The sequence below is a fragment of the Rattus norvegicus genome, chromosome 19 (genome assembly GCF_021556685.1).
Source record: "Rattus norvegicus strain SHRSP/BbbUtx chromosome 19, alternate assembly SHRSP_T2T, whole genome shotgun sequence".
Classification (NCBI taxonomy): domain Eukaryota; kingdom Metazoa; phylum Chordata; class Mammalia; order Rodentia; family Muridae; genus Rattus; species Rattus norvegicus.
This window is the reverse complement of record NC_141552.1, coordinates 28,320,012-28,464,190: the sequence shown is the minus strand read 5'-3', so window position 1 is coordinate 28,464,190 and position 144,179 is coordinate 28,320,012. Positions and strand designations below refer to the sequence as shown.

General features: G+C 42.1%; 4 protein-coding genes and 1 long non-coding RNA gene across 8 annotated transcripts in view; 1 reads left to right on the top strand and 4 right to left on the bottom strand.

Moving 5' to 3' along the window:
• Ces1c (carboxylesterase 1C) overlaps positions 1 to 8,175 on the bottom strand; it is a 28,631-nt gene extending 20,456 nt beyond the window's left edge. Inside the window, exons 1-5 of one of the 2 annotated variants that reach the window (XM_087593857.1) lie at positions 8,070 to 8,175; positions 7,564 to 7,774; positions 4,313 to 4,457; positions 2,572 to 2,705; positions 1,239 to 1,392 (exon numbers count right to left, since the gene is read on the bottom strand). In XM_087593857.1, coding sequence (XP_087449983.1) covers positions 1,239 to 1,392; positions 2,572 to 2,705; positions 4,313 to 4,457; positions 7,564 to 7,774; positions 8,070 to 8,121 — 696 coding nt within the window. In that variant the 5' untranslated portion in view covers positions 8,122 to 8,175. 2 annotated transcript variants of the gene reach the window in all.
• Positions 8,176 to 22,605: 14,430 nt separating this feature from the next.
• On the bottom strand, positions 22,606 to 54,647 carry Ces1d (carboxylesterase 1D). Its single transcript, NM_133295.3, is given in 14 exon segments — positions 22,606 to 22,978; positions 25,391 to 25,463; positions 26,567 to 26,698; positions 31,443 to 31,590; positions 32,536 to 32,616; positions 33,901 to 34,041; positions 37,728 to 37,766; positions 41,170 to 41,274; positions 42,815 to 42,919; positions 44,445 to 44,598; positions 46,061 to 46,194; positions 49,134 to 49,278; positions 51,262 to 51,466; positions 54,545 to 54,647. Coding segments are annotated over 14 exon segments (1,698 nt in total). The 5' UTR covers positions 54,597 to 54,647; the 3' UTR covers positions 22,606 to 22,794.
• Positions 54,648 to 58,514: 3,867 nt separating this feature from the next.
• Positions 58,515 to 88,143, bottom strand: Ces1e (carboxylesterase 1E). 2 transcript variants are annotated; one of them, NM_031565.3, is given in 14 exon segments: positions 58,515 to 58,855; positions 59,351 to 59,423; positions 60,277 to 60,408; positions 67,004 to 67,151; positions 67,388 to 67,468; positions 68,853 to 68,993; positions 70,818 to 70,856; positions 72,861 to 72,965; positions 73,679 to 73,783; positions 76,728 to 76,881; positions 78,515 to 78,648; positions 81,319 to 81,463; positions 83,634 to 83,838; positions 87,842 to 88,084. In NM_031565.3, coding segments are annotated over 14 exon segments (1,686 nt in total). In that variant the 5' UTR covers positions 87,894 to 88,084; the 3' UTR covers positions 58,515 to 58,683.
• A 31-nt stretch (positions 88,144 to 88,174) lies between these two features.
• On the top strand, positions 88,175 to 95,355 carry LOC147999339 (uncharacterized). The gene is made up of 3 exons (XR_015643547.1): positions 88,175 to 88,264; positions 94,579 to 94,689; positions 95,224 to 95,355. It is a non-coding gene; the product is annotated as an uncharacterized LOC147999339 (long non-coding RNA).
• Positions 95,356 to 99,144: 3,789 nt separating this feature from the next.
• Ces1f (carboxylesterase 1F) lies at positions 99,145 to 130,966 on the bottom strand. 2 transcript variants are annotated; one of them, XR_015643234.1, is made up of 14 exons: positions 130,873 to 130,966; positions 126,313 to 126,517; positions 125,492 to 125,636; positions 123,342 to 123,475; positions 121,430 to 121,583; positions 119,775 to 119,879; positions 118,569 to 118,673; positions 117,610 to 117,648; positions 114,181 to 115,083; positions 113,072 to 113,152; positions 112,737 to 112,884; positions 101,109 to 101,240; positions 99,716 to 99,788; positions 99,145 to 99,506 (listed from the first exon to the last, which is right to left on the bottom strand). XR_015643234.1 is itself a non-coding variant. In NM_001103359.2 (14 exon segments), coding segments are annotated over 14 exon segments (1,686 nt in total). In that variant the 5' UTR covers positions 130,925 to 130,958; the 3' UTR covers positions 99,145 to 99,334.
• Between the last annotated feature and the right edge of the window lie 13,213 nt (positions 130,967 to 144,179).

The window sequence follows — 144,179 nt, the reverse complement described above, 5'->3', positions numbered from 1 at the left end:
GGGTATGGATGGAGGATAGATGGCACATGATGAATAGAGAGAAAGATATCATATCTCACATAATTCCGTATATGTACATGAATGTGTATGGAATGCTACAAAAGACTGAAAATCTAAATATAACAACAGCCAAGTGACGATCCCTGGGATGTTGTTACGTGAGACTTTATTCTTCACTGGACGTTTTAAAGAGTTTTTTTTTTCTCATTTAAGAATTTTCTTGTTTCCAGGTGGTTGTTATCTTTGTGATGTAGCTGCTAGAAACTTAACTCAGGCCTTCTGGAAGAACGGCAGGCAGTTGGCCACTGAGTGATGCCTGCACCCTTCCCACACCTCTTCTTCTGTTCTTCCAAATACTGACCGTGTTCTTTCCTTACCAAATCTTATGTCAATATTCCATGAAATAGTTAATCATTCATCTTAACGTTGTGTGCAAATACTCACACTTTAAAACCTTACAACTCAAAATAATAACCAATTAATATTCTACATTATTCTTCCTCTGAGAGTTTAAAAGGAGTAAGCCAGTGTGTGTTAGTTCCTTGGCTGAATGTCTGCTCAACTTTGAGGAAGGTAAGGTTTCTTACAGCTCCCCGAACATCTGTAGCTTCCTCACTGTTCCTGTGCCTCAATTCCACACACAGCACGACATGCCCAGCCTATGTCTGTGACTTACATCTTCTGCTCTACCCATTCCCACTGGATTTTCTTTCTTCCCTTCCTCACATCCCTAAGTTAACCTGCTGTTGCCTTCTTAACCTCAGGGGAAACCCAAGTCTGATCTTGGGTCTTGAATTTCCTTAATGTGAAGATGTGACTTCAACCCAAACAAGGACACTTGGTATGACTTATGGCTCCTCTCCTCCCATTTGTAGTGGGTATCCATCACAGCACCCCAGGACTTTTAGGGTGAGACCTAATATTAAAATGATTAGAAAGGAGAATGAGATCAACCAAGTGAGAAGAGAAGCTGGAGATGTTCATGGCTCCAGGGCTAAAAGAAAAAAGAATTAATGATAAGCTTATAAGCAAAAGAGAGTTAATTATACACCACAAGCTGTCTATCCTCTGATACTGTGCAGCAGAGTCAACCTGAGTGCAGGTGTTGAATGCAATGCTGTTCTACTGGACTGGCTCCTTTCTAATAGGTTTCCTCCCATGCACACCCCCCCACCCCGTTCTATCCCCCAGTAGCCATATCAATCCCCAGCAAGGGCTCTGGTGCCAAGAATACTTACAAGAACAGAGACACTGACACCTCCTGCTGACTCTCCAAAGATGGTCACTGAATCCGGGTTCCCTCCAAAGTTTGCAATGTTATGCTGGACCCAGCGTAGTGCAGCCAGCTGGTCCAAGTGAGCCCAGTTCCCCCGGCTGTGTTCATCACCGGTGCTGCAAGGTGACAGGGTGAAACGGGGACAGAGATGTCATGGCAGGGCTCTTAAGAGTCAGATGACCTGGAGAGGTTCGGTGAGCTTTCAGAATCAGGTTGGCCACCACATCACTGGCACTTGGGGGATGGGCGGACTTTACCTGCCTATAATCCCAACAACATTGCTTTATGTGGGGCTCTACCTCATATTCTAGCAACGGTGTACTGCACTGAGGATCCATAGAATATCCAAATTTGCCCAAATAGAAAACAAGACAGACAAAATCTCTGACTATGCCCAGCTCACAGTGGAGAGAATAATCAAGTAGACTAGAAGACAGTATGTCAGCTAACAGAGAAATACAATGTGGCCAACGAGGGTCTACAGACTGGCATTTCAACTGGGAAATTCCTATTTGAGGCAGCAGCACTGGGAAAGAGAAATAAATGAGCCCATGGGTTTCATCAGTTACTGCAAAGGGGATTTTAGTTAGAAGCATCAGATCCCACGGCCAAGAGAATAGATGTGTGGAATGTAAGACAGATGAGTGCAGATAGAACGGAGACTTGGCAGAATCTTCCATATCATTGGGAGTGGGGACCATTGATTGGGCAGGGACATGATAGGACCCAGTCATTGTCTCACAGATCACTCAGGCCACTGACTGAAGCAGCTATGATAGTCGAAGTGCAGATTTATAACAACAGGTGCTTGTAGAAACCATTAATGTCAGAGGCATAGGATTTTGTGGTAATAGTGAAAGGTAAGAGTGGTTGCACAGTGGTCTCTACTGTGGAAGTCAGTACTGAGCAATGAAAGGGCATGAAGAGGTGAGGCTAGGTGCAAGGTGACTGTGCAACTGGGTGCATCGCTCTCAAGAAGATCTCTGTAGCACTCACAGGACCTCGTTCCATTCTCCAGGAGTGCTTTGTTTAAAAATATCAAGACCACCAGCCATCACTCACTTCCCCCTCTCATGATATCTCTTCTTCATGTAATTTCCCTTCTTCTACTATATTACTTGATAGGCACGAGTTCTCACTACATAGGTCTTCTACCCAATCATTGGACTCTGAATCTTCCAAACCTTTCATTAATTCTTTGTTCTTCTATCCAGCCAATCTCGGGTATTCATTGAGCAAAAGGAACCAAGGCAAAGACTAATTAATATGCAGAGAGGAAAAATCTAGTATCTTACCTAAACAATCCCCAAATACCCAGGCGGTATTGAATGGTTACCACCACCACGTTTTCGTGGGCAGAGAGAGCTAGTCCACTATAGGGTGATGCTCCGCCTATTATTAGTCCACCTCCATGGATCCACACCATCACCTGGACAACAATAAAGCCACACGGGCAGTAGATTGAAGATTTGAGACCACTGCTGAGTTCATATGAATTGGTTGTCTGTATCAAGGCTGTGCCTTGAGGTCATTGCCCAAATCACATCAGTTCCCAGGAAGGTTGCAAAAGGCTGACTCTTTGTGTTTTCAACTCTCAAAGATAGGGTCGAGGATGTCATGGCCACTCAGTAACCCCACCCTTTCTTCTCATATCTCCCATCCTCCTAAGACACAGAACTGAGATTATCATGGGACCCATAAAGGCCTGCGATCGCATCACTCCACAAGAACTGCAGGCAACTGCACATGAACGAGACAGACTTTGTATTTCAGCTTAGTCTTATCCCATTTATCTCCTCAGTGATGAATTAAATTCTCTATGGTAAGGGATTGCCTGGGGAGACACTCCACCGCCCTGATGGCATCCCTCTCTAGTGAGCCTCTCCTCAAGCCTGAGTCCTCCCAGTATGCTACTTCCAGTTCACATCCACTTCACTCGTTCGCTCCATTCAAGATGGTCTTTGGTCATTTGGCTCGCACTATCTCAGAATGGACACATAGCCAGGAAGATCCACAGTAGGTAGTACTTAAACTTACAAGTCCATTATAAGCAACATTCTAGGTTCCTTTCCAATGAGAAGGCCAGATAAGTCTGCCTTCTGGGATGCTCGCTTTTTATGTGACTTAAAGAGTGGGTGTCAACAAGGTCCCCCCCCCCACACCATGTCCTTGTCTCCCCGTGAATTCTGAACATAGAAAACACCAAATCTTAGCATACATATCATCAACTTTGTCCACCATTTCTGGGTCTCACACAGAGGGCTTCTGGGAAGTCTGTTGGGTGTTGACATGTTACAAATCCAAGATTACCTTCTCTAGAAAACTCTTTCCCAAACTTGTCATCTATACCTGGCAGCCTGTCCTTCTCCTGCACTGTGTTTTCATGTGAAATGCTGAATCATTTGGTCATCAGACTGTGCCAAAAGCAGCCAGACATGGAAACGAGCCACAGTGAAATCCTGGCGTGCTGCCTGCAGGCAGGGCAGCTTTTGAGATTGTCCCAGCATCCTCCCTTCTCCTTGCCCTTCATGGAAGAGTGAAATTTTTCATCTGGCAATGAAGCTGTCATGGGTGACTTGGCAATAAAGTTATCCACACACCCTGCAGGCCCTGTCTAAGAGTACCCATGTGAAAATCAGGAGACCTGAGTTTCCCCTTCCTTGTGCTTTTTTATTTTTCCCCCACCAGAACCTCAGTTTCTTCATCTGTATCGTGTTGGGTTTTCCCCTACGATTCCTCCCAGTTGTAACTTTATTGGAAACCATGACTTAACTGTCATGGGGATAGGATTCTCATAGGTAAGATTAGTTGTTCTTTTTCTTCCATTCTGCGAAGAACTTGGGAAATTACACATGAGCTGAATAGTGCCCTTTACAAAAGTCTGGAAAAAACCTCAAGTGAAAACTGGAAGGAAGCTGTGGTCTCTTAGTCACTCCTGACTAATGTGCTCCTGACCCCTGCTGCCTTTATCACCTAGTTCACAGAGGATCTGGATGCTCAAATGTAAAAGTCTGGACCATTGGTCACTGCACTTACAGGCAATCGGCTGTTTTTTGTCAAGTCAGCAGGACTGTAAATATTCAGGTAGAGACAGTCTTCGGAAAACTCGAGAGGTATATTCTCTTTTCCGGTGCTCAACATATCTGCGAGTAACTTTCCCACAACTCCATCTTGGGAGCACCTGGGAGGAGAAAGAACATCGGAGATTTCACCAGACTGAGCATGCCGGCTGGGCCTAATTGTACACTGAGAGATCTGAACTGATAAAAATAGTTTCTATTACTTTCCCAGAGTCATTGTCATGGGTGATAGGTGGTAACCATCTCTGGGGGAAACACTTGATACCTCTTCTCTTCTTGGAGTTTTTTTGGGATGTCTTGGACCAAGGAGAAAGATGATTGTATTGTATGGTGACCTTCCCTAGAAGATGTCACCTCCTGCAGTGCCTGGACAGGGCTTTGTCCTTCTGAGATTTGAATAGTGGTCTGTAGCTGACTATGCTCCTCCAACAGGTAAACATGTTATATAGTTCTCAGAAGACATTCACTAACTAAGACAGTTAGCTACAATGATAGGCAGTCTGTTGTAGGTTGAGGTAGGGGAGGACATTGCTGTGGAGAAGCTCGGAACATCTAAAGTCTAGCCTTGTCTCAGACATCATATGCTGGGTGGTCTGAATTCCTTTCCTGCTCTGGCCCCAAGACAAGGTCCAACATCTTCCTGTTTCAGCAGTCACTGTTGACTCCTTGATAAAGGCTTCTAAAGATTCAATGTAGCATGGCAGTGAGAGCATGGTTCTCCTTGTCTATGAAGCCATGTAAGGGTCAGTTCAACTTCAGGCATGTTTTATTATTTTTGTTTTACAGATGAGGAATGGGAGGCACAGCGGGCTTTGACAGCTGGCCCAAGGTTACAGAGCCGGGAAGATTTTGTTAGGTAGTGCTTATACTTCAAGCAGATTTTAAGCAACATTCCAGGTCTCTTTGTAAAGAGAAGGCTGTAATCAGTATCCCTGGTGTGTAGAAGTGATGCTGTGTAGGGCCAGCCTGGCACAGACCACATCAAACTCTTTGCCTAAATCTCTGCCCTGGGTCATTTTCCCCACATCACTGAGAGCACCGCATGAAATTCATAAAAACATAAATTCACATGTCAAAGGTGGACAGAAAAATTCGGGTTCACTAATGTTTTTAAAAAATGAAGTATAGAAACCAAGGTCCTATTCATCATTGTTAAGGTCTCAATTTGTTTACCCAGTGCACACAGGAAAAATTCATCAAGTAAGCCAAGGCAAGGGTCAAAGCCCAGGGATGGAAGTTTTTATGTTTCCATAGGACAATTGGGCAGAGTTCGGTTGTTTATAGAGACAAAGGTACCCAAATTTCATATTTTTGAATCAGCAATGTTACCTTTGAAAATTTATCCCAAACCGTTTATGGTTGTATGTAATGAATCCATCAAAATTTTGTTTATAGTCAAGAAAACCAAATTACTTCAGTCAATCCAAATAGAAGATTGGGTAAATAAATAATACCTTAGGACCCAATTATGCGCAGTTAATAAATACTAAGATTATATGTATATGCACATATTTGTAGATAGTCTTACTATTTATTATTTATTATATTAATTATTATACACAATTGCTATTATATTAAATATTATAATATAAAATATATATTGCCATACCATATATATGCATAATATGTATATTATATATATATGATGTGAAAGGATGCCGATGCATATGAATGTGCCAGGCTGCCACCTACACTTTGTATTTATGATCTCTGTTTAAAGGAGGATTTACACAGAAGAAGGCCCTGAAAGCATGATCTTAATTGTTAATAGCAGTTCTCTCTGAGCTGTTGAATTGCATATGATTTTAACTCTCTTTCACTGTGTGTGTGTGTGTGTGTGTGTGTGTGTGTGTGTGTGTGTGTGTGTTGAACTTCTGGTGATAGTAGTGTCTCGCTTTGCAAGCATAATATAAACACAGCACATAACAGATACTATTTGTAGGTGAAAGGCATGGAATGGTAAGAAGACAGCCAGGAACAGAATTCTGGAAACTCCTAGAGGAACCTTGGGGAGGACACAAATGTTGTCTGATCTGACATTTGTAGGTGTTTGAGGTTCTCTGAGGTGGCCTTGAGGCCATCTGGAATTCTTGGCTTGTTCACTCAGTTGCCAAGGGTGATGTAACACGCCCTTGATAATTGCTTGTGAATAGATAGCTCGGTAGATCTGGGTGTGAGAACTTGTAGTCATCTCTACTATTCTCTTCACCCACAAGTCCACATCCACCAGACTCCTAAGCAACACTAAGGTTAAAATCACAATGACACAGCATCTGTCTTCTCAGCTCCCTCACCTGATCAATTCCTATTTTCTAAAGCATTTACAATATTCTAGTAAATAATAGACGTGGTGTGCTAATCCGCAGATTTCTTATTTTCTCTTTCCATCCAACAGGATAAAAGATTCATCAAATACAGATTTGTTTCCTTTACTGGTTTCTGAAAACCTAGAACATCACTGGTTCACCTCAGGTGCTGAGTAAGTATGTGCTAAATAAAGGGTTTGGAAAACTTCGAAAGTACTTAGTAACTAGAGCATCTCTAAGGACCCATGATGCTCTTAGGGATGCCAGGGATTACTGTTAATATGGCTAGTCAGAGGATTGCCTAGTCTCCCTCAGGCATCACTGTGAAATAGGTACACCTATCTCACACACAACCTTTGGATCTGCTGCTGTGTACTGTAATGCTAAGTACTGGTTCTGGTTGTCTCAGGGAAGAGCAGAATCTCAGGTACACCAAGTAATGCTATGGAACCTTGTCCCCCATGTTATCCTTGATTGGTCAATAAAGATGCCTTCAGCCTATAGCTGGGAAGAGGAGAGGTAGGCAACGTTTCAGCTCCTGGGCTTGGGGTCTAAGACAGGACCACGGGAGGGAGGAGAGAAGGGAAAGTGTGGATAAGACACCACTGGGTAGGTGAATCATGAAAACATGGCCATGAGCGCTGGCCAATTGGTGTAAGAGAGGTCCAGGAGGAACATGGCAAATTATATCTCAGGGTTATTGATGCGGAGGTAGACAAAATAGCTTAGAGATTAGATATCTACCTAGTTTTAGTGCTTTAAAATCTTACTATGAATGTAAAGGTTGTATGTCTTTTATCTGGGAACTAAGTGTTCTAAGGCATTGTAGAAACCCCCAACTAACATTACTTATTTACCATAACACATGCCCACGGAAACAGTCCCCACCCCAGTGGCTCACATAGGCGGGTAGGTGGTGGTGTTCTTCACGAAGCTCCAGGGCTCTGCAGGCTCTGGTGGAGCAAACCTCAGAGATCCAAGAGGAGGCTTGGCAAAAGGGACTCCCAGGAAGACGGCCACAGGCTGTGTAAATCCTTCTAAGCTGACATACTTCCCCAGGACTTTGCCTTTCGTGGTGTCCACCACTGGTGGTGAGGATGGGTGTCCTGATGCTCAAGAAAACATGAGGACACATTAGAGGGGAAAGATACAACCTGGATTCCTGGTTGGTTTGGTCATTTTTAGGCTTGTGTCATTAATAGTCACCTGAATCTTCTAAGGTCTCATTTCCTTCTGACATTAAAGAGAGGGCCAACTAAAAAGTAATCTGTTTGGAGGTATAAAAGTAGCCAGCCAGTATAAGGGTTATTGTCCTGGTTTGTACCTTCCCTGAATACATTTCACCTACTTCATCGAGGGTACATTTCCAAATATGCAACCAAATGTTTGTAATCCAGAAGAACTTACCCCAAATTGGGCAAGCAGCAAGAGAAGCCCAGACCAGAACACAGAGCCACATGGCGGAAGAACAAGAGCTCTTGGAGACAGGGAGGTGTCTACTGCTCAAATAGAAAGCCTTATACCTGCCTCTTTGTTGTGGACCTACCTCTATACCAATTAGCATAATTACATAAAGCTCTCCCTCCTTCAAAGAGCTCCCTGGTGTTTGTTAGGACTTCCAAGTCACACCCACTAAGAGTTTACTCTTCTTTATCTTTAAAGACACTACCCACTCTGTGATGCCCAGCCAACCTCTTACGCAAACATTTCTAATCGAAATTCTCAGTGCACCTTGAACTTCCCAAGACAGGTCAGCAAGCAGATGCTTACAGTCAGGACGAAGCCTTGGTTTAGGATTCTTACCACAAGTCAGACAGTTAAGAGCATTTCACATCCCCAGTGTTGCTTAGCTGGGAACTTTGCACACTTCCCAGCTTCCATGGACTGCCATTTCCTAGAAGTCAGGCTCTCAAGATTAGAAGTTTTCTAAACTCAATCTTCAGCCAACACTTTTTTCTGATGCCAACAATTCCTGCCAGGTAGCCTCTGTGTTAATGATCTCACTGCTTTCGGAGCAGGGATGTTTAGACAGAATGTTTGTACTGGTTACTTCTGGTTGCTGTGATGAAACACGAAGAGCAAAGGCAACATCAGGAAGAGAGAGTTCCAGAGGGACAGGAGTCCATGATGGTAGAACAGAAGCATGCTAGCACACGGCAAGCAGGATGGTTGGAACAGAAGCCAGGGCTCATTATACTTAAATGTCAGCTTGCAGTAGAAAGTGAACTTGAAAGATGCGGCTTTAAACCCTTTTGAGTTTCCTCTACAAAGGCTACATCTCATAAATATCCCCAAACAGCACCACCTACTGGGGATCGGGGTGTTTGAATGCTTGAGACTACGGGAACAATTCTCATTCAAACACTACTTTGTTCTTATGGCAAATAAACTACATTAACCACAATCCTTTGTCTAATCATCCACACATTTATCTATCTATGAATTTTTTCTTTTTCTGAGATTTTATTTTTTTTTGTGCATTTGCCTGCATATCTATCTATCTATCTATCTATCTATCTATCTATCTATCTATCTATCTATCTATCTATATCTCCATGGTGGCGAGAAGAGAGAGGGCTTCAGGACATCTGGGAATGGAGTTGTAGATTGTGAACCAAATATGGGTCCTGGAAATTGAACATTGGTCCTCTAGATAAGCAGCCATTGTTCTTAATGACTGAGGCACATCTACAGCCCTTATCTATGAATTATTTAAAATGTCCAAAATGTTCGGCATTAAGGCCATTGGAATGTACCTAAATGGAGAAAAAAAAAGAACAAACACTGTTTGATTCTTGGTTGATTTGTGGTGTTATTTCTGTTTCGCAACCCCAGCAACTGAGGAGCCTTGGAAAGAAGCATGTGCGTCTATTACAGTGCTGCTCTCTGTAAGACATTTGGAAAATTTGTGGTGAAGGGTGGTGTGATTATGCTTTGCCTTGACCCTGTTTAAGAAATCAAGTCAAACACTTTTTTTTTGTGGGGACTGGAAAGGATAGTCTTGGTGGAAAAGTAGTGGTATCTGGAATGGGAATAGGAGAGGTAAGTAAAATGAGCCTTTTTAAAACATTCAATTGCTTGGGAATGGAGAGATTGACCCAGTGGGTGCCCTTACTGCTTTTGTATAGGGCCAAAGTTCCATTACCAGCATCCATGCTGGGCAACTCTCAACTGCATGATACTCTAGCTCCAGGGAATCTGTCTTGCATCCTCTTCTGGCTTCCAGGGGCACTTGCAAACACACACACACACACACACACACACACACACACACACACACGCATGTGTGCATAAATGATCAAATCTTTAAAAGAAATCCAGTTGTTTACAAGAAAATTACAACCCATTTTATATTGTGCAATGACAGTAAAGCGGAGGTGACTATAAGAGAGGACATTCACATACTGATGGGTCTGAGTAAGGTGCTTCTCTGGGAAGGTTGACGGAATAAAACAGTGACTAAGATCCTCCATTTGTCTCTTCCCATAACACATCAACAGTTCAGGTGTTCACATACCAAAGTGTTCTCAAAAGTGTTCAGGAAATGTGGGGAGTCCAGACAGAGGGCTTGATTTCAGTATGTGAAAAATAGTCTGAAGAAGGCAGGTAGGGAATAGACAACCAAATCCAAGCATCCAGAGTAGGGAGGTACCTTCCACACAGGAAGGGAGGGAGATCTAAATCCAGCCCTTAAATTTCAAGCAGTGTGTTTTTTCAACTCAGAAAATGCAAATATCTAGGAAGAGCATTGACACAAACCTTATAGATCTGAGGCAAGAACAGAGACTGCCCTAGCATGACAGAGAATGGGGATGCGGCTATCTGCAGACAAAAGTGAGAGACTCTCTCTCCACCAAACTTGTGATCTAAAAGCTTATAAAGACAATTTTCGAAATGAAGTAAATAAATCTATGTTAAGGAATAAGAGGAAAATAAAAACCTGGACAGGAATAAAAGAGATATCTCAAAAATCGCTATACAAACAAACCTAAATGGTCTAACATAAATTTGGTGCATAAAACATTCATATATTTACTATAAGAACTAAAATCAAATTAATTAGAATAAATCTTCATTAATATGTCGATGTAATCATTTGAATATGTTCGTCCCAGGGAGTGGCACTATGAGGAGGTGTGTCGTTGTTGGAGAAGGTGTGGCCTTGTTAGAGGAAGTACGTCACTGTGGGGGTGGGCTTTGAGACCCTCCCCTAGCTGTCTGGAAGATAGTCTTTTCCACTTTGTCTTTGGAACAAGATGTAGAACTCTCAGTTCCTCCAGTGCCGTGCCTGCCTGGGTGATGTCCTGCTTTCTGCCAAGGTGATATAATGGACTGAACCTTTGAACCTGTAAGCTAGCCACAATTAAATATTGTCCTTTATAAGAGTTGCCTCGGTTATGGTGTCTCTTCCTAGCAATAAAAACCTAACGAAGACAATACATGAACAGTTTAGAGTGTGAGGAGGAATAGTGCATAGTGAGACACTTTTATGACTATATTTTTGCTTTTCTTTTGTTGGATCTTTGCTATCCATGCTGACTATATTACAAAACATATGGATATAATCAAAATCTCTATTAATAATGTTCATAGTAGTCAGAAAAGCAGACATCTACAGTGAATGAACCATGGATAATTGATAAGAAATCAAAATGTGCCAGGTAAAATAGCACACAGAGCAGTCACACCAGCACTCCCTCCTCAGTTACCCACAGTGCTCTCTGTTAGCACCATCCCCCATACAAACTGCACTCAAACCTGTGTCAAGGCCTGCTTTCTGGGAATCAAACTCAAGACATCCTGAACATCTGTGACTCTTTTATTAACTGTCTATAAAAATTGCCATGTTTTCCTGGTGAGTTGGCCCTTTAGTCATAATTAAGAATTCCATTTTTTTCTTCTACTGTATTAATTTATCCAATATTAATGTTGAGACCTGAATTTCCTTTTGAGTATCTATGAGTTATATCTGGTGCCTTCCTTTTACTTTTAACTTATCTAGACCTCTGTGTACTTGCATTTACATTGCTTTAGAAGGAATCGCTGATATACATGCAACACAGACATAGACACATAGACACATGCACATACACACACATTCACACACAGACATTGATACAGACACACAGACACATACACACATACAGATACAGACACATAGACACATATACAGACACAGACATAGATACACAGACACACACACATACATTCATACACAGAGACACAGATACAGACACTGACACAGATATAGACACAGACATAGACACACAGACACACAGACACACACACATTCATACACAGAGACACAGATACAGACACTGACACAGATATAGACACACAGACACACAGACACACAGACACACAGACACAGACACACACACACACACACATACACACACACACGGTGACATGGGTATGAATGTTCCAAAAATATTGTATGCAGTTTTCTTACACACACTCTTGAACTTTGTGAGGAGCAGGGCGAGCCTCCTAATCAGGTCCACCATGTCTTTGGAAATGACTCTGGTCAGAGTGTGCTGTGTGGTTAAGGAGAGGGTGTCTGCATATTCTGCTGGCACCAAAATAAGAATCGGCCTTGCTCTTGCTCACCAGTTTTTCTAGAGAAGCAAGAAAGAAATGAAGGATTAGAGAGACCAAGAGCCACTAGCAGTTAAGTACAAAAAAAAAAAAAAAAAACCCCAAGGGGAAAAAAAAACAAAACAACAACAAAAAATCCAACACTAGAATCTGACTCATTACACACTGTTGGGTCACAAGAGCTTAGCAGAATACCGTTTGGGAAAGTCTTAATGTTTTTCCCTTCTTAGATAACAAAACACTCAGAGTTGTGGTTTCTAAAGTTCATCATCCCATGGATCTACCTAACTTAGCTGCTTCCTCAGCCTTCCAGCATTGTCAGACACTAGAAGTAGCCCATGGTCATTCTGCAGCATGGCCTCCCTTCTGCTAGGCTCTCTGTCTCTCTCTGTCTGTCTCTGTCTGTCTCTGTCTGTCTCTGTCTCTGTCTCTCTCTGTCTCTCTCTCTGTCTCCGTCTCTGTCTCTGTCTGTTTCTGTCTCTCTCTGTCTCTGTCTGTCTCTGTCTCTGTCTGTCTCTGTCTCTGTCTGTCTCTGTCTCTGTCTCTGTCTGTCTCTGTCTCTGTCTCTGTCTCTGTCTCTGTCTCTGTCTCTCTCTCTCTGGATGTACTGTCTTGTGGATTCATCAACACTGACTTTATGGTTAAAAACATCAGGATATTCTCATCATCAAACCTGACAGAAACCCATTTCTCACATAGGTTTTCTCCATAAGGTTCCTCACAGCCTGCTGTCCTCCAAGAAACTGGATATGTCAACATCGCTATGTTTGAGAGCAATTCAAACAGAAAAACAGACAAATAGACAGACAGACACTTAGAAAGAAAATATCACAAAGTAGCACTGGCAGACCCCAGAGAGGATGCATGTCAAGTGAGAAAAGAAGATGAAGTTTTATTACAAGTGGGAATGCTGGAGCTCCACCAGTCAGACTTGCTTTGGACTTTTCCCTACTCTGTATGGATGTCCAAGTGAGCATAGCAGTCTCACAGATGTTGGCCAGGATATTACATGTGCATGTTAACAAAGAAGTATACTTTCAAATGCAGCATCTATACCCATATGTATTTATAAAAATTTGCAATGAGCTATTTAAAATATAAAATGCATATGCATGTGTATATTTGTCCTGTGTGTGTGTGTGTGTGTGTGTGTGTGTGTGTGTGTGTGTGTGTGTACGTACCCATGGAGTTTGGAAGAAGATGTGGGATTGTCTAGACCTGAAGTTATAGGTGGTTGGGAGTTGCCTAACGATTGTGCAAGAAACTCCTTTGGAAGGGCAGCAAGCACCTTAAGTGCTAAGCCATCTCTCTCATCCCTGAAATGAGCTATTAAAAAAAAATAGATTTGAGCTGGTTGAATAGAGAATGTCTGTGAGCAAGGCACACCCCACAGGCAGAGAGAAGCAGGACCTCACAGACTGGGCTGTGGAGCTAGGAGCTGCATAACAAAAGGCAGAGAGAGCAGGCCAGGCTGTGAGCCCAGAGACTGAATTGTGACACCAGCGCAGGGAGTATCAGAAGGAGCCGTGGAACTGGAAGTAAAATGAGACGGACAAAGTGAACCTGGGCACAGGAACCTGAAACTGATCCCTGGCCTGGGGTGGGGTGGGGTTAGGTGGGGCAGAGGGGTGGGGGACCGGGTAGGGGGCCGAGTTGGTGGGAGGAGGCTCCCGTCTCATGTGCGGCAAAACCGATCATTAGAGCCCTGAATTTGACACGGCTAAGAAACACGATACAAAAGGCACTTTGTCTAAATTCCACTAGGAATCTGTGGACTCAAATCAAGGCTGATGGGTTTGAACTGGAGCTGCTGCACACTGTACCTGCCACACCCCACCGGGCATAGCCTGCCATAGGACACACCCCAGGGACAGAGAGAATTCCAAAGCTTTCCCAACAGGGAAGAGAAGACTCTAATACACATTTTTAAATCTATTAGACTTTTATGTCATTTTTGTCTTTTGCTTACTTTTAGTTTGTTTATTTATTTTTCTTTTTCCGTTCTTTGTTTCTGTTTGTCTGTCTTTTGATTCTTTACTTGCTTGTTTTCTGAAACAGAGTCTGCTAGGTGTCCTTGGTGTATGTACCCGGGACTCACTATATACATCAACTGTACCTCAGGCAGCCTTTAACTTTGCCTGTCTCTAGCTCCTGAGTGCTAGGATTAAAGTCCCATGACCCCTTTCTTTGGTTATTATAGTTTTCAATCTTTATTCTTTCATAAATATCTCTTACTGCTTTTGCTTTAGTTTTCTGTTTCTTGTAGATCTTAAGACCTATCACTTTGGTTTTACACCCATACTGTTGTTGACTTTCTACTGTTCCATCTCCTCCTTACCTACCCCTCCCTCTCTTACTCTTTCTCATTCCCCCTTCTTTTTTGCTTAACTCTGTAACCTTGTATAGCTTTAATTATCTTTAAGCCCTGAGGATGCTAAGAACAGCCTAGCTTCATGTTTTATCTGTTTCCACCTCTGTATCTTCCTTCAGTTGGTATAGACCTACTTTTCCACAGCTGTGTCCATTCCAGCCTCACACATATCAAATACTAGCTCAGTCCACACCACATGATCCTTGTTCCTCTACCCTCCACCAAGCCCCAAGGATGAATGTTCTGAAGCAACTGTTATGACATTGGCATGGTGGATGTTGGGTTTATAAAAAGGTAAGGGAGAAGGAATATGTTTGGTGGAGGTGTAGTCAGGTATAGGGGAAGGGAGTGACTCCGCAGATGATGCTGAGGTGTCTCTTCCCCCTGAGGAACCAGCCACACAGCTGTATAGTATAGAATAGAGTTTAGTCAGGGCAAGGGGAGGGGAGTTGAGAGGGTAGCAGAGACAGCAAAAGACAGAGAGAGATGGGGGGAGGGGGGTGAGAGGGAGAGAGAGAGGGAGGGAGAGAGAGAGAGAGAGAGAGAAAGAGAGAGAGAGAGAGAGAGAGAGAGAGCACGAATAGAGAAGTAGAGGCCAGCCATGAGCAAATGAAGAAGGGGGTAGGGAATGGGGAGGGGGGAAGGAGTGAGGGGATAGAGCAGGATCAAGAAGGCAAGAGCAGGATCTGGCAGAGCCTCTCAGGAGACAGATGTATCAGGCTCCTGTCAGCAAGCACTTCTTGGCATTAGTAATAGTGTCTGGGCTTGGTGTCTGCATGTGGGATGGATCCCCAGGTGGGGCAGTCTCTGGATGGCCTTTCCTTCAGTCTCTGCTCCACTCTTTGTCCCTATATTTCCTTTAGACAGGAGCAATTCTGGGTTAAAATTTGGAGATGAGTGGGTGGCCCCATCCCTCAAGCAGAGGGCCATGCCTAACCTCTGGATATGGTCTTGACAGGTTCTCCCTCCCCTTTGTGGGGTAGTTCAGCTAATGTCATCCCCGTGGGGTCCTGGGAGGCTCTTGCTTTTCTGGCATCTGGGACTTTCTAGTGGTTACAGGCAGTTCCCCATCCCCCAATGCTACACATCTCTATTCAGTTTCCTGACCCCCTGTATGTCTCTCCTGTCTCCTCCATCTCCTCTATCTCCTCCCATATCTGATTCTGCCCCACTTTTTCTTCTCCCCCTTCTGCCCAGTCCCTCCCATCCTCTACTTCCCTTGATTGTTTTGTTCCCCCTTCTAAATAAGACTGAAGCATCCACTCTGGGTTTCCTTCCTCTTGAACTTCATGTGGCCTGTGAGTTGTATTGTGGGTATTCCAAGCTCTTTGCCTAATATCCACTTATCAGTGCATACATACCATGTGTGTTCTTTCAGGATGATATTTTCTAGATTTTTCCATTTGCCTGTGAATTTCATGAAGTCATCATTTTTAATAGCTGAGTAGTATTCCATTGTGTAAATGTACCACATTTTCTGTATTTGTTGAGGGACATCTAGGTTGGGTCCAATTTCTGGCTATTATAAATATGGCTGCTATGAAGCCAACCATCAGGTTGATCAAAGGGACCCCAATGGAGGAGTTAGGGGAAGGACTGAAAGAGCTGAGGGGGCCTTATCTGACATCAATGGAAGGGGAGGCTCTTGGTCCTCTGAAGGCTTGATGCCTCAGTGTAGAGGAATGCTAGGGCGGTGAGGCATGGTGGGTGGGTAGGTGGGGGAGCATCCTCATAGAAGCAGAGTAAGGGGGGTGAGAGAGGGAGTTTGTGGATGGGAAACTGGGAAAGGGGATAACATGTGAAATGTAAATAAATAAAATATCTAATAAAAAAAAGAAATTGGGATTCACCTGTTTGTTGCCTCCAAGGGAGTGCATGTTAACATCGAAGACAAAGACAACCTAGGCTAGAATCTAATGATGGAGAAGGCATTTCAAGAAGTGGAAATCAGAAAGGAAGAAATTCTCTTTGTTCTGACAGACTTCAAATTGATACTAGTCAGCAGTCACAAAGAAGGTTACTTTATATTGATTGAGAGAAAAATTCATCTTGAAGATGCGTAACAATTCTAAACATTCATGTATCAAAACATTAGCAACACAAAAAAAGTCTTTGTTATTAAACAAATTAAACCCAAGGGAATTATAGTGGGTGACATTGGCACCCCACTGTCACCAATATATAGATTATCCTGACCAAAAACAGAGCACCATCGGAGGTAAATGAAATTAATATAAGTCAAATGGATCTAATATTCCTCTGCAGATCATTCCTCCAAACGCTGCATTCTTCTCAGCAGCTCTTGAGACTTCCTCTATAATAGATAATGATACCCAAAGCAGATTTTAACAAACTTGGGAAAACTGAAGCATTTTTTAAAATTACATCTGGCAATGAAAGGAACCTAGAAATCAACAGCAAAAGAAACTAGAGAACATAAACTCATGGATATTGAACAACACACCTTTGGATGATGAATCGGTAATGAAGGTGAAAAAGAAAATTGAAATTTATCAAAAACTCAACACACTTAAACCTCATAGTCATGATGAAGGCAGTCCTAAGAGGGATGTTTATAGCTACAAGTATGCGTGTTACAATTTTTGAGCTGTACAATAGACCTCTAAACCTAGTCTAATGAGGTTTGAGAGAAAAACAGGACACTTTCCAGTGGACTTTTATATGGTTGGGAGATTTCTAAGGCTTGAATAAGAGGAGGAAGTCCCTAGCTTTCTTCATCAGTTTCTCCATACCTGAGGAAGAAGGGGCAAAGGAGAATTTAGAGGCTCCATACAGTGTCTACTCAATAAAAAAAATGAATCTATCAGAGGAACATCAGTCTCCATCTTCAAGACTAAGTTTACTCCCTTCTAGGGCAGTTTCTTTCATCTTCCCATGCCTAGCTTTGTGTTCCTTACCAGACCATCCCAGCAACTGGCTTCAGGGACCTCATGAGCCTCTCAAACTGCATACTTCCTACCAGAGGGTTTTCTTTCTCCTCAAAACACCTTTGACTCTGTCTCCACCGTAGCTTTGCCTGACCAGTTTAAACCATCCCACCTCAGTATTGGTGCTCAGTGAGGTTCCACACTGGGACGCTGGGGACAATGACATGGATCTGATATGAAGGTAATTGCTTATCTTTCCAAACAGTTAAATAAGAGTATCTTAGGATAACCTCGTCTGGGAATTTTAATGGGAACAGTGCTCCTGACCAAGAAATGTAAGCTGTCCCCTCCCTCCTTTTACATCTCTGTATGTCTCACCTTAACAATCTCTTAACTTACCAGGCAATCTCTGTGCTCTCTCCCAATCCCACTCATGCTACACACACAACTCAACTACAAACTCCCTCAACCTTCCCACACTGGTGCTCCCCCAACTCAGCTACACTTGTTCTCCTTAAACCACAAAATATTCTTCCTCATGATTACTAAGCTATTAGATCGCTTTCTTTACCTTTTGACTCTCCCTTGCCTGGTCTGGCCCTAACATGGTTTATACTGAACTCAACCAAAATGCAAGAAACCACACAAGATATACCCTATTGCCATCTAGAACACAACTCGAGAGTCAAGGCCCCTCCCACCTAGGACTACCAACAGGCAGACCATATTGCACTAACCAGGGCACTGACCCTAGCCTAAGGATCATTCCTGGTTATTGTCATTTGTGTGAACACCTCCTTCTGGTGTAAGAGACATTGTAAGAGACCCCAAGTTTGCTGGGTTTGCAGTTGCTTATTGTTGAACACCATAACCAGATGACGGGATCCAGGTTGGTTAATATATGTTCAGTGACCTTATCATTCTTCAGTGATTAGTTCTGTGAAGCTTTGCTGAAGGTAAAAGAGTACATTGCTGGCTGCCCAGAGACATCTCTGGACAACCTTTTTAACCAGGTCAAAGGGATCCAGAAGTCTCTTTTTAGCCTGGAAGAGTACTTGGTTGAGATTGCCTCTGGAAAAAGCATCTGTTTGGATTTTCTCTTGAATTTCTGCTTGCACAGGGCTGTACTTGATATGAGTCTATGCTTGAGGAGTTGATGGTGTGTCTTGATCTTTCACCATGTCTGCTGAATTAAATCACTGGTTTGGCAGCCCTAAGTACTTATAGCACCTAAGGCAGGACCAGATATATTGACTTGGTTTTCCTGATTAGAATTGGGTTAGGTTGTAGTGTTTTTGCTATCCTGCTTTAAGCTCAGGTTAGACTTTGCTACCAACCAGTCTTGCCAGGTTCCCTCAGATCAGAGGAAATGGCCAGGCTCTTCTAAGCCTTCCTTGGCTATCACATCTTTCTTTTCACTCCCAGCTCAGAACCCCAAATTTGCAGTCAACTTTAGTTGATCAGTTTTCTTCTCCTTGTTCATCCCCCTAAATCTTCCCTCAGCTAATTATGTTTTTAATATCCCATCAGCTTCCCTAGGCCCAGTCAGGAAAGCAGTAGATGGCCACTCTGCCCAAGATCTCATATGGCTGATGATTCTTTCTTTCCTAAGCCCCACCCCAAGCATAGCAAATACTTCTCTCCTCCCCTGCATCTGCTAGCCTGCCTGCTGGAAAACTGGAAGTTCTGCCTATTCCACCCACCTCATTGGCTGCTAGCATCCTTATTGATTAACCAAGAACCAACTGGGAACAGGACTTTCAGTGTTCACATGCAGATTCCTGATCAAAACATCAGAACCACCCCTTATGTTAGGTGGTCTATCCTCCATTTGGCTTCACTCTCCAATCCTCCAAAGATGGCATCCTCCAACCATTCTTGAAGGCAATTATCAGATGTTATATGTACCTATAATAATTTATTTTCATCATCACAATCATTAATACAGAACCAAGTAGAGACAGCATGGCAAATTTCACACGGTGATTTTTTTTTCTTATAAGAATTTCTGCCTTGGTTCAGCTATTCATAGTTGAATCGATTTTCATGAAAGAATCTACATATCTGAATGAACATCAGGATGGTAATTGTACTATGATAATAATTTAGTCTTAGTCACAGAGAAGGAGTAACAAGAGCTCTTCTCTAGAATTTTATGCTTAAAAATGGGGGTGGGGTGGGGTTGGCATTTATTGGACATACCCTTCTGAACCTCAAAATTCATGAATCATTGTTTATTGAACTCTGTACACTTGAAAGGTTGTTGGCCTCCTGTTTGGAGATTATACAAAAACTTGAGCCCAGTCCACTCATGAGCAAATATCTGAAGATCTTGTCCTTCAATAGCCGATGTTGGTCAAAGGGTGTAGTGTTCTCATGGGTGACTATGCACATGTGCACATGGCCATGTGGATGGCCATCATGCTCCCAGTCAACAACTGAGAGGATTTTTGCTTCCAGTCCATGTGGACATTAGATCCTCCCAGATGACCTTGGAAGACCACCAACCTTGGATGTAATCTTTTCTTCTACTTACCAGATAATCATGCTGTCCACTCAGCTGTTAAAGGGAAAGCCCTTGCTGGTACATTTGACATAGCCACAGAGGGGTCAGCACGGGCAATAGTCTTGGCAGTGTTGAATTTGATGGTGGTGGCAGGTCCATAAGGTAAGGCCAGGTGTGATGTTTCTCCTTCTGGAGCCCTTCTAAAATTATCTTACCAGGGTGCTGTGCTGTAGTCACTCAGTTAAAAGATTTGGTTGAAGCACCCTCACTTGTCCTTTTAGACCCATATCATGATTAAATATTAACCACTAACATTTAATCTAATTTGATATCAATGACAGCATTACAAATCATGTTATTTTATTATTTCTCTGCCTTCTAGAAGCCTGAAGTTGTTTTCAAGCATACAGCCTACCTGCTCTGGTTATCCCAGAGAGAGAGTTTTTATCCCTCAGCCAATTGCCCACTTGCTCACTTGGGACTGGTCCCATGAGAGTGGATAATGAAAATGTGGGCTATATACCCATTGTATATGTGGTCTGTACCTCACGCTTAAGAATAAAATTATGTACTTTGCAAAAAGATAAATAAATGGAACCAGGTAAGCACATATGAAGTTTCTGCAGATGCAGAAAGACAACGGTCAAAGGTTGAAACATCTTTAATGGTTGACTCGAGCTTTCAATAGCCATCTTTGAACCATCACACTGTAACTTCACACTGCACTATAAGTTACATGAAATTTGAAATAAAGTAGCACACTTTAATTCTGCCTTACACTTTTAGTACCGCTCTTCCTTGCTTTCCTGCCTCCTTAGAGTCCTTCCACACTGGCACACAAACCAGCTGACTCCTGTTAGTCAGTAGAGGGCATCTACTGACTCAACACTAGTGAGGAGTGGGATATTTAGTCATTGTCTTGTCTTAACTTTAGAATCTTGGATGGATCAGATGAAGTCTTTTCAGTGACCCTTTTTCTCAGCAGCAGTAAAAGCTGATGACCTAGGTCCAATATTATGTCTTATTCATGCGATAGGTTACAGAACTTTACAACTTTTTCTCTTGGCTGCAATAAGCCTTCATCTGGTATCTAAAGATTCCCCAATGTGGGCAGAGTATGGTTCCTTATGGAAAGGGAGTAGTGCTATTCTTCGTGCCTGAATCCCAGAGACAAATTTTATCCCAGTCTTGCAACATGTCCCCAGACTTATCCATAAACACCTGACAGACATCTGTGGAGGAGTCTGAGGTGCATGCAAGCATCTCCTTGGGTCTGTGGTTCTCAATCAACTTTAAGTTCTTATTTATACCACACATTGCCTTTACCACTTAGAAAACTCTGATCATTCTCTTTATATTTATGAGAACATCTCCCTGGAAGGGAAATGTGAAACATGTTCAAATCTGCTGTGAAAAAGTGACTTTTGGGCACAACAGTCTTCATCCTCTTAATCAGAGAGGCTAAGAATATCTGTAAGAGTCTTCAGGACCCTATAAGAGAACATTCACGGGATTGCAGAGGGTCACTAGACCCTATTCCAGCCACTCTTAATTCTCTTACAGTCTCTGTGCAATTCTTCCAGAGTTGTATTGGGTTCATGGAGGTGCTAGATTATATATAGGGTGGACAGTTAACCAAAGGAGGTATTGCATCTATGCAGTGATGGGGAAGTCTTCATTGGGAAAGGTATGTGGAGACACATCTGCTTCTAAGTAATCTTGCTAATAACTCCTCATTTATGCTAATAAGTCAAATACATTCACACTCAGTTGTGAATCAAGGTATGCTCAATGGAATCGTCTCTCTCTGTCCCTGTTTTTCTGTCTCTCTCTGTCTCTCTCTTTCTGTGTCTCTCTCTTTCAGTCTCTCTGTCTTTGTGTCTCTGTCTCTGTTTCTGTTTCTATGTTCTTTCATGCTCTGTCTGGGGTGAATAGATGCTTACTCATGTCTCCCATAGAAACTTTAACACAACACCCAGCATTTCCTTCATGCTCATCTTCCTTTAGTTTTCAGGGTATTTGTTTCTCTATCCATTTCCTGTAGAGACCTTCTTATGGTTCCTCTCTCTTCATCTGTCCCCGTCTGAGACACATAGATTAATTTTGAGCCAAAGACATTGCATTAGTCAGGTTTCTATTGGTACAATAAAGACCATGACCAAAAAAAAATAATTTGAAGAGCGAAACGTTTATTTGGATTATGTATTCTGAGTGATAGTTCACTAATGGAAGCTAAGGCAAAAACTCATGGTAGGAACCTGGAAGGAAGAACTGAATCAGAAGCCATGGAGGAATGCTGCTTCCTGGTTTGCTCACCATAGGTTGTTCAGGTTGCTTTCCTATACAAGTCAGGACCCTCAGCCCTAGGGTAGCACCACGCATAGAGGGCTGAGCCCTCCTACATCAATCATTAACCAAGAAAATGCCCTAGAAACTTGCCTACAGGCAATGTGATGGAGGCATTTCCTCAAGCTTCTCTGTACTCACATGAACATACACAAAACAAAGAAACAAGCAAATAAATAAAATAATAAATAAAAACAACTAAAACTTCCCCAAGACAGACATTGACCCACTTTTGAATTTCTAAACAATGTTTTATTTTACAAGTTGAAGCAATAAGGTTAAGTATTTTCCCTTTAATGCATTTGTACAAAATACCATGTGATGTTATAGTCTCAAAGACAAGAAGTGTTATGTCTTTACAAAATCTTCTGTGGAATAATTCCCCTTTAGCTTCAGGTTCTCAAACATGGCTGACCCTCCTGATCAGAGCTCAACATGTTTCCAGTGGGATGGTTCCTCTGCTGCCTCCTTGGCCCTGAGCTCAGACCAAAAAGCCACTTCTTTGTCCTTCAGCCTCTGGGCTGCCTGAGTTGAGGCACCAATCTTCAGGTACCCTTCCTTCTGGTCATATTCTGGCCAATGGGGCAGCCCTCCCCCATTAGGGCTCCTGTGAACAGAATTAAAAGAAAAAAAGAAAAGAAAAGTAAATCACCACAGCAACTGTGCTGTCCCCATGGTGCTCTGAGAGTTTTCAAGAAAGCGTTGATGGATCTCTGCCAAGAAACTACCTTGCACACCTATGCCAATTCTCCACCTCCTAGGGCAGCCTGCTCATGTTTAGAAAGTCCTAGGTTATTTAGACCTTAGCTCTCCTCCAAATCCTCACACGTTAAAAGCTGATGCTCAGCTAACACTTCTGTTAAGGCTAATGGAGGCATCGAGAGGTGGTACCTACTTGGGAGAATTGGGTCACTGAGGGTCTGCTCTGCAGCATGTTGAGTCTCCAACCCTTTACCTCAGTTCTTCCTGACTACACACATGTGCTTGCGCGCGCGCACGCGCGCACGCGCACACACACACACACACACACACACACACACACACACACACACACACACACATCCCAAACAAAGAAAGAAAGCAAAACAAAACAAGACAACTAAGTCAGTTTCCTGACTGCCAAGAAACGAGGAGCTGGCTCTCCCCGAAAGTCACCACAGTCCACTTTGTCACAGTCTCACAGTGAACATTTCAAGAGAAAGTCAGAGTCAAACAAAAATCAAGCCTTCATCCTTGAACTTGATGAACCTTGGGTATTTTGTCTCAGCAGTGCAAAGATGTTAACACATAGAATTACTACTAAAAGTATTACTCAAAAGTGGATCTCTCTGAGATTAACCCCCCCAATGTGGTGGTTCTGAAGAATTGTGTTTTAAAAACCCTGGGTTGTGAAGGAGTTTGGGAATGTTTGTAGTGTGCCATATAAAGTGCAGAATGCAGTAGGTGGGGCTTAAGAGGGATTCTAGTAGGTTTTAGTAGGTAAAGAAGCCAAGTTCGTGATGATTCAGAAGAGAAGGGCATATGGATTAGAGGCCATTCACACATGATCACAACAGATTTACTTGTATTTGTCCATTCAGATATTGTATGGGTAACTGAGTTTAAGAATGAGAGTATTCACTGGTGGAGGACATTCAAAGATACTCTAGCATCTAGGTATGTTTATTTTCTACGTTTATTTTCTTTTGTTGTTGTTGTTCTTGATTATATTTGCAATGAGATTTATAAGCAAAAACAACAACATGAAGATTAGAAAAACACAATCTTCCCAAACAACAATAAAAAAAACCCAAATAAACCCACAAAAACCAACCCCCTCACAACCCCTACCGCTGTAGCCAAGAACTATGATTAAGGCTGTGTAGAAGGAGAGCCTATGTTAAGGAGTCTGCTTCATTAAGAAGCCAGAGTTTCAGGCACCAAATCAAAATGAAAGCTCCTCCCAGGACTTTTCAGGAGTTGGGAAGAACAAAGTTCACAGGCTTGAAACTAGCCTAAAAGTCTCGTTTCCCTTTGTTCTTATTCTTCACCCACCTTTGCCCCTGACTTTTTTTGTCATTTATATTTGCAACTGTTTCTCTATTTCTATACCACAGCCGTCATAGACATATAATGTGAAGGCATAAACTTCATCCAGAGGTTCTTCTTTGAGAAAGTTACACTCTAGGTTCCTGCCCCAGGGTTGCCTGGAGAATTAATTCTCCGATATTTTTCCCTTCAGGTTCAGACACTCAGAGACTACTGCAGATGATGACCCACAGTATCTGGTGACACCCGATGCTGTAGGTCAACCTTGGCATTGTCCAGATGGGTGTGGTTTTGCAGGCATGCAGAGTGCAAGTGCAGTGAAGTCATCAAGGCTTCTGCATAGATTGCAAAGGAAAGAGGTGGAGGCCAGCAAGTGTGTGGAAGGTTTGAACTCCCTGCCAGCAGCATTAAAAAGTATGATGTGTAAATCTGTGAGAGGAACGTTGATGTGACTCTGTATAGAAAGACTAATAAGTTAGAAATGCCAGGATTTGAACCTTCTACCTAGGGTATGTTCACACCATGAGCACAACCTACCCTAGGGAGACTTTGGGAGCCAAAGACTTTGGGGTAAGGACTTCCTAAGCCTTTTAGACATGAGGGATTACTATCAGCCCTATTGAATTGATCCTCAGCTAAAAGTGTACTTATATATAAGTACACTGTAACTGTCTTCAGTGGGCATCAGAGCTCTTTACAGATGGTTGTGAGCCACCATGTGGTTGCTGGGAATTGAACTCAGGACCTCTGGAAGAGTAGTCGGGTACTCTTAACCGTTGAGCCATCTCTCTAGTCCCCATCCCTTCTTTTAAGCTAAACTATCTCAAAAGCTCCATCAGAGTTCCCATCTGATTACTCCAGCCTTCATTGTTGGAGTGCTATGGTCACAGGACAGTCGGACGGCCACTCAAACATTAGAAGACACTTCACTCCAATAAGTCTGACCATAACCCATCCCCCAGATATGTCCCTTCTCTGGCATAAGACTCACCCATTCCGAGCAAAGTTGGCCCAGTATTTCATCACCATTTTGCTGAGATTGGTCTCCTCTTCTGAGGCACCATCTGTGGGGAAGAAAGAGTAAGCTTCAGCTACTTACCAAGTGGCCTCCTTGTTTGTTTGTTTGTTTGTTTGTTTGTTTTGCAGTCACATAGTAGGAGTGATTCTGATCATTGCCACCATCTTGGGAGCTTGTTAGAAGTTCAGAGTCTTAACTTTTCCACATCTTACTATATTAGAACCTACCTTTTAAGAACATGTTGGCTGATAGTCTAAATTCAAGTTAAGAATAGCTTCCCATAGATTGACTTCCTTTGTCACCCATGCACGCACGCCTGACCCAAACCTCACAACTGTGAGTTTCCTCAGTCTTTGTAGGGTTGCTGGCTCTTGGGTCTTTTCTTAATCTCTCTCTCCAAAGTTCCTAAGATATCACCAAATAGGGAGAGGTCCAGAGAGACTGATAGCTTGGGAAACATGAGTTAGATTGCTAGTTATACGTAACTACAAGAAGCAACGCATTGAAGACAGCTGTGAAAACCTCCCTTAAGTATCACATTACACATTGGTGCTAGAGAGTTGGCTCGGGGGATCAGAGGACTGGCTGTTCTTCCAGAGGTCATGAGTTCAATTCCCAGCAACCACATGGTGGCTCGTAGCCATCTGTAATTGGATCCAAAGCCCTTTTCTGGTGTCAGCGACAGTGTGTTCATTTACATAAAATAAATAAATAAATCTTTTTAAAAATTATCACATTACACAAGATGGCCGATATATGACCCACTCTGTAGACAGACAGACAGATGGGTAAAACATGATAGACCTTGTTCAGAGTTAGAAATGAAATGTTTTCTCACTTATATCCCAGCATGCTCTTAGGGAAGGAAAGTCCATCAGTGGCACCCTTCTCCCAAACTGGAACATGTGATTGGCCTATGATCTCTCTTACTGATGTTATAGACCATGATTCTGAGAGTAACTATGGCTGAGGACACATGAACAGAAGCTTCCTTCCTGTGTGTGAAGGCTCAGGACTGTCAACCTAGTTACAGAGGGTCTAGAAAGATAAACTGGGGAGAAAAGGAGAAACTTGAACAAGGTTGTCAAGCCAGGACCCAAATTCAGGCCTCCAAATGCCAAGGCCACAGGCAGCAAAGAGAGACATTACCTTTTAAAAATGGAGATCCAAATACTGAGAAGAGTTCATCACCATGGTCTCCGATCACTGTCTTGGGCCTCATGGCTGATACAAAGCTTGGGCGATACTCAAATTCATACATGAAGGTGGGGGCTCCAGCATCTGTGGAGACATGGATTCATTGCAGAGCTCACATGTGCATGGTGCCAAGATCTCAGACCTTGCACTAAGATCCCTGTTTATGTGCACAGTGTTTCAGGGAAGCCCAGAGACTTGATCAGGGCTGCGCAACTAACTGGTCCACTTGGAATAAAGGCAGTTAAAAACACAAATATGTGCACAAATTGAACATGCATTCCTTCAAGGAATTGCAAAGCTTAGATTTTGTGTTTCATACCTCACTTCTTCCTTGCTTAGGAAGTATTAAGCCTTAAGATGCAAGGTGGCATCAAAGAAAGAGGCATCAAGGGAAAGAGAACTTGTCTCTTGACTTGCTCCTTCTCTTCTCTGTCTCCCCTCTCACCACCAGAGATCATGTCGTTGGTCCAAGATGCTCCAGTGTTCTCTTGCTCACAGAACAAGAGGACTTGCAGAAGAGAAGAAGATGGAAGGAGACAGAAGGTTTATTTCAAGAGATTGTAGCCAAGCCTGGGCTAGGTTCCCAGCATTAGGTCAGGAGGCATAGCAACCTCCAGTTGATTGTAGCCAGGGTACAAAGCACTCACAATATTAACCACCAAGGAGAGATAAAACCCCAGGAGCAACTGAGAGAAGAGCTTCACAATCAAGGAAGGACCAACCAAACCTACATCCAGTGTCTCAGAGGAAATTTCATGGGCAGGGAGAGCAGGGTGATATCATCAATGTGCTGGAGGAAAGTAACTCTCAATTTCAAGCACTGTGCTTAGGACAGGGGCCCCTCAGAAGTGAGAGAGACATAGAAGCTCTCCTAGCCAGAGGCTGTGGATCTCATTGCCTCTGGGCCTGCCCCAGAGGAATGGCTAAAGCAGGTCTTTTAAACTAACATTCCAAGATAGCAATAAATAACGTGAGATATCAAGCCATATTGGCAAAGAGAGCCACAGGCAGGGCACCCTAGGATTCTAGTGATGATACAAAGTTTTATCCTTCACATTTTGAGGGGCCATCAGAAAATTCCCACTAGTGATTATAGCGGGATAGCCCATTAACTAATGTACTTACAATAAATGGCCACCCAAATGATGTGTGTGTGTGTGTGTGTGTGTGTGTGAGTGTGTGTGTGTGTGTGTGTGTGTGTGTGTGTGTGTGTGTGTGTGTATATTTTCTAGGCAAAAATATAGAGTTCTTACCCAGAATCAATGCTACACTATTACTAGCTTAATATAGTCTGATGGAAGAGGTACCAAAAAAACATAAGGGTAGACAGGAAGCAAAACCATTAAGTAGAAATACAACACAAATACAGAAAAGATACAAAACATGCCCTTACATAACAGCAGAAAGCCCCAAGGGAAGACACCAAGAAAGGAGGGACACATCCACAAAACAACCAAATAACAACTCCCAGACAGTGCTTGTAAACCCTTGCTATCAAATGTCATCTTCTGAAGTACAAGAGACAGTCGGAAAGCATGTTTAAACAGCACAAGTATAGGCTCCCACAAAACCCCTTATCTCTAAAGAGGTACATAGATTAGAAATAAATGGATGAAAATAGCTATCGTATATCAAGAGAAGATAGAGAGAAGTGGTAGCTGCAGTCATATCAGACAGAAAGCCGAGTTCAAACAGTGCAAGAATCTGGACCTGGTAGCTCACACTTGTAATCCCAGTACTTAGGTTGAGGTGGGGGGATTGCTGTAGATCTGAGGTCAGTTCTAAAATGTAAGTTTTAGAAAAGTCTAGGTTACAGAATGAGAACTTCCGTAAAAGCAATAACAACAACAACAACAGCAACAACAACAACAGCAGCAACAACAACAATGACAACAACAACAAAAAACAAAAAACTAAAAAAAAAAGACCCCATGAACTGAGATAGATTCAGAGCATCAATGGCAGTGTCAATCACTGCCAATGATCAATCAACACACCAATGGCAAACAGACACAGCGCACAACAATGGTAGACACAGACACAACATCAGAGCCATTAGATAAGCATGACAACTAATAGGTTTCCCAAAGGGAGACGGGGTGCCCAGTAGACTCTAGTCAGCTGGCATATACTTCCCAAGGAAGCCTCCTTGTCTAGAAACATTAGGTGCAACTGAAGAGCGCTCCAGTCTGTGCCTATTCAGTCTGCTGGCCGAGCTTGTCACATGAAGGAAGGAAGTATCCTAGACAACAAGACAGGGAGAACTGTAGACAGAAGAGAACAGCAGTGGCAGAGACAGCTGAACTGCAGAAGTGGGCACAGCTCACCAGCCTGAGAACAGTCAGGGTGGGAGGAAGATTTTCAGAATTAACGAGGGCAAGGGCTGGGATGACATGAAAGGGGGCAGGAGCTAGAGAGGAAGAGCATGCCAGATTGCTGAGGAGTCTTCAGTGACAAGTGTCTCAACCCCTAGGTCAGAACCTGTAACACTAGCCAGTATTTAGGGCTAAGGAATCCCAACCTCCTGACTTTACAGAATGTAACTGAATGCCATATATGTACAAGCACCCACAAGAGCATTATTCTGACTGTCTAGAGGATCCAGTGTGGGGGAAGAGAGGAGTTGGAGAGAAGAAAGGGATGAAGACAGGAAATGATGTCCTGTCTTTCTACTGGAGACGGAATCTACAAGTTCTGTCTCCCCACTGTTAGGCATTTCAGCTAAGGTCCCTCTTTTTGAGTCCTAAGTGTCTCTTGTCTCCCAGGTCTCTTGTACATTCTAGAGGGTCCCCTCACCTCAGTTAAATTGAATGATACATTTTTTAAAATCCCATAAATTGACCTGAAACATGAGAGAAGGAGACCTCAAGACCTTTGGGGCTCCAAGACATCAGATGTGTAAATAATGAACACATAAGGAGACTTCCACGCATGAAGCACAGAAAATATTTTCAATAAAAACATGGAAGAAAATACCCCCAAATCTAAAGAAAGATTCCTGTGAACATACAAGAGTCCCACCAAATAGAAGACAAGGATCTACTGAATAGGGGTAAGTAAAGAATGCTCCATGCCATGTTATAACTGAAGTGTTGAAAAAAAAACAGAAAAAATGATATTAGATGATGTAAGACAGAATGTCAGGTCATGCATAAAGGAAGGCCATTTGGGTTTATAGCTGATTATTTAACAGAGTCTGTTCAATCCAGGAAAGACAAGAAAGATGGATGTCTGGTTCTGAAAGACCACAGCTGCAAACTCAACCAACTTTCTGGTATAGTTAAAGGAAAACCCGGAACCTTCCCTTACGGGAGCAGGCTAATGGAATTAATGAGCACTAAGGTACCTCGTAAAGGGGTACATTAAGGAATGCTTCAGACGGAAGAGAAGATGAAGGGACCACGGGAGCAAAATAGAAGTGCAGTCGGCAAACAGGAAGCAAAACACAACCACAGAAACAGAAACGGGAGGCATCAACCTTTGAAAATAACACCAATGCTCTTTATTATCCAAACAAAAAGACGTCACTAGCAGCTGGTCTAAGAAGACAGAGTCCATCTTTTTGCTGCCTCCAGGAAAACACACCTCTTATCATGTTTTAAGCAACTGAAACCTGGAAAACCAAAAGTCTAGCTATTCTGATATTAGACAAAATAGACTTTGAACCAGAAGGAGTCAGAAGAAACAAACAAAATCACGTCATACTGATCAGGTTGAACAATCTACCAAGAGGACATTTCAATTGTAAACGTTGTGCCCAAACAAGTACACCCAATTCCTAAAACAATTTCTTTTAGGTATAAGCTACATATTAATCTTAGCACAATAGGTAACATTAATTAATACCCTATCCTCACCGATGGGCAAGTCATCTGGAAAAAAGAAAATGAAACAGAGACGCATTGAAGTCAAATGAAATCAGAATTAGATGCCTAGAGGCAACTCACTCAAACACTTCAGGAAAAACTCTCTCATGGAATTCTTCTAAAGTGGTTCATAGTTTAGGACACAAGTCAAGAATTCACATATGTAAGAAAATTGAAAAGCTTTGTGTATTGGAAAAAGTTAGGAATCAGCAAGAAAAAGTATAGAGGATGCTATGACTCATAATGATTAAGCATCATAAAATTCAATGATGAATGGATCGTTGAAGAAGTCAAGGAGGAGCTGAAAATTACCCCTCATACTGAATAGAATGAGACCACGACATACCAAAGCCTATTAGACAAAGTGAAGACAGTCCTAAGGGAAAAGCTCTTTAGCTCCAAATGCCTACAGTAAAAATGAGAAAGGGAAGGTCAAGACAGCTCAGCAGGTAATGATGCTCGAAGCACACAATGGGAATTGAGTTCAACCTTCAGAACCCAGGAAAGGTGGAAGGAGAGAAGTAACTCCTTGTCCTTTGATATAAAGAAGCAATCATGGCACCTGTGAGCTATGGCTCCTGCTGGGTCAATACACATCTGCCTTTCCTTTCAGGAAAAGGAGCCTAAAGTCTCCTTCTCCTTGTTCTCCAGAGCTCTTCAGTTGCAGCGAAGATGAACACACGCTGGGCAGCTCTCCAGATCGAGGTCCGCATTTTCTCTACGTTAGCTTCTTACCTCCCAATGGTGTTCTCTGGGAATATCTGCTAAATTAAACTGCATTGGGCCTTTTCCTTATAGATCTTTACTAACAGAGAAGGCAAAACAGCATTGTTGACCATCTAGAATCAACTTTTGAGGCCTGACCTCAATAGCTTTCATATCTACCGATGCCAAAGGGTAGGCATATCAGAGACCTAGAAGTTCGACTTGTAGTCATCTCCCATCTGACACCTGAAACTCACCTCTGTGGCTTCGAGACACCATCACTGATGGGACACCAAATATCACATCTGCAACCAAGTCCTGGAACAGGTCTTTCCTTTTGGCAGGGTCATCTGTCCCTCCGAAGTACTTCTCAGCAACCACTGGAATCATTTTCTCAGAGATTTTCTGAAGTGGATCAGAAAGTGACCATCTCACTGGGTGGGGAATGGGCCTCCTGGCAGTCAGTTAAGGATTCACTGATCCTAAACTACCTCAGTGGTTACCACAACCTCCAGGTGTTGCTCATGGAAGTCTGGAATAAACTCTTTAGCTTTTGAGCTTCACTTTCTCTTGACATTGGTGTTAATTAATTGCTGTTTGAGTTTAGGTACCTACTCTGTGCACTATGTGTCACTGGCTTTGGTGGAAGAGACCCACATGCCTGAAGAGACCTCATATTAAAAAATTGTTCTTCAGTGGACGTTCTTTCCAACTGTCCCTACAGAAGAACTTGGATTGCTTTTTTTTTTTTTTAAATCTCACCCCTGGTCCTCTTGAGAAAAGTATTGTATTGCTATTTTCTCAAGTTCACTGGGGAAAACGCATAATTTATATTCACACAACTAAGTTCAGAATTAACCTTTCTTGAAAAATGAGATGAAGAAAGACATGGGTCATATGATTTGCTAGTTAGTAATTTCTCTTTAAATTTACAAATCCTAGAATATCTATTAACCTATAGATCACAGCAGTCCATATGTCATAAAACCAAAACTAAAAAAAAAAAAAAAATTGTAAGAAATCTGGTCTCTATCTAATTTGCATCCAAATATCTCCATAAGTAAGACTTATGCCTCCCATGCCTAAATGTTTGTTTGTGATGGTCTCCATGGTCTTGGTTTGGCTAACTAGAAAACTGAATCTTTTCCTCTAAAACGTGTCCTGAACTCAATTGAATATTAACAGAGGAGTCACAAGTGTGGGTTCAACACACCTGGGAGGTAAAGCAGGTAAATGAAAAGAGTAGGAGCTTAAGCATAGGTTTTCCACCATCGAACTGGTCTTTAACTGGAGAACATCACCAACCTTCTTTCCTTCTCAATCAATTCCCACCATTCCCTAGAGTCTTACCAGTGTTGGGTAGGACTTCCACAAGAGGGATTTGGCTGTTTTCTGGTCCAGTTTGCCTTCGGAGAGTGGATAGCCCATAAGCTGTTAATCAAATGATTAAGCGTTGTGAATCGTGGAGAAGTAAAAAGAGCCAAAGGCCAACCAAGGAAACCAAAGTGGACTGAGGTGGAGTTGGGCTTCTTGACAGACATGGGAGTTTAAAATGTTGAGAAAAAAGTCAACAAAACCAATGCCCATATAAAAATGAATACAAGTAACATAGAGAGGACACATAATAAAGGTACTGATGACATCGAAAGCTACAATGTTCCTCGAGGCAGAGGGGGAGCATTCAGGTCAGGGTCATATAGAAGCTAAGGGCTCAGAGACAGAAGACATAGGCCATACCCCACCAGTCCAAATTCAACTGCAAGAGGAAGCAAAACCAAATATTATGTCTGTGTCTCTATGTTCCTATGATGCCCTCTGAGGTCTTTCTGTGTTGGGGAACCTTGCTATTAAGGTAGCAGTCCCCTATCTCCCCATGACTCAGTGGCTTTCTGATGTCAGTGTGAAATGAGGAACTCCCTCCTCTGTCTGTCTTTGTCTGGACAGTGTCCCTGGACACCGGTGACTGACCTTGGCTGAAAAGAGACCCTATTCAGAGCTCTCTGCAGAGCAGCATAACTCAGCATACATGTCCCACTCTGGCTCCTAGCCTGCATGATAATTAGGTGCTGTATCCATCAGCCCTTTCAGCTTGCTTGATGTCATGGCCAATTAGCCCTTTCCTCTCATACCCCTAAAAACGCCCATATATACCCTATCCCTGAAACAATAAAGTAGACTCATCTCAATGCAGTGGTCCTCAGAGGTCATTCCATTGACACTCCTGGCCCTATGAACCCTGCTATCCACCTCTGCCCCCTTTCTCCTGTCAGGCTGTTAGCCAACAGCCTCCAGGGAGAAAGGGAGAGGACACTCCTGCACAACTCTGGGAACGTGCTGGCCCAGTCTACATTAGCACTCAGAGATCTGCTCTAGTTTCCTTCTAACATAGAAGCCACACGCCAGACTGATACCAGGACCCTAAAATGGCTTCTTGAGAAGGCTCATCATTTCCACTAGAAAGCTTGGTGGTGCAGCCAGGGCCCTGAGTCGCTGGAGTGGCTACTTTAGAAAGTTTCCAATTATTAATCCCGTCTCTGGCCCAGATATAAATTAGCACTTCAAAGCTCTTCATCAAGAGCTCTCAAAACACATTTACTTGAAAAGTTTCAAGCCTCTCTGAATGGTAGTCTTCTGGGTGCATAAGCCTGGATCAGAGCAGGGAGGATGATGGTTGCGCCTCTGTGGAGTGTATCTAAGAGGTCTGTGCATCCTCACCGTTGGAATGATCCAGCCAAACTCTTGCTTGTTGATGCCCACTATGTAGGGGACTGTGTTGAAACTCTTCTCAGCCAGGATCTCTTCTGGTGTCTTTGGCAGCACCACTCCGTCAATCACAGTAGGTAGGAAGGGATAGCTCTGGGGAAGACAGAAATTTAACCTCTATCTAGTATTCTGCCGTCTGTTACATCTGGACCCTCTCTGGATGTCTGAGAGCTTTGCCAGCACAAAGAACCCTGTGACTATGGCCATGAAACTCAGTATCTTAAGATGGACACAGTCTAGGATTCTCTAAGGAGTCAGTACTGCCAAGATGATGGTGGTAGGGAAGTCAGGAGGCTGGTTTGCATCCCAAGAAAAATATATGGCATAAAAAAAGGGTGTCTCAAAGCTCAGACAATATGTTGCATTAAAAATATCCACGTATATGTTAATTTGGGTTAATATGTTAGTTTGGGTTAATTGGGTTACTGTAGATAAGTCTACACTTACTGAAAACACTGAATTAGTAAATGCTGAGCTATATCTCCAAGGGGAATTAAGAGTTCCTGGGAGCCTCTGGCCACACAATTTCCACTGTTGTTCTTAATGAGGTAGTTTGTATTTAATGACACCTTATAGAACACATATCTCTTACAAATTATTAGTTAAACATCAAATTAATTTATAACAAAGGAGTGATTGGGAAAGGATGTTTCTGACCACAGTCTAAGCGAGTATACATTTCCTTGTTTTCTGTTTCACAATCCTGCTTTTGTCTTTCTTTGTCTTTCATTTTCATTTTTTCTCTTTCCTCTCCTTTCCAATCTTTATCACATGATCACTCCTCAGAATAACACCCTTCCCTCTGCTTCCTGACAGCTTTCACAGACTAAAGTCTCTGCGTCCTCTTTTGGATGCACTGTGATGTTGCCTCATCAACACTGAATCAAGGCCCAAAGCATCACAGCCGACGAAAGCTCACTCTCTACATGTGTTTCTTCTGTCATGTGCCTCACAACCACCCATGTTGGGAGCATGGAAGCTCTTCACCATTATTCTTGAGAACATCTTCAACAGAGAAATTACTTGAAACAGTAAATAGTTGTCAAGATACAGCATTGCGGGCTGGAGAGATGGCTCAGCGGTTAAGAGCACTGACTGCTCTTCCAGGGGTCCTGAGTTCAAATCCCAGCAACCACATGGTGGCTCACAACCATCTGTAATGGGATCTGATGCCCTCTTCTGGTGCGTCTGAAGACAGCGACAGTGTACTCACATACATGAAATAAATAAATCTTTAAAAAAAAAAAGATACAGGGTTGGGGATTTAGCTCAGTGGTAGAGCACTTGCCTAGCAAGCGCAAGGCCCTGGGTTTGGTCCCCAGCTCCGAAGAAAAAAAAAAGAAAAGAAAAAAAAAGATACAGTGTTGTATAGACCATATAGAGGTTATTTCTGAACACAAGAAAGAAATCAGGAAGACACAGTATTTCCTATTTGACTTCTGACAGGAGCCTGGGCATGACATGATTTGAGCTTATTGCTACCCAGTCCATATGGTGCAAAAGACTCTGTGTCGTAAGTGTTGAATTGGGGTTGCAAATGACATTTTCGCCAGTGACTTCACAAATACAGAATCGATAATTAATGAAGGCAGACTGAGTATGTTTATCCCTACGTAACATTGCTTTGGGAAGCAATGTTAGGTGTTAGACATAGTGAGCTCTCTTCTCAAGGTGTCTAAACTGAGACTTCATTCACTGTTTGTGAAACAAAACAAAACAAACAAAAACCAATACAAGCACCAAGCCATAATCAAACAGGCTGACAAAATAGAATATGTCCTGGGCATAATTGCTACTGCCTTAGAAAAGTTGGGCAGTGCAGAGGATCTCCTTGGATTTCATCTGAAGAAAAAGTATACTGGGACCATAAGGCACTGTTGTTTCACCATCCAAGAATGATCTGGGGAAGAACACTACCCAAATAAGGGAGAAGGCAGGCCTTTCCACACAGGTGAAGGGGTACACGTTAAGAGAGCAGAGTCAATGTGCTAAGCTCACCCAAGACAGTCAGAAGGCCTGCGTTTTGAGGCCTGCCCTGCAGCAGGATTATAGAGAGAGCCTGAGGGCTGCACCCCCTTTCTCTCCAATATATGAGCCATTTCTGGTATTCAGAGATGTGTTCAAGCACTAGTTCCATGAAGGAAATGTGTTTTTTTCCCTTTACTCTACATCTGTAATTCAGAAAGCGAAGGTCCTTAGCTCTTTTGAATCTCCAAGCAAAATCAAGTCTTTGTCATCAGAAGGAAAATGACGTGTTCTAATGTGTGTTGACACAGTCAGGTTTGGTAACCTCATGAAGAGCAGACATGAATGATGAACACAGAGGCAGAATATAGTAAATCTCAGGAGCCACACAGCCAAGAAACATGTGGAGAAGCAAATGCCTGGAAGACTGATATTAGCAACCACGAGGCGCATAGTAATTGCTAATCCTACACATGAGGAACCAAAACTACTCTGTGAGGTCAAGTGCTAGACTTAGAGGCCAGTGGTGTCCTTCTTCCTCCTCATTATGTCACTGAGCAAGTCATCTCAGAAACTCCTTAAAAAATATCCTGATTCCAATCACATCACACCTCTCAACTGCAGTGTAAAATCTTCCTACCTGATCTTCTGAACCTGTCCTGCCCCTGGATTATACAGTGAATTTCTATACTGTTGTCCAAACGGACTTCATAGCTAGATATGATGTCCTATGAGTCTAATTGCTGGAAATTGAAGAGGGGAAGACAGGAGAATCACAACTTAAATGACAGCCTAGACTTCATAGTAGGACTGTGTCTCATCAAAGCTAATAAAACCAAGATAGCATAAATATCCACCATCACATTTTGAAGCTCACTGACCCTATCTCTTGCTGAGTCAAAATACAAATCTTTCAAATGCTACCTTATTTTCCTCACATCTTAAGCCTGAAGCCCAAGCTTCCCTCTCCCTCTCCCTTCCTGAAACACTGATTTCCTGCAGCAGGCTTTTGCAGCTGTTTCCTCCTCTGCCTGTACTTTTACCCCCAAATTTCCCAACATCTGGCTTTCTTCCATCTCCCATTTTCTGGCTATGTCAAACTACTGGGTCAACTCTGTTCCTATCTCCCAATTTATCTTCTGTCTGTCTGACTACCATCAGATACACCGCATGTCTTGTTTGATCCGCTGTTGTGTTCTTTCAGCTCCTGGAACGGAAGCCCCCACAAGACACAGAATAGTACCATCTGTGTCACTGCTATCCCCCAGCTGCTAAATCACCTCTTGCCAAATGTCGATGGTTGGCTAACTCTCACTTCACTCTCACAGGCTTTACAGGGGGAAAGCTAGATGCAACCATAGGGCTGCACAGCTAAAGTCACTAGGTGGAAACCACTGCTGAGAGGTTGAAGGGAGGAGTTGTTGCACACTGCCGGTGTTTCATGGGTAGGAGAAGGCTGGCTTCTTTGGCTTCCACATGCTCCTTATATCATTCACCACCCCTGCGTCCTGTCAGAACTCTGTGCCTTAGTGAAGGCTGTTCAGATCCTCCCTCAGCATTTGTTCCATTACAGCATCCTTCCACAGGCTGTTATGTATGTAGAGAATGTAAATGAGAAGTGAGAGGTGAGCCCAGAAGACACACCAGGAGCTGACCAGGAGCTCTGTGTTACTGGTTCAGGCAACCTCCCCTCTCAAGGGCACACGAGAAATGATTATTATACCACAGTGGAGATTTTGCATTTATAGTTAATGGGAGCTAAAACACTGTTAAGACTCAATGCTTGTAATACAAGTTGGGGCAGCAGGTCTTACCTCTTTTGGGTTTCCAAGTAAGTCCAGTTTGAAAAGATTCTAAGAAGATAGAGACAGATAATGGGTTAAAAGTCTTTCATGTACAAACGGTGATCATTTGAACTGTGCCTCTGTACTAGGGTGCCCATCCCCCACCTCTTCCCTGCTTATGTCATGTGGCAATGATCCCAGGCTAGAAGAGGGTGAGGGGGTGTGTATCAGAAGCAAGGGGGAAAGGTCATAGAACCCAGAGTCAGGATTGATAAACTCTGGAGAGGATGTCTGCTGGCTGTGTCTATGTTTCTTTACATTCTGTCCCCCTATGCTTTTTTTTCTGGTAACAATACCCCAATTTTCCTCAAGAGAAGAGTGGAATAATATGAAAGTGATGGCAGGGACTGGGTAATCTCAAGGGGAGATGGGGGTGGATGTGGGATGGACCAGAAGAACAGGATGCTTCCCTCTTCCTCATTTCTCCATTCAAGAGTTTGGATATTTCTATGTGACTTAGAATGACCATGTCCTGAATGTAGAGAACAAATCAAGAATAGATATATGATGGTGTCCATCCTGAACAAATGGGATATAAGATTAGAGTGCTACTGTCTCTTACTTCCCTAAGAGACATGGTTATTTGGAAGAAGACAACAAAGAGTAGTGAGCTGACACAGAGGCAGGAGGATTCTCAGTGATACGTTTGTAACATCTGGATCTAGCCATGTCTTGAATTGTCTATTCAGAATATCTTAGTTACCTGAAGGTTCTGTTATAACCTGTTGTTTTTCTTCTGTTCTAGAATCATTGAAATGAGTGCTTTCATATTGCGTAAGAAAATCCTGGTACCCACAAGCTTGATGGCACGCATTCCAGCCCACCCCTGTCCTTGCTGTGTTTGCTAAGGCTTCTGTGGTCACAATGCTGAGGCAGGCAAACATAGGGAATAGCTTACTTGGGTTATGGATACACATCACTTTTAGCTATGCACTTGGCAACCCAGGACTCTTACCTTCAGGAACTTTATGCATACTCTTTTCATCTAACAATGAACCTGAGATTGATTGACAGCCTAGAACTCCCACCTGCACTGAGCTGCAGGTACATATCAATCAAAACCAAGGGATACTTTCTACCCCTAACAGCCATAAAGTCTGCCCTTCAATTTTTGAGGTGGTTTCAATATACTTGGCCCATGGGAAGTGGCACTGTGTGGAGTTAATAGAGGAGGTAAGGTCTTGTTAGGGGAAGTGCGTCACTGTAGAGGCAGGGCTTTGAGGTCTCATATATATGCTCAAGTCTGGCCTGTGTTACCCAGTCCCCTTCTGCTGCCTGTGGATCAAGATGTAGAACTCCTGTCTCCTCAGCACTAAGTCTGCTTGCATGCTGCTGTGCTTCACCATGATGATGATGATGATGATGATGATGATGATGATGACGATGATCATGATAATGAACTGAAACTCTGAAAGTGTGAGTCAGCCCCAATTAAAACCCTTTTTTAATGACAATTGTCTTGTTTATGGTGTCTCTTCACAGCAATGGAACCCTAAGTAAGGCAGAGGTATTTCGGAATATATCTAGGTACAGAATATAGGTGTTGATCTGACCTGAACTAGTTTTTGTTGCAAATGCAATAAGATAAACTGTGCCCATTGGGAGAACATTTAGGAGAAATCTTCTGTGTGCTATAAGCATACTTGGGCATGTATATAATAAAAATCAAACACATTATGGGATGGAACAGACATTGTTAGAAAAGACTTACATAATCCAAGTCTGTCAATCAAACTAGGGATGCACCCAATCTATGTCACCCTAGCAACTGAACTCCTTCTTTTGGTCCTCGTGATAGAAAGCCCTAAACATTTCTTGGAACCCTTACGTACTCTCACTCATTGCCACTCCTGGCATTGTATTTCATTATGATATGTGTTATCATTTTACCTTTGGATAAAGTTTTCTTCATTGCTACTATGAAATCTGGGAGGGCTTGCATTTCAATTTATTGAATAAAAGGCCAATGACTTGGACTCCCCCGTACAGATCCTAACCACTAGTAATTACACTGCACTTTAACTATTAGGCATCACCTAGATGATGAGGTAACTGCTGAGATCTTCTTCACTGTGGGGCACGCCTCTGTCAGTGAAAGGGTACACTGTGTGTGTGTGTGTGTGTGTGTGTGTGTGTGTGTGTGAGTGCACACACCTCTTGGCACAATGGATAAACAAATGGAAGCACTTCCTCCAGATCTCAGATGATCTCACGGTGTGCCGGGATCTTAGGTCCCCTGCCTTTTCCAAAGTCACCAACTATTTCTGAATAATCTAGGCCTCTTGTATCACACAGGGACACTTGAAATATTTGCTTTCTTCTGCTGTTAGGATACAGATGTCTAAATTCTGTGATTATCTTGGGCTCCTTTTAAAAACCTAATGGCCAAAGCATCAAGTCTATATTGACTCAACTCATGGACAAACAGGGAGAATCCATTAGGGGTCAGTGACAGGAGTATCCTGGAGTATCCATTGTCCATATAGATAGGCCAACAGTTTGGTTGGTTGAGTTTATTTATATCAATGCTCAGCCACACACACCCCCAATGTAGTTGTTCTTAAGACCTTACATGCTCTTTGTATGTTTGTCCTGCTATGTTTCCTTGTGAGGGAAGAGTCCCATGACTGTCCAACAAATCTCAAATGTGATTTCTCCACGAACTCGCCCTGCTAACTGTATTGAATGGGTTCTCTATCTGTACTGTCACTCCTGAATCAGTAAGTACATGCCTGATTCTCTATTAGTAGTTCGCTGTAAGACAGAAAAAAATGTTAAATTTTTGTCTGCGTTACTTCAACATGCTTTTGGATGGATGATGGATTGACAGAAGAATGGATGGCTGGGTAAAGCAGGCCAATACATGTAAGACAGGTAAGGAGTGAGAAAGAAATGTAGATATGAATTGGCTGAATTGTTCATGAATTATGGACACATTGAAAGTAGGTAAAGAAAAAGTGATATGTTACTAACATTTGATGAAAGGATATGTGCGTATGTATATATGTATACATAAGATGAGCAGAAGAATGAACTAATATAGTAGTACTATAGTATAAAAATGAATGGGGAGAAAGATATCTCTCTTAATACTCCATTTAGGCAGTGTAGGAAAAGATGGAAAATTGAGCCAGAAAATTATAAGTTAGTTTCCATATTAAATAATATTGTGATGCTTTTCTGAAAAATATGCTGAATACCCTCAACCCCCAAATCCAGAATGGTGTTTATGTGCAGGTCAGTAAGATACATCTTGAAACAAAAAATGTTCAAAAAGTAAGCTTTATAAATAGAGAGGGATATCCTGCAGTTTTCATTATGTTATTATTGGAAAACTTTTATAAAAACAGATGAAGATTGGACCTAATTACATAGAGTGACTATTGCTAGCATGTAGAATGGATATATTTACCAATTTTAATGAAGTCTCCAGGAGTTCATCCTCTGTCTTCTGGCGCAGGCAATGAACCATAACAGCTGATGTGGTGGTTTTACACCCAGAAAGAGTAGCAATCAGCTGCCAGAAATGACAGGCAGAGGTTAAAAACAATGACTTCAGCCTCCATTGATGTACATAGTGGATTCTATCCCATACTCAATTTTTTTCTCTCCCTCTTTCTATATCCCTCCCTATTTCTATCTGTCTGTCGCACTGTCTGTCTATCATCTATCTATCTATCTATCTATCTATCTATCTATCTATCTATCTATCTATCTATCTATCTATCTATCTACCTATCTACTATCTATCATCTATCATCTATCTATCTATCTATCTATCTATCTATCTATCTATCTATCTATCTATCTATCACCTATCCATCATCTATTATCTGCCTATTTATTTAGAAGATCATGTAGTTTTGGACAGTCTTGAATGTTTTTCCATAGACAAGGCTTGTCTAAAACATATAGCAACCCTCCTGCCTCTGTTTCTCAAATTCTGGAATTATAGGCAAATGTCACTATTCTTGGGTCTTACAAACAAATTATAAAGACAAGAGAAGTTTGAAGAATGTATTCTCCACCAGTAAGTCTGGGTGATGATCCTACAGAACGTTGTCTCTGCTACTAACTGGGATAGTGAAATGAGTCGAATGAATAACCAATATATCTATTACTGTTAATTATTCCCATTAATACACTTATCTCTAACAACACCAACTATACATACTGTTGTTGGGAGTGATGCCCTTGAAGCCCTCCATTGTTGATGTTATTATTATGGTTAGTGTTAAGTATGACTGGGTTCATGGAAAATCCCCAGCCAGCTGCAGAAGACTAATACGAATCTGGTGGTCAAAATTAATAATAATATGATACATCAAGATACCCAATGTGATGACCTGTAACCTTTCTGAAAAACCAACATCCTGCTGACTAATAGATATGACAAACCTGTGACATTTCTGACAACCTGTCAACATCAGCTGATTCCCTGACCACACGAATACTGTGTCCTTGGCCTGCGTAAATGTTTACTTCCCCCTCCCTCTGTTACCCATGTTATGGTATAAATTCAGGCTTGGGGAAAAATAAAATTGTCGTCTTGATCAGACTCTTGTCTTGGCGTCCTTCTTCGTGTCTCTTGTCCCCCATTCTCTCCCAGGTACCCCCCGGACTCTTCACTTACATACTGTTCTTGGGTTTCAGTACTTCTAAGGAGGCCTTTTGCTACGGAGGTTTGTCTGGTGTTAAGTATCACTTTCTTTACTTCCTAAATAGTTGGCTGTAGGTAAGTCATAGAGAAACCTTTTACCTCAGTTTCTGCACACATAGATGAGGGTGATGACTGTCCCTACTTTTAGGGTGAGTTGATGTATGTGATGTGGCTAACCGTACTAAAATGCGTGCCAGGTTGCAGGACATCTGCATACTATGATTTGTACAAATGTGGAACCTGCATAGTGGGACTTAAACAACCATAGTAGTCCTTCTCCTTCAGCCATTCTCCCTTCAAGCATCCAGCATGCCCTGAGCATTTAAGTTGAATTCCATGGAAAGAATAGCCTGAGAACCCCAGAAGAGCAAAGGGTTCTGTTCATAGTGGTACTTACATTAGCAATGGGCTTGCTATCTGTTGTAATCAGAGCAGAAGTGAGGACCACACCACTCTCAGAAATGGCCCTGTGGAAGAGGTTCTTGGCCAGAGGAGATAACACCTAGCAAGGGAAAGAAGAAGAGGAAGAGTATATGCTTACAAGAATGGCCAGTGGTTCACTTGCTCTTGAAGGCTTCCCTCAGGTGCTCTTCTGCCCTGACCATTAATTTGAGGACTGTGGTGCTCCTTGTGTCTCCTGATAGGCTTCCCAGACTTCTCTTTGGTTTTACATTCCTCCAAAAGAGAATAACAGTGGGATGGAAACAGTGACCAGAGTAAGAGACAGAATAGGACTCAGGTGGCAGGAGCTCACAAGGAAAACTGGGAAAACTGTTAACTCTGAACTTCAGACTCTGTCCCATCATTCCCGTTCTTCAGAATATAGCCAATGAATAAGAACCATGGGGGTCTGTAAAAATGTCAAAGAATGCTTATTCTTTGTTAATAGTAAAACTTGGAAACAACCCATGATTCTAATATTATAAAATTTGGTGATAATGATTTATTCCTACCATGGGATATTATGCAATTATAAAAGAGAACACCAAAGAGGTGTTTTATATTTGGGAAAATATTTATGTTCATTACTGCATATTACATTTTATCTTGGGTAAAAGAATTGAAGACCAAATGTAGTTGCACATTAAGGAAAAATAAAAGAGATTATGCATGGATGGAAGAAGACAGACAGACATATAGATGATATGGGCAGTTAAATAAAATTGTTGGGAAAGATTAGAGAAATAAACATAAAAATCTTATAGTAATAGTCTCTGGGTAACAGGAGATGGACAGCTTTACTCTTTGGATTAACTTGTATTCTTTTCTCTACTCAAACATTTATGCCTTTGAATATAAAAGCAATACAGGTTTGAAATATGTATTAATATTGGCTATTTTCTACTCAACTCCAAGGCAGAATCTTACGGCTCATAGAACCTTCTGTACTTTCTTTAAATATCCATCTGGCTCACTCTCATGCACCAAGATACTTTTCATCCCATTTGTATCTGTGAGCCTTGTTTGTGTTCCATGTCCCCCATTCCACCTCCTTTCCCTCTACTCCCACACCCACTGGCCTGGACATCCAGGTTATTTAAAGTTGGCTACCTTCCCTCTTAGGCGTGCAAAAGCTGTCATACCTCCTCAGGGGAAGCTCCATTCTGTTTTTGGACTTTAACTTTCCTCAATGAATAGTTCCGGCTTGAAGGACACCTGCTGTAACTTATGCTGAAATCAATACTTGTATTTGTACTTTTTACCTAGGGCTATAGTTCATAAAAACTGTGTGTGTGTGTGTGTGTGTGTGTGTGTGTGTGTGTGTGTGTGTGTGTGTGTGAGAGAGAGAGAGAGAGAGAGAGAGAGAGAGAGAGAGAGAGAGAGAGAGAGGGAGAGGCTGGAAAAATAAGCTTGAGCTTCACGGGAGCACAGGGGCATTTAGTCTTTAGCTGTCTACCTTCTGATGGTATGTTGTAAATAAAATCTTCTAAGCAAAGATGTTCATGGATGGATTGGATGGTGGATGGTATTTAAGGCGGTCCAGACACATAAACTTGGGGGTTTTACCTGGAGCTAGGAACACTTACAAGAGCAGAGACACTGAAACCTCCTGCAGATTCTCCAAAGATGGTCACAGAGCCTGGGTTACCCCCAAAGTTGGCAATGTTGTCCTGGACCCAGTGTAGTGCAGCCACCTGGTCCAAGTGACCCCAGTTGCCCCGGCTGTGTTCATCCCCTGTGCTGCAAGACAACATCATGACTTAGATATGTCAAAGCTAGCAAGGATCTCAATTCCTCAATTGGGATGGGGACCCCCAAACACCCCAGCATCAGGTTGTGCATTGCATCCCTGACAAGGAAGTCTATTTGATTCTCATTTATGCAGCAGTGCGCTATGCGGGGGCTCTATGCTCAACTTCCAGTAGCTTTGTACCAAGGAGTTAATAGTGCACTCAGCACTGCTCAGAGCTAGAGCCTGGTGAGGGGAAACCACAAATCTCTGACTACACTCAGTCCACACTTCAGACCAGGAACCAGCAGATGAATAGAGAATGATTCCAGACAGTAGAAAAAGAAAACCATGCACACCCTGTGACCGATGTGGGCCTGTGAGGGTGGCATTTTAGGTGGTTTTCATTTGAAAGTACCTCCTGGAGGCAGTGAGTGGGTTTGGTGGAGAGCTGAATAAAATGAAGACACAGGTCTCCTGGGTATCCAAAGAATGGAATTTCACCCAGAAGAAGCTGCGGGTGCAAAGTCCTGGGTACGAGAAAAACAGAATAAATGTAGCTGTTGTGATTTTTGAAAAACTCTTCTGTGTCTTTATAAGTAATGGTCTCAAGTATTACAAATATAGATCTCATTACGTTATAAGTATAGGTCTCAATGACTTAGAGACATTGTTCAGAGACATGACAGGTCTCATAGAACACGTTGAATGAAACATGTCTTGTGCTAAAACGCTAAGTGTGTAAGTTTGTTAAAACTGCTCTAATAATTTTCCCTGCCCCAGACTCAGGGCTTAGCAGAGAATCATAGTGGAAACTTTGGCATAGATATGTGCTATTTCCCAGTAGTTCATTGCTAGGATTCTGGCTTCTATTGTGGCGTACTATTTATCTGTGAAACAACATGTAATGGGTGAGGTCAAGGGCAAGGTGATTATTTTCCTGAGCGCACAGCTCTCAAATCTGTACAGCTTTCATAAAACCTAGTTTATCAGAAGGTACTTTGTTATAAAAAAAAATAACAAGCTCTTGGCTAGAGAGGTGGCTCAGTGTATAGTAGTACTTATTGTTCTTTCCAAATTCCTAGCCCCCAATAGCATCCCACAGTCCACCATAGCTCCAATTCTAGGACATCTGAAGTCCTCTTCTAGCCGATGCAGGCATCAGTTAGACAGTGCACAGACATATATGTAGGCAAAACACCCACACGCATAAAATAAAAATAAATAAATCTTTAAAAATTAAAGTAGCAAGATCTCCCCTGCTTCTAGTTTCCACTCTCATCATGTGGCCTTTTCACATGCATTTGTTCTTCTATGTTTTTCCATGCCTTCAGTGGTAATCCACCTAATGGAACCAGCCTATCTTCCAGGTTCAGGTTCCCAAATCTTTTGTTATATAAAACTGCTTTGTGATTAACTAGCTTCAGATTGATGTAATGGCTAAGGTGGAGAGAGGACAGTCCAATGTCTTACCTGAAGAATCCCCAGATGCCAAGGCGATACTGAATGGTCACCACCACCACATTTTCATGGGCAGAGAGGACCTGTCCATCATAGGTGGATGCTCCACCCACTACCAATCCACCTCCATGGATCCACACCATCACCTGGACAAGAACATAACCAATCCTGCAGCCCATAGGATCAGTGTACTGAGACAGCTTTTGGTGCTACTGGGGATTTGGGTCATATACATAGCAGACTTGGGAACACAGCAAAGGTTATTTGATTTGGTCACCAGCCTCTAAGTTATGGTCTCTGTGGCCACCATTCAAATCACACCAATGCACAGCAAGGCTATACCATGTATCTCTCTCTTTCAAACTCCCTCAGCTCCTGCCAGGAAATATAATGTAACATGGTACCCCACTGTATTTCTCATTTCTCACATCCTCCCAAGATGCTCAAACAGAGAACATTATCATGGGAACAGCTTGAAGGTCAAAGATATTGATTTCCTGCTCCTGGTCTTATCACCTGTGCCTGAATGAACATAAAAGGGTCAGCTCTTATATTTCTTCTTCATTTTATCCCAGGTAATTCCTCACTGGTAAACTAGATTTTCCAATATGTAAGTGATCATCTGATGAGACACACACTACCCGGATGGGGCACCTTCCAAATGTGCCTCCTTTCTTGCACACTCATACCCACCATGCTGCTAATCCTGTCTCATACTTGGCTTTCTCCAGAAAGTATTCAGTCTTCTGCTAGCATTATCTTTAAAACTATTACATACCAGGTACTCTGATAGACTTGAGCTTGCAAGGAGATATAATTTTGTTCTTCATTTTTTTAATTTAAAGAGTACATCAATAAAGGAAGAAATGAGAGTGTGTAAAATAATATCCAGATACTGTTGCTAAGGAAAAGCATAAGGAATACATAGACCCAGAATTGCACTAAGCAATAAAAATGACCTACCCAGGTGGTAGAGAAAGTATTTTACTATGTGACAGATAAGAAATGTAGCACTTAGCCAAGGTTTCCCAGAAAAGAAGAGGTAGAAACAAAGCTTCCCATAGTGACAATCTCTTGTGTGCTGTGTAAAAGCATTAGCTTTTGATACAAAAAATCTGTTGGCCAATAAACTCAGGCAGGATTAGAAGGCCAGACATCTGCCAGAGGCAGAGGAACTCTGGGAAACAGGCCTGAGAGGATTTGCTACCAAGACTTGGAGGAAGTCAGATGTATGAAACTGAGGAGAGGTAGCTAGTCACACGGCAGACATAGCATAGTATAAATGGGTTGATTGAGTTACAAGTTAGTTAGGAAACAAGCCTAGCTTAAGGCCTAGATGCTTATTCATAAATAAATAAGTCTCCATGTAACTATTCAGGCAGTGGGGTGGGCATAAAAAACAATGGTTATAGCTTCAACCTGGCCCCTGACTCTAGCCCCCCAGTGCTGAGCTGTCCAAAGCCCCCTCACGGTTGCTGTGCAATGAACCCACTGTTAGACCAGGAGTTAGAGTATCTTATGGGTCTAACTAGTGTCAGCAGTTGTGTGCACTCAGGCAGAACTGTGACGCAGCTTCCAGGTATCGAGCTTCGTAGAACAATTCCCATGTAAGAGGTTAAGAAATGGCTCTGCTCTCCCATCTTCTCAAAAGGAGGAGTCAAAGGTCAAAACCCCTTTGGGAGTAGCTCATTAGATATCCTGCATATTAGATATCTACATTATAATTCATAACAGTGCAAAGTTATTATTATGAAATAACAATGAAATAATTTTATGGTTGTAGGGATGTTACCGCAACATGAGAAATTGTATTAAAGCATTAGAAAGGCCGAGAACCACTGTCTTAGGAGGTCTCTCATAAAACTATCAAACCCATCTCCTCCCTCAGGGATTCCTGTCACCTCTAGGAGAGATTAAGTCAAGGTCATCTAAGAGTAATTGCGGAACCCAAGAAGGATAGGTAAAGGCATATCGAAGAGGTTATGATGTAACTGTGCAGACCCAATGGTGAGGTCCTTGAAAGCCAGGCTTAAATTTCTCCCTTCTCCAAGCTCAAGTCTGACTGTGTATTTAGGGATACTAAGTGCACTGTAGAAGGTGGTGTGTGAGTGTGTGTGTGTGTGTGTGTGTGTGTGTATGTGTTTGTTTGTATATATGTGTATGTTTATGTATTTGTGTAAGTAGGTGTGTATGTATATGTGTATGTGTGTTTGTATGCATATGTATGTATATATGTATATATGTATGTATGTATGTATATGTGTATGTGCATGTGGATGTGTGTGTGTGACTAAGGTTTATCCTCATCTCTGGTTGAGTGCAAAGCCCAGGTAGTACTAAGTTTCAGCACACAAATCTGCAATTATCCCTAATTCATAAGCTCCACATAAAAGAGTTTCTGGGTAATTTGTTGGGTGTTGGCCTTTTACAACCCAGGGATCAACTCCTTTTTTAAAAGATCCTCCCTAACCTTGTCATCTGTACCTGTCAGGCTGCTCATCTCTGGCACTGCGTCAAAGTGATTCACTTGGTCACTGGGAAATTAACTACGGTAAAAATCCCAGGATGCTGCCTACAGGCAGAGAAAGTGCTGACTAGAGAACCTCAGGGTTCTCACTCCTTAGTCCTTCATGGGGCAGTGAATACCTTCACTTCACAGTGAAACTCTTCACATTTGTCACCCATGACCTAAGAATAAAGGCATCAATTACTCTCCCTCCCAGACACTGTCTAAAAGCACAGGTATGTCGCTCAGAGGACCTGACTCTTCTGAGCACCCTTCCATGTGTTCTCCCATCTCTACTGCAGCCTCAGTTTCTCTAATTGCACAGAGAGATTTACTTCCTTTGGGGATCAGAATCTAACCTAATAACAACAATGACCCATACTTTTCCTTATATTTGTGTGAGAAAACTTAGGACTTTCCTGTGATCTCCACTCAGAACTGATGTCACTGGAAAAAATCTGAGGTCGCACTGTTCTTGAATCAACTCTGGCCTCTGAGCTGTTGCTACCCCTTTCTGGTTGCCCATGAAGAGTTGGAGGCTGGGACTCAGATTTCTGGTCCAGTGGTCCCCATACATACTGGTAGCCGGCTGTTCTTTGTCAAGTCAGCGGGAGTATAAACGTTCAGGTAGAGGCAGTCTTCAGAAAACTGTAAAGGAATGTTTTCCTTCCTGTTGGTGAAAAGCTCTGAGAGAACCTGCCCTCCAACAGCATCTTGAGAGCACCTGGAAGTGGAGAGAGAATATCTGAGGTTGCACTAAATCGAAACTTGCACATATTAATGAGGACACGACCTTGTACTTGGAGTTTTGAGCACATAGCTAAAGTTTTCCTCACTGGATTAGAGTCATGGTTATAAATTAATAGAGTTTTGAGTTTCCTGGTGGAGCTACTAAGACTCAAGAGTCTCCTAAACATTCAGAGGGAGGACTTGACATCTCTCCCTTCCTGGAGCCTTTGGAATACTGTGTACCATAAAGTGAGATATTCACATGCTGATGTCATATTTCCTAGGATAGAGTATTCCCTGCCATGTTTGAACAGAACTCTGCACACTGCTAGGCTCGATTATGACAATGCTTCTGTAGGTACACATGCTCCCATCTTTGGGAGTCTTCTATCATCTAGGAAAATTACCCATTATAGGCTAGAGGTTATATCTTTAGCAGACACATAAGAAGACATCATTCTGGACTTGCCTCCACCACTGACATGCTGAGTAATCATGGCTGAATTTCTTGCTCTGCCTTTAGCCTGTCAGGGACAGGTGAGGTGAGTAATGTGTCTCTAAGAGTCTCACCATCTGGTCTGCCAAGGTTCTTTTATCTTGCTAGTCCATCAGGAATCACTGTGGGTTGTCCTGATTAAGTGCCCATTGTAGAGTGGAATTGGTAGCAATAATTGAGTTCTTCAGAGTTGCAGGCACTGATCAACTTCTTCTGGAGTAGGTGTCATTAAAGACATTAACCCCAAGTGTCCATTATTTTGTTCTACAGATCGCACCTTGCTTCCAGTTTGTCCAAGAGAGAGCAGAGGTGCTCAAATGCCAAGCCTCCACAGATGTTGCATGGCGGAAGTGGAATAGAAAAGGTGACCTTTGTGTCTAGCCTAGGTAATTATCCTACCCAATGGGGGAAAGGATCATAATTCATAGAACTAGGAACCGAATGACCAATGAGTGATGAAGAGTTCAACTTCACTAGTGTTTAGAACTCTCAAATAAAGACTAATGTTGCATTCTTAAATTCTTATCAGCTCATGTTGCTTATCTAATACATACATGTTTTGAAAAAGGTAAAGCATAGGAAGAGTTCCTCCGAGCAAGGGTTTTCATGTTTGCCTGGGAGAACAGTGTTCATTTTAAATATTTCTGGAGACAACCTTATTCAAATTCCTACTTCTGGACTCAGAAATATCACTTCTTAACTTTCTCCCCAAATCTCCATGATTCCATGTAACTATTTGGTTAAAAATTCATCACCATGTTGTCACACTGTCAACAACATGGAAAGAACTTAACCCAAATTAAAGATTGGATGCATAGAGTCTAATTTCATATCTAGTTAATGTAACTGCTAAACCTTGGCTGTTGCATTGATAGTGAAGAATAATTTTGATGCTATAAATGTGCAAATCGTCCCCCAAATGTTCCATACTCATAACCCATGCATAAAGGGAGGACAAACACAGACAAAAAACTGGAGATATGACCTCAGATGCTCACAGTAATTATGAGCACCTGGATTGCACCTGATTTTTTCACTTGGTTACATTTGCTTCTGTGTGTTCCAGTGCTTTTTCTGTTTTCAGTATTTGTGTCTTACATTTGCAATCAGAATGGAAAAATATAGCCAATGGTATTTTTAGAAGAAAAGCATTCAGTAGTAAGGACACCGCCAGGAGTGGAATCCTTGAATCCTCACAAGTACCTTACCAAGGAAACAATCACTGCCTACACTGACATTTTTAGGCTATCTGGACTCCTTGGCTTTTCACTTGGTTCTAAGACTGAGTGGGGGACACCAGCTATTGTTCAGTGGTGATTAGGTGGCTGGATAGACCTGGGCATAAGAACTTAAAGTCACCTCCATTGTTCTCTTCACCCATGTAGTCCTACCCACCCACACCCAAGCATTGTCAAGGTTCAAGATGGGACTAAAACATCTTCATCCCCTTTATTTTGAAACAAGCCTATGCCAGTGGCTTACATAGGTGGGTAGGAGGTAGTATTCTTCACAAAGTTCCAAGGCTCTGCAGGCTGTGGTGGAGCAAACCTCAAGGAGCCAAGAGGGGGCTTGGCGAAGGGGATTCCCAGGAAAACAGCCACAGGCTGTGCAAATCCTTCCAAATTGACATACTTCCCCAGGACTTTGCCTTTAACAGTGTTCACCACAGGTGGTGAGGATGGGTACCCTGTCGGACAAGAAAAAATAAGGACACATCAGTAAGGAAAAGGTCAATTTGCATTCTTGGTGGGTTTGTGACTTCAGAACTGATGGCATTGATAAAGTCACCCAATGCTTTCTAGGTCTCATTTGCTTCTTACATAATACTAAATGAAGAAAATTGTCCTCATCTCAGAGGGCTAATTAAAGTCTAAAGTATATTGGTGTCTTAAAAGCATCTGGCCTAAGTCATTTGATAAGAGAGGTATCAAGCATGAAAATGAGTTTTGGTTTCCACTGGAAATGTTTATCCACTAGGATCCTCGTGCTGAGCTGCAAGCTGGGTAAGAAGATAGACAAGAGGTTGTCCCTGTCCTCAGGGAGGCTCACCTTGTATACATGGCAGCAGACACACTTGACTTAATATTGAGATTCATGAGATTTTCTACTGGGGTAGAGCCAGGAAAGGGATATAGCAGTCGAAAGAGAGAGAGACTCCTAATTGATCACACAAGAGTTGTGTCTTAGTTATTCATTCCAGCTTGAGACTAAATGTTCTGTCTAACTGATATAGTGATGGACTGGATATTGAGTATAGTTTATAAATTGTAGAATGGTAATAATTGTACTCAATTTATATATAAGTGAAAAGGCTTTATAACTGGACAAAAAGGGGGAAATGTTGTGGTTTGCCCTGAAGTTATCTGTATTTTGATGCTAATTCCACTGCCCCCAGGACAGCTGCCTAGTCAAGGACTCAGGACTCAGGTGACTTCACCAGAAGCACCTCCCCATTGAATTTGAAAAGTACAGGTGAGGGGCAGGTACAGGATAGAAGGAGGCCTATCATTGGAGGAGAAGGAAGGATGGGCGGGAGAGAAGTTTGAAGGAAGAGGAGGAGACTAGGAGAAAAAGGAAGAGACAGGAGACAGAGAGAGAGAGAGAAGGGAGAAGCCATGGCAGGTGATGTTAAGATTCTGTTCTGTGTATTTACAGGTTGTTATCAATGTTCCTAAGGGATGGATGGCTTTGTATGTTTAAGTAGGCAATTATATCTTATCAATTGGGTCTAAAAAAAAAAAAGAGTTGTGTCTTACAGTGTGGGGAGTAGCAAAGGGAGTGGGAAGGGGGATGAAATTGCAGGAATGAGAAAGAATGCTGTGGCTCACAGACAGCACATAGCCCAGCTGGGAAGGGTGGGTGTCCTATGACTGCCACCAGGAGGAGTTCATGACAGAGAAAGATAACCCTAGAAGAGAAACTGCATACCAGGGAAGACCCTGGATGACTGAGTAAAGGGTTGGGTCTTAGTAAACAAATAAGCAGCAGAAAGAGCTCTGTGGTAAAGCAGACAACATACTTCCAGAACATTCTTCTTGGAGTTCTGCACATGGTCTTCCAGAGAAGAGAAACAGCATCAAAACCGTTTGCCCTATTGCTTTCATTCTTATAGAACAGACAGTCTCTACAACTTCCTCACCTCTTCTCTTTCTACCCATTGTGGGACCTGCACAAGCCAACCTAGTCCTTCTTTGCATGGTTGGTGGACTTAGAGACACTTGGTCTTGGCCTTCCTGATGTCTTCTCTTGTCTGACTTCAGGGCCCTCAGTTTGTGAGAACATTTCTCATTGGGCAAGGTCTTTGAATTCAGACAAGATGGCATCTTCCTCAAAGTTTGTGGCCAGAAAAGACAGGGAAATTTTCAAATTTAGTGGAAAGTAGTCAATAGAACTGAAAACTCCTCATGGGATCCAGCCTCTATGTCTCATGCTATCAACAGCCAGCTGCACATTGTGAATATTCAAGCTGTTGTTACTAGTTATTACAAAGAACGATGAACTTTCTGGTAGACACGTACATATACAACCAACTTTGTGATATTCTGAAAGACCAAGGAGGATGGGGTGAGATGCAGATGTATGTTCAGCACTTGTAAGAACGGGGTAAAGCCTCAGGAGATATAACCTGTGTCAGCTCAGTGATAGTCTACCCTGAAATGGGTAGAAAGATTACCTGGGGTCATATGCTTGTGTCAAGTGGATACATAGCAATGGCGCAGATATTATGTAATTATGTATTTAGAATTGTACACTATCAGGGTGCGTTACTAAACATTTGCTGTGTCCAAGCACATTCATTCTCTTTACAGAATTCCTCAAAGAAGTCTTGGCAGGTGAACAGGCAAGATTTCAAAGCACCAAGCATCAACTATAAAAAGGTGAAAATAGGGTGGCATTGCAGGCTGGGGGATTTAGGATCCTGAGGGCTTAACTAATGCAGGTCCCATCCCCCATCTTATCTGAGTGTCTTTTGTCTGGGCTACCCCACCTATCCTGATCTCCACAATCTAGACATAACCACCTCACACCCCCGTCACCTCTCTTCTTTCCAGGCAAAACTACTACCATGGCTCTTGTCCCTGCCTCTCCCTTGCTCTGGCATCCTTACTGACCTCATTGTTTCCTCTTCTACACCATCCCTGTAACCTGTCCCAGTCTCTTTGGAGCTTCGGTATGACATCATCTCAATTGTCTAATTTAAGCACATTGAAATTTCTATTAACCCATTAAGTTTTCAGCCTAACCTTTTGCCTACCTCTTCACCTATCATCTGGACCCAGCACCGTCTTAGGTGCTGCAGAAGCAGCCATGCATTTTATCCTCAGTGACAAAGGTGCTCTGGTCATCTCTGCTTTAGAGCTGGGTCTCCTAGGCACAGCATCTCCCAGGCACTGCAAACTTTAGGATATCAAATTGGAGGTATTGACTAGGAGCCACCCTAGTTTATCTAGGCTCCTGACTTTATGCTTTCAATGTTTTGCTCAGCCTCTCTCTGTGACCTGCTTGCAAGTTGACTAAGAATCACAGGGAAACAGAATAAGCTTTCTTCAGCTTTCCCGTGCCTCCTGTGCCTAGGTATCCAGGTGTCTGTCTGCCTCTATGTCTCCGTGAGATCCAGGCTCTTTGGACTTCGATATACCCCTTCAAGAGCAGAAAGCAAAACTTACCAAGCAACTGGCACTATTTTGTCCACAGCATCACCTACTTGTGCTGAAAACGAAGACATAAAATGTACACACAAACATTGGTTCCCAGAAGAACTTACCCCAAGCTGTGCACGCAGCAAGAAAAAGCCAGACCAGAGGGTAGAGGCGCATTGTGGAAGGACAAGGGTTCTGCGGATCTGTGGGCTATTTGTTCCTTTAGCAAAGCTTCTGTTGTGGACCTGCAGACTCGCCTCCTTAAGTCTTGCTCAACCAGCCCAATTATGTAATTTAAGATGACAGAAAAGCTCTCCCTTCCAAAGAGCTCTCTGGGTGCCAGTTGGGACCTCCAAGCCACGCCCACCAAGAGTTTACCCACTTTTATCTGAACAGTCAGTACCCAATACTCAGATTACAAGTGGCTAGAAACTCATCCAACAGCTTCTTACATAAGCAGTTTTCCCTCCAGCACTCTCACCTCAATTCAATGCTCTTGAACTCTCAAGAGCAGACAGCAGCAGGCAGCTGCCTGCAGTTAGTGGCAAGGGTTGGTCTGGGGTCCTTTTACAAAGATGAACATATTAGAATACCTCTCATTCCCACTCTGCTCAGCTGGGAAGTGAGAACACATTTCTCACAGCCTCTCTGGGACTGGCATTTCCTAGAATCCATATTCTCAAGTTAGGAAGAAACCTCACCACCTACAGACCTTCAGACGATTCTTAAATTATCTTCACAGTATTCCTGTCAAGTGACTTGGCTAGGCAAGGTGCATACTCAGGCTCAAGGAAGTTTACCTCTCAGAGAAAGAACCTTTGGACATAACGTTTATATGGTAAACAAACTCTACTGGCATCTCATAATCCATGAATGTACTTGTGCACTGATTCTTCAAACATTTACCGAAGTACATGGCCTCTCTCTTCGTGGGAATGCACAATGTACAGCAAAGTGGTGTGTCTCTGGAATTGCTGGCTAGCCTGTTCCAACAGTGTAGCCTCTTCATGCTTTTGTGTATGGCTACCTCTTTTCATTCCCCTGTTGTGTATTTGGTTGTTTTACCCAACCACTTATTTTTAAGTTCTCTGGATGCATTACTACATCATTTGCTTCATTTTTAGGAATCTTTAGTTCCTTTAAGATCAAATCTCTTCAACTTATCTATTTTGGAAAAATTTCCATGAGCTGATAAACTAATAAGTATTCTACAGCCCAGGGAGGTACTATTCTGTGAATTTAAGTCCCTTTGATGCATAATTATGTCTTCTTCAAGACATAAGACTGTAGATGGTCATGATAGAGAATTTCCCCCAGAACTACTTTTGTTTTATCTCGGTCCTATATGCTGTATTTCTGTTCTTATTTCACTTAAGGAATTTTACAACCCTCCCTTTCCCCTATTTCTTCAGTGAATCGCTGTTCATTGTGAATTATATTGTTCAGTCTCCATTTCTACAGATTTTTCTTGTTTTTCTGGTTTTATTCCCTTATGAACTAGCACAATGAAAGAAATTATTGTACGTTTTATATTTAGTTTATCAATCCTTTATGTTTGCTAAGTCTTCCTTTATTGTTTAAAATATGACCTGTTTGGAGAATATAAGATGATAAAGTGAACTTGGATTCTGCATCTGCTAGATAAAATACTCTGTAAATTTCTGTTAAATCCATGTGACATTTAGGGTAATTTAATTATTCTATTTGATAACCTAAAAATTTGATTGATAAGAGTATGGTATTGACAAATAATATAAAGTACCTTGGTGTGACTTTAACCAAGCAAGTAAAAGATATGTACAATAAGAACTTCAAGCCTCTGAAGAAAGAAATTGAAGAAGGCCTCAGAAGATGGAAAGATCTCCCATGCTCATGGATTGGCAGGATTAATATAGTAAAAATGGCCATTTTACCAAAAGCGATCTACAGATTCAATGTAATCCCCATCAAAATACCAATCCAATTCTTCAAAGAGTTAGACAGAACAATTTGCAAATTCATCTGGAATAACAAAAAACCCAGGATAGCTAAAACTATCCCCAACAATAAAAGGACTTCAGGGGGAATCACTATCCCTGAATTCAAGCAGTATTACAGAGCAATAGTGATAAAAACTGCAGGGTATTGGTACAGAGACAGACAGATAGACCAATGGAATAGAACTGAAGACCCAGAAATGAACCCACACACTTATGGTCACTTGATTTTTGACAAAGGAGCTTATATTCAAAATATACAAAGAACTCAAGAAGTTAGACCGCAGGGAGACAAATAACCCTATTAAAAAATGGGGTTCAGAGCTAAACAAAGAATTCACAGCTGAGGAATGCCGAATGGCTGAGAAACACCTAAAGAAATATTCAACATCTTTAGTCATAAGGGAAATGCAAATCAAAACAACCCTGAGATTTCACCTTACACCAGTGAGAATGGTTAAGATCAAAAACTCAGGTGACAGCAAATGCTGGCAAGGATGCGGAGAAAGAGGAACACTCCTCCATTGTTGGTGGGGTTGCAGACTGGTACAACCATTCTGGAAATCAGTCTGGAGGTTCCTCAGAAAATTGGACATTGAACTACCTGAGGACCCAGCTATACCTGTCTTGGGTATATACCCAAAAGATGTCCCAACATATAAAAAAGACACGTGCTCCACTATGTTCATCGCAGCCTTATTTATAATAGGCAGAAGCTGGAAAGAACCCAGATGCCCTTCAACAGAGGAATGGATACAGAAAATGTGGTACATCTACACAATGGAATATTACTCAGCTATCAAAACCAATGACTTTATGAAATTCATAGGCAAATGGATGGAACTGGAAAATATCATCCTGAGTGAGGTAACCCAATCACAGAAAAACACACATGGTATGCATTCATTGATAAGTGGCTATTAGCCCAAATGCTTGAATTACCCTAGATGCACAGAACACATGAAACTCAAGACGGATGATCAAAATGCGAATCCTTCACTCTTTCTTTAAATGGGGAACAAGAATACCCTTGACAGGGAATAGGGAGGCAAAGATTAAAACAGAGGCAGAAGGAACACCCATTCAGAGCCTGCCCCATATGAGACCCATACATATACAGCCACGAAATTAGACAAGATGGATGAAGCAAAGAAGTGCAGGCCGACAGGAACCAGATGTAGATCTCTCCTGAGAGACACAGCCAGAATACAGCAAATACGTAGGCGAATGCCAACAGCAAACCACTGAACTGAGAACGGGACCCCTGTTGAAGGAATCAGAGAAAGGACTGGAAGAGCTTGAAGGGGCTCGAGACCCCATATGAACAACAGTGCCAACCAACCAGAGCTTCCAGGGACTAAGCCACTACCCAAAGACTATACATGGACTGATCCTGGGCTCCAACCTCGTAGGTAGCAATGAATAGCCTAGTAAGAGCACCAGTGGAAGGGGAAGCCCTTGGTCCTGCCAAGACTGAACCCCCAGTGAACGTGATTGTTGGGGGGAGGGCGGTAATGGGGGGAGGATGGGGAGGGGAACACCCATATAGACAGGGAGGGGGAGTGGTTAAGGGGATGTTGGCCTGGAAACCGGGAAAGGGAATAGCATTCGAAATGTAAATAAGAAATACTCAAGTTAATAAAGAAAAAAAGAAAAAAAAAAGAGTAGGGTATTGAAACCATCAATCATTGTTGGGTTAGAGCCCATGATATTATTGTGTTGGTGTCCCAACAATCTTTGAATAAGTATTTGTAATCATTGTATTTTGTGGTGCGTTTCTTATGTTTCATGCGTACTCTGAACTTTGCTCATAAACTTGTGACAGATATACATGGAGAAATCAGTTATGTGTGTGATTTCTCCTTGGATCTGTGGTTCTAGGGACCTTATAACTCTCCTATTAGCACTCACTTAACAGTCCACCAAACCCTTTAAAGTAATTTCTTCATGTATTGCTGTCATCGCTCAGAAGCAAATAGAAGGTGAGACAAAATGCCCTCTTCTTTACCCTGTACTTGTCTTTAGATTTCTGGGTAACCATTCCATAGAGTGATTCTCTGCAGAGGCATCTTCCCATGACATCATCTGTCTCTGAGGTACATAGATTCATCTCCGATTATTGATTTATAAAACAAAATTTATTTTTCAGTTTGAGTCCACATGTGCAAATATCCTCTCCCTGGCCTCTGCCCACTCCCACCACACAGTTCTGAAGTCTCCTCAAAGCCTTGGCCAAAACCATCTTCCATGTGAGCTGCCCTGAGGATGAGGCTGGCAGAGCCTCCCGTTCATAGCTCAGTGTGTCCTGCATGCAGTGGCTTCATAGCCAGAAGCTCAGACCAGAAAGCCACTTCTTTTTCTTTTAGCTTCTGGGCTTGTTGAGTGGTGGCTCCAATCTGAAGATAACCTTCCTTTTGGTCATACTCTGGCCAATGGGGCAGGCCCTGTCCATTGGGATTCCTGGGAACAGAATCAATTGGAATTCCTTAAAGCTGTTATACGTTCCATACATTCTTGTGGTATTTATAGGGTTCTCTGGTTTATGTCTTCTAATGACCTCTGCAGTACAAATAGAAAGTAGAAAAAGAAGAAGAAGAAGAAGAAGAAGAAGAAGAAGAAGAGGAGGAGGAGGAGGAGGAGGAGGAGGAGGAGGAGGAGGAGGAGGAGGAGGAGGAGGAGGAGGAGATGGAGGTGGAGGAGGAGGTGGAGGAGGAGGGGGAGGAGGAGGAGGAGGTGGAGGAGGAGGGGGAGGAGGAGGTGGAGGAGGAGGGGGAGGGGGAGGAGGAGGAGGAGGAGGAGGAGGAGGAGGAGGAGGAGGAGGAGGTCCATTGTCAGAGCCCTGGGTCACGGGGTTGGAGCCAAAGACTTAAATTTTCAAAGTCACCTCTTACTTAAGGGTACCTTATTGTCTCATCTCTCTCATCAACTTGGCTCCATCTGGGTCATCAGACTCACCCATTCCTAGCAAAGTTTGCCCAGAATTTCATCATCATCTTGCTGAGATTGATCTCCTCTTTTGAGGTACCACCTGTGAGGAATAAGAATAATCTTTTTGATTCAGTTCATGGTTCATGAGCTAATGAGCACAGTATCATTCAAGAGCTTATTAAAAGAGTGAAGTTTGGACTTTTACACCAAAGCTGTAGAATCAAATTTTTCATTGCTAGAGGATTGTGCTTAGCTGGTGTATACTTTCTGTTTGAGAATAACTGATCTACCACAGAGCAGGCATGCAGTACATTCTGTTGTGATCATCCATGTACAATTCTAGTCTACTTGACATGGAAATGCCACAGATGAAGAATTCTGTGGATCACAAGGTCAATGGGATTGCTGTGCCTTGTATCTTTTCTTATTCCCCATAACCCACAATTAGATATGAAGTGGATCACAGTCATGAATTATAGCAACTACTGAAAGTTGAGCTATTGAAGACATTCTGAAAGGTTTTCTTTAAATGTTATATTATTAATTACAATATAGTTAAAATAGCATGTAGACAGGTATGCCTACAGGCAGATTGATGCACATGACATCTGACTCACAGTCAGAAATAGCTTGACCTCATCCTCATTCACATTATGAATGGGGAACGAAGCATCAGTGGCATTCTTGTTTTCAAATGGGACACTCAGGTGACCCATTTCTCTTGGTGCATTACTGATCAGGATCTTGATGCAGAATATTGCTGGCTTCCCAGGAGTATGTCTTTTGTATGCTGGAGTGGGAGAAAATCTGGAAACCTGAGAGTTGAGCTCATCCCTGTCCCACTGAGTTGAGAAATGAACATCAAGAGAGGAGGAGAAATTTGTTCGAGGCCACAGAAGCCTTGGAACCCACAGCTCCTAGCTGCAAGCTCAAAGGCAGTAAGACACCATTACCTCTTAAAATTGGAGCACCAAAGACAGAGTAGATTTCGTCTCCATGATCTCCTACCACCGTACTTGGTTTCATTTTTGATGAGAAGCTTGGGCGATATTGAAACTCGTACATGTATGTGCGGGCTCCAGCATCTGAGAAAACACAGATTCACATACCATTCAAATTGCCAGACACAAACTCGGACGGTATCAAGGCCTTGATAATGCAGGAGACCTCTGAGCATCAGTCCAAACAGAGAAACAAGTCAACAAAAGCTTCCTGATGTGCTTAGCACTGTGCAGTTAGCAGAAGGAAATAGTGATGCTCATGTGAGGGAAAGGATTTATGAACACACTGCACCCAGTAAGCACACTGATTGTTCATCGACAACCTACTAATGTTCATCGATTTCAAGATCTGCACCTTGCTGGGTGTCCTCCGTTCAGACCTGTTTTAAGCATACTTGGTGGTTTTTTCCCCCACCTATTCAGAGAAATGTGAGGCCCTTCCAAGATATTCCTAAATGCAAATACACGCAAACTTGGAGCACTGGTCACTTTTGTCTCAGGAGTACAATGTTGGACAAGGCTGTCCTTCATAAATAAGAGAATAACAGCTTCCTCAGACAAATCAAATCTTATGAAGCTCACCACTCTAAAACTTCTTATTTAAGCACAAAGATAGAGATGGATAACATGAGACAAACGACAACACAAAAGTCAATGATACGGAACAGAGAACAATATTCAGAATATCTAGATGACTGTGGTGATGAACAGAGTTGATGATGAAGAGTTACCTTGGTAGTAGTGTCTGTTCACAATAGTAAAATCCTAGCTAAGCCAGCATCCTAGACCAGAGCATCTACATGTTAGAGGATCTGAAACACCAGAGATGAAGGGTGTGATAAAATCGTAAAGGGGCTTCAATACAATAGCACTGTCAGTGATGGCTCATTCAGATAGAAAATTCCTAAGGAAACATGTCTTGATCAGTATTTATCAAGAATCAATTTAATGTCATTGTATGTAATATTCCACCCAACAATACATACTATTTTCAAGCACTCACAGAACATTCTCTAGGACAGATCCTATGTGATACTCAGCTAATACAAGAAGGCTGGATTTGGAGAAGGCATCCTTTCTGATCACAATGGCTTGAAATCAGACATGAATGCCAGGAACAATTTTAGACAACTGACAGACTCTTGGAAAGAAACATGGTCCTGAGCCACTAATATGTCTGTAATGAAACTAAGTGAAACAGGGATGGAAGGTTGCTCACTGGGGAAGAGCTTGCCACACAAATGTGAGCATGAGTATCTGGATACCCGATATGCATGTCAATATAGCCTGCCTGTGGCATTATAGACCGGTGTAATCCTAGCATGCTGGAGGCATAGATGCGGATCTCTGGAGCACTCTGACTAGTTAGACCAGCTCAACTATCGAGTTGTGAGTTCAAGCTAGAGGACCAATTTCAGGATACAAGGTAGAGAGCAACAGAGGTCTGGTATTCTCTCTCTCTCTCTCTCTCTCTCTCTCTCTCTCTCTCTCTCTCTCTCTCTGTCTCTCTCTCTCTGTCTCTCTCTTACACACACACACACACACACACACACACACACACACATACACCCCTTAAAGAACAAAGTAAGCCAAAGGATAGCAGAGAGAAGAAATAATCATGATTGAAAAAAGCAAGGAACTGTAGAACTGACTCAGCAGTTAGGTGTACTGGCTTCTCCTTTAGAGGGCCTGGATTCAATTCTCAGCATCCAATTCTCAGCTCCCACATGGAGCCTCAAAACAACCATGGACCCTAGGCACACACACAGCGCACCGGCATGCATGAAGACAAAACTCTAACATAAAACTAACTAAATAAGTTTTTTTAGTGAGTTCTGAAACTACAAGAAAAGGTAAGAGTCAAGAAAATCAAGTTTCGTTTTTCTTTTTCTTTTTTAAGAAAAGCCAAACTAACAAACTTAGTTGAACTAAGAAAAAGAGAAAATGTACACAAAGGAAAGACTTGGTGTTCTACAAGATGCCAGGGAAGTAAAGCGGAGTCTAAGAGACTACGACAGACTCTTTTATATACAGAATATCAATAACCTAAGAAAAACATACTATGTTGTCCATCCAATATAGTCTCCCATGAATGAAGTGAGGACTTGAGAGTTGGCTTAGTAGAAAGGAGGAATAATGTTCTTTCTCAGGATCTGAGTCATCAACACACACATGGGGCAGCTCCAAATGATTCCATACAGTCTTCTGACCGTTGTACATGCACATGTATGTGCGCGCATGCACACACACACACACACACACACAGAGAGAGAGAGAGAGAGAAAGAGAGAGAGAGAGAAAGAGAGAGAGAGAAAGAGACACACACAGAGACACACAGACACACAGACACACACACACACTACAAATAGATCAAATCAGTGATAACATTAACCTCCTCTCAGTGAACACTCCATGTTCTGATGACGTCCCAGATGAGTCACCCTAATCTCTTAGAGAAAAAAGTGGTATCAGTCCAAATATTCTCCTTAAATTTCTTTAAAAAATCAAGGAAATAGGAATAGTTCCAGGGAAGCATTACCTTCAAAATACAATAATAGAAACATTATAAGAAAAATGGATTATACTTTCTATAAGTATACATGCAGAAGCACTCAAGAACATGCTAGTAAGTGAAGTGTAAGGGCAGATCTAATCCAGCTTCATGCAGTAATATTTATCACTGAGATATGAAAAGAGAGTCATTACAGACTGGTGTACAGAAACCAGGTGGCCATCTTAATTAAGACCACCCTGGTCTACACAGTGAGTTCTGGGCCAGCCTACGTAGTAAGGCCCTGTCTAAAAAGTAAAAACAAAAGAGAGAAAATATCCACATTACACAAAGTGTCCTGCCAATTTTGTGCAATTCCTATCAAAATTCCAGTATCGATATTCACAGATATAGAAAAAATATTTCTAAATTCATATGAAATCACATTGCTGAGAGTAAGTGTGGACACACACACAAATGTACACATTTGTGCACGTACTAAAGGCAATCATGAGTAATAAGAAAAATGCTTAATGTCTTATCCAGTATTTCATGATGTACTAAAACTCACATAATTAGAATAATAAATTGCAAAAACAACAATAAAATGTAGACACAATGACCATTCGAACCCTAAATGGAGCCCAAAATGAACTCAAGGTAATTGTGATTAGAATATGGCACAACTTTTCATTTCATGAGAGAAAATTGTGTTTGATGTATCTTTCACCTAGAATAAGCATAGTGTATATGATGGGGTCCCCATCGTTGCTGTACATTCCAAAAACAAAGAACACACAATTAGAAAAAGAAAGTCACTTTAATAATCACTGTTCAGAAAAGTGGATTGCCACATGCAGACGTGTTAACTGGACACTTATTTTGCATGGCTTATAAAAGAAAAAAATAGAAAATTGGATTATAAGTTTAATTCACAATGGAAAACTAAGGCAACTATAAGAAAACATAGAGAGAAAAAACCTGTATGGCATTGGTTAGAACATGGCTCTCTTGGCTTGCTCCCCAAAGTGGAGACAACCCAGGCAAAAACTGTAAAATAAAATAGATATCCCATTGCAAAAATTATTCACAGGAGGGAAAAATAATGAATAATCCTTGTCTGAGTATGTGCATGCATAAGTATGTGTGTGTGTGTGTGTGCATGCATGTGTGTGTGTGCATGAGTGTGTGTGTGAGTGTTTGCGCACACACATATGTGCAAGGTGGGACATATTTTCAAATGATACATGCCATAGAGAATCACTTTGCGAAGTATCTCAAGAATCTGAAGAATTCAACAGCAAGAAAAAAAGCAACAAACAACCCATTTATTTGGGTAAGGATCCAGAGCAGAGTAGGGGATGAGAGGCACACCTATGATTGTAACACTTGGGGCACGAAGGCAGGAGGATGCCTTGGATTTGTCTAAATAGAGAGACCTTATCTCACAAGTGAAAAAAAATAGTAAGGACCTGAGCATACATTTTTTAAAAGAGGGATAATAGTAAAAATGGACGAGAGATCAATAAAACAATTAACATCTATGATCATTGATATACTGCGAATTAGAACCACACTGAGCAGTCAATGTATTTTATGAAAAGGTATTAGCAACAAATAGTGTTGGCAAGGATGAAGAAACAAGGAAAGTCACTTACACAATATGTGTGGTACGAAACACGAGGACAGTGCTTAAAAGTGTGTTAAAATGGAATCGTCATGTCAGAGATTAATCCCAGTTCTGGCATTTACACCCCAGATTTGAAACCACCATGCTGGAAATATATCTGATCCGTGATTACACCACTCGCCGAAGTCAGGCTACGGATTTTACTGTGTACCACTAATAGATGAGTACACAAAGACAGTGTGTCATAGTGTCGATGGGATCAGGCATGCCTTTAAAAAGGAAGATGCACAGTCATTGTGACAAAACATATAAAGATGGAGAATTATGTGTTAAGTGGAGTAAGTCAGATCTACATGGACAAGTATAGACATTACTATGCACATGTGATCTACAAGAAAGAGCACAAAACATCAAAGAAGAAAGGGTCAGTGTGTAGATTGTCATGAAATCACAATCATTCTGTTCACCTTTAACCTTTTTTATTAGAGTTGTCTATTTGTCTTTTGTATTGGGCTGGGCAGACTACGTTGCAAGTGTGGTCATAGAGCAACCATGTGAGTCTCAGGGACTGAACCCAGGTCATCAGGCTTGGCAGCAAGAACCTTTATCTGCTGAACCATCTCACTCACTCCCCGTTTCAGTTTTGAGTTACATTCTCCAATATGGTAAACACTGAGGATAAAGAGTATTTAAAAATGTTGAGAGGAAATGTTTTCATGAAATACAAAATTTGCTGTGGTAGTGAATTTATAGTAATTGTTTTGCATTGACTCATAAACTGCAATTCAGTATTTATATTATTTACATGATTAAACATTTTTATTATTGTATTACACACACACACACACACACACACACACACACACATATGTAGGGATGGATGGATGTAGCTGTCAGTACTACTTCATAGGCTCCTTCTCTGCCTCTCTCCTCATTATAGTACTGCGTTCATCCCTTTTCTTCTCACACACAACTGGAGAAACTGAAGTAGCAGCAGGAAATTCACACAGCTACTTTAAATCATGGGTGCAAATAGAAAATTTAAACCTCCTAGGAGGGCTGGATAGATGGCTCAGTGGTTAAAAGGACTTTTTTCTCTTCTAGAGGATCCAGGTTTGGTTCCCATGACTTTTTCTGGCGTCTGGTAAAACCAGCATAAACAGGACATATACATGGAGATAGATAGAGAGAGAGAGAGAGAGACTTGGACATGAATATATTATGTAAATATGTATCAATTATTAATCCCCAGTAATGATCAACATCATTAATTAATACCAGCACTGACATTAGCTATCATTAATTAATATTAATTAATAATGATTAGTATTATGGCAATATTAATTATTGCCTGTGGATATTTATTAATATCAATTATTATCAGTTGCTACTAATTAACATTAATTAATTTCAATGTATCAATAATATATAATATACATGTTAATAAATTATAATAATATCATTATAAATAAAATATAAAATTAAATCTTTAAAAAATTCCCCCAGAAAGTTAGAGTTGCAATTGGATAATCAAAAGCTGGGCGTGAAGGAGGGCTCCACAAATGGCAACTCTGGAGGTCCTCATCCCTGGGGTGAGCTTATTATCCCAAGATTCACACCCATGCCCAGCACTTGGTCACATAGGAACGATGTGACAGCCCTCAGCCTGAACACAGTGGCACATTAAGATGGACGGAAGCTTGGGGGCTGGGGATTTAGCTCAGCGGTAGAGCGCTTGCCTAGCAAGCGCAAGGCCCTGGGTTCGATCCCCAGCTCCGAAAAGAAAAAAAAAAAAAAGAAAAAAAAAAGATGGACGGAAGCTGGCCAAGAACACAGGGAGTGTCTACATTCCTACCCTACAAGGGTCTTCTCCCTCATCAACCTCCTTGGTCATAAACAGCCTTCCTGATGCTGCACCTCTGCCCTCTGTTAATGCTCTAAAACTTGTTCTGACCTCAATCTCCTCTAAAACCCCGTTCAGTAATTGGCCTCTAAACCCGTACACCAGCCTAACTTCCTATAAGGAACCTGTGACAGATGCTCTTGATGACACTTGTTCCTGTTCACATCCTGGCTCCTGTTCATTTCCACCATCTGTCACTCTATAACCAGGGGCTCTTTGTCTGGTTACTACACACTGTTCTGCTCACCCACACAGCAGCCCAGCAGAAATAGCCACCATTTGGATCAGGTTTACCCTAACGGTAAGGGGTCACTGGTAGATTAAATACTCTACTCGGTCACTACTCAGGTGCGATCGCCTGCTGGTTTCCCAGCCCTCCCCAGCCCCAGGTCTAGTGAATATAGGCTTAACTAGGTACCAGCCTCTGTGCCTTCCTCTGTCACTGCCTCCTGTACCAACTCATATTTTCTGGGATCAACTCCCTTTACTCCGTTGCATTTCAATGAGATCCACAGACAATATTGGCACAAATCAAAGAGGACAATATCAAGATGCTTGATGTTGGCAGTTGCACATTTGCAAATGTTTGGGTATAAGCCAGTCACAGAGCAAAGGGGTAAAATAAGTGTCCTTTTGTCTAATCTTAGGGGCTTACCTCTATGTCCACGGGAGACAATCACTGATGGGACACCGAAGATCACATCCCCAATCAATTCCAGAAGTTGGTCTTTATTTCTGTCTGGGTCATCTGTGTGTCTTAAATACTTCTCAACGGCCACTGGAATTGCTTCTTCAGGAAGGTTCTAGAATGAATGATAAAAGTGACAACATGACTTGTAGGACTCCTCTGGCTCATTCATTGACTATAAATCTCTTGAGTCCTGAACAAATCCTGCATAGTGATGTGGGAACATCAGATAAGAGAGAACAGAGAGAACACTTCATTCTTTTCCTGACATTCTGTAGGTTAATAACTTGGGGCGAGTTCTCAGCTTTTCTTTGATTTACAGCCAGTTGCCATAGTCCCCAGGGTGCTTACAAGAAGAAAAGAAGACTTCTTCAAGAGCGATGTGGCTGTCATCGGGTCCAATTTCATATCAGAGGGTGGATAGTTCATCATCTATTTAAAAACATGGTTAGTATTTATTTTAAAATAGTCATTATCAGTCACAGACCAAACAGGCAAACTACAGCAAAGCAAATACAGATATTAGTTTGGTAATGGCTACTTCGGAGCTTTAAAACAATTGGGGAAACAGATTTACTGATACAGAAATCTAGTCATGAAATGTGATACTCTAAATATGTGTGTTGATCAGACCATGGGGCACAACGACCCTCAAAGCAGAGAGGAAACAAAACCTCACAGATGTGAGAAAGAGAAAGCAAACGCCATCCATTTCATTCTTTGCTATCTACAAAACCCTTCTGCAGTGAGAGCTGTGGAACTCTCAGCCTGTCTCAGTCCTATACAGAGACTTGGCCTAATTCCAGCATAGCTACTAGCACCTGAAAGCCACATGAAGAAAGATACTGGCCTCTCTACAATGACTGTGCTGGAAGTTTGCTGTGTTCAGAAATTAATCTCTAGCTAAGACATGGTATAGGTAGACAGTCACCAACACCTGCTCTAGACAGACTACAGAATACTTGGAGTTAGCCTCACCTCTCTGCCTATGGCAACCTCACATCCAACCAAAGGCCCAAACGCTTGAGAATAAATATGGTTCCTCTTTTAGTAACCTCTCTAAAATGTAAATACACAGGGCGGCGATTCTTCTCCATCGTGGTGTCCTTACTTCATCTTGACCTTCTGTCACAAAGTGTTTCTCCTGCAGAAGAGTTTTGAATAAGAAATCTAATGTCTAGCTATTGAGACTCTCCACTCACTCCACAGTTCCTCTCCAAGCTTCTCCAGCCTTGAAATACCTGGGACTTGAGTCCAAGTCATGTTTGAGCTTCTTCCTCTTGCTTCCCTACTACTGAATGAAACCAGCTTTACTCTTGAACCTAATGTCTGGCTTTTGTTATTATCTTTGTAAAGAAAAATCCCTTCTTTCCCTTTAACAGGGCATTCTAACTCATGATGGAGTGTCTTTGAATCTTTCAGTGATATGAAATGAGAACATATGTGGAGATTTATGGCAAATGTGTCCAAGTTCGTGGTGGAAGCTGTGCTTCCCATCAGACTCCTCTGAACTTCCAGCCCTTTCCCATTTAGAGACGCCCATGTTTGTCTGATTGCCTGGATCTTATTTTTGTAGGCCTTCTCAGCCTGCACATTCTGAGCACCTAAGTTTAATGGAGTGACAAGCTGTTCATAGAGATAAGATTCCCAGGACTGGACCATCCAGGCTTAAAGGTTAGTCAGGCAGAAAATGTCCCCCTGGAAGTATGTGTGACAAGAGACAGATGCCCTAGGCACAAGCAGAGGTCCAGGAAGAACGTGTTGGAGGAGTAACGGGTAGGGGATGGTCTTATCAAAGAGATCTGTTCATGCTCACTGTTGGCAGAATCCAGCCAAACTCTTGCTTGTTGATTCCCACGATGTAGGGCACAGTGTTGAAGTCCTTCTCAGCCAGGATCTCCTCAGGCATCTTTGGCAGCACCACTCCATCAAGCACAGTGGGAACAAACGGATAGCTCTGAGGAAGAGAACAATATCGTGTCAGGGATAAGCCATCTCCCTTTCTGATCTTCTAAGCAAGAAGACAAAATAGACACTGTGGCTTGGGTAAGGGCTGTGGGACTTAGGGTACTAAGAAGGAGATAAGAGTGTCTGTGCCCCTAAGGCCTGATTTCGGGTACCTCAGTAGTAAGTGGAGGCTAACAAGGAAGAAGAGGGGCTCTTAGCTGAAATTAAGTGTATATTATTGTAGAATATGGAGTTACATCTGTAGTAGATTATACTGTTTAGGGTGATTCTTTCCATTCCTGATAGTAATACTTGTGAGGTTGACACAAATTCTGCATCAGTGACTCCTGAGCCACTGCTGCTAGAGACTTACTGAGCGAGGCTCCTGGGAAGCTGCTCCCAACATTCTCGTCCTCCTCCTATTATATGTGGGTTCCAGTTTTAAAAACGTGTGTAATATAATAAATTTATTACAAGTAACCAACATGTAAAACTTATTTATAATAAAACTCCAGATTAATAGGATTTGGCATTTCCCCAACAATGGATAACGTAAGAATAAATTTCCCTGGGCTCAGATTCACAATCATGAAGGCTATGAATCTTTAAAAGTCTGTGACTTTTAAATGCATTGTCTCATGAATCCACTAATTTACCTAATTTCCAATCTCTTCCTGTTGTTTTTTACACACTAAAGGTATCACATGACTACTCTTCAGCATGGTTCCTGGAGAGCCAGTCAATTCTCTTTTTCTTTGGGGTGTAGTGTCATGTTGAGTCCTCAACACTGACTTCAAGGTCAAAGGCACCAGAGCTCAGGCCTGGCAGAAGCCCATTTATCACTCTGGTTTTCTCCCCAAGGTGACAGATCAGCATCACTATGTTCTAGCGCATCTTAAGCAGAGGAATATGTTAAAGTATACGAACATTGAGAAGTGGTAGTAAATAGCCCACTGGTGGATACATGTGATTAGCGATGATGAGACAAGAAGTTAAAGCTCGACTGCAAATGGGATGCTATCTCCACAGACTCCCACTTGGCTCCCAACTCTCACTGCCACCCCTCCCAACCAATTTAATTCTAATCCATAGAAAACATATGTCATTACATCTTTTTTTTATTCTGCTACTTGCCTCCCCTACTAGAAGAGAAGTCTCCAAAATAGCAGAAGATTATATGCACCTCACCGCCATGTTCCAGCTGGTAAATCAGCTCCAGACACAAAGTGAGTCCTTAGTAAATCATTCTTAGGTGACTGAGAGAGTCCCATTTTACTCTTTAAGGAAGTTCTGGGATCCACGAAGAATTAAACACAGAGGACAGAGGATAGCTGGTGCTAGCTGGGTATTAAACAGGCAGAAGGCAGGAGAAGAAGGCGATGGTAGACTTTCTTAGGTCATGGGAGAATGAAAGTCCAGGCTACTCCCTGAACAGCTCATCAACTGTTCCTTTGACAAAACCCTTAGTAGCATATCTGTAACATGATCGTGGAGCATTCTAGTGAAACCTGTCCCTGCAGGCTCCTTTTGGGAATGAGGAATAGGAATGAGAAGGGGAGACCAGGAGAAGGGGAGAAAGGGACGAATAAGCCCAGGGTACAGAGTTGTTGACCAGAGCTCTCTACAGAGTTGGGGGTAAGTTCAATTCCAGTCTACAATCCTTCTGCCTATGCTAACTGACAAGTGAATGAGTGATTTCTCCTCTCTTGGCCTCCACAGTTCACACACAGGGATAACCAGAACCCCACAAACAGAAGTCTTATTCATAGTCATTTGGAGGGAAAGCACTGTTAAAACTAAAGAGGAATCTAATCCGGAAGGCGGTAATCCTCACCTGCCTGGAGTCTCCGTGCAAATCCAGCGAAAAAAGATTCTGTGAAGATAAAACAGAGGTTGTGTTAGGAAGCCATCCTGGTGCAAAGTTGATTCTCTGAGTTGGGTTTAGGGTGTGAGTGCTCTTTTCTTTCTGATTCCTACAGTGTTCTCTGCCTATGTGCACTGTGTGTATGTGTGTGTGTTGGGGGGGTAGAGTCAGGGTCATTGGAGCTCTGGAAAGTCACCTTCTATGGGTACCTGTCCTTCTCTTCATCTTTCCACCTGAGTGTTCTCCTACAACCCCCCATGGTTTCTCTGCAGAAACAGTGAACACAATATGATTGTATGTGGGGCATACGGGGACTTGAAGGGAGATTGTGAGATGGACTGGGGCAGCCTGGAGTGGCAGGAGATAATACTTGCCCAGCCCTCACTTGCCTCTTCCTTATTCTGATGTCATAAGTCTAGGTAACTACAGGTGCCATGGGGCTATACCTCCAAATATGAGTAACAGCTCAAAAATACCTACAAGATAGCATAGAGTTTATGCCAAATGCATTAATAACATTTGGAGAAAATTGGCTTCCAAAGAGATGCCATATAGATCTTTAGTGTTGCTGTTTCCAGCCTTTCAGGGAACAAAACCCCTGCATAGAGAAGTCAGCCAGAAATAATAGTCAACGCAGGGATAGAGAATGGCAAATGCTAAGCATGATCTCAGTTCCTGGATAGCTATATCCTGAGCCCTCTCTGCTCCTGAATGCCTTAGGTCTTAGTTACTGGAAGGCTCAGTCACAACGCATACCTGAAGCGAATGCTCTAGTCTTGTGTTTGAAAACTCCAATAACCATGCTCACTGAAATTTTCTAGTGCACACATTTCTGTGTTTCATATTTACCTTGTTCAGTGTGATTACAAAGGGAAGAGTTATCACATCCCTACATCTTCTGTTTTTCAGACATGTGTCCTGTGGGGTTCCTTATGATGACCAACTGCCAAAAGCATCAGTCAGCCCTCAAATGTCACCTCTGAGTAAGATCTCTTGGATAGCTGTAATGATGTGACTCCTCTCTTGCTGCCAGTACCCTGGACTACTCGCCGCTGACCCTACATATCCTGGGGGGTTGGACATGAAGTGGTGTGGAGTCAAAACAGTGGAAAATGCTGCAGCAAGCTCATTTGAACACTGCTGCAAGCTCCTTTAATAGCCTCCACCTGCGCTCCATTGTTCCCAAGAAAGTGTCTCTTCTGAACAGCAATTTCCAATTGGCTGGCATTGTCTGTGCCAGCAATCCTTGGTTTCTGCAGCAGTCCTCAATTAGCTTCTCCTGCTGGAGGTGCTTTTGTGGCTGCACGGCCCCCAGCATTTACATAGTGGTGGTCCTACCATTCCTGCTACACTCTCTGTATTCGCCATATACTTAACCCATTTAATATATATCTGTTTTTCTCTTTGAACTATTTTGGTAAACAGAAACTATTCAGTCTATTCTGAATCTCCTACCCTGACACCATGCTCCCTCAAATTATCTTCATTGGATTTATGGAATTGGGCAATATACAAACTGTTGATGGGCTGGAAAGATATTGACAACTGTTTAAAGTATTGGGTAAAAAGTTACAGATACTGACTGAATGATTCATAGATTGCGGGCAAATTGAAAGTGACAAGTTATGATATATCTATATAGATCAATGTACTCTCTTACATGAATTGGATGGAAGGATGGATCTATGGAAGATAAGAAATGGTCAGGCAGTTAATTGTCTTTGAATCTGTAGAAGTAGTCTCTGGAAACATGAAAAAGTAGGTAGTAACTTATAATTTAGGTAGCTTCTACATCAGCCAAGTGAAACTTGATTAATGAAAAAACAACACTGATGGTTTTTCATTATAAGAGAGAGAAACAATCTCAGTAATACAGAAGGCAGCCACTGTTGCCAAAAGGCAAAAGAATGCCCTGAATAGTTTCTCCAAAACAGCAGAAGAGATGAGGTGAAGAAGTCTGAGGTAAAATACAAGGTTGTGGAGCACTGGGACAGGCCAACCAACTTCACCTACCAATTTTAGTGTGGTCTCCAAGAGCTCTTCCTCTGTCTTCTGGCGAAGGCAGTGAACCATGGCAGCTGAAGTTGTGCTTTTACAACCAGATACAACAGCAATTTTCTTCAACAGATCACAGGCCACAGCAAAGGTCAAGAGTAGTATTTATACCTCTGTAAATACAGCCTAGAGTTCTATTCAATCCTCACTTTCTACTGATGGTATACGGTTGCCCCAGATTCTCAATATGAACAAGTAGGTGTGGGTTCTGAGCTCCTCAGAGTGTTGCCTTTGTTGGTTATTGGAATTTGATACAGACTATTTAAATATTTGCATCTTTATAATTTGTAGAAGCAGGTGGGTCTTGCTGAGTTCTAGGCCAGCCTGGTCTATAGAGTGAATTCTAGGGCAGCCAGGGTTACATAGTGAGACCCTCTCTTAAAACAGAAAACTAATTTATTAAGTGGGCATAATATTGTGCATGTGAATGTGTTAAGAGAAGCCATGTCTGGTAAGAAAAAAGAACCAAGAGTTCTACTTCTGGTGTAGAGCTATTTCCTCCATGCTCTGGCCAAGTGTCTTTTGCCACCCACATATGAATTGTATCTTTTATATGAAGAAAAATAACATGTGATGTTTTCAGCTGACACACCAAAACTTGTACTCAGTGGTCAAGTGTCTAAGGAACATGATTCATGCAAAATCACTTCAGAACATGCACTGCTTGACCCAAAACAGGCTAAAGCAATTGAAAATGTCAGCTGTGTCCCATAACAAGAGAGATTTGTGAGGAGAGAAGACAAAAGGGCATAGAAACTGCCCAGAGTAGAATTTACCTCAGCCAAGGGCCTGGTGTTCTTCTTGACCAGGCCTGCAGTGAGGGCCACGCCACTTTCGGAAATGGCCTTGTGAAAGAGATTCTTGGCCAAGGGAGACAACACCTGTCAGAGATAAGTAGAGGAGTCTTTATGCTCACAGTGACTCATGGGATTCTGTGGGACCAGCATTGGGACCACCTTAATGACCAGTGTGAAGCTTCCCCACTTGGTTCTGCTGGCTCCTGGCCACTGCAGGATTGCCTCGGTGGCTCTACAGGGCAGCCAGCAACAAATTTTACCTGATCCTGTAGCTGAACTTCATTTGGACAGCCCTCTGGAAACACTCATAGACAACTTCCAAAGAGAGTCAGAAGAAGGAAAAACTGATAGGAAGTCCATTTCAACAGACAGGGGTTCACACACAGAGTACCAAGGCAGAGAAAGCAGATTACCAAGCAAATAGTAACCGCAAACAGGCAGGCATAGCTACCCTTGTAGCTGATGAAGTATATTTTAAACCAATGCTAATTATAAGAGATAGGGAACACTACATATTAATAAAGGAAGAAGAATTCATCTAGAAGGTACCACAATTAAAAGCAAACATTTGGAGCCTCTTAATTTCATAAGACAATCACTAAGGGACATAAAAGGCTACCTAGGATAGGATATCAGAGGACTTCAATATGCAGCCCTCGTATTTGGAAACGTCTTCCAAACTAAAAATAAGCAAAGAAATCTCAGAGCTAAAATATATCATGAATCAACTGGACTTAAGTGATTTATACAAAATATGTCACCCTATACATAGGGAATACAAAAGCTTCTCAACTGCAAATGGAAACTTGTCCAAAACTATCATATCACAGTCCACAAATAAAATATTAAAAAGTACTAAGAAATTGAAATTATTCCTTGTTTCTAATAAGATCTCAACGAAATAAAAGTAGAATCAATAACAAGTATTTGAATAATCTCATCTTAAGCATATTATAATATCAATATGCATGTAAACACGTTAAAATTAATTAAATTTGTCCTTCAAGCCATTCGAATTTATCACCAGGTGTAAGTAATATATGGAGGAAATTAAAGTTATTAGATTGTAAGCCTGAAATCAATGTGTCATATGAACAACATTGGAACCCAGGAACTAAAAAAGAAAATGAACTGTGATGGCTTTTGTATAAATTAGGAAATTCTTAATAATATTTAGTTATCTCATCAAGGGGATAGCATGAAACAGACCTTGGACTTTTATCCTAGAACTAAACGATTTAAGTTATTGAACAAAATAATCTGTGAGAAAGTATCCAGAATAATCATGTGTTGAAGTATCCAAATAGTTCTCCATTTGCAAAAGCTAAAGCTAGATTTTAGGTTTCCTGTAGGGTCAGAGTGGAAGACAGAAGCTCTAACTCTATATAATTGTTATATAAGGGAAAATCATGGCAGAATAAAGCTAAAATTCAAAAATTGGAAAAGGCTATGCAACATAAGTAAATAAGAGTCCCAGGGACACACATACACCACAATGGAGAGGAGAGAGAATGGAAGGCAGGTCTACAGGAGAGAGATAGTAGATACATGCGGGGATGGATAAAAGCTGTGAAAACACTACAGTAATACATGTCCAATTGTCCTCCTTGGATTTATCTGCATCTTTCCTTATCTCTGAGGAAAACAAGACCATTTTCCTCGAAATATTCAGCCACAAGTTTGAAAATTATGGTAATATGTCTGCACTCTGATCAGTTCTCAGGAGGCTGGACGGTCACTGAGGACTCCCAGAAGTTTCCATCGATTCCCACAGTGTCTTCTACTCCTTGTCTCTACCCCAACTTGATTCCTCATATCACCAGAGTGTGTTTGAGACTGCTCCCTCTTGAGCCTCTACCCATCCTTCCTCACACTCATCTCTCCATTCCCCCCTAGACCCTCAGTCCCAGACACTGCTGCCCTTTTCTTTTGGTTCTTTTTTTCGGAGCTGGGGACCGAACCCAGGGCCTTGTGCTTCCTAGGTAAGCGCTCTACCACTGAGCTATAATCCCCAGCCCCACTGCTGCCCTTTTTATTGGGGTTTCAGAGCCACAAGGCCAATTAAGATGACTCACTGACAGCTCTGAGAGCTCTAGTTCCCTCAATGTGTAGGTCTCGCTTGAAACAGTGATGCCTGATCTACCTTACACCCTTCCCCTTTACAATCTGCAACTTATTTCAACACTTCTCTCCCCTCTTCCAAAATGAATTATATGTTAACACAACGAGCAAAGAGAAAAAGAACTCAACTAATTGAGAAGAGAAATAATATATAGCAGTTGCTTTTTATTCTGGGGCATAAAAGTGCCTCTTAGAAGTCAAGGAAGCCAAACTAGATAAGATGGATGAAGCAAAGAAGTGCAGGTTGACAGGAACCGGATGTAGATCTCTCCTGAGAGACACAGCCAGAATATAGCAAATACAGAGGTGAATGCCAGCAGCAAACCACTGAACTGAGAACCGGACCCCCGTTGAAGGATTCAGAGAAAGGACTGAAAGAGCTTGGAGGAGCTTGAGACCCCATATGAACAACAATACCAACAAACCAGAGCTTCCAGGGACTAAGCCACTACATAAAGACTATACATGGACTGACCCTGGACTCTGACCTCATAGGTAGCAATGAATAACCTAGTAAGGGCACCAGTGGAAGGGGAAGCCCTTGGTCCTGCCAAGGCTGGACCCCCAGTGAATGTATTGTTGAGAGGAGGGCGGTAATGGGGGAAGGATGGGGAGGGGAACACCCATAGAGAAGGGGAGAGGGAGGGGCTAAGGGGATGTTGGCCTGGAAACTGGGAAAGGGAATAACATTCGAAATGTAAATAAGAAACAAACAATTTAATAAACATGGAGAAAAAAAAGTCAAGGAAGTTTTTAATCTTCCACTGTGTATTGCTGAGCAATGAAAGTTTCAACCTGAATCTAGGTATTGAAAGCGAAGTTCCCATGGCTGGGGTGTGTCTCGTCTCCAAGGGATTCTATCAGAAGATATCACACCTAAATAAGGTCTGGTGCCAGGGACACTTACAAGAACAGAGACACTTTCACCTCCTGCTGACTCTCCAAAGATGGTCACAGAGCCTGGGTCCCCTCCAAAGTTGTCAATGTTGTCCTGGACCCAGTGCAGTGCAGCCACCTGGTCCAAGTGACCCCAGTTGCCCCGGCTGTGTTCATCCCCTGTGCTGAATGAAAGCAGGGTGAAATTAGATATGGCATGGCTGGACTCTCAGAGCTAGCAGTAGGCTGGGGCTCTTAGTGAAGTAAGCTGTGCTCTACATTCCTAATACATGGCTTCACCTGCCTCTCGTCTCTAGCAATGTGCTCTCTGGGACTTAACACTTATCTTCCAGGAACTGTGAACTGTGAAGATAGCCTAAGAGCTAGTTAGTGCTCCTCTAGAAACAAGACAGTCAAAAATCTCCAACTTCTGAGAGTGTAGTCAGTTCACACTGCAAAGAATAATAAATGAGTGGGAAGAAGTTTTAGTATCAAGTAATGAAAGTTCTTTGAAAATAAAAATAAAACCAGCTTATTAAAGATGTAGGGATGGGGGCAGTGTGTGTGGGTGTGTGTGTGGGGGGTGGTACTTCAGACTGCAGGACCAAGAAAGGCCTCTTGGGAGCAGTGCTAGCTGTTTAATAGAGACTCGAGTATAATGAGCAGGTAGGCTTATGAATATCATAAGATGTTACTGCTTGTCATAAAAGTAGCAGTTACAAAACACTGGAGCCATGGAAACAAACATCCGAGTGTATCTAACAGCAGACACAGGCTCTCTCTGGCAAGGGATTCCACACATGTGTGGAAACCATTTGAAGAAGCATATTTGATTCAGCCCCTATCTCTTATAGCATTCTGACTACTCTGTAGAAAATTCATGCCTTAGAAGTAACGGGTTTATAAAAGCTGCTGGTTATAACAATAATCCAGTCCTAAACTGTAAGATTTTTATCAGTGTGGAAGCAGGGAGTAGATGATAAAAGTAGATGCGGTCAGTTTGTTTTGAAGGTGGAGCCAAAAGGACTTGCTCATTGGTTAGATATTGAATAGTGGAGTCCAAAATGCCCTCTAGGCTTCTACATCAAGCAATCAGGAGGTGGCATAGCCAGTACCAACAGTGAGATGCAGGAAAAGGAGGAAGGTTCTGTTCTTTTCCCTCTGCTCAGAACAGCAGAAGCATGGCGTAACTCAATCCACCTCCTACAACAATGTGCCCACTCTGCAAAAGGTGGTCTAGAGACAGCTATTATCTATGCCTTGAACCATAAAAGGAACAACTCATAAATCTGCTTAGAAGAAGTGCAAAGAAGTAGAGAATTAATGGATAAGCGAGATCCGCTAGTGGAAGAGCAGGATGCGTTCTGAAGGAGCCTGGCAGAGGTCTATAGATGCTTGCCATCACTAGAACTGAGTCCTGGCATCTTTGATCTGGCAGCTGTTACATTGGGATGTGCTCATGTGAAAGAATGATGGGGTACAAGAGTACTGCCCTTGGTGAGATTATAGCACCAGGGTTAGTTTCCTAGTGAGCCAGGAATAAAAACTGCAAGGCTTCCTCAGTTTCTCCCTCCAGCTTTGTGTCTCCTATGTGATCTCTTCTGCAAACTGAAGATTCCATTTTTGTCCCTCTAACAGGTTGATCTCAATATAAGAGCCCACACCAGACTCCAAACAGAAGGAAAAAAATGTATCTTGGATGATCAGCCTCTGAAATTCTTAACTCAATAAATAGTTTCCTTATAAATATCATAAGTATTGATCTGGTATTTTGATATATAATGAGAAAACAAATAGACTAATAAGAGTTCAAACTACCTGAAGAATCCCCAAATACCCAGACGGTATTGAATGACCACTACCACCACATTTTCATGAGTAGACAGGGCTAGTCCATCATAGGTGGATGCCCCACCTAACACTAGTCCACCTCCATGGATCCACACCATCACCTGGAGAAGGAAGCAACAACACAGATTACCAGAAAGCTCCTCAGAAGGACCATAGAAGTTGTACTGTTTGGTTACGTAAATCTAAGCTGACTCAAGTATGGCCTCACTGAAGCAGGGCTAGTACTGAACAAGGCTACAGCAGGCAAACTTTCCTACCCATTGCTGGGGCCTAGAATGTCGTCTTCGCCATTGTTTCTTCCTTTCTTCAAAGACTATGAATCCTGTCTGTACAGGCCTCCTTAAACAAAACATCATCACAGGAACATCTGAGGCCAACGTTGTCATGCTCACCCCAACACTCTACTCTCCTCATGCCTGGGCTTCATGTCAATGGCTCGTCTTCATCTTTCTCAGACTCCGTGTCTGACTGTGCATATGGTGATGCTGAGTACAACAGCAGGATGAAGGAACAAGTGATCCAGTGAGGAAATTCCCGTAGTCCCACCCTGAGCCTCTAGAGTAGACCCAGTAAAAGGCCTTTTCTCTTCCTCCTCTTCCTCCTCCTCCTCTTCCTCCTCTTCCTCCTCCTCCTCTTCCTCCTCTTCCTCCTCTTCCTCCTCCTCCTCTTCCTCCTCTTCCTCCTCTTCTCTCTCCTCCTCCTCCTCTTCCTCCTCTTCTCTCTCCTCCTCCTCCTCTTCCTCCTCTTCTCGCTCCTCCTCCTCCTCCTCTTCCTCCTCTTCTCTCTCCTCCTCCTCCTCCTCTTCCTCCTCTTCCTCCTCTTCCTCCTCCTCTTCCTCCTCCTCTTCCTCCTCCTCTTCCTCCTCCTCTTCCTCCTCCTCTTCCTCTTCCTCCTCCTCTTCCTCCTCTCTCCTCCTCCTCCCTCTCTCCACTTCTTCCTCCTCTTTTCTTTCTCTTTCTTTCTCTCTTTCTCTCTCTTTCTTTCTTTCTTTCTTTCTTTCTTTCTTTCTTTCTTCCTTCCTTCCTTCCCTCCCTCCCTCCCTCCCTTCTTTCTTTCTTTCTTTCTTCCTTCCTTTCTTTCCTTCTTTCCTTCCTTTCCTTTCCCTTCCTTCCTTCCCTCCCTCCCTCCCTCCCTCCTTTCTTTCTTTCTTTCTTTCTTTCTTTCTTTCTTTCTTTCTTTCTTTCTTACCTCTCTCTCTCCCCACCCCTCTCTTCCTCTCAGGTAAGACTTTGTTTTTTAAAGACAGAGTAAGCATAACTGGACCCATAGTTGCTATGTAGCCCATGCTGACATCAAAGTTGCTCAAATGCTTCTGCCTCAGTCTCTTCAGTGCTGAAGTTGCACATGTGAGCCAAAGGCTTCTCTAGAGTGGACTCTTCTTGGCTAGTCTTTTTTTCTGATGCAGATGACCCTCTGATCTATCTTGATATCTCCTATTTGTCCAGTAGGCTCAGGTAGTGATCAGAAGAAAGGAGAGGAATCAGTGACAGAGAAAAGGAAAGCTTCAGAGCCAGGGGGAACACCCTGCAGCTATTACAGGGCCAGCGGCATGCATCAGGACAGTTGGGGACAACACAGGTCTGTCAGAAGAATGGCAGAGTTGACAGCAGCATTAGAAGCACAGCAGTAACAGAGCCGGCAGGGGTTGCGACATTAGCAACCTCAGCAGAAGCATCGGTAGTAGCAAAATGCAATGGTAGATACCACCCTAGACATAGCAGCCTCAAATGTGACTATAGCAGAGAGAGGCAGGTGAAATGTCCCTGAGAATAGTGAGGACAGACACAGGGTAAATGGAGAAATCAAGAGGAGAGAGTGGACAGCTAAGGCTTGTGGACAAATAGGACTACAGAAGTCAAAGAAGAGATGCTACAGGTCTTGTCTTCTATAAGAGTTTAAGAGAGCTGCTGGGTATTATGGACCCCAGGCTTCAGCAACTCTTGTTCCTGAATGGGACAGTAGCAATAGCTGCTATCAGGACCTGGGGAATCCTGATATACAAGCCTCACATCTGTAATGCTTGACGTGCCGGGGAATCCTAACAGCTAACTAAATTGGAAGGTACAATGATAGTCCCTACCCAGAGAATGGAGTGTAGCCCAGAAGCTACTCTCTGGGGAAGAAGCCCCTGCCTTCTATAACTGTGACATTAGCAACTTCAGCAGAAGCATCAGCAGTAGCAAAATGCAATGGTCTATAACCTGTGTCATCATAGGGCTAATAACTCCAGTTCCAGGAGCATTCTCAACATCTGCAACCCAGCAGGATATCTGCCCCTAGCTGTGGGCTACTACCACGAATGCTCTCAGAAGCAAGCAGTTCTTTGTACTGACACACAATTCCTCGGGCCAAGGATGACCAGCAAATAACCATAGGTGACCAGTTTGCCTTCTATTTGTGTGAGAAAAATCAGGGAAGAATTAGATTTTATCTGTGAGGCCATCACCTCTAAACACCAGCTTCACACATGAGGAAACAAAGTCACAGGGGGTTAAAGAAGCTACTATGTAGTACTGCTTTGGAGACTCAGGGAATGAAGGCTACATCACAACAACATTCCCAGATTTTAGGGAACACAGAAGGCAAGTACCATTGCCTGAGGCTCCTGGGGAAAATCAAGGGAAAATGTCTTGTATGGTGGAGGGAAGCTCTGGGTCTCTGTATTGGTTCATTGCTGTGGTGCCCATGGCTCGAGTTGTTTTAGGCCCTTCTGTTTGTACGGAGGAGCCACATGGTGAAACTCAGAAGGCTAGAACAGTTCCATAACTTACCGGCAGTCTATCACGTTTTGTCAAGTCAGCAGGCGTGTAAATATTTAGGTAGAGACAGTCTTCAGAAAACTGGAGAGAAATGTTCTCTTCCCGGTTAGTTAGAAGGTCATTGACTATTTGCCCTGCCACGGGGTCTTGGGAGCACCTGTGAGAGGAGAGAGAGCACCCACGGTTCTATTCTACCAGATGCAAACTGGAAACATTACCTGGCATCAACTGTGTGCTGGGAGATAGAATCTTTTTTTTTTAACTTATTTTTTTATTTCATGTATGTAAGTACACTGTCGCTATCTTCAGACACACCAGAAGAGGGCATCAGATTTCATAACAGATGGTTGTGAGCCACCATGTGGTTGCTGGGATTCAAATTCAGGACCTCTGGAAGAGCAGCCAGTGCTCTTAACCGCTGAGCCATCTCTCCAGCCCGGGAGATATAATTCTTTAAGTTGCTATCATCCCCTGGGGACACTGGAATGGAGGCCATGGGAACTGCATCCTGAAGCTTCAGTCTCCTTGTTCTACAGCAAGTGGAGAACTTACTGTGTCTCCCTCTCCAGAGTCTTCTATCTTCTCTGGCCAAGAAGAACGTAGGCGCTTATATTGGTTTGCCCATGAAGATGACACTACTTGTACTGCCTAGACAGGACCCCATGTTCTGCTGAGCTTTGTCCAGTGAGCTAAATATATCGCTGACTGAGATTCTCTACCAGGTGAACATGGTCTAGTTCTGGGGGGACCACCATCACCACAGAAATGCTCTTAACCAGCAGACATTTCATCAGTAACCCAAGAGAACTGCTTTCCAATTCAGCTTCACCCACTGATAAACTGGGTCACCTTATTTCCTGACCTAGATCCCAATCTGCCAGGTCTCAATAAGGAGATAGCTATGTCCAAGAGCTTTGCAACCAACCCTGGCCTGCTAGGATTCTCTTATCAATTATTGAAGTAACCATTGTTGCTCTCATAAAAGATTCCAAAGGCCATTCGAGATTAGAGTGGGTAATGTTACTGATGTCTTCCAGTGAGGAAGACTGATTTGCATTGTATGCGCACACATATAGGTTAAGTTCTTCAGTGAGCTCCACCTTCGTCTGCATTTCATAGATGAGAAGACAAGGCACAGGGTGGTCAGAGACCTGATTAAATATCTCACCACCTTGAGATATGCTCATGTGGGGCAGTTCTGATATTCTCAGTACCTTACAAGAAATATTCCCAGATCCCAGGAGCCAAGCATTATTTTCTTGTAGAAGGAGCTGCAAAGATCCTCAGATGTCAGGATGACACAGAAATGCATGTCACGCACAGAAATGAATCAGTAGAAATGGTTCCACATTTCATTCTGAGAACTTTTCTTACATCATCAAGGGAAAGAGTGTAATACTCTTAAAAGCAATGACTCAAATGTCAAAAGAGGAATCCATTAAGTTCATGAGGATTTCACCACAAAAATCAAGATTGACATTACATTTATTATTGCCATGATCATTATGTATTATTTGTTTCCCCAAAGGCAGAATAAAAATATTTCAGTAAGTCTAATTAATGTTTGGGCATGGTTTCTTAATGGAGAAGCTCTGGAGAAAATTTAAGAATAGGTTCATTGTTTAGGTTCAATAATTCTATTTCGTGGGACTTATCCTAATGTATTCATGAATATGTGGAGTAGTTCCAACAGTTCATCCTGATCATATGTTAAAGACTCGGTGCATATAATGCAGTGTGATGCTGGAATTAAGGCGATTAAAAGCAACAATCTGAGAGTCAGTGGCAGAGGGTGACTGAGGCTGCCAGCATACTGGTCAGCGAGAGAGGCATTCATCAGAGTGATAGAGGCCTGTGACAGACAAGAGACGGGAAATATGTTGATGGCAGTGACAGCTGTTTCTGAGTAGTAACCTGTGTTGAGTCACATTCCTCGGCTTCACATCTTGTATTTCCTAACTTTTCTGTAGTAAGCACTCATTAAATAAACAACAAAAACATATAAAGTAGTGGGAGTTCAAGTAGTACACTATGAAGAAAGGATTCTAGGAGGCTAGGCAGTTTTAAGTGTTTCAAGTGTCCATAATGTTCTTTTATTTCTGGGAGTTGAAAGGCTTTTGTTAGGGGTGAAAAAACATTCTGTAGGCACTCAGAGAAAAAGACCCTCTGAAAAGCAGAGCGGGGACTTGGGGAGGCAGAAGTCCTCCATAATGTTACTGATTTCAGAACAAAGTAGAAGCCAGTTAGAGGACAGTGTTGAGCCCTTCCTATGTCATTGTGAGGCAGGTTTCCTCCAAAAGAGGTACAGGTCCACTCTTGTGACTTACATAGGAGGGTAGGAGGTGGTGTTCTTTACGAAGCTCCAGGGCTCTGCAGGCTGTGGTGGAGCAAACCTCAGAGATCCGAGAGGGGGCTTGGCAAAGGGGACTCCCAGGAAGACGGCCACAGGCTGTGTGAATCCTCCTAAGCTGACGTACTTCCCGAGGACTTTGCCTTGCAGGGTGTCCACTACGGGTGGTGACGATGGGTGTCCTGATGGTCAAGAGAAAAAGAGAGCACATTAGGGAGAAAAACTCAGATCAGGATTTCTAATAGGTCTCCCTTTGTCTGAGGGATGTCTTGATTAACTGCCACAGTCCCGTAAGTCTCATTATGTTCTCAACATAAGATAATGTTGAAGAAAACAGTCCTTGTTTTGGAGGGCTGATGGAATGGACAAATTGGAATTGCCCATGAAATGGATTAAGCAAAGAGGGGTGGCTGATAGTAATGTTTGTGACCCCGAGTAGAGTATAATCTTCAAAAGTCTCTGGAAACATGTACCCATTAAGGACTTGGTACTGTCCCATCAAATGTGCACATATATTTAATTCAAACACTCAAGGCACAGAGGCAGAGGCAGACATATGTCTGTGAGTTCCAGGCTAGCCTAGTCTACCCAGAGAGTTCCAGGACAGCCATAGCTATACAATTAGATCTTGTCTTTAAAAAGAAAAATAGCAGATCCCAGGGCTGAGCCTCATGGTAGACAAAAGGATGTACGAGGTATCTCTCCTCTCTCAGGAGTCTGATCTTATAGGACAGGACCATAGAGATACTTGGCCTAATGCTGAGTTGAAATATGTATCCTAGAATGAACACTTCTGATTTTTTTTGTCTCAAAAGAACTTCTGCTTCTCGCAGATGCAGAAGTGAGCGGGGGAGGTGCAGAGCATGCAGAACAGCAGCAGCACACAGAGTAGAACAGATGGTCTGTTGGGATGGCTGAGCTGCGCACCACCAAGCCAGACAGAGCCTGTAGCTGTTAATGGCTACTCAGGAGTGAGAAGGTGCCTGCGTAGGAGGTCTTTGGTCTCGGTCAGTGGACAAACACAAAGTCTGAACAATTGCAGTGTAGGAACCTAAGTTCTAGGATATTCCCCCATTGGCTCTGAGTTGGGTGATCCAGAGTAGAGCCTTTTATGGATTCCACTATTTCTATATATACTTCTATATATTCTATGTACTTCCATATACCTCATTCTTACACAGGAGACAATCATTTTTCATTGCTCTGCTCCTTTGATCTGTCCTACTTCTGTGTATTATGGGATCTGAGGAAATCAGCCCGATCTTCCTTCAAGAGACAGGGGCACTTGTGCACACCTCCTCATGATCACCCATGGCTGCACTCACATGGTCAACTACCTCAATGCCTCAGAGCACCCTTATTGGTGATTCCTTTTCTATCACTCTTACAACTGCTCCCATATTCATAAGGAAAGCATACTTCCTTCTGCAAGTGTGACATAATAGAAAATGACTCCCGGCTTCCACCTAACGGAAGAATAACCCACTTTATTGAACACTCTGTACTGAAAACAGTGAACAAAACAGGGTCTGGGATGCAAGGTATCTACAAGTTAATTATTGAAAAAAAAATGTGATTCCTACTGTTATTTCTTGCTAATTAGTATAAAATATTAAGTTAATTTTTGGAAGAAAGTTATATATCCTCAGATTATGCTTTGCTGACTTTTATTTTACTTATGATTATTAGGGTTATCAGGACAAAGCCCCATGATAAGTCTAAAATATATTTATATAAAGAAGAACAGCCATTAACACTGGGAAAATCTTTATGAAAAGCAGGTTGCGAGCTGTAACCATGCTTCGTGTGACTAAAGCAAACACGATGCTTCCCTCCTTTCTTCTTGTTAGTTATTATCAAGGCATTGAGAGAGACGCTTTCTGGAAAACTTGTATGTTAGGAAGTCTGTGGATGGTGACAATGTGAGTTGCTTTCTGCTAGACACCGTCTACTTTTTATAACTAGGAGGAGAATGCCATAAATTAATATGAAGATATGAATGAGAAAGGAAGAACTGATCCCTCCTCGATGTCGAGGCAAGAAAGAGGATTTGGTGTCAGGATTTAAACCTGGCTCAGCTTGAAGGGGCTCGAGACCCCATATGTACAACAATGCCAGCCAACCAGAGCTTCCAGGGACTAAGCCACTACCTAAAGACTGTACATGGACTGACCCTGGACTCTGACCTCATAGGTAGCAATGAATATCCTAGTAAGAGCACCAGTGGAAGGGGAAGCCCTTGGTCCTGCCAAGACTGAACCCCCAGTGAACGTGATTGTTGGGGGGAGGGCGGTAATGGAGGGAGGATGGGGAGGGGAACACCCATATAGAAGGGGAGGGGGAGGGGCTAGGGGGATGTTGGCCTGGAAACCGGGAAAGGGAATAACAATTGAAATGTAAATAAGAAATACCCAATTTAATAAAGATGGGGGGAAGAAGAATAGCAATTTTTGCCTTAAAAAAAAAAAAAAACCTGTTTGCCCGGAAACCGGGAAAGGGAACAACATTCGAAATGTAAATAAGAAATACCCAAGTTAAAAAAAAAAAAAACCTGGCTCAGTGAGAGGCAGATCCTACTGAGAAACTGGTGAGAGGTACTAGGATGATGCTGTAAGGCTGGTAAAGATGATAAGAGGCGATTGAAGTTCAGTGTATATGGCAGGGATGCGTGCTACCACTCTGCCGGTGCTACCGTGAAGCGATAAAAGCTCTGCAAGCAAGAATGCAGGGACAGCCACAGCTAAGGGTAAGAATGTCTACCGTAGGGCATCAGAATAAGGGCACAGCCTTGCAGAAGGACTGGGATAAGGGTATAGGTTGCAGAAGATGCCAAGTGTTTTGAAGAAGTGAAGGGAGCAACGTCTGAGCAGATTTAGACATAGCCTCCATCGGACCAATACCCACCTCCCGCTGAGATAGAGTGGGTAGAAACCAGACTTCTCAGAATAAGAAGTGTTTGGCTCAGGTGGGAGTTATGAACAAGGCCAGGTATAGCAGTCGCCACTTACATTGTGTGTAATGTGCACACATCAACATCGTGAGCAATCAGCCGTGTGCTAGAGGTTCTTTTCGGTTCCTTTAAGGTATTTCTCCAAGATTTACCAGGGAATCCCAAATGATCCCACTTATCACAAGAACATGAGCTTGTAAACAGCGCTCTCTCTCTCTCTCTCTCTCTCTTTCTCTCTCTCTCTCACACACACACACACACACACACACACACACACACACACACACACACACACACACATACACCCCACAATGGAAATAGAATGACCAGCAGAAAAAAAACAACAACAAAGCAAAACCAACCAAACAAAAAACCTCCATTCTAAACCCTTCTCTGCTTTGCTCTCAGCTCCTAGCTGAGACGATAAAATTGAAGCAGGTTCTAAGCTATCAGTGTTCTTATAGATGAACGCCAGCTCTGGATCCAGGAGTCATAGATAGGATAAGTGGGTGTTTGCAGTGTGTACAGCCCTATGGATCTCAACTCCTCACAGATAAACACTGAGGCCCAATATGTAATCTTGTATTAACCATGAATTTAAATTGCTCATCTGATGTGTTGGCCTATGTTACTTTTCTGTGGGGACTGTGGATCCTGGAATACATCAAATCCAGAAGCACTCTCATTTATCTACCCCCTTCCCTCACCTCTTCTCACCTAAACCCACCCTAAATACTATAGAAAGAGCCACCGAAGGCATCCTCACAGTGACCCAATGGGGAGGGTATTGTCACCACTTCTGTAGAGAGAGGAAGACACAAGATCACCACGCTGAGTACTTTGCCTGAAGACAAGTGGTTTGGAAGTATTTGGCTGTGATTCTGAACTTTCTACCAAGCTTCCCTCCATGATCAGGCAAAATGTAAAGGAGCAGTAAAGGAGCAGTTAAGTTAGTAAGGGGCTTTCCTAATCCCCTGTGTGACACATGTGACTAGCTCATTGCCCTTCTGTACCTGCCATGTGATCTTAAGTCCCAGCGTTTGTTTTTCTCTGACGCAGCATGTCCACTCACTCCAATAGCTGGTCTGGGATATTTGTTTAAACAGTAAAAACTGCTATGGATCAAAGCTCACAACAGCTTTAAACGTTTGTCACTTTTGCCCAACTCTACCCACTATTAGCTTTTGAAATGTGACCCCCCACCACCGGGACATTTGTATTCCATAAAAACTTACCCCCTGCTGTGAATGCTGCAAGAAACACCAGGATCAGAGCATAGAGGCACATGATAGAAGGCTACAGGCTTGGGGGACAGCGAGATCTCCAGCCTATGACAAGGGGACCACACGGATCCTGGATCCTGCCGCACTCCTGGAGATTACTAGCAAATTCCTCTCAATCGATTGTATGCTACCAGAAAAGAACAATCCTTCTATTCCAAAGAGTCCTACGGGGCTTTTCAGGAGTTCACTAAGCCATCCCCACCCAGAGTTTACTCTGCTTTATCTAAATTGTTTGGACTCTACACTTAGATTGCAGGAGTCCACAAACTGGCCCAACAACTTCTTATGTAAGCATCTCTCAGCATGGCATTCACAACTTAGTGCTCTCTTATTTTCCAAACCCAGGCACCAGCTCTGCAGACACCTTCAAGCAAGGTGAGTCTTAGGTCTTGGGTCCTTACATCAAGCCCCTCACACCCAAACAGTTGACCACCAGAGAGATTAGGGCACACCCCCCCCAGCTTCTCTTTGCTGGTAGAGTTTTAGATCTCATTTTGGTGAAAATCTTACATTGCATCACTTTCTTTTTGCCAAATTTATCTTTATAAGATTCCCGTCAAGTGGTCTAGTCTTCTGTCATGCACTGACATGGTCAAGGAACTCACAACCTTTCAGGGGAGAGAATTGGAGAGATTTTTTATATAAATGAACAGGGTACTTTTGTTTTAATAGTTTTTAAGTTAGCCTCCTTAGTAGTGGGTTTTATTATGGAGTTTGATGTAGATTTTGTTATTATATTATTGGTCTTTTTCTACTCTTCCTCATCCCTTTGTGTCTCTCAGCTCATCCTTTCCATGATAATAGTCCCCCTTTGTACTTTCATTCCTCCTCCTCCTCTTCCTCCTCCCCAACTTCCTCTCTCTTTCACACACACACACACACACACACACACACACACACACACACACACACACACACACACATATCTCTTTCTCTCATAGACTCTTCCTAGCTTCATGACCAATTGGCAATATACATACAAGAATATAAACATTAATATCTAAAACCATGTATGAGAGAAAATGTGGTATTTGTCTTTCTGAGTCTAGGTTGTTTTGTTTCTTTTCACTGTTTCTGAAATTCTATGATTTCATTTTTCTTTAACGTTGAATAAAATCTCATTGTGTAAATGTGTCCCATTTTCTTCTTCTTCTGAATGTCGATGTTTGGACATCTGGGCTGACTCGTTTTTAGCTATTGTGAATACTACAGCAATAACTAGGAACTATAGATACCACTTTGGTAGGATTTAGAGTCTTTTGGGCATAGATCCCCAGGTGGTTAAGTTGGGCCATACAGTTCTGCTTTAGACTTTTGAGAAAGCTCTATTTTCCTTTCCATCAGTTGTTACATCCATATGCACACACTAACAGTGAATAATTGTTTGTCCTTCCAAACACCTTCGCCCATATTCATTGTTGTCTGCTTACTTTTGTTGCAAACAAAAGGGAAGGCACACTACCAAACTCATTCTGCCAAGTTATGATTACCTTGATGTTCAAGATCCTTAATGAGACAATGATAAAACAATAGACTGATGCGTTTATTGGCCATAAATATAAAACTCTCAACAAAACAATTACAACTGAATTCAAAAGCACATTAAGGGACTAGAGAGATGGCTCAGCCGTTAAGAGCATTTGTTGCTCTTGCAGAGGTCATGATTTGGTCCCCAGTACTGATGTCATGCCTCACAGCCACCTATAATTCAGGATCCAGGGGGATCTGATGCTCTCTTTGGATCTCCTCATGTACATAGAGGCAATACATTCATAAAGTAAAAAGAATAAAAATATTTCAAAAGAGAACTAAAATAATTTGAGGTGGGGTGGGGATATGAACCTGGGTGGATAGGAAGGTGAAGAGGAGCTGAGAGGGGGACAACATTTTGTGTGAAAAAAATTAAATAAATAGTTAAAAGATAATTTAAAGTAACAGTTTAAAAGGAATACAGTAACCAAGCTGTTTAATCTGAGGGAGGCAAGTTTAGCATATTTGAATCAATAAACTTAACACAACACGTAAATAATTGAAGACAGGTGCAGAAAAACCAAGTTCAAGACTATCTCGCTAAGAAGAGAAGGGACCATTTCAGCATAATAAAGGCTGTAGGGCAGACCCATAAGGCAGCATTATACTAAGTGAGAAGACATTGGAAGCATCTGCCCTAAGATCTAGAAGGAAGCATGGTAAATGCTTGCTTCCCTTTACTCCCAATCAATATAGATGTTTTATCTGTACAGATAAGAGTAAGAAGAGAGAAAGGTAAGACGGTACAAATTAAACATGCAGCAATCAAATTATTCCTATTTACAGATGACATGATCTCATACTCAAATGTACTTAAAAGCTCTATCAGAAATCTCTTAGTTCTAATTAGTACTATTATCAGAGTTAAAGGATATAACACTAGTAATATGTATGGTTTAGCAATTGTTCGATATATCAATTCTAACTCACTGAGATAGAATCAGGAAAAAATATCCCATGTATAATAGCTTTAAAACTACCCAGGGAAAAATGTAAACAATGATGCCTAAAAAGACTTTTATGGAGAAAACTTTAAGACACTAAAGAATGGTACATGAAGATGCTAGAAGATAGAAATAAATCTGTTATCATGGCTACTCTTGGAGAATTCCGTCAGTTTTCCTGGAGATAAATATAGATTCCAACATGACTTGGCAATTCCAGTTCTATAGAATTGAAAACAGGGGCCATACAAAACTGGTCCACAAACTACAACCTGACTCATTATAGCCAAAAGGGGAAAGCATCAACCAATAAATGAATCAATAAATGCTAACAATCTATAGTACAGGATACTATTGAGCCACAGAAACATGCTACAAAGGTAGAAGAACTTCAAAATATGAAAAATTAAAGAATCCAGACACAAGAGCCAAAGGCTGGGTGTAAGTCTACTTACGTGAAGTGTTTAGAAAAAAATGCATCTTTGCGTTCATTTGCCAATTGTTCTTGGGGACAGTGTTTTGAATGGAGGGCATCAGTGCTCAGATTAACCTTGTGATTCATGTTAGTAGACTGAGGCTCAGCGTGGCTAAGGGACTGTCCGCTTTGTGTCATAATATCAGTGTGACTGATAAGAAAAATGTGTGTGATCATAGAACTATATTTTCAAGCACCATGTCCTGGCGTCAAATGTTTGGGGATAACCAACTTTGCAGGTTGCCGAGCACATACATCACTGAAGAGTGAGACATCGGCGGTATCTTCCCTGTGATCTCCAGAACCCTTCCCTAAGTATGTGTCTAGCCTTTCTATTGATGCTTTCTGCATCCTTCAAGCTCACAGTAAGAATGGGCGATAGATGTCGCATAGGTCTGTCAGAAGGGCAGATGGCTAGACAGAAACCTTGTTCCATAAAGAGGCAATGCCTAGGTGACAGGAAAGTTCTCAAGATTCCTGTTCTCTGTCTCCCAGCAAGGAGTTTTGTGGGAACACCTTCGGAAGTCAGCACTTAGTGAGAGAAACGGAATCAGTTCAAGAGAATGATTGTCCCTGACAAATGTTGACTAGATGTTGAGGTCCCCCCTCTTATCAGAAAAGACATTTGTTCTTTAGAGAAAAGGTAAAACCTTCTCCCCACATCTCTGTCCACATGAAGCAATATCAGTGTTGTCCAAAGAAGTCAGGACTGTCCCCAACTATTTAGCAACACATACATGTACTTATTAGCGATGCTGTCTTTGCCCTAGCTGGCTGGCCTTTGAAACCTGGCAAACATCCCTGGCATTTGGGCTATGAAAACTATCAGGAATTTTCTTACAAAACATAAAACATAGGAATGGATTATGTTCAGCACATGTTAAATCTCAGCCCCACTTGAGAATCAAGCAAAATGAAGAAGCCATGTCTAGAACTTGCCTGCTCCTGCTGCAAATGGCGACGCCGCTCCTACTGTAATGACGACTCTTCAGCAGTGATCAGTGACGTTCATTCTACGAACCCATACCTGACCTTAGATCATCCCAATAGTTCCAATGATCCTGTGTCAGGTGAGCTGAGGGACACCTCACTTTCTGTTTATGTGTAAGCTGTTGATAGAGGATTCCTATTTCCCCCTTGGATTTTTCTATGTGGAAATCAACATTCTAAGAAGTGACCTGAAGTCCTAAGAAGTTGGCAGGACATGGCAGTGTAGATGTCTCTGGAGGCTTCAAACAACCTCCCACAAGCCAGCTCAAGCCCATACCTTTTAGTGGGTGCAAGGACAGGACACGCTAAAACAAGCTTTATACAAAAACAAGCAACGCAGTACTGATCCTTCCCCCACCTTTGCTTGTTAGTCCTATGACTACTTAGGAGTGGACTGAGGTGGAGAACGCCCCACTGCCTTGAAACCCACCATTTGTTTTTGTTAACCTTTTCTAGAAAGGATTTAAGTTAAGGGTGGTTCCCCATGAGGAACTGGTTCACACACCATACTCTATGACTCACCATGTACAGAATCTAAAATTCTAAGAGAGCTTCCAGTGCCCTCTGGACATAAGCTAAAGTTTTGAAACCTCACATGTGTTTATTTTAATGTTGTCATGACTTCTCTTTTATAGTGTGAGAGCTGTCGGAATCTGAATGAACTCCCTGTTTAAAGCCTTAACTGCACCCAATAATAAAACACTTGGAGATGAAGGAAAGGATACTGTGTCTTTTGGTCTGAGTATCCTAAGACTCTAACAAATCATGACTTTGTACAAAGGCAGCCACTAGTTCATTAAAAAACCATTTTTCTCAGGCTGCCAGTTAAGCAATTGACTATTCAACCTAGGACTTAGGACTTAAGCCACCCTTAGTTTGGTACAAAACCTTGTAGTCAAGAATTTCTGGTTCAAAGGGTTTATATAACCCTCTGGCCACTTTTTGGCCTCTGTGTTCTAGACACCCATGCCTTCTATCCTGTCTTTGCTCTGCAGTTAATTTTCTTTTTTATTCGTCCATGGAAATATGAATGCTGTCTCTGTCCTTCTTAAGTGATTTCCCATCTCTGCATATCACTCGCATAATTAGTTTTGTCTAAGTGCATTAAATCTTTACTCCAACAAATTTATTCAAAGGGGGGAGGCTTTTATATCACATTCATAAATAGGAAAGTATGTTAACATATAGTAAATTAAAGATAAATGTGTTACTATGTTTTGTAAGGGTAAAATAATAGCACAAATAAAAGAAAAACTCTAATATAAAATTAACCACCCCGTCTGTAAAAGTGTATAATGAAAACTAAGTCACTCAGTGTGGAAACTGACCAATGATGAATATACAGGAATTATGGATGGTGTCACCTATCATCTTCTATCTTCGTCCTTAGAACTTCTGAAGGGTTTCATGCCACCTTGACCTCCTGGGGTCAATATCTGTGTTTTCTTTTCAGATAAATTTCTTTAAGTCAATTCAATGGAACTGAAAAGGAAAAGAGGTCTTGATAGGAACCTCTCTTTAGAAGCTAGATACCATGGGAAGGGGTCCATCCTTATAAGGTCAGGAAAATGATTAAGAAGATGAAGATGAGTGGTGTCCTAATTTCATTTCTAGTGCTGTGATAAAACACCATGACCAAAAGCAACTTGAGGAGGATAGGGTTTATTTCATCTTATATTTTATCATGAAGGAGAGTCAGGGCATGAGCTCAAGGCAGGATCCTGAAAGCAGAACTGAAGCAAAGACCATGGAATAATGCTTCTCAGTAGCTTGCTCGGTCTGCTTTCCTAGTACAACTCAGGATCACCTGCTAAGAGGTGGCACATAATGCCACCCCAGTACTGGAGGTATAGCACGGACTGTGGCCATTCTGCCTCCCTCTTCTTGCAACCTGTTCTGAACCTCCTTTGGGGCTTCAACTATGGGGAATACTCTGAGGCCATAGACACAGACTAGATTGTCTGGCACTAAAAAGGGAAAATGTCACCTGAGATTTCTATAAAGAAGATAAAGTTTCGCTTACCCATAACCCCCTCCCAAGAGACAGGCTGTCATGTTCATTGTCCTAGTCTAAGCAAGAAGTTCTCAACCTAAGGAGTGCAACCTCTTCCTCCTAATCCTCCTGGAAAGCAAGATATTTACATTATAATTCAAAACAGTAGTGAAACTGCAGTTATGCAGTAGCAATGAAATAATTTTATGGTTGGGGCTTACCACAACACAAGAGACCACATTAAAGGTCAGCAGCATTAGAAGGTTGAGAAAAAACACGAGAAGAAAGAACTTAGGCTGTGTGACTCTCTTTTCACCTATGATTGTTTCCATGAAATCTGTTGTCATTCATTCAAGAATATATTAGAGGTAAAATAATACCCTGAAGTTAGATTTCTGGGTTAGGGAATTCACCCTCACCTCAGCTCATCTCAAATTCACCCAGTGAGGCAGGAAATCCATACTTTGATTTAAAATTTCAATCATTATCTGAGGTAGGCAGTACACTAAGGCTTCAGGCACCATTTCAGGTTACTGTAGGACAGTAGTTCTCAACCTCGCTAATGCTGTGACACTTTAGTGCAATTCCTTATGTGGTGTAACTCAAGCCAGCTGATGAACTTTGCAATGATTAAGAGTCTTCCACTATTTTCAAAGGCAAAACAATCCAAGATCAAGGGGGTCGTGGAAATCCGCTGAGGCCCAGCAACCCTGTGGCCTCATGAAGAGATGTATGAAAGTCATGAATTATGTTGCAGTTTCAGATGCAAAGGAGAGCTCCAGGATTTTGGAGATTATGTGTGATGATGACCAAGGACATCAGATGTGGAGTAGGGATGACATAAGCCACAAGACAAGCTGTACGCATTGTAAGTGGCAGAAAAAGAGCTCAGGTGATCCTAAGTCTCCAGATGTCACACAGGGAGCTACACTGCTGGATTTTGGGTTTCCCATTAGCAGAACAAATTAGCAAACTCTTCAGGCATTTTTCTCACAAGCATGAAAATACTTTCTACTTGGGATACGACGTGTCAATGTTTATGTTGGGTGGGATGTCATCATCTAAACATAGTAGCTGTTAGCTTCCTAATTAGATCACCTACCTCTTACTGCAAGAGAACCCCAGGTCTGGTGATGTTTCATCAAAAGGGAAAGGGGTGGGCAAAGTTGTTAGACCCTCACCCAAGATTCCAGCCACTCTCTTCTGTAGCACCTTCATATTATACATATATATATGTATATATATGTATATGTATATGTGTATATACATATATATGTATATGTATGTAGATATTTATATATGTATGTATGTATTTATATTCATGTGTGTATATGCACATATATAATTATATATATATATTATATATGTATGTATATATAAAATCATATATATTTTGTTCCAGGTACATTGTTCTGGAGGTGCTAGAATATACAGAATGTAGAAAGAGTTACCTGAACCTGGAAGTTCATCAGTGCAGCTATGGGATTGTTCTCATCCATCCTGGGGTGGGACTTTTCTGAGATGAAGCTTTTTTGTAAGTAACCATTAAGTAACCCTAATATAAGCCAAATACAGTCAAACATTGGGTTGAATTATCTTGGTTTTTTTCTTTCATGCCATATCTGAGGTTAACAGATGTTTGTTTATGACATCCAGGGAAGTTAACAAAACAATATCTCAAGTATTCTCCAATGTACTTGTCTTCATTGGATTTTGGAGGAAACAGTTATTCAGCCAACACACGAGTAACAACTCTTTACAATGTCACCTCTTTCTTCATCCTTCTCTCTCTAAGGTACATAGATTCCTCCTGAGTGAAAAAAAGAAAACATGATTTGATTCCTCAGAATATTTTTTCAACTTCTTTACAAATTGAGGTAATAAAAAGTCTATAACGTTTTACTGGCTTTGCACAATACACCCTGCACCCTGTGAACCTTACAGCTTTAACAATAAGACACCTCAGAGCTCAACATGTCCCCGAGTTTGCCTCTTTGCTGCCTCTCTGTCTCTGATTTCCATCCAAAAGTCATTTCCTTGTTTTTTTGGCCCATGAGCTGCCTGTGCTGGGACTCCAGTCTACAGGTACCCTTCCTTCTGGTCATATTCTGGCTAATGGGGCAGCCCTTCTCCATTGAGTGTTCCAGCAAACAGGACAAAGAGGAATTAAACAAATCGGCTGTGCTGTTTCAAGAGTGCTCTCATATTTGCAAGGATGACCTCTGTCTGCCACCTTCCACAAATGTGCCATCCTCTGTTGTTGCAAAATATAAAAAAAAAAAATAAAAGGTCTAAAACCCACTCTAGGTCCGGCATTGCAGTGCCCCAAGGTATCTGCTGGATATCTCAATTCTCAGTCAGCAAAGCCTCTCACACGCTTGGCTCTATCCCATATCACACTGTCGAGGGTCTCTCTCTGAGCCGACAGCAATCTCTCGACCTATCTAGTTCCCAAGGCAGGTTTCCATGCCAGAAACACACATCCCAACTCCGTGGTGTCCCAGACCAGCCACCCTACACTCCATTACACTTAAATCTACACATGAAAGAACACGACACAATAACCTTTGGCCCAGTTGATAAGATATGATTGCCCACCTAAACATACAGAGCCCAATACACATCCATCTCTTAAAAACATTCCTAACAACCTGTAAAGGTACAGCATCGAATCTTAACATCACCTGCCATATTGTCTTGCCATGGCTTCTCTCCCTGTCCCTCCTGTCTCTACTCTTTTCTGTTCCAGTCTCCTCCTCTTCCTTCAAACTTTTCTCCCACCCATCCTTCCTTCTCGTCCAATGACAGGCCTCCTTCTATCTTGTGCCTGCTTCACCTGTGACATCCTCCCACACTTCCTTATCTTTTTTAATGACTTTTGGTTGAAAGTCGATTTTATTCAATATTATAATGGCTATGCCGGCTTGTTTTTTTTCAGACCATTTGCTTGGGAATTTGTTTGTCTTGGTCTCTGAGGTGTTTCCAGTATGCAGCAAAATGCTGAGTTCTCTTTAGGTATCCAGTCTGTTAGTCTATATCTTTTTATTGAGAATTGAGTGCACTGGTGTTAAGAGATATTAGGGAATAGTGATTGTTGCTTCCTGTTATTTTCTTATTTAGAGGTGGAAGTATGTTTGTGTGTCTCTACTCTTTTGGTTTCGTTGCAAGATTACTTTCTTGCATTTTCTAGGGTGTAGTTTCCCTCCTTGTGTTGGCTTTTCCATCTATTATCCTTTGTAGGGCTGGATTCATAGAAAGATATTGTGTAAATTTGGTTTTGTCATGGAATGTCTTGGTTTCTCCATCTATGTTAATTGAGAGTTTTGCTGGATATAGTAGCCTGGGCTGGCATTTGTGTTCTCTTAGGGTCTGTGTGACATCTGTCCAGAATCTTCTGCCTTTCATAGTCTCTGATGAGAAGTCTGGTGTAATTCTTATAAGTCTGCCTTTATATGTTATTTGACCTTTTCCCCTTACTGCTTTTAATATTCTACCTTTGTTTTGTGCATTTGGTGTTTTGACTATCATGTGATGGGAGTAATTTCTTTTCTGGTCCAATCTATTTGGAGTTCTGTGGGATTCTTGTATATTTATGGGCATCTCTTTCTTTAGGTTAGGGAAATTTTCTTCTATAACTTTGTTGATGATATTTACTGGCCCTCTAAGTTGGGAGTCTTCACTCTCTTCTATACCTATTATCCTTAGGTTTGATCTTCTCATTGTGTCCTGGATTTCCTGGATGTTTTGGGCTAGGAGCTTTTTGCATTTTAGATTATGTTTGTGTCGATGTTTTGTATGGTATCTTCTGCCCCTGAGATTCTGTCTTCTATCTCTTGTATTCTCTTAGTGATGCTCACATCTATGACTCCTGGTCTCTTCCTTAGGTTTTCTATTTCCAGGGTTTCTGAAATTCAAAGGTTTAGAAAGGTTTTCTTCAAATATTAACTGTGTTAGAGCTTCTAAATGTATTACTAAATATAGTATAGATAAAACTTCACATACACATATATTAAATATCTACATAGATGTTGGACATACTTTGATATTTTGTGCTTTCTTTTTTGTTTCTATTTCCACTTTAAATCCTGGATGGTTTTGTTCAATTCCTTCACCTGTTTGATTGTGTTTTCCTGTAATTCTTTAAGGGATTCCTTAAGGGATTTTTGTGTTTCCTCTTTAAGTGCTTCTATGTGTTTACTTGTATTGTTCTGTATTTCTTTAAGGGAGCTATTAATGCCCTTCTTAAAGTCCTCCATTATCATCATAAAATGTGATTTTTAAATCTAAATCTTGCTTTTCTGGTGTGTTTGGATATCCAGTATTTGCTTTGGTGGGAGAACTGGGCTCTGATAATGCCAAGTAGTCTTGGTTTCTGTTGCTTAGGTTCCTATGCTTGCCTCTTGCCATCAGGTTGTCTCTGGTGTTAGCTTGTCTTGCTATTTCTGACAGTGGTTTGACCCTCCTGTAGGCCTGTGTATCAGCACTCCTATGTACCTGTTTTCCTCTTTTATTTCAGCCAGTTCTGGGAACAGAGTACTCTGCTCTCAGTAGTGTAGTCACTCCTGGTGACTGACTTTCAGCTCTAGGCCCAGGTACGAACCGGAAGGGTCCTGCCTCTGACTGCTCCAAGTCCCTGTGCCCAGAGAGCACAGATGGCACTAGGTGATTTCCTCTTGGGTCAGGAATGTGGGCAGAGAATAGTCTCCTTTGATTTCTCAGGCGTGTCCACACTTCTGAGTGTCCAGCTCTCTCCCCCAGGGGATTTGGGTACAGGGAGCTGGTTGACTGGTTGAGTTCAGTTCCAGGCACAGACCTAGACTGCAGGTTCCTGCTCTTGATAGCTCCTATATTCCTGTGCCCAGAGGCACTGTGCAGTTTCTTCTTGGGCCAGGGATGTGGGAAAAGGTAGGCAGAAGTAGGAGTCTGTCCTGCCGTCTCAAGATTGTCTGCACTTCTGGGTGTTCAGCTCTCACTTCCACCAGACTTGTGAGAAGAGCTCCTGTGACTTTCAAACACTCATATTAGCCCCTACTTCATCTCTGGAACTTTAGTGAATGTTAGTATTGTTCTCCTCCATGTTGGATGACGGCTCCCATCTGAGGTATAAGGCATGACTAAATTCAAATCCCATTTTTTTTCTGCAACATGTTTCTTTTCTCTTTGATTTCAAAGTAACTATTTGCTATGATACCTCTTGTGAATGATCTTTTTATAAATTCTCTCTCCCTCTTTTTCTTTTTTCTTTTCTCTCTCCCTCTTACTCCCATCTCTTACTCTTTCCAGGGTACATGCATTTATAGTCAATTCAAAATACAGACACTTATTTGACCGTAAAAATGTCATTTATTCTCTAAATTGGTGCCATAAGTACAAATATTTCTCTTTCCTGGGTTCTCCCTGTCTCTTTGACAAAATTCTTCAGGATCCTCCAGATCCATCTTCCATTTACATACATCTTTAGTGGAAGAACTATATCTTGGCTTGCTTGTTCTGAAGATGACAGAGACTTGCATTCACAGCTCGTTGTGGTGTGGCTGAGGTTGTCTCTTAGCCAGTAACTGTGTCCAAAAAGCCACTTCCTCTGCTTTCAGTCTCTGCGATTGCTGGGTGGTGGCACCAATCTGCAGATATTCTTCTTTCTGGTCATACTGTGGCCAATGAGGTAGCCCTCGGCCATTAGGGTTCCTGGGAACAGAATAAAATAAAATTCCTCAAAGCTACTCTGTGATTTCTGCATTTTTACTGAAATGTACAGTGATTCCTGGATTATCCATGCCAAACCATCTCACTATCGTAAGAGATAGAATTTTAGGAACTACTCTTCATCCCAGTGAAGACCTTGGAAGTCTGGCCTTGTCCAATATCCCCAGTTCCACCTTTGTCACCATCCTTACCCATTCCGAGCAAAGTTGGCCCAAAATTTCATCACCATCTTGCTGAGCTTGATCTCCTCTTCTGAGGCACCATCTATGAGGAAGAGATGGGGAGGAGGGGTTAAAAACCCATCACTGCTAAAAGCATAGCTCTTGGGCCCACTGTCAGCAGAACTTGGTACTGCTTAGAAAGATAGAATTCTGCACCTTACTCCATAACAGCTTAGTCAAAAGTTTACAGAGTCCTGGTTAACTGTGCACACTTTCAGACTGAGGAGAACTGATCTAGGAGTTATCAGCAGAATGCAGCCCACCTAATACTGCCTTCATTTTCTATGCCAATTCATTTGTTCTTTCACACTCGGGGTTGAAATGTTACATCATGGGGTTTCTTCCATCCCATAATATTGTTGGTTCTTAAGTCTTTTCTTATCCATGTAAATTTGTGAGTGTTGGGAAATATAATAATGTAGATGTGGTAAATCTTTACTTAACTGGGAGCTTGTTACTACATCTGATGTTCCCTGAACAGCTCGAGAGTGTGTTGTAGTGACACAGAGTTTCTGAAATTCAAAGGTTTAGAAGGGTTTTCTCCAAATATTAACTGTTAGAGCTTCTAAATGTATTACTAAATATAATATAGATAAAACTTCACATACACATATATTAAATATCTACATAGATATTAGACATACTTTGATAGTTTGAATATGCATGGCCCAGAGAGTGGCACTATTAGGAGGTATTGCCTTGTTGGAGTAGTTGTGGTCCTGTTGGAGGAAGTGTGTCACTGTTGGGGTGGGAAATGAGACCCTATTTCTAACCATGTGAAAGCCAGTCTCCTCCTGTTTGCCTTTGGAACAATATGTTGAACCCTCAGCTCCTCCTGTGCCATGCCTGTCTGGGTACTGCCATGTTCCTGCCTTGATGATAAAGAAATGACCTCTGAACCTGTAAGCCAGCCCCAATTAATTGTTGTCCTTCTAAGATTTGCCTTGGTCATGGTGTCTGTTCACAGCAGTAAAACCCTAACTAACACAAATACTAATATATGTGGATCTGATTCAAAGCATCAATTGTGACCTTACCCTCAATCATGCTCTGGTATGTTATTTTGAGTATAAATTCAAGAATGAGATTCATGTCATTAAGTGGCCTATGTATGATATACGTCTCAATCTCTTGTCAATGGTCAGGGTTGTGAGAGAAGTTATGCTCTCTATAGAGTAATATATGTTCTCCTTCATGTATGTTAGACCAGAAGAAAGGGTGACCATATCCATGTGTAGCTCACTTCCAATATACTGAATTAAGGAATCAAGATCAAGACTAGAAAAACTTGTTCAAGAATACCAATCCAAGACCGGAGGTCAGACTTATCAATTCTATACACATATCAGCAAAGAGATATTACCTCTTAAAATTGGGGCACCAAAGACAGAGTAGAGATCATCTGCATGGTCTCCTACTACATGCTTGGGTCTTTGGGGTGATGAGAAGCTCGGGTAGTATTGATACTCATACATGTAGGTGGGAGCTCCAGCATCTGTAAAGATGTGAATTCATAACAGTTCCTGTTATTTGACATACACCTAGACGAAATCAAGGCTCTTATCTTCAAAGGGAACTCCTGTTTATAAGCACATCAGAAAAACATCTTCAAGAAAACCCATTCATTTGCTAATATTTGCATAGTTAACAAAAATAAAAGTGATGTTTGAGTCTTATGTTAATGCAACTAAAATGAATATATAAAATGAGCCTGGCAAATATGCTCTATAGGTGTCAGTGATAAGACACTACTGTTTGTTCATTTCAAGAAGATCTTTGACACACTAAGTGTCTCCATTCAACCACTCTGGAAATCAGTCTAGAGGTTCCTCAAAAAATTGGACATAGTACTACCTGAGGACTGCTGGGCATATACCCAAAAGATGCTCCAAAATATAACAAGAACACATGCCCCACTATGTTCATAGCAGCCTTATTTATAATAGCCAGAAGCTGGAAAGAACCCAGATGTCCCTCAACAGAGGAATGGATACAGAAAATGTGGTACATTTACACAATGGAGTACTACTCAGCTATCAAAAACAATGACTTCATGAAATTCATAGGCAAATGGATGGAACTAGAAAATAACATCATGAGTGAGGTAACCCAATCACATAAAAACACACATGATATGCAATCACTAATAAGTGGATATTTGCCCAAAAGCTAGGATTGCCCAAGATACAATCCACAAACCACATGAAGCTCAAGAAGAAGGACAACCAAAGTGTAGATGCTTCAGTCTTTCTTAGAAAGGGAAACAAAAATATTCATAGAAGGAAATTCAAAGACAAAGTTTGGAGCAGAGACTGAAGGAATGGCTATTCAGAGACTGCTCCACCTGGGGTTCCAGGTCATATACATACAGCCACCAAACATAGACAATATTGCTGATGCCAAGACGTGTATGCTGACAGAAGCATGATATAGCTGTCTCCCGAGAGTCTCTGCCAGAGCATGAAAAATACAGAGGCAGATGCTCACAGCCAACCATTGAACTGAGAACATGGTCCTCAATGGAGGAGTTAGAGAAAGGATTAAAGGAACTGAAGGGGTTGCAACCCCATAAGAACAACAATACCAATCAGTGAAACAGAGCTCCCAGGGACTAAATCACCATCCAAAGAGTACACATGAACAGACCCATGGCCCCATCTGCATATGTAGCAGAGGATGGCCTTGTTGGGTATCAATGGGAGGAGAAGCCCTTGGTCCTGCCAAGGCTCCATGCCCCAGTGTAGGGGAGTGTCAGGTTGGGGAGGTAGGAAAGGGTTGGATGGGGGAACACCCTCATAGAAGCAGGGGGAGGGGTTTTATGGACAGGAAGCAGGGAAAGGGGATAACATTTGAAATGTAAATTTAAAAATGTCCAATAAAGGGCCCGCAGCAGCTCTCTGCTCCCAGACCCGGTGAGAGAGAGACCCAACCGCCTGGTCAGGTGGGCACTTCTGAGGCTGCAGAGCGGAAGAGACCACCAACACTGCTCACCCCTGCCCACATCCCTGGCCCAAGAGGAAACTGTATAAGGCCTCTGGGCTCCCGTGGGGGAGGGCCCAGGAGCGGCAGGACCCCTGCCACAGACACCGCCGGACCCTGAAGGAAACAGACCGGATAAACAGTTCTCTGCGCCCAAATCCCGTGGGAGGGAGAGCTAAACCTTCAGAGAGGCAGACAGGCCTGGGAAACCAGAAGAGACTGCTCCCTGCACACACATCTCGGACGCCAGAGGAAAAAGCCAAAGACCATCTGGAACCCTGGTGCACTGAAGCTCCCGGAAGGGGCAGCACAGGTCTTCCTGGTTGCTGCCGCTGCAGAGAGCCCCTGGACAGCACCCCACGAGCAAACCTGAGCCTCGGGACCACAGGTAAGACCAAATTTTCTGCTGAAAGAAAGCTGCCTGGTGAACTCAAGACACAGGCCCACAGGAACAGCTGAAGACCTGTAGAGAGGAAAAACTACACGCCCGAAAGCAGAACACTCTGTCCCCATAACTGACTGAAAGAGAGGAAAACAGGTATACAGCACTCCTGACACACAGGCTTATAGGACAGTCTAGCCACTGTCAGAAATAGCAGAACAAAGTAACACTAGAGATAATCTGATGGCGAGAGGCAAGCGCAGGAACCCAAGCAACAGAAACCAAGACTACATGGCATCATCGGAGCCCAATTCTCCCACCAAAACAAACATGGAATATCCAAACACACCAGAAAAGCAAGATCTAGTTTCAAAATCATATTTGATCATGATGCTGGAGGACTTCAGGAAAGACCTGAACACACTTAGGGAAGCACAGGAAAACATTAATAAACAAGTAAAAGCCTACAGAGAGGAATCGCAAAAATCCCTGAAAGAATTCCAGGAAAACACAATCAAACAGTTGAAGGAATTAAAAATGGAAATAGAAGCAATCAAGAAAGAACACATGGAAACAACCCTGGATATAGAAAACCAAAAGAAGAGACAAGGAGCTGTAGATACAAGCTTCACCAACAGAATACAAGAGATGGAAGAGAGAATCTCAGGAGCAGAAGATTCCATAGAAATCATTGACTCAACTGTCAAAGATAATGTAAAGCGGAAAAAGCTACTGGTCCAAAACATACAGGAAATCCAGGACTCAATGAGAAGATCAAACCTAAGGATAATAGGTATAGAAGAGAGTGAAGACTCCCAGCTCAAAGGACCAGTAAATATCTTCAACAAAATCATAGAAGAAAACTTCCCTAACCTAAAAAAAGAGATACCCATAGACATACAGGAAGCCTACAGAACTCCAAATAGATTGGACCAGAAAAGAAACACCTCCCGTCACATAATTGTCAAAACACCAAACGCACAAAATAAAGAAAGAATATTAAAAGCAGTAAGGGAAAAAGGTCAAGTAACATATAAAGGGAGACCTATCAGAATCACACCAGACTTCTCGCCAGAAACTATGAAGGCCAGAAGATCCTGGACTGATGTTATACAGACCCTAAGAGAACACAAATGCCAGCCCAGATTACTGTATCCAGCAAAACTCTCAATTAACATTGATGGAGAAACCAAGATATTCCATGACAAAACCAAATTTACACAATATCTTTCTACAAATCCAGCACTACAAAGGATAATAAATGGTAAAGCCCAACATAAGGAGGCAAGCTATACCCTAGAAGAAGCAAGAAACTAATCGTCTTGGCAACAAAACAAAGAGAATGAAAGCACACAAACATAACCTCACATCAAATATGAATATAACGGGAAGCAATAATCACTATTCCTTAATATCTCTCAATATCAATGGCCTAAACTCCCCAATAAAAAGACATAGATTAACAAACTGGATACGCAACGAGGACCCTGCATTCTGCTGCCTACAGGAAACACACCTCAGAGACAAAGACAGACACTACCTCAGAGTGAAAGGCTGGAAAACAACTTTCCAAGCAAATGGTCAGAAGAAGCAAGCTGGAGTAGCCATTCTAATATCAAATAAAATCAATTTCCAACTAAAAGTCATCAAAAAAGATAAGGAAGGACACTTCATATTCATCAAAGGAAAAATCAACCAAGATGAACTCTCAATCCTAAATATCTATGCCCCAAATACAAGGGCACCTACATATGTAAAAGAAACCTTACTAAAGCTCAAAACACACATTGCACCTCACACAATAATAGTGGGAGATTTCAACACCCCACTCTCATCAATGGACAGATCATGGAAACAGAAATTAAACAGAGACTTAGACAGACTAAGAGAAGTCATGAGCCAAATGGACTTAACGGATATTTATAGAACATTCTATCCTAAAGCAAAAGGATATACCTTCTTCTCAGCTCCTCATGGTACTTTCTCCAAAATTGACCATATAATTGGTCAAAAAACGGGCCTCAACAGGTACAGAAAGATAGAAATAATCCCATGCGTGCTATCGGACCACCACGGCCTAAAACTGGTCTTCAATAACAATAAGGGAAGAATGCCCACATATACGTGGAAATTGAACAATGCTCTACTCAATGATAACCTGGTCAAGGAAGAAATAAAGAAAGAAATTAAAAACTTTTTAGAATTTAATGAAAATGAAGATACAACATACTCAAACTTATGGGACACAATGAAAGCTGTGCTAAGAGGAAAACTCATAGCGCTGAGTGCCTGCAGAAAGAAACAGGAAAGAGCATATGTCAGCAGCTTGACAGCACACCTAAAAGCTCTAGAACAAAAAGAAGCAAATACATCCAGGAGGAGTAGAAGGCAGGAAATAATCAAACTCAGAGCTGAAACCAACCAAGTAGAAACAAAAAGGACCATAGAAAGAATCAACAGAACCAAAAGTTGGTTCTTTGAGAAAATCAACAAGATAGATAAACCCTTAGCCAGACTAACGAGAGGACACAGAGAGTGTGTCCAAATTAACAAAATCAGAAATGAAAAGGGAGACATAACTACAGATTCGGAGGAAATTCAAAAAATCATCAGATCTTACTATAAAAACCTATATTCAACAAAATTTGAAAATCTTCAGGAAATGGACAATTTCCTAGACAGATACCTGGTATCGAAGTTAAATCAGGAACAGATAAACCAGTTAAACAACCCCATAACTCCTAAGGAAATAGAAGCAGTCATTAAAGGTCTCTCAACCAAAAAGAGCCCAGGTCCAGACGGGTTTAGTGCAGAATTCTATCAAACCTTCATAGAAGACCTCATACCAATATTATCCAAACTATTCCACAAAATTGAAACAGATGGAGCCCTACCGAATTCCTTCTACGAAGCCACAATTACTCTTATACCAAAACCACACAAAGACACAACAAAGAAAGAGAACTTCAGACCAATTTCCCTTATGAATATCGACGCAAAAATACTCAATAAAATTCTGGCAAACCGAATTCAAGAGCACATCAAAACAATCATCCACCATGATCAAGTAGGCTTCATCCCAGGCATGCAGGGATGGTTTAATATACGGAAAACCATCAACGTGATCCATTATATAAACAAACTGAAAGAACAGAACCACATGATCATTTCATTAGATGCTGAGAAAGCATTTGACAAAATTCAACACCCCTTCATGATAAAAGTCCTGGAAAGAATAGGAATTCAAGGCCCATACCTAAACATAGTAAAAGCCATATACAGCAAACCAGTTGCTAACATTAAACTAAATGGAGAGAAACTTGAAGCAATCCCACTAAAATCAGGGACTAGACAAGGCTGCCCACTCTCTCCCTACTTATTCAATATAGTTCTTGAAGTTCTAGCCAGAGCAATCAGACAACAAAAGGAGATCAAAGGGATACAGATCGGAAAAGAAGAGGTCAAAATATCACTATTTGCAGATGACATGATAGTATATTTAAGTGATCCCAAAAGTTCCACCAGAGAACTACTAAAGCTGATAAACAACTTCAGCAAAGTGGCTGGGTATAAAATTAACTCAAATAAATCAGTTGCCTTCCTCTATACAAAAGAGAAACAAGCCGAGAAAGAAATTAGGGAAACGACACCCTTCATAATAGACCCAAATAATATAAAGTACCTCGGTGTGACTTTAACCAAGCAAGTAAAAGATCTGTACAATAAGAACTTCAAGACACTGAGGAAAGAAATTGAAGAAGACCTCAGAAGATGGAAAGATCTCCCATGCTCATGGATTGGCAGGATTAATATGGTAAAAATGGCCATTTTACCAAAAGCAATCTACAGATTCAATGCAATCCCCATCAAAATACCAATCCAATTCTTCAAAGAGTTAGACAGAACAATTTGCAAATTCATCTGGAATAACAAAAAACCCAGGATAGCTAAAGCTATCCTCAACAATAAAAGGACTTCAGGGGGAATCACTATCCCTGAACTCAAGCAGTATTACAGAGCAATAGTGATAAAAACTGCATGGTATTGGTACAGAGACAGACAGATAGACCAATGGAATAGAATTGAAGACCCAGAAATGAACCCACACACCTATGGTCACTTGATTTTTGACAAAGGAGCCAAAACCATCCAATGGAAAAAAGATAGTATTTTCAGCAAATGGTGCTGGTTCAACTGGAGGGCAACATGTAGAAGAATGCAGATCGATCCATCCTTATCACCCTGTACAAAGCTTAAGTCCAAGTGGATCAAGGACCTCCACATCAAACCAGACACACTCAAACTAATAGAAGAAAAACTAGGGAAGCATCTGGAACACATGGGCACTGGAAAAAATTTCCTGAACAAAACACCAATGGCTTATGCTCTAAGATCAAGAATCGACAAATGGGATCTCATAAAACTGCAAAGCTTCTGTAAGGCAAAGGACACTGTGGTTAGGACAAAACGGCAACCAACAGATTGGGAAAAGATCTTTACCAATCCTACAACAGATAGAGGCCTTATTTCCAAAATATACAAAGAACTCAAGAAGTTAGACCGCAGGGAAACAAATAACCCTATTAAAAAATGGGGTTCAGAGCTAAACAAAGAATTCACAGCTGAGGAATGCCGAATGGCTGAGAAACACCTAAAGAAATGTTCAACATCTTTAGTCATAAGGGAAATGCAAATCAAAACAACCCTGAGATTTCACCTCACACCAGTGCGATTGGCTAAGATCAAAAACTCAGGTGACAGCAGATGCTGGCGAGGATGTGGAGAAAGAGGAACACTCCTCCATTGTTGGTGGGATTGCAGACTGGTAAAACCATTCTGGAAATCAGTCTGGAGGTTCCTCAGAAAATTGGACATTGAACTGCCTGATGATCCAGCTATACCTCTCTTGGGCATATACCCAAAAGATGCCTCAACATATAAAAGAGACACGTGCTCCACTATGTTCATCGCAGCCTTATTTATAATAGCCAGAAGCTGGAAAGAACCCAGATGCCCTTCAACAGAGGAATGGATACAGAAAATGTGGTACATCTACACAATGGAATATTACTCAGCTATCAAAAACAACGAGTTTATGAAATTCGTAGGCAAATGGTTGGAACTGGAAAATATCATCCTGAGTGAGCTAACCCAATCACAGAAAGACATACATGGTATGCACTCATTGATAAGTGGCTATTAGCCCAAATGCTTGAATTACCCTAGATCCCTAGAACAAACGAAACTCAAGACGGATGATCAAAATGTGAATGCTTCACTCCTTCTTTAAATGAGGAAAAAGAATACCCTTGGCAGGGAAGGGAGAGGCAAAGATTAAAACAGAGACTGAAGGAACACCCATTCAGAGCCTGCCCCACATGTGGCCCATACATATACAGCCACCCAATTAGACAAGATGGATGAAGCAAAGAAGTGCAGACCGACAGGAGCGGGATGTAGATCGCTCCTGAGAGACACAGCCAGAATACAGCAAATATAGAGGCGAATGCCAGCAGCAAACCACTGAACTGAGAATAGGTCCCCTATTGAAGGAATCAGAGAAAGAACTGGAAGAGCTTGAAGGGGCTCGAGACCCCAAAAGTACAACAATGCCAAGCAACCAGAGCTTCCAGGGACTAAGCCACTACCTAAAGACTATACATGGACTGACCCTGGACTCTGACCCCATAGGTAGCAATGAATATCCTAGTAAGAGCACCAGTGAAAGGGGAAGCCCTGGGTCCTGCTAAGACTGAACCCACAGTGAACTAGTCTATGGGGGGAGGGCGGCAATGGGGGGAGGGTTGGGAGGGGAACACCCATAAGGAAGGGGAGGGGGGAGGGGGATGTTTGCCCGGAAACCGGGAAAGGGAATAACACTCGAAATGTATATAAGAAATACTCAAGTTAATAAAAAAAAAAAATGTCCAATAAAAAAAAAAACAGAAAATTCCTAGAGACTGAACCAAACCTAAGTGCACCTCTCCTAATAACGTCATTTATTTCTCATTGAAGTGCTGTTTAAGTTATTGTGTGTGTTTGGGGGGGGTTCCAGCACTTTGCTTTGTTCACCCCCTTTCTCATTTTACCTCCCTCTTGCTGGAAATTCCTTCTCCAATGAACCAGTTTGCATTTATGTCACATGTGTTTCATTACATTCTTACCCCTCCCCTTCCTTCAGATCTCTTCTTCTTACCTCATGCTCCCCATTCTAGTTACACATACAAAGACGCAGACACACAGACACAAAGACACAAACAGACACACACAAATGCACACACACACACACACACACACATTCCCACACTCAGCCACAAACAGAGACACACACAGACATACACATACACGCACATATTCACGTATACAGACACAAACATACACAGACACAGGCACACACACAGTAATCTAGGTTCCACGTGTGACAGGAATGTGTTGTTTTTCTGAGTCTGAATGTTTCCTTATGAGGGAAATCATAAAGATTTCTATCCATTTTCCTGCAAGTGCTGTCAATTTTTTTTATGGCTGAGGAAAATTCCATTGTGTATTTATACTGTATTTTCTTTAGCCATGCATCTGTTGATGAACAGAGAGGACAACTCCATGCCTTAACTGTCACAATAATAAACATGGGTGAGTCAGTATCTCTATGATAGAAATCATCTCAGTACAACTTGTTCAGAGATGTATCTTTTGTGTATTAGTAAACCTGTCTTAAAGAAATGGGGCATTCAGAAATGAAGAGCAATATAGAAACAAAAGCTTATGGCATAAATTACCTCTAGACAGGCCTTGTCAAAATTATTGAATTCTTTGAAGTGAAGCAGAAAGATACTGGTGGTTAATAGGAAGAAAGACAGCACAGATATCAAAGACGCAAGTTGATATAACAATGCTCAGACACGGGAGGACTGTAGTGACACATGAGACTCTATCCTCAGACCACTCAAGTCTATAATGATGATGTGAGAGACTCTGTCCTCAGCTCAAAGAGTGACAATGCAAATGGCACCCACAAATGAGCCATAGCTCAAAGAAAGTGTTCATTCATAAAGAAATGTAAATTCAGATGTCAACCTTGTACAGTGCATATAGGATGGAGAAAGTGGGGGGGGGGGCTCCTATATGCAAACAAGGACAAACTGTTACCAGCTATACACGGGCTGTATGTGTGAGAGATGATTGTAAGCACAAGGCAGTTACATGTAAAAATGAGTAAGAGGCACCAAGTCAAACCAGATATGACTGTAAGCACCCACTGTGCAGAGCCATCAGGCCCCAAGAGAGGGCAGCCACATAGGTAGAAACAAAGTGATATTTTCAAAACAACAACAGCAAAACATCCCAGGAAAATAACACTCTTAAGTCTTTGTCTATCAATAACTCTCTCCAAGATACTCTCAAAACAAAACAAAGAGTCTTGCCTCACTTTAAGAGGGGCTCATGAGATAGGAACAAGAGATCTGAAGGAAGGGGGAGGGGTAAAGTAAATATATTGCATTGAACTCAGGGGCTGATCTTAGGGAAGATAAAGTTTACATACAGTGAAAGGATCGAACTGGAGATCCTTCCCATGCGGGAAAAATCAGGAAACACCAGGGTCAAGTGACTTTGGGATAAAAACATACAAACATTCCAGCAAAAATGTACAGATTATGCCAACCGATTTCAACAGAAGACCAATGGTTTTCTAAAAGTTCCTTCACAACATTCTTCAGAAATATATTTTGTGTGCAGAAACAAGGAAATTTTCATTAAAGTTAACAGTAATAAAGTTGTAGCAAATACCTTTTCTGAAAGGAATAGGTAAAACCAAAACCAAAAGGTAGATAATTAATTTTTTTTAATTATAAAAGTTAAAACACCCATGCTGAAGTCAGAGAAGTCGACTCAGCAAGTAAAGAGCAGATCAGAAGCAACTTATGAAGATTTGGAAAATATTTAAGCAATAGAGTGCTGGCCTAGCATACTAGAGGGTCAAGGTTCAACCCCCAGCACCACACACACAGACATAGAAACTCCTCTCCTCTCCTCCCTCTCTCTCTCTCTCACACACACACACACACACACACACACACAGAGAGAGAGAGAGAGAGAGAGAGAGAGAGAGAGAGAGAGAGAGAGAGAAACAGAGATAGAGACAGAGACAGAAGAGACAAAGAGGCAGAAACAAAGGCAGGCAAATACACAGGCAGAAAGGAGAGAAATTTATGAAGCTATAAAAATGTACAAAAGGTTCCCTGCCTTTGGACCTTTGCCTGCCTGCTTGACTAGAGGAGGCCAGGGTAGAGCGCAGGGATCTGAGAAAAGTTCCAGAAATGAGCCACAACTTTCCCTCCCCTGTATGCCAGAATCCCAAGGACACTGCAGTTACAGAGGCAATGGCTCCCTACTCACCCTTCCTGTACACAGCACTGTGGGGAGTCTGCTAGAGCAATCCCATTTATAATCTAAATGACATCATTCAGCAAAACAGACAGAGCAATCTATACATTCACATTGGAGCACAAGAAAGCCCGGATGCCAAAGCAACATCGAGTAGTAGGAATACTGCTCCTGGAGGTATCAGAATATCTGATTTCAAGTTATCCTCAGAACCATAGCATTGAACATAGAAAGGTAAAGGAAGAGGTACATGGATTAATGAGATAGAGCAAAGGACCCAGATACAATATCACATGACTACAAACACCTGTCTTTACAAAAGTCCCCCAAAACATACATGCTAGGAAAACTGGATATCTCTATATTGAAAAATGGAAGTCAATCCTTATTTCTCAGCTTGCACAAAAACAACTCCCAATGGGTCAAGGGCTTCAACATAAGATTTGAAACAGTGAAACAGGTAGAGGAAAAAGTAGAGTATATGTGTCAAGGTGTATGTATAGGACTTTCTGAATAGGATTGTAATTGTTGAAAAAAATAAACCTAGTCATCAACAAATGAGATTTAATAAAATTAAAAAAATACATTTTGTACCGCAAAGGAAACTCAGTCAGCTGAAGAAACAGCCTACACAATGGGGGAAACTCTGCCATTTATGTCTGGCAGAGGATAAATAACTAGAATATACCAAAAAAAAAATCCAAAAAACTAAATATCAAGAAAACAAACAATAAAAAAAATAGGCCATGTAACTGAAATATTGTTGTGTTGCAGAAAATGATTTTGAAATTCTGACCCTCCTGCCTCTTATCTGTATTGATACCTGCATCTTTATTGATGGTCTAAAAGCAGCCACCAATAAAGGAAGCGTTCAAGCTCAACATTAAAAAGAATTCTAATACTATAATTCAAGTGGCAAGATGACAGGTATGTGCCCTAGCCCAGTGTGTAGGGTGCTGGGGATTGAACCCCATGGCTTTGGGCATGCTGAGTAAGCACTCTAGCAACCTATAGGAAAGTCCATCCCCGGTGTTGTTTACAGTTATCAACGACCAGGTTAACTTCCTGCATTTGCACCTCATCCTCATAGTCTATTGATTGGGAAAAGAAAAAAAAAAAACCTAACAGGATCTCTGCTGAGTCAGACTGCACACTGACTATAAGAACGTCCCACATCTGTCTTTCCTAGAAAGTACGCAGGTTAGGGGCCAAAGCAGGTGACTCTCTGCCACTCTCCAGTGGACTCACCTCTGTGGTCACGGGACACCATCACTGATGGGATAGAAAATGACACATCCCCAATAAAGGCAAGGATTCCATCTCTGATCTTGATGGAGTCATCACTACCTTTTCTGTACTTCTCAATGGCAACTGGAATAATATCCTCTGGTATACCCTGAAATAGATATCAAAATTGATCCCCAGCCTCTCTTGGGGATTGAGGCTTCATTGAGGCAGACAGTCCTGTGACCTGTGTAAATCCTTCCTGGGGTGATGCAGTGGGAGACATTAAATTGATCTGTAATTTGGCCCAGTCCCTCCAAATACCTGCATTTTTCAGCCACAGTTCTCTAGATGCTTACATATAGGGAAGCAAATTTCTCCAGGAGCGTAATGGCCATCTTCTTGTCCAATTCTACATCAGCTGGTACAAATCCCATCATCTATTGAAAAATGATTGAGCATTGGTGAGTGCTTAGGAATGAACAGAAAAGGGCAATCAGAAATACCATGCTCTAACTTAGAGATGAAGGCCATAGCTGTTCATCCAGTGGTTTCGGGTCTCTCATGAGTTTGACAAAATGAAATCAATGAAGCAAATGTTTTATATAGAGAAATTCAAGGAAAAACTGAGGGCGCCCTGAATACCTACTTATATCTGGGAACAAGTCCCCTGGAAAAATTATTCAAAGTTAGAGCAGAAGCGAAAAGCTCAGAGACAGAAGCACAGGTCATACCCTTCTGAGACTCACTTTCTGATATTTGGGTCCAGTAATTGCCTCACAAGCCACAAGAACACTCAGTCAGATAGGGATGGTTTCTTGAACATGTTCCCCAGGACTGACTGATTAGGGCCACAGTTCAGATTTGGGAACTGAACAATGACCCAGTAGAAACATGAGAAAATTTTCTTATAATGACATGCTAGCCAAGTAACAGTTAACTAGGCCTTAACAGTTTACCTACGCCTTATCATTCTATCTAGGCCTTAATATTTTACCTAAGCTTTAACATCTGAGGCAACAGCTATGCCTGTGCTCTTTGATCTCTGAAATCCTTCTGTAGAGGGAGAGAGCAGTAGAACTCTCCTGTTGGCACTGATCCCCTTCAATTTCTGCACTTGACTCCAGAGACAGAACAAGGGACTTCCTAAGATTCATGCAACCCTAGAAAATACCTATTTGAGAAAGTTCAATGGTTTTGGGTGAAATTCCTCTTTCACCTAGCAAAACAACAGCAGCAAAACACTGTTGAGAAGTCTGCCCATGAACTGTACTCTCTCTTAGAGCAACGGCTATAAAAATCCTCAGCCAGCATCCAGTCATTTCTTTTATTTTTGAAATGTAAAACATCAAAACAAAACTTTCAGCTCAAGAGCTTAAAGGTAAATTTTAAAGTATTGTCCACAATTTGGGATAAAGGTTTGGGAGGCTAACTTGTTCCTTCTTTCGGTCCCTGGGAAGACAGATACCTCGCTCCTTTAAGGTTCTTACTCCACTTCGAACCTCTGCCTGTTGCCATGAAGATGAGACGTCCTCTTCTTCCTACATCTTGGAGATGTAGGCATATGGACTCATTACCATCACTCCACAGCGTCTTGCAGAGTTCTCAACAGTCTGGAGACACCTCCAGCTTTGGAGTCAAGCAGTTAGTTCAGATAATGCTTTATCATTATATCCCTGCTGCCCTGTTACTGATTAAAATATGCCCCACCCTATTCTTTGTACTATTAGCAGTGAGTGTTTTAATCTTTAAAAATAATCTATTTCTACTCCATTCAAAAATCAATGATAACCCAGAAATCCCTTTCTTTGACAAGCGGCCAAAGGCCACTGAGCATCCCTGTGGAGACGTACAGGATCTGAGAGTCCAAGCACAAGGAGGAGATTTACCTCAGCCCAGCTCTCCTGAACTCCCAGCTCCTCCATCACTTTCACCTTGACCTTAATTATTCAGGCTACATAATGGTTATACCAACAGACCTTACCTAGCCCAAGAATTTCAAAATCCATAAAGAAAAGGTAAGCAATTAGTATAGAGTCCCCAAGCCTGTGCGTCTCAGTTGGGCTACACCAGAGAATGTTTCCTTGGAGGAATACGCCAGAGCAATGGGAACAGTTGTCCCAGACACAAGGCATGGCTTTAAGTCAGAATTCATGAGAGCACAGAGTAGAGGTACGATAGCTGTGCGTCAGTGGATGAGCATCTGTCAAAGGGATTTGTTCATGCTCACTGTTGGCAGAAGCCAGCCACATTCTTGCTTGTTGATTCCCACAATGTAGGGCACGGTGTTGAAGTTCTTCTCAGCCAGGATCTCTTTTGGGTCCTTCGGCAGCACTACATTGTCAACCACAGTTGACAAAAAGTGGTAGCTCTGGAGAAGAGAGCAGTGCAGTGTCAGAAATCCCCCACATCTCTTGCTATGCTTGTCTAAGGGAACAGTTGGAACACAGACCCCATGACTGAGCAGTGTGCAGAAATCTGTATCTTTTAGAAGGCCTATGAGCCACAAAGACCAAACTTTTGACATTTGTGAATGATAAGACTAAAAATAAATAGTTAATTGAAGGGAGGGGCATTTTCATTAAATATGTATAAATAAATAAATAAATAAATACCTCATATGTTCATATATATTATATATATATATATATGATGTGCTTCAATCATAAATATTCTCTAGAATTGATTTTTCACTATTTCTAATGGTTAAGTCTATAAAGCTTCCATGAATATTAAATTTGTGAATCCTGGGCCCTTTTTGCATTGGAATTTTAGATCTAGGTTCTTGGAAACCATTGGTCACAATAATGTCATCATCCTTATATATGGAACCCTATTTAAATGTACCTTAGATGACATATATTTCTCACCAAGAACTAGCATATGTAAGATTTATCCACAATAGAGTAAAATGCCATTTGACCAGGGATTACTACTTCTTTAGCCCTAGGTAACAAAACACCTTTTTTAGCTTTAGCTGCAATTCAGCACTGGCATGTGGATGCTACCAGAAGTTTAGATCTTTTACTAACTTTTTCATAGTTTTGTCATGCACTGTAGCCATCACATAACCATTCCCCTCAAATTACAAAACTGCAAAGCCTGCAGATTTCCTTGAGATCATTTACGTGTGCTGTATTGCTGTCAGGATGTTGGCACAGACATCACAGTCAAGGGCATGATGTCTAAATGGAAAAGGCTATGAGTAAAGAAAAGAGATGGTACCATTTGGAGCTTAATCCAGGACAGCCCAAGTTGGAGCTTGAAGAAATGAATGTCCCAAAGCAAGATTAGAGAGAAGAGGGGTCACAAAGTGAGATACCCTGAATAGAATCAGGACATCCTTCTTCCCTTCCTTATTGAAGATATAACTCAAGGGAATTTGTGCTTTCAATCTTAAGTCTCCCTAAAGGCCAATGTGTTGTAGGTTTGGTCTCTAGCCTGTACTCCAAGAAGAGGTGGTAGAACCTTTAGGAAATGGGGTTACATAGGAGTTCAGGTAATGAAAGTGTCCGTTTAAGGTAAACTTTGATCCCATCTCTTTCCTACTTCCCTCTTGGCTTCCTCTAATTCTGTCCCAATTTCCCACTTTCTTTCCTTCCTCCCTTCCTTCCTTCTTTCTTTCCTTCCTTCCTTCCTTCCTCTTCCTTCCTTCCTTCTTTCCTTCCTTCCTTCCTTTCTCTTCCTTTTTTCCTTCCTTCCTTTCTCTTCCTTCCTTCCTTTCTCTCCCTTCCTTCCTTCCTTCTTTCCTTCCTTCCTTTCCCTTCCTTCCTTCCTTCCTTCCTTTCTCTTCCTTCCTTCCTTTCCCTTCCTTCCTTCCTTCCTCTTCCTTCCTTCCTTCTTTCCTTCCTTCCTTCCTTTCTCTTCCTTTTTTCCTTCCTTCCTTTCTCTTCCTTCCTTCCTTTCCCTTCCTTCCTTCCTTCCTTCCTTCCTTCCTTCCTTCCTCCCTTCCTTCCTTCCTTCCTTCCTTCCTTTCTCTTCCTTTTTTCCTTCCTTCCTTCCTTTCTCTTCCTTCCTTCCTTTCCCTTCCTTCCTTCCTTCCTTCCTTCCTTCTTTCTTTCCTTCCTTCTTTCCTTCCTTTCCCTTCCTTCTTTCCTTCCTTCTTTCCTTCCTTCCTTTCTCTTCCTTCCTTCCTTCCTTCCTTCCCTCCTTCCTTTCTTTCATTCATTCTTAACCTTACTTCTGATTATAATGAGACATACCATAGTTTGCTAATCTATTTCTTGGTATACCTGGCTTGAAAGATGGAATTCTTTGAGAGAGACAGATATTTCCTACTTTACTGCTATTCATCTCTGAAACCATAACCTGTCACAGAATAATTTCTTTAAAAATGCTAAACATCTGAAAGAATTGAGATTCTTTAAATTTCATAGACATTTGAGGGATAATCTGGAATCCCGTGGAGTGGTCAAGAGGACAGGGATATGAAATTTAGCATGACTAATGTCACAAGACCTTGACTGCAGATGGGAAGTGAGAAGAGGGGAGACTATGGAGGTCACTACTGGAGTTTTTCTGGTTCAACAGAGGGAGTGCTACATCTCTCTGCGTAGCTTATGACTTATGTTCCTCAACAGTGGTTTTCACCACCTTGGTTAAGCACCTCAGCCGTCTGAGAGTGCAGCCTCTTTTCATTGGTCCTTTTAGTACAATAGTCATAACTGAAAAGATACAAGGTTGCTAATTGAGAGCACTAATCCAGAAGTGTCGGCACTGCCTCTGGTCTTCTTGGCCCTGCTAATCTGTTGCTCTGGACCTCAACAGTACGTACACACACACACACACACACACACACACACACACACACACACACACGAAAGGACTGTGAGTCCACAAACAGATATTCTTTTAATCATAGTCTAAGACTATTACAGGTAGCTTAAAAGGTCCTTACCTCTTTGTTATCCCTTTGTGAACTGAGTTTAATCAGATTCTGTGGAGACAAGAAAGCCATTATGGTTAGAATCTTCCTGGTATTAATCACATCTTCAGACCTACGCTTCCAGTCTCTTCTCAAGCAGATAAGAGAAACCTACATGGCATCTTCTCAGGACATGCACATGGTAGAGCAGGATGAGGCCCATGGAGGGGCAGCAGGAGGAATTAACTAGTGCTATGTCCCAGCATCAGAGTGACTGAAGCTCGGAGAGATATCTGTGCTGGCATCCTCCTTTAGCCCTAGCCCTACCTCTTCTTGTAACAACACCCCAAATTTTTCTGTTGAGAAAATGGTGACTGAAGTGCCAGAATGTTTTATCTTTGATGGGAGACTAAGCTACACACACAACGGCAGAATGGGATGAATCCTCTGCTCCTCCTCTTCGCTAATTTGTCTTCAGGCATTCAGAATGCGAGCTGGGTCACTATGTCTCAGAACACAGTGATAGATTCAAGACAGTGCTAGTCAAACAGACTGAGAAAACAGGCATGGTAGGAGGACTAGATAGTTCCTAAGCACATAGGGTGTGAGTGTAGATTGCTGTTCTATGTAAGCTTTACAGGAGGCAAACATACTTCAGAATGAGGCCAGCAAAACAATGGGGAGCTAGGGTGTAAATTCTTATCTTTAGAGCATCTGGAATAAGCTGTACTCAAATCTGAGTTATTCGGTGTTTTTTACAATCCATTCCTTTTCCTGTTGAAGGCTTCTAACTTGGGTGTTAGAAAACCCCAACTCCTACAAGCTCACAGATGCTCATTCCAGCCCATCATGATGGAGATTTCAATGCTACTCCATCTAATGGGCCTGATATAAGTGTGTGCTCTGGTTAGAGTACCTCATGGTCCCAGTTGGCTAAAGAAAAGCTGAATAAATGAAGCCTGTGGTAGAAGTTCACTAGACTACACACGCACCATTTTCTTCATGATCTCTAAGAGCTCCTCTTCTGTCTTTTGACGCAGGCAGTGAACAATGATGGCAGATGTGGTGGTTTCACATCCAGCCATATCAGCAATTTGCTATAAGACATAACAGACAATCGCAGATGTCAAGAGCAACATCAGTATCTTCTACTAATGTAGACAGGTGCTCTACCCTAAGTGCCATTTCTGAAGATAAAAGATTTCCTGAAAGTACTCCAGATCAGTAAATTCCCTAAACAGGCCCAACAAAATGTTGCCTCTGTTATTGTTTTTGATGTGTGTCATGAACACATCTGAGCCTGTTATCTTAACTTTTAAACTACAATGTTGCATTCACATTTTGGTCATCCTTCTTCTTGAGCTTCCTCTAGTGTGTAGATTACATCTTGGGTAATTCAAGCTTTGGGGGGGGGGAATTAGAGGAAGTATTGAAAGAGTTGAAGGAGCTTGCAACACCATAAGAACAACAATGCCAACCAACCAGAGCTCCCAGGGACTAAACCACTAAGGAAAGACTATACATGGACTGACCCAGGGCTCCAACTGCATATGTAGCAGAGAATAGCCTTGTTGGGACACCAGGGGAAGGGGAAGCCCTTGGTCCTGCCAAGGTTGGACCTCCAGTGCAGGGGAATATGGGGGGGGCAGAAAGGGGGATGTATGGGGGAATACTCGTATGGGGGAGGGGGAGAGAAGGGGAGGGGGCTTATGGACAGAAAACCGGGAAGGGGACTAATATTTGAAATGTAAGTAAAGAAATATATCTAATAAAAAATTTTAAAAAATACAATGTTACAAAAATGTATTATCTTAAGGGGAAACCCTGTGCAGTAGATAAAAGGCAAGGAATTCATGATTCCACTGTCCACTTCACATCCACTGTCTCCATTTACAGACCTTTCAACCTCTAGTTTCCAGAATCTGTTATATAAGGAGAGATAATACATGTGTCATGCTTCAGAGGGCATCCCGCCTTCCCATATAACCCATGCAGAATTGTAGAGCATCTGAATAATGTAATGCATAGGAAGAAACTTCAGAACCTGCATAATGTAGTTTAGATGAAGCCCTAGAAGTAATTTCTGTTCAGTCATTCTCACTTTGCAAATCCCTGGAGCACATAGCTGAATCCTATGACCAGAAGGACATTTGAGGACTTCGGGAAAGCGTATGGTGATTTTCCAGGGTAAGACCTACCTTAGCGGCTGGTCTAACATCCTTGGTTAACAATCCAGGAAGGAAGACCACCCCACTCTCAGAAATGGCCCTGTGGAAGAGGTTCTTGGTCAGTGGGGACAACACCTGTCATGAAAAGAAGAGGGGAGTTTAAGCTTCCAGGCAGGTCAATGTCACCCACTTACCCTCTGAAGGCTCCTCTTCCCTGGTTCTTCTTGGATTCTCTGGCCATAAGACTCCACAAAAGAAACTCATGGAAGTATACAAAGATAGCTACTTCATATAATACTGTGTATAATGGAAAAATTGGGAGATATACCAAGATCCTGACATTTGGGATATTCAATAAATAATCAACTCAGAGTTTACCATGTAACTCAGCAATTATAAGTAACAACACTGCATGAATGTTTAATGCTTGGGGAGATATTTATGTCATACTGCATTTTAAAGATGAGTTTCATTGTTAAAACAGCACGATTAGATTATAAGATTCAGAATATAAATAAATAATATATAGACAGGCAAATAAGTAAATACGTAGAAGCCACAGTGACCCATATAAGAGCCACAAGGATATGAATTATATTTTTCTCTTTAACATTTATCTGTAGATTTTCTTTCTTTCAATTTAAATATGTATGTATAAAATGCAATCACTGAGTTTATATTCTGTTTAACTCTGTAGTTTCATATGGCTAACGGAACTTTCTATAACATCTCCTTAACTCCCATTTTCCGTATAAGCATTTTTCACAGCTCAGTTTGCATGTTTCCCACACCTACTACCCACTCATCTATGTCTCAGCTTCATAGAGCCTTCCTCTCTGCCACTTCCCGCAAAAGAGCTCGCACTTCTCCTCCAAACTCTGATGCCCACCCTGGTAGTTATGGACAAGTCATAAGGACACCTCACAGAAGATCTTTTCTTCCCTCCACACTTGAGTCCCCTACCATGTAGATCTACCTTGGATCCAAACTATTACTTCTTCCAATCTGTGGTTTGTCATCAACCTTATTCCCCCACAGAAGCGAGGTAAGCCCCAGTCCTAGCTAAGAAGGTGCTGGCACTCCATAGTACTTGGAGAGGTAGTGTCCTCTGCACTAAGAGTTTGGCCCTCTTGGGTTGACCACATCCTAGTGAAGGCCACACCTCCAAGAAGATATGGACAACATAAAGTAGATATGACGAGTTTAAAATAATATTTAGAAAAATGGACACAAAGTTAAGTGGGGAATGGAGGGCAGGTGGATACGCAGGAGATGAGGAATGGGGAACCATGGATACCTTCAAAATTCACTGCATGAAATTCTCAAAAACTAATCACAGTACAAAAATGTACAAAATGAGATTCATTTTTTATGGAAGAAACATTCTTAAATACTTGGAAAATATGGTAAGTAAAGGAAAAAAAAACCTCAATTAAGTGAAGAGGCCAGGGCTATCATTGATCCAAGATGCCTACAGCTCTGCGGACACCAAGTAAAATTCCCACCTCCCTAGAAACCAACTACCATTAGTTCAGTTGTAGGCAACAGACCATCTAATATAGTGCAGGAAGAAAAATCAACGCCAAATGCAGGTTTGGGACCAGCAGTTGGATGATCTCTGAGTGGTCCCATCAACAGCCACATTAGCAAGCATGGACACGATGCGTGGTACCCAAGATACTTACAAGAACAGAGACACTGAAACCTCCTGCTGACTCTCCAAAGATGGTCACAGAGCCTGGGTCACCCCCAAAGTTGGCAATGTTGTCCTGGACCCAGTGCAGCGCAGCCACTTGGTCCAAATGACCCCAGTTTCCCCTGCTGTGTTCATCCCCTGTGCTGCAAGAGACATAGAAGGGACATGTTGCACGGCAGGGATCTTAGGACCATATATGTACTGGGGGTGCATCCTTTGCGGCTTTCCGGAATCCAGGTGAGATCAGCATCCCTGACACAGGACTCTGCCTCTGCATTAGGCTGTCACTCATTATTCTGACCACTATGTACATGAGTCCAACATACAGCCAACTCTGGTGTGAAGGCTGCAGCGTCTCTTGAAACAAAGTAAAAACAGGGCAATGTTCAGCTCCCAGAACAGAGCACAAACTGACAGACAAAGTGAGAATATGGTGTCAGTGACTGGGGAAAGAAAATCAGGTAAGGAATAAAGCAACGGTGGAGTGAGTTTTAGGCTCGTAACCAGAGAAACCCTCTTGAGTTGGTTACTTGTACTAGAATCCTAAGTAAAATGAGCACTCAGTGAGTTGCAAATATCCAAAGAAGAGAATTTCAATTAAGATGAGCAGCAGGATAAAGGATCTGGACCTGGGAGAACAAAACTGTGTGTGTAACTTCTGTGTGATGCAGGTAGCGTAGTGCTGGGAGTCTTGGCATGGCTTCTGTGTCATTGCAAATCATGTGAGGGTTATGCAAAGGCAAGACACGGATCAGACAGTCATTGTTTCACTAAGTATTCTGGCCATAGTGTGCAGCACTGTCACCTAAAAGTTGTAAGTTTGATTAAAATGATCCTAATAACATTAACCCATCCCACAGAAGCAAGGCTTTCTTAGGTGGGAAAGTGGATCCAAAGCAAGTGGATGGAGTATATTTTAAAGATAGACTTGCAAGGATCTGTTGTCTGACTGGGGACAAAAATGGCATAAGCCTAGAGTCCAGGATGAATGCAAACCCCTGCGAGTCAATGGGTGTTTGTAACAGCAACAGCTATATAGGTGCCTTGTGGGGGACAGATGAAGGCCTTGGTTGGTGTCAGGGGTTCAACTTCTCCTTGTGAAGTGGGGAAATTCTGTCCATGTCTAGAGAAGATGGAGAGGTAGGTGAAAGGACTGTGTAGGATTTAAAGGAGAATTGGAGGCCACAAATAGAGTGGAGGTGTGGCTGGAATCACCCAGAGTATTTATACAGAGGGAGAAGGAAACACACAGTCCCTGAGGTCAAAGAGAGGGGAACAGAGCAAAAGCAGACATGGTGGTCAGGAGGAAAATAGCAAGGTCAGGGCAAAGAACCTTCTCATCGTAGCTAGTGTTATATGCTGTCTGAGGTTGGATGAACACTGGTAAGGTTGTAGTAGCTTCTAGGATGATGACTTGGCTTCATGAGGACTCAATGGTTTGGATATGCTCTCTGCCACAAGAGCTCATGTACAGGAGCTTTGGTTCCTAATGCGCCAGGTTCATTCAGTGTTTGAATTTGTAGAAGGTGAGGTTCTTCATTGGGTGCACTGTATTTTGATGCAGTCTGTACGCTCAGGGGAATCATGCTGTATTCCAACAAAGTGAGTTGATACCGAAGGGACGGGATTGAGTTTTCATTTTCTTGAACTTCCTGCTTTACCATGTGGTTGTCTCTTTATCCCATAGACTCAGTTTCCCTTCTTCCATAGTGATGCATTATAGCTTAGGGCATCACCCTATATTCAAGTCTGAATAATTATGCAGTCCTTGGTTTCCAGCCACCCCAAACACTGGCCTAAATAGATCTGGTTTCCTTATCACTGACACATTTCAAACACATTACTATAGAGCTACTGAATGTAGTAGCCAATATGCAGAGAGGAGTGTCCACAAACCCTACCTGAAGAATCCCCAGATGCCCAGGCGATACTGAATGGCCACTACCACCACGTTTTCATAGGCAGAGAGGACCCAGCCATCATAGGTTGATGCCCCGCCCAGTGTCATTCCACCTCCATGGATCCACACCATCACCTAGTTAGCAAGAAAAGAATCATACTTGTTCTAGGAAATAGAATTGGGAAGGGGCTCAGAAGGGGCTTAATTTTCCTGGCGTGGCCCTCCTGATTCAGGGCATCACACTCAAAGTTCACCAGGGCCGAGTTGGGTTGCAAAAGTCTTTCATCCTCAACTTCCCTGGCTGGAAGCCAGGATGTCACCTAATTCAATGTCCCCATCCTTTTTCTTAGACCTACGTGCCACGTCTTTCCAGGGTTCTTCTCACTGAAAGCATCATCAAGTGAACAACGATGGGTGAAGGTTTTCCCAGCACTCTGACATCCTGACATGTGGATCATTCTTATAGCTGAATCTTTTAGCTTCTACCTCCATTACCTGCGATGTGTCTCGATGCTCATTTCTGGACCCTGATGGGTACCCTGCCCCTGTGCTTCATTGCTCCACCTCTCCCCCACAATTCTCCCCATTTTGATAATCCCAGTTTATATCCACCTTCTCTGTCAAGACTTCAGATATCTGGCTATTAAGAGTGTCTATAGCAGGTTCTTTTAGAGGCCTTGAGGCTGATCAGAGATACAATAGCCTTTAATGTCTGGCCTCAGAATTTAAAGAGGTCCCGTTTCATAGAACTGAAAGAAGATAAAGTTGAAGTCTTACACGACACTGTCCGACACTGTTCATAAGGAACGAGAAAGCAAGGATAATCGGAGCATGGTTAAATGACAGAAACAAAGATCACCCCATTTGATAGATAGAAAAACTGAGGCACATGTGCTGGGGATCCCACAGCCAATGAAAGGTACAAATAGGGCTTAAGCAGACATCTGTCACCAGCACCACAGCTGAGCGCCTAACCAATGAAGCTCATGGCCATAGTTCAATGATCTGTGCCAGGAGCAGGACCTCGCAGAGCTCCGACTAGAGCGTCAGGGCTTCTGTGGTCTCTGCCAGGACTCAGGTGCCGCTCAGCGACCTCATTTGTTCACCAAGACCATGTCTCTAGACCCTGGGAACATAGATGGACAGTTCCTTGCTTTCCAAACTCCACGAGTTTCTATTTCTCCTCCCCTTAGGCTCTCTGCAACCTACATGGAGGGTCTGAGTCAAGCTCATCTTAGAGGAAAGATGAGCCAGCAGGTTGGCCAAGGAAATGTTGAAGCTGTTATCTTATGTGTCTGTAAGGACCAGCTGACATGATCCATGAAGTTAAGGCTATGAGAAACTGTCCATGTTCTTGCTTCTCCTCCTGGCTCTAAGTCTGGCTGTATGGATGCAGAGTCCAAAACAGAAGGGGAGCAAATGAGTGAGGCTGAGATTTGCTCTCACCTCCTTATACGATGCAAACATGTTTAGGATGAAATATAACTCTGGTGACTTCTGCTTCCTCCCACAATTCTGGGTTCTGTTACAGGTGCTCCCAGGACAATGGGCAGATGCTCACACCCTCTCTTATTTCACTTCAAAGATATCTCTTTTATAATAGCTTCTCCCCAGAACTCTGCCCTGTAACTGGCAGCCTGCCCTTCCCTGGCCTCCTCATTCTATGGGAAATGCTGACTCATTCAGCCATCAGCATGTGCCAAAGGCCACTAGGGAGGGGAAGGAGATACAGTACAATCACAGGCGGTGACAAAGGACATGAAAAGTGCTTATGAGATTACCCCAGACTCCTCCCTCCACACTGCCATCATGGACCAGGAGAGTTTCACCCTGGCAGTGAAAGTTGTCTTAAGTAATGTGAGGAGAAAGGTAGCACACATCTCCCTCAGCAGCCCCCGCCTAAGGGGGCAGGTGTGAGGATAAAAGACCCAAGCGCTTGTCCTGCCACTCCTTCTGTGTTCTCCTTCCTACCTGAGTTTTCCTGTTTTATTATTTATTTGTTCATTTCTGTCTGGTGGAAGGAAGTTCTTGGTCCCTGACTCAGTTCTGACATGTGTACCCTTGTGTCTGAATGCCTTCATCTCCTTCCAGTCACCCCAAAGACCTGGATGCTGTAGCACTTAGGACTAGATCAGTGGTTTCCACACTTACTGGCAGCCTGCTATTCTTTGTAAAGTCTGCAGGAGTGTAAATATTCAGGTAGAGACAATCTTCAGAAAACTCGAGATGGATTTTCTCCTTTCTGTTGGTTAGGAGATCATTCATCCTCTGCCCTTTTGCTGCATCTTGAGAGCACCTGGAGGGGAGAGTGAACACCTGAGATTCCAATGTGTAGAAATGGGTGATGTCACCTGAATCCCACCCTTGCACCAGAATGTTGGTGTTGTAAATGGAGGACGAGAATCCAGTGTAATTAGTAAGAGGGACTTTGTGCATAAGTGGTGGGAACCCGGAGATCCCTGATCCAGTAGGGAAACACTTAGCATCCCTCCCTTTCCTAGAGCCTTTGAGACACTCTGGGTAACGGAGAGATGCTCAGAGTCTGACCTACGTGGGATATGACAGTCTCGTCACTGTTTGGGTAGTGCTTTGTTCTTCATTAGCTCTAGTGCAGTGGGCGGAGGGTGTCCCTGATCATTCATCAAGTGGCCTTCTTCTAGTCCTTATGAGATTTCTGTGAATCTGGGAGTTATACCAATAACTGTTTATCATGTGGCAAGTCATGGCTGACATCTTTATGGGATGACCCCAAAGACTGCATTCTCATAGTTAGTCACTGATATGCTAGACAATACTGACTCAGTACTTTTCCCTGCTCTGTGTCCAAATCTTCAGGTTCAAGTAAAGCCAGTGTTATCTCTAATGACCTCTGTTAGCCTCTTATGCTATCTGGCCAGAAAATGACTCCCTCCTGCACCATATAAAGACAGATGTTCTCACAGAATGAGTCCCGGACCCACTCATCAGCTTACATAGGTGGATAGGTGGTGGTGTTCTTCACGAAGCTCCAGGGCTCTGCAGGCTGTGGTGGAGCAAACCTCAGAGATCCCAGAGGGGGCTTGGCAAAAGGGACTCCCAGGAAGACAGCTACAGACTGTGTGACTCCTTCTAAGCTGACGTACTTCCCCAGGACTTTGCCTTTCGTGGTGTCCACCACGGGTGGTGAAGAGGGGTTTCCTAGTGGACACAGAGGAATGATAAGATCAGACCTGTATTCCAATGTCATGAAGGAGAAAGAATTGCCAGGAGGAACAGAAGAACTTTTGGTTCCTCTCTTAGAAACCTCTAGAAACCTCTTATATTTTTTTGGTTGTGAGCTACTCTTCAATGGCTGAGTCCTCTCTCCAGCTTACTAAAACAGATGCAGAGGTCCATAGCCAAACACTGGGCAGATCTTGGGGACTCTTATGGAAGGGTTGGGGGAAGGATTCAATGCCATGGAAGGTATAGAAAACCCTACAGGGAGATCAACAGAGTCAACTAACCCGGACCCTTGGGGCTCTCAGAGATTGAACCACCAACCAAAATGCCTACACCGGCTGCCCCTGTCCCTCCCCTGAATATATGAGGCAGATGTGCAGCTCAGTCTTCATCTGGTTCCTCCAACAACTGGAGCAGGCTGTTCTTAATGTTGTTGCCTGTCTGGGGACCTAGTTTCCCTAACTTGGCTCCCTCGTCTGACCTCAATATGAAAGGACGCACCTAGCCTGCAGAGACTTGATGTGATGGGCTAGGGGGCTATACAAGGGGGCCTCCACACTCACAGGGGAGAGAGAGAGAGAGAGAGAGAGAGAGAGAGAGAGAGAGAGAGAGAGAGAGAGAGAGAGAGAGAAGTGTGAGGGCAACAGTATGATAGGATGGGGGACAAAGAGGGGCCAGCAATCAGGATATAAAATGAATAAATAAAAAATTAGAAACAGTTATTCATCAGGAGTCTGGTGTTGAGCAACTTGATGTACTGTGGAATGAACAAGAAGTGGTCAATTGTCTCAGGAAGGTGAGCCTTACAGGAAAACAGACATGCTAGGTTGGAAAGAGTGAAGTCTTCTGATTGGTGACATTGTGGAAGAACTGAGACATTGAGCAGGAGGAGGGATGACTATGAACAATGAAAATAATAGAGTGATTAAATAGGAAGCAAAAGCAAGAGGTCCAGATAGAATAAGTGCTTGGCTAGGAAGGATGAACAGCCTATGGGTGGAGTTCACGGAGAGAAGAAAATCCTTAGGATTCAATGTATTTCAGGAAGGTCACTGCATGCCTGGTTAAAGGATTAGATTTAACATGGTGGGTAAATATGTAACAGAAGTGTTTCTGTATTGAGAAATCAGTGACCTAAAATACTCTGTTCTGTCTGTGTAGGATCCTCCAGGAGAAAGAGGGATTGGAGTGATATCCATCTGATGGTTGGCTCCATTCTTGAACAGCAGACAATCATCGCTAATTCCCCAAGAGCTTCCTTAACTGTTCCTCCACTTTCTGTGGGGCCAGAAAGAAGCACTCTGAGCATCAGGAGGATAACCACCCATTTCACCACAACCGATGCTGGTGTCCCTTTATTTGAATAATAGCCTTCTTGTCAGAGTAGCATTTTAAACATGTGGTTTCTGATCTTCTTGACCTAACTGTTCCTCTTTAGCTGAAGAAAGTAAGGCCAATTCCTTTCCTCAATAAGGAGAGAGAGAGAGAGAGAGAGAGAGAGAGAGAGAGAGAGAGAGAGAGAGAGAACATGACGTGATGTGCGGTGGGTAGGAAGGTGGGGAAGAGCTGAGAGGAGCTTGGGAGGGTAAAGAATATGATCAGTATTATATAAATTTTTCTATAACAACGATAATGTTCAGTCAGAAAAAGAAAATTTCAGATTTTCTTTCAGAAATATCCTTGTCACCAGAAAGTCTTTATGGGAACAAAGATAGTTACCCGTGAGCAGTGAGCTCAGTGACCAGTTCCATAAAATGGACATTTGATTGTTTTGATTTCTAATTCTCGTTATTACAAATAAAAGCAAGTGAACTTACGGGGAATCACAGGTACATTTGCTCTCCAATTTATGATGTTTTGACATCATGGCATTTGTTAATGATATGTTTTACTTTAAGATCATTAAATTATCAGATTGAGATCTTGTCCTAAGTCTGAGATGAGCTTTATAGAGAAGGGCCATTAATACTGGGAACTTTTTTGTGAAGTCCTGACTACAAACTTGGGGTCATGCCTGGTGTCCTCAGAAATCAATCCCCAGCTTGTCTCCTTGTGTTGTGGCTGTTAATTATTATTGTTTTGTTTAACTTTTTATTTTTAAACACACCACTGGGAAACCTGGATATGAGGCAATGCATAGATTGAAACATGGGAGATTTTTTCCCTTTATGAATTTCAAGAGTTGTTTCCTATGCTTGGACACTGTTTATAATCAGGAAGAAACTGCTTTATAAATATGAAGTTATGTATTCTCATATACAAAGGAGGCTTGCTCCCTGCCCTGATATGGGGCTAAGGAAGGAAAGAAGGCTACAGGTTAATCTGCAACAGCAGCTCCATGTGGGATGGGTGTGATGGGAAGGAGGTGAGATAGCCTGGTAAATGGACCAGGGCTGTTAGGGTGCACTTATGACTGCTTTGCTTGAGAGAATGAGACACAAGGAACCAGCTTAATTTCTAGGCAAGTTTAGGCTATACAGCAAGTGAAAGTATAATCTGAACTGCATAGTAAGACAGACACAAACAAAAACAGCATTGCATGTGACCATCTCCATATTGAAAGGTCAGAAAGGGGCAGATGGCTCTGTCCACTTGAGCTGAGGGTATTAAGTGTGTGTGTGTGTGTGTGTGTGTGTGTGTGTGTGTGTGTGTGTGTCCACTCCTAGGAGTGTAACATAAGAAAAAGAGCCAAGATTACAGAGAGACACAGCTATAGCTGAGTGAGAACACACACGAAGAGTTCTGTCATGAGAAGGCATAAACCAGGGAAGCCTAAAGAAGTGGTGGAGGAAGAGGAGGAAGAAGGGGAAGATGAGGAGGAGGAAGAAGAAGAGGAGGAGGAAGAGGAGGAGGAGGAGGGATGAAAACAATGCTTCAGAGATGGGAGAAGGCAAAGTCTGATTACAAATGATAAAGCATGGCTGAAGTGATTGTGAACTTTCAACCTAGAACAACATGTGCTTGCATGCAAGGGGTGGGTGTGGGGGAAGAATACTGCTAACAGAAGCTATGACATACATCATTGCAAACATATATGATGCCTACTTTATACCAGAGGTGCATTCTACTTTCTTGTGTTCATAGCAATAGCCTTTCTAGGTAATTATGGATATGTCCATTTAACTTGGAGGCATCCTGTGTGGAGTTCCTAAAGATGCAAAGACAGTGGTGTTGCCATGGTAACTAGCAGCAAAGGCATGTTCTGCCTCAAATCTGAGTCTCTTTCCAGGCCTTTCTCAATGCCGCCTGTTCATGTAAGGTGAGGCATTGGAGGAACTGATTACGGGCTCTGGATTCAGGAACTAGAGCTATCCCAGGACATGATTTTCCAGACAAACTTGGAAGAACATACCAGTCTCTTCAGGCCACTAACGTGGCTCCGATATAAACAGGAATCAATGCTATAGTCACATATTTACCATAAATTTAGTCTGTGTGTCTGATGTTTAGGAGACCATCATGACTGGTGGGGACTGTCCCTCTCAGAGTCTATCTATTTCAGACTCATGACCCTAAACATTTCCTTTATGATAGCCTGGACTACTGCCTACCTGTCCATCTGCTCTCATCACCCTGAACCTGATACCAGACACCTAAGATGTGCACAGCTCCCTAGAGTTCTTTGAAATGCTAATAAAAGAGGCATTTTTTTTGCTACAGGCGCCCCAGCCTGAGTCTCCTCACTGATCTGGCACTTCCTGTACCCCCAACCTCAGTACTATGTCTCTCTTCTTGGGAACAATGAATAACAAAGTGTTTTTTCAATGACTATTAGGTCCTGATGTGCTAGCTTTATTATACTGCATATTTTCCAATAATACATCTTATATTTATGTATTAATAGAAATAATACATAATAATTAATAATACATAATAACAATACATCTTATATTATGTGTTAATAGAAATAATACATAATTAATAATACATAATAATACATCTTATATTTATGTAGTAATAAAAAATATGCATGGAAGGCCCACTACATGTAGAGTCACGAAGGGGCTCCCTCTCAAGTGTACCTCTCCTCCAAAAAATGTTAGAAATGAAACCAACTAATCCTCTACATTTAGTGAATTAAGGAAACTGAATTGTCTTGATTCCCTTGGGCCAGAGCTGACTCCTTGTCCTCTGCACCTATAATGCAGGGCCTCACGGATTGTCTTGTCTTCTGATCTCAGTATGTACTGTACCAAGGTGTGGGCAGCTTGGATGCAAATTCACATCAGGAGAATGACTTCTCCTGCAGAACTTAATCTGTCTTGTCTGTGCTCCAGGCACACCCTGTAACTCGTTGTGTCCCCACAAATTTGCATTTCCAAAGTACTCACCATAAACCACACAGGTTGCTAGGGACACCAGGATCAGGAAGCTGAGGCACATCTTGCATGGACAGGTGCTCCAGTCAGTAGAGTTTCTCACTCTGATCCACAAGGAAGGGGAGTGTAAGGTCCTGCCCACATTCTGGGAACCCGTCCAGGAGTCCTGCCCACAGAAGCCAATTACACAATGCAGAACTACACAAAAAACTCTTCCTCTCCCTAAGCCACAGCTCTTCCAAGTTTACCTGGCTTTATCTAAACACACATCTACCCGTCATTTGCTGTCTTATATCTAAACAATTAATATGGAAATCTCAGATTACAGATGGCCATGAACACAGTCAGCTTCTAACATAAACATTTTCCCCTGAATCACTCTCTCTTCAGAATGCCAGGAGTTCTCAAACTGAAGCAAATACTTATAGGCAGTGCAAAGCTTTAGTGAGGTAAGGGGGTTCTTATAACAGACTGAAAAATTTTGGAGACTCTCAGGGCTCCATAGTTGTTCACCAGGGAGATCAGAACACATCTCTCTCCCTTTCCTAGCATTTTGGACTCTTGTGTTTGGTAAACTAGGTTAAACTTCAACTACCCTCCTTGGAGAATTCTAGATTAGTCATATAACAATCTTGCCAAGTGACCCTCTCTTGGGACACACTGAACCGAGTTTGGGAGTTCATTCGCTTCAGGACAGAGGTTAGGTATAGAACTTTCTTTCACTAACTGTACTCCATTTCAAAACACTTGCTTTTTACCACCTACCTGTCCATTGATTCAGGCATACTTTGAGCATTAACCAGACCAGATGTGAGGACAGAGAGAGGCTGATATATGTGTGAAAGCTCCAACCTATGGATCTAAGGGGTAAGCATGCACCTGGGAGAGTCCTTCACCAGGTGCTGATGAAGGAAGATGCTGGATCCCCTCACAGGACATGGCTTAGGACAGTGCTTTGTTGAATACAGCCTGGTACAGCTGGCTGAGCAAATGATACATCCTCACGCAAGGGAGCTGTGAACATCCCTGTGATTAACATGGAAATACAGAGGATCAGCTCTGGAGAGGAAAACACAGGTTATAAATTATCACTTAATTTAAACAGTCCTATTAACAGAGCTACAGTAATTACAATAATTAAAACCATTTGTGATACCAAAATGCCTCTACAAACAGCATTTATTTCTAATATTTTAAGGGGCAGAAAGAAACAGCCCAAATAAATGTTCATGAACTAAACAGGCAATAAATTGGTCACCTGTGCCCCTCACTAAATACTGTTTATAAGGATAAGGTATTACAGTGCCACCCAAACTTGAAAATATGAAAAATAAAAGAAGCCAGTCACAAAGCTAATAGGCTTCAGGCTCCCAGTTCTGTGAAGGTTCCAGAACATGGAGATGAACAATGATGACTGGTTACTGAGGAAAAGGACATCAAGGGACAATGGAGAGTTGCAGAGGCAGGGGAGCCTGCATTTGGGTTTCGCATCTGTCTGAGGAGTGGTTGGAATGTGCCCAGCAAGTCTGCAGTGATGTGTAGCTCTCTATGTGCATCTTTTTAAATGTGCTACAACCTGACAGCTTGTATGATTCCTATTTATTTAAAGTTTCTATTTTATTCATCCTTCTATTTCGTCGACAAATATTTGAGAGCCTGCAAACCCTGGCCTCAGTGTTCTCTGTGCAGGGCAAATCGTGCTCAGAATAAGCACGATTCTCACTGGTGGACCCTGAGGCTCAGTTTGACTGAGGGACTGGCCATAGATCACATCTCACAAAAAATAAATGCTGAGGTTGGAGAAAACCTGTAGGGCTATATGGAGCTATAGTCTGTAGACCATGGAGCTATAGTCTTAATTTCTGTGGATAGCATCAATTATACATAAATGACTTATCTGAGGAAACACTCTCCTGGAATTTCTTCCACCTTTCCTCATCAAAATACCCACATGAAACCTCCTACTGCCTTCCACTGTGTTTCTAGGCCTCCAGGAAGGATGAGCACAGAGTACCCTAGGGAGGGGTCAGGGGTTCGGGAGACTGAAAGCAAGACCCATGGCATTCCAGGGAAAGACCCTGGCTGGGTAAAAGAAGAAACTGGGTTGTTTCTGTTAGTGTGGATTTCTTTCTGGAAAAGCACTGCTTAGCCAGAAGTCACAAGGCTCAACCCTCCTGGCATTTAACTGGAGATATGGGTTTACTTATAGCCAATGAAGTAAAGCGACATTGATGGGGGTGGGAGCTTTCTCCATATAGGATTTTTTCCTACAGCCAGCTGGAAACCACACCCGTGAGACTGAAGAGATAAGGCAGTGGCTGTACCTGGGACCAAGAAATTCATCTAAATTTTTGAGTAATTATTATGTACATACACACACATTCACACACACATACACATCATACACATGTATGTTTTGGGGAAGCCATTTTTGAGAGGTACAGACATAACACAAGAATTCTAACACAGTAGCATAGGAGACTTTGTTAGTTTGGTCTCTAGTCTCTCACCTAAGTTGCAGCACAGAAGCTCACTCAGATAGCCTTTTTCAGAGATATCAGAATGAGAATGGTAGTGTGAATGCCATTAGTGACTGGCAGGTGTCCTAGAACTCCACAGGACCAGTGTTCCTGTGTGAACTCCACCTTCTAAGAACTCCTACCCACCTATGTTAGGAAGTTTTCTGAAGCAAAACAATGCCATCCAGAGTCCTCTAGCCCTGGAGTGATTCTCAGCCATTGAGTAGAATTGGCAGTAAGTATCAAGTCTCCCCTTTGTTGGAGTAGCCTTGAAACAGTCTTTGCCCCACTTTTCCCTCTGTCTTTGACCTTGATCGCACACAGCATTAGCTGCTGGGTAGTAAGCCCTTCCATGGTCCTTTCCCTTCCCTCCCCCATCATTGCCCCTTGCAATTCTCAAAATAAACTCCTCCTGCAGTGCTTTTCTCAAGTTCCTTTTGAAGACAACCAGTACCGGACAAAGGATGCATGTATTCTGAAATCTGAGATCAAATCGCTATGTGTCTGCTCAAAGTCCAGTTGTACAGGATCCACCCTCAAACTTCTTAATGTGATTGTGTTTAGATAAAGGCCCATTAAAAGGTTAGACAGTAAAATAAGAGCATGATGGTGGGTGCTAACTCAATTTGACTGATGTCTTCATGGAAGGAATTAGGGTATGCAAAGTGATATCACTTGTCAAGTGTGCACAGAGGACTCAGCATATGTAGAGAGGAGTAGGGGGAGGGGCCACTGAAAAGAATAAACCAAGGCTTGGAAGGAAACCAATCATAGTGGCAACTTGAGCTTAGATGATCAGCCTCCATAAACAAAAGACATGAAGTTAATAGTCTGTATTCAGCGCTGCTGTCTACCAAGCCTGGGTCATCTCACTAAGGCAGCCCAAACAGAATAACCTCTAAGCACAAAATGATAATTTTCTTGTTGGCCAGATGTGAGAGGGCAATGCCACATAGCACAAAGTAACTCAATCTCAACATCAGAAATGAAGTCCCACGCAAATAACTTCTACACAATTGTGATTAGTAATCTCCTTCCCTGCCTGATTCATTAGGGTGATCACCCAACTGGCAGACTTATCCCAAGACAAAATGCCTTGACCTTTAGCATAGTAACATTGTCAGTTCAACGACCAAAGATAAGGAGGGAATGGCTAGCCTTAGAAAGTCTACAGGTGCAATGTGTTCTTTGAGCTTTAGTAAGATTTCCTTTATGCATGTAGGTGCCCTTGTATTTGGAGCACAGATATTTAGGATTGAGAGTTCATCTTGCTGGATTTTTCCTTTAATGAATATGAAGTGTCCTTCCTTATTTTTTTGATGTCTTTTGGTTGACAATCAGTTTTATTTGATATTAGAATGGCTACTCCAGCTTGATTCTTCAGACCGTTTGTTTGGAAAGTTGTTTTCCAGCCTTTTACTGTGAGGTAGTGTCTGTCTTTGTCTCTGATGTGTGTTTCCTGTTGGCAGCAATATGCTGGGTCCTCATTGCATACCCAGTTTGTTAATCTGTGTCTTTTTATTGGGGGAATTGAGTCCATTGATGTTAAGAGATATTCAGGAATGGTGATTATTGCTTCCTGTTATATTCATATTTGGATGTGAGGTTATGTTTGTGTGCTTTTCTTCTCTTTGTTTTGTTGCCAAGACTATTAGTTTCTTGCTTCTTCTAGGGTGTAGCTTGCCTCCTTGTGTTGGGCTTTACCATTTATTATCCTTTGTAGTGCTGGATTTGTAGAAAGATATTGTGTAAATTTGGTTTTGTCATGGAATATCTTGGTTTCTCTATCTATGTTAATTGAGAGTTTTGCAGGATACAGTAGCCTAGACTGGCATTTGTGTTCTTTTAGGATCTGTATGACATCTGTCCAGGATCTTCTGGCTTTCATAGTCTTTGGTGAGAAGACTGGTGTGATTCTGATAGGTCTGCCTTCATATGTTACTTGACCTTTTTCCCTTACTGCTTTTAATATTCTTTCTTTGTTTTTTGCATTTGGTGTTTTGACTATTATGTGATAGGAGGAGTTTCTTTTGTGGTACAATCTATTTGGAGTTCTGTAGGCTTCTTGTATGTTTATGGGCATCTCTTTCTTTAGGTTAGGGAAGTTTTCTTCTATGATTTTGTTGAAGATATTTACTGGTCCTTTGAGTCGGGAGTCTTCATTCTCTTCTATACCTATTATCCTTAGGTTTGATCTTCTCATTGTATCCTGAATTTCCTGCCTGTTTTGGGCCAGTAACTTTTTCTGTTTTACATTATCTTTGACAGTTGTGTCAATGATATCTATGGAATTTTCTGCTCCTGAGATTCTCTCTTTTATCTCTTGTATTCTCTTGGTGACACTTGTATCTATGGCTCCAAACCTTACTAAAGCTCAAAGCATACATTGCACCTCACACAATAATAGTAGGAGATTTCAACACCCCACTCTCATCAATGCACAGATCATGGAAACAGAACTTAAACAGAGACATAGACAGACTAAGAGAAGTCATGAACCAAATGAACTTAACAGATATTTGTAGAACAGTCTATCCTAAAACAAAAGGTTATACCTTCTTCTCACTACCTCATCATACTTTCTCCAAAATTGACTATATAATCATTCATAAAACAGGCCTCAACAGATACAGAAAGATATAAATAACCCCATGCGCCTTGTCAGACCACCATGGGCTACAGCTGGTCTTCAATAACAATAAGGAAAGAACGCCCACATATACATGGAAGTTGAACAATGCTCTACTCAATGATAACCTGGTCAAGGAAGAAATAAGGAAATTAAAGACTTCTTAGAATTTAATGAAAATGAAGGTACAACATACCCAAACTTATGGGACAAAATGAAAGCTGTGCTAAGAGGAAAACTCATAGCTCTGAGTGCCTACAAAGAGAAACAGGAGAGAGCATATATCAGCAGCTTGACAGCACACCTAAAAGCTCTAGAACAAAAAGAAGCAAATATATCCAGGAGGAGTAGAAGGCAGGAAATAATCAAACTCAGAGCTGAAATCCACTAAGTAGAAACAAAAAGGACTATACAAAGAATTAACAGCACCAAAAGCTGGTTCTTTGAGAAAATCAACAAGATAGATAACCCTTAGCCAGACTAACGGGAGGAAACAGAAAGTGTGTCCAAATTAACAAAATCAGAAATGAAAAGGGAGACATAACCACAGAATCAGAGGAAATTCAAAAAATCATCAGATCCTACTACAAAAGCCTATATTAAAAAAACTTGAAAGTCTGGAGGAAATGGACAATTTCCTAGACAGATACCCAGTACCAAAGTTAAATCAGGAGAAACCATTTAAACAACCCCATAACTCCTAAAGAAATAGAAGCAGTCATTAAAAGTCTCCCAACCAAAAAGAGCCCATGTCCAGATGGGCTTAGTGCAGAATTCTATCAGACCTTCGTAGAGACCTCATACCAATACTATCCAAACTATTCCACAAAATTGAAACAGATGGAGCACTACCGAATTCCTTCTATGAAGCCACAATTACTCTTATACCTAAACCACACAAAGACCCAACAAAGAAAGAGAACTTCAGACCAATTTCCCTTATGAATATCGATGCAAAAATACTCAATAAAATTCTTGCAAACCGAATCCAAGAGCACATCAAAACAATCATCCATCATGATCAAGTAGGCTTCATACCAGGGATGAAGGGATGGTTTAATATATGGAAAACCATCAATGTAATCCACTATATAAACAAACTGAAAGATAAAAACCACATGATCATTTCATTAGATGCTGAGAAAGCATTTGACAAAATTCAACACCCCTTCATGATAAAAGTCCCGGAAAGAACAGGAATTCAAGCCCATATCTAAACATAGTAAAAGCCATATACAGCAAACCAGTAGCTAATATTAAACTAAATGGAGAGAAACTTGAAACAATCCCATTAATATCAGGGACTAGACACTAGTGTCTCCCTACTTATTCAATATAGTTCTTGAAGTCCTAGCCAGAGCAATCAGACAGCAAAAGGAATTCAAAGGGATACAGATTGGAAAGGAAGAAGTCAAAATATCACTATTTGTAGATGATATGATAGCATATTTGAGTGATCCTAAAAGTTCCACCAGAGAACTACTAAACCTGATAAACACTTTCAGCAAAGTACTGGGTATAAAAATGACTCAAACAAATCAATAGCCTTCCTCTACACAAAAGAGAAACAAGCTGAGAAAGAAATTGGGGGGGGGGGTGCTGGGGATTTAGCTCAGTGGTAGAGCGCTTGCCTAGGAAGCACAAGGCCCTGGGTTCGGTCCCCAGCTCCAAAAAAAGAAAAAAAAAGAGACCAAAAAAAAAAAAAAGAAATTAGGGAAAGGACACTCTTCATAATAGTCCCAAATAATATAAAATACCTCGGTGTGACTTTAACCAAGCAAGTGAAAGATCTGTACGATAAGAACTTCAAGACACTGAGGAAAGAAATTGAAGAAGACCTCAGAAGATGGAAAGATCTCCCATGCTCATGGACTGGCAGGATTAATATAGTAAAAATGGCCATTTTACCAAAAGCGATCTACAGATTCAATGCAATCCCCATCAAAATTCCAACCCAATTCTTCAAAGAGTTAGACAGAACAATTTGCAAATTCATCTGGAATACCAAATACCCAGGATAGCTAAAACTATTCTCAAAAATAAAAGGACTTCTGGGGGAATAACTATACCTGAACTCAAGCAGTGTTTCAGAGCAATAGTGATAAAAAAAAAAAACTGTATGGTATTGGTACAGAGACAGACAGATAGACCAGTGGAATAGAATTGAAGACCCAGAAATGAACCCCCACACCTATGGTCCCTTGATTTTTGACAAAGGAGCCAAAACATCCAATGGAAAAAAGATAGCATTTTCACCAAATGGTCCTGGTTCAACTGGAGGTCAGCATGTAGAAGAATGCAAATCGATCCATGCTTATCACCCTGTACAAAGCTTAAGTCCAAGTGGATCATGGACCTCCACATCAAACCAGATACACTGAAGCTAATAGAAGAAAAAGTGGGGAAGAATCTCGAATACATGGGCACTGGAGAAAATTTCCTGAACAAAACACCAATGGCTTATGCTCAAAGGTCAAGAATAGACAAGTGGGATCTCATAAAACTGCAAAGCTTCTGTAAGGCAAAGGACACTGTGGTTAGGACAAAATGGCAACCAACAGTATGGGAAAAGATCTTTACCAATCCTACAACTGGTAGAGGCCTTATATCCAAAATATACAAAGAACTCACGAAGTTAGACTGCAGGGAGACAAATAACCCTGTTAAAAGTGGGGTTCAGAGCTAAACAAAGAATTCACAGCTGAGGAATGCCAAATGGCTGAGAAGCACCTAAAGAAATGTTCAACATCTTTAGTCATAAGGGAAATGCAAATCAAAACAACCGTAAGATTCCACTTCACACCAGTGAGAATGGCTAAGATCAAAAACTCAGGTGACAGCAGATGCTGGTGAGGATGTGGAGAAAGAGAAACACTCCTCCAATGTTGTTGGGGTTACAGACTGGTACAACTATTCTGGAAATTAATCTGGAGGTTCCTCAGAAAATTGGACATTGAACTACCTGAGGACCCAGCTATACCTCTCTTGGGCATGTACCCAAAAGATGCTCCAACAAATAACAAAGACACATGCTCCACTATGTTCATAGCAGCCTTATTTATAATAGCCAGAAGCTGGAAAGAACCCAGATGCCCTTCAACAGAGGAATGGATACAGAAAATGTGGTACATCTACACAATGGAATATTACTCAGCTATCAAAACCAATGACTTTATGAAATTCATAGGCAAATGCATGGAACTGGAAAATATCATCCTGAGTGAGGTAACCCAATCACAGAAAAACACACATGGTATGCACTCACTGATAAGTGGATATTAACCCAAATGCTCGAATTACCCTAGATGCACAGAACACAAGAAAGTGAAGAAGGATGACAAAAATGTGAATGCTTCACTCCTTTAAAAGGGGAACAAGAATACCCTTGGCAGGGAAGAGAGAGGCAAAGATTAAAACAGAGGCTGAAGGAACGACCATTCAGAGCCTGCCCCACATGTGGCCCATACATATACAGCCACCCAATTAGATAAGATGGATGAAGCAAAGAAGTGCAGGAGCCGGATACATATCAATCCTGAGAGACACAGCCAGATACATAGCAAATATGTAGACATGGCAAATACAGAGGCGAATGCCAGCAGCAAACCACTGAACTGAGAACGGGACCCCCATTGAAGGAGTCTTAGAAAGGACTGAAAGAGCTTGAAGGGGCTTGAGACCCCATATGTACAACAATGCCAACCAACCAGAGCTTCCAGGGACTAAGCCACTACCCAAAGACTATGCATGGACTGACCCTGGCTCCAACCTCATAGGTAGCAATGAATAGCGTAGTAAGGGCACCAGCGGAAGGGGAAGCTAAGACTGAACCCCCAGTGAACGGGATTATTGGGGGGAGGGTGGTAATGGGGGGAGGATGGGGAGGGGAACACTGGAAGAGAAGGGGAGGGGGAGGGGTTAGGGGGATGTTTGCCTGGAAACCAGGAAAGGTAATAACAACTGAAATGTAAATAAGAAATACCCAATTTAATAAAGATGGAGAAAAAAAAAAAAAAAGAAAGGTCTACAGGAGGAAACAGGAACCTAGAGAGGAGGTATTTCATCACTAGGTCAGACCAATGTTGATAAGAAGCCAGTGTTGATAAGAAGCAACACCAATACCCAGACATGTTCCTGAGATCTGCCCAAAGACCAGTGCCTTTACCTGCAATGAAGTTTCCAGAGACCTCAGGTTTTAAAGATGTTCTTTCACACTCTGTGACAAGGTGTGAAGACCTTCACTGAGTATGGGGACTTAGTACAAGAATCAGTGTGCAGACAAGTTCTACTTTGCAAAGATGGGTGTGGGTTTACATTCCAGGAAGAAAATATGGTCTTGAAGAACAAGCACGCTGATAAAACATTCTTTCCTCATCAACTCCAGTTCTTGTTTTCCAGATATTTTTAGGAGTGAAGCCTGACCTGGTAATAATGAAAAGTCACGGAAGATGAAATGTACATGTTCAAAATTTTAAAAATAAATAAAATTATGAAGCTCTATCTGTCCTTATTTACATGGGATGATCTGTGGAGACTTCCAAATTAAACAAAAAAAATCTGTTTCCAATTACAGAACACACACACACACGCTCGTACACACGCATATATACACATTTTGCTTTCCCTAGTTAACTGGCCTTTAAAACAGCTCTGGCACTCCATTTATAAAGATTGTACAATGCTTCCTAAAGAAATATTCAACATTCTTAGTATCAGGGGAATCCAAATTAAAACAACCCTGAAATTCCACCTCATACCAGTGAGAATGGCTAAGATCAAAAACTCAGGTGACAGCAGATGCTGGCGAGGATGTGGAGAAAGAGGAGCACTCCTCCATTGTTGGTGGGATTGCAAGCTGGTACAACCACTCTGGAAACAGTCTGGTGGTTTCTCAGAAAATTTGACATAGTACTACCTGAGGACCCAGCTATACCTCTCCTGAGATGCTCCAACATATAACAAGGACACATGCTCTACTATCTTCATAGAAGCCTTATTTATGGTAGCTAGAAGCTAGAAAGAATCCAAATACTCTTCAACAGAGGAATGGATACAGAAAATGTGGTACATTTACACAATGGAGTACTACTCAGGAATAAAAAACAATGATTTCATGAAATTCTTAGGCAAATGGATGGGACCAGAAAATATCATCCTGAGTGAGGTAACCCAATCACAAAAGAACACACATGGTGTGCACTCACTGATAAGTGGATGTTAGCTCAAAAGTTCAGAATACCCAAGATATAATCCACAAACCACATGAAGGTCAAGAAGAAGGAAGAGCAAAATGTGCATACTTCAGACCTTCTTAGAAGAGGACATAAAAATACTCACAGGAGGAAATATGAAGACAAAGTGTGCAGCAGTGACTAAAGCAAAGGTCTTCCAGAGACTGCCACACCTAGGGATCCAACCCATATGCAGCCACCAAATTCATACAATATTGCAGATACCAAGAAGTGCATGCTGATATAGCTGTCTCCTCAGAGACTCTGCCAGAGCCTGACAAATACAGAGGCAGATGCTTGCAGCCACCCATGGACTGAGCACGAGGTCCCCAATGGAGTGTCGCAGACCACCCAGGGGAGTATATCAGCAGAGGGACCAAGGCTTGGATTTCAGGTAGAGAACGGATTCGGTGTGACAGACAGACATAAACTCCAGGTGTGTGCTGCTGCAAAAAGCTTTACCCCTTGGCACAGATTTATGCAGTTAGAACAGGTACACCATAATTGGCAATCATCTAGCTCTTATTCATCACCCCACCAATGTCCCTTGCAAGGAGGAAAGCTGAACGTACAGTCCAGGAAACAATTCTCAGTTGCAGACAATGGTTTAGAAAACTCCAGTTATACTGCCAGACTTGTGGGCACCAGACATACATTCAACATTTACTCTTATTTTAATAAAGTTTAAACTCTATGTTTATGGCCCCTCAAGATAATATGGAAACTTTTGTAACCATTCTATAATTTCTTTCATTTCTTGCTCACTGTTAGTTTCTCTTTTCCTTCTAGTTAACTTTTAATAAGTTTGCTCAACTTGTTAGAACTTATCCATGATCATTCTAAAAGAATCACTACTATTCTGAATCATGCTAAACAAAACTTTCCCAAAAGTGGGGAAAGACTTTTCTCGAACAGTCATGTTCTTAATGGCTGCAATGAATTTCTCTCCTGTTTGCTGGGAACTAATGGGTGCAGCAGTTGAATTCATCGCAGCCGTTGAGTTCATCAGGATCATGATGATGTGAGACGTTTCTGTCTCTGAACTTTCAGTTCCTGAGACATCTAAAGGTCCATGACCATCTTCCCACACTGCTATATTCTGAAAATCAGATATTGCTGACAGGCTCACAGTTGCTAAGATCACCAAGGCTAGAACACAGAAGGCACCTCCACTGCAAGCACAGACCCTAGTCATCATCTATTTGTAGGGAGACTGCCAGGACCTTTAGGAGGCCAAGCCATTCCAGGCACATGCCTCTGTTCTGGATAGAAAGGAAGCACAAGAGCTTCCTGTCGCACAGACTCCACTGGAGTCAGTGTGGTAGTTCCCAGTGTTTTGTTTTTAAGACGATGTTCCAGGATATCTTGCCTGAAGGTACGGAGGGACTTCAGGATCAGCCTAAAAAGAATAGGGAAGATTAATAGTACAACAATCTCGAGCCCTAACCTTATGACTGTGAAGATGCAATATTGAATCCAATCCATAGGATTCAAAGCTTTTAAACTTTTAGTAAACGATGCTGCAAGTTTATCCACATCCCAGGCATCTAACTGTCTCTGACTCATGGCTGAAATCTGTTCCTGCAATTGTTGCAAGTCATAAGAAATATTTGTATCCTTCCAAACTCCTAGCAAATGAGCTTTAGTTCTACTCCAATTCTCTGATTCATTATAAGGTAAAGGAGTCACACAGATATAATGAAAACTAGAGTGACATCTGGTGGCAAGCCTGGTCTTAGTAGAATCAACATCTTGTCCTAATTCCAAAATCACCTCTTCTAAGGCATTAATTCTTGCTTCTAATTTTCTATCAATAGGGTGTTGCTCTGAGAGAGCCACAGAAATATTTCTATGCATTTCATTAACAGAAGTAGCTGTCTGCATCTCTTTAACTAAAGCTGTAGTGGGTATGGCAAAGGATGGTAGGAAAGTGATCAATGTCAAAATTCCTAAAATTAAGGAGGCCACAAATCTCTTAGGTCTAATTAAATCATTAATGATGTCTAACGCTTGTAATCCAGAATTATCAAACCAAGGATCAGAGCTCAAGTCTACTGGCAGCATAACATAAGCAGGTCGTTTTACAATCAACATAACAGCAAATTCTTTATCCAATCCAGAGGAAACGCAGTTAGACAAAATACAGGCTTCACAAGTTACGTGATAAAACAAGAAAAATATTAGTAGCGGTCATTTTAGAATGAGCAGATGTTACAATATCCTTTGCTTATTTAGTTAAATTCTTCAGCTGCGTCAGAGTTGGGAACTTCCTCTTCTCTGCGATCTCCTCTAGGAAAAGTCCCTGTAAGGCTGCTTGGTTTTTTTTTTACAGAGTCTGCTTCTGTCTGTGTCCTCTTCTCGACAGCTGAACTCGGGGAGGTCTGATGAGTCTGTTGGGCACCCAGTTCGGGGAGTCTGCATCCTGTGGAAACACACAAGCATAGCCTCATCCTGAGGCAATTAAAATACCGGGGCCCTTCCAGGCTCCCGAAAGTAAGTCCTTCCATAAACTAGAGGTTCGGGAATTGTACTTCCTGTTTCACCATGTCTTGTCACAGGAGTTACTCCCTCCTCACTTGTGTTCAAATAATTTAGAACAAACAAAGCATGAGTTAATAAATGATGAGGAGAGAGATATGAGTTAGCAGTTTTCAATCTCTGTACTTGAGCTTTTGATGTCTGATGCGCTCTTTCCACAATTGCTTGTCCTTGAGGATTATATGGAATTCCAGTGCTATGTTCTATGCCCCAGGTGGCCAAAAATTTCATTAAGGATTTTGACACATAGGCTGGAGCATTGTCTGTCTTCGGCTTTCTGGGTCTTCCCATAGAAGCGAAGCTAGCACTTAAGTGTTGAATAACATCTTTTACCGCTTCCCCTGTTCTTGCTGATGCATAATCATATGTTAAGATGTATCTACAGTGGCATGCACATAGGAA

Coding starts and splice junctions, on each gene's coding strand:
- Ces1e (XM_087594327.1), bottom strand. CDS start 87,893: ATGTGCCTCTATGCTCTGATCCTGGTGTTTCTTGCAGCATTCACAGCA. Junction 83,839..87,841: donor TGCAGCATTCACAGCAGGGG/GTAAGTTTTTAT, acceptor CTTGACCATCAG/GACACCCATCGTCACCACCC. Junction 58,856..59,350: donor GCAAACTTTGCTAGGAATGG/GTGAGTCTGATG, acceptor TTCTGTTCCCAG/GAATCCCAATGGACAGGGCC.